Source organism: Durotheca rogersii (genome assembly GCF_024521655.1).
Source record: "Durotheca rogersii strain YMJ 92031201 chromosome Unknown GGS23scaffold_2, whole genome shotgun sequence".
NCBI classification, from domain to species: domain Eukaryota; kingdom Fungi; phylum Ascomycota; class Sordariomycetes; order Xylariales; family Xylariaceae; genus Durotheca; species Durotheca rogersii.
Genome location: NW_026251233.1, coordinates 61,812 through 183,707, shown reverse-complemented (window position 1 = coordinate 183,707; position 121,896 = coordinate 61,812). Strand labels below are relative to the sequence as shown.

The 121,896-nt window shown below is 48.4% G+C and overlaps 21 protein-coding genes across 21 annotated transcripts; 9 read left to right on the top strand and 12 right to left on the bottom strand.

Moving 5' to 3' along the window:
- Nucleotides 1–20,647: 20,647 nt before the first annotated feature.
- Nucleotides 20,648–23,130, top strand: GGS23DRAFT_162677 (uncharacterized protein). The gene is made up of 3 exons (XM_051511464.1): nt 20,648–20,722; nt 20,816–21,421; nt 21,633–23,130. Exons 2-3 carry the CDS (start codon nt 20,908–20,910, stop codon nt 22,985–22,987), a joined length of 1,869 nt encoding a protein of 622 aa, XP_051375854.1. The 5' UTR covers nt 20,648–20,722; nt 20,816–20,907; the 3' UTR covers nt 22,988–23,130.
- Nucleotides 23,131–24,139: 1,009 nt separating this feature from the next.
- Nucleotides 24,140–25,023, bottom strand: GGS23DRAFT_162686 (uncharacterized protein). The gene has a single exon (XM_051511465.1). The coding sequence runs from the start codon at nt 24,723–24,725 to the stop codon at nt 24,210–24,212; it is 516 nt and encodes a 171-aa protein (XP_051375853.1). The 5' UTR covers nt 24,726–25,023; the 3' UTR covers nt 24,140–24,209.
- A 299-nt stretch (nt 25,024–25,322) lies between these two features.
- Nucleotides 25,323–26,880, top strand: GGS23DRAFT_162616 (uncharacterized protein). Its single transcript, XM_051511463.1, has one exon. The coding sequence runs from the start codon at nt 25,771–25,773 to the stop codon at nt 26,704–26,706; it is 936 nt and encodes a 311-aa protein (XP_051375852.1). The 5' UTR covers nt 25,323–25,770; the 3' UTR covers nt 26,707–26,880.
- Nucleotides 26,881–27,985: 1,105 nt separating this feature from the next.
- Nucleotides 27,986–30,494, bottom strand: GGS23DRAFT_162445 (glycosyltransferase family 8 protein). The gene is made up of 8 exons (XM_051511462.1): nt 30,336–30,494; nt 30,250–30,277; nt 30,080–30,186; nt 29,442–30,017; nt 29,286–29,377; nt 28,586–29,231; nt 28,382–28,491; nt 27,986–28,336 (listed from the first exon to the last, which is right to left on the bottom strand). The coding sequence occupies exons 1-8, from the start codon at nt 30,375–30,377 to the stop codon at nt 28,030–28,032; spliced, it is 1,908 nt and encodes a 635-aa protein (XP_051375851.1). The 5' UTR covers nt 30,378–30,494; the 3' UTR covers nt 27,986–28,029.
- A 4,992-nt stretch (nt 30,495–35,486) lies between these two features.
- Nucleotides 35,487–37,292, bottom strand: GGS23DRAFT_162222 (uncharacterized protein). Its single transcript, XM_051511460.1, has 2 exons — nt 35,653–37,292; nt 35,487–35,599 (listed from the first exon to the last, which is right to left on the bottom strand). The coding sequence occupies exon 1, from the start codon at nt 37,105–37,107 to the stop codon at nt 35,701–35,703; it is 1,407 nt and encodes a 468-aa protein (XP_051375850.1). The 5' UTR covers nt 37,108–37,292; the 3' UTR covers nt 35,487–35,599; nt 35,653–35,700.
- A 1,132-nt stretch (nt 37,293–38,424) lies between these two features.
- On the bottom strand, nt 38,425–41,241 carry GGS23DRAFT_162228 (glycoside hydrolase family 47 protein). Its single transcript, XM_051511461.1, has 2 exons — nt 41,133–41,241; nt 38,425–40,780 (listed from the first exon to the last, which is right to left on the bottom strand). The coding sequence occupies exon 2, from the start codon at nt 40,661–40,663 to the stop codon at nt 38,834–38,836; it is 1,830 nt and encodes a 609-aa protein (XP_051375849.1). The 5' UTR covers nt 40,664–40,780; nt 41,133–41,241; the 3' UTR covers nt 38,425–38,833.
- A 716-nt stretch (nt 41,242–41,957) lies between these two features.
- On the bottom strand, nt 41,958–43,449 carry GGS23DRAFT_546913 (calmodulin). Its single transcript, XM_051515064.1, has 7 exons — nt 43,080–43,449; nt 42,916–42,972; nt 42,802–42,817; nt 42,522–42,647; nt 42,381–42,451; nt 42,179–42,320; nt 41,958–42,107 (listed from the first exon to the last, which is right to left on the bottom strand). Exons 1-7 carry the CDS (start codon nt 43,080–43,082, stop codon nt 42,073–42,075), a joined length of 450 nt encoding a protein of 149 aa, XP_051375848.1. The 5' UTR covers nt 43,083–43,449; the 3' UTR covers nt 41,958–42,072.
- A 642-nt stretch (nt 43,450–44,091) lies between these two features.
- On the top strand, nt 44,092–45,877 carry GGS23DRAFT_546908 (t-SNARE). Its single transcript, XM_051515063.1, has 3 exons — nt 44,092–44,442; nt 44,543–45,099; nt 45,185–45,877. The coding sequence occupies exons 1-3, from the start codon at nt 44,420–44,422 to the stop codon at nt 45,703–45,705; spliced, it is 1,101 nt and encodes a 366-aa protein (XP_051375847.1). The 5' UTR covers nt 44,092–44,419; the 3' UTR covers nt 45,706–45,877.
- GGS23DRAFT_546906 (uncharacterized protein) lies at nt 45,878–48,703 on the bottom strand. The gene has a single exon (XM_051515062.1). It carries the CDS (start codon nt 48,501–48,503, stop codon nt 46,017–46,019), a length of 2,487 nt encoding a protein of 828 aa, XP_051375846.1. The 5' UTR covers nt 48,504–48,703; the 3' UTR covers nt 45,878–46,016.
- A 236-nt stretch (nt 48,704–48,939) lies between these two features.
- On the top strand, nt 48,940–49,428 carry GGS23DRAFT_592480 (uncharacterized protein; the record flags this gene model as incomplete). Its single annotated transcript, XM_051517885.1, has 4 exons — nt 48,940–48,944; nt 49,101–49,185; nt 49,253–49,313; nt 49,367–49,428. The coding sequence occupies 4 exons, from the start codon at nt 48,940–48,942 to the stop codon at nt 49,426–49,428; spliced, it is 213 nt and encodes a 70-aa protein (XP_051375845.1).
- A 199-nt stretch (nt 49,429–49,627) lies between these two features.
- On the bottom strand, nt 49,628–50,837 carry GGS23DRAFT_162049 (clathrin light chain). The gene is made up of 3 exons (XM_051511459.1): nt 50,656–50,837; nt 50,351–50,574; nt 49,628–50,290 (listed from the first exon to the last, which is right to left on the bottom strand). Exons 1-3 carry the CDS (start codon nt 50,696–50,698, stop codon nt 49,844–49,846), a joined length of 714 nt encoding a protein of 237 aa, XP_051375844.1. The 5' UTR covers nt 50,699–50,837; the 3' UTR covers nt 49,628–49,843.
- Nucleotides 50,838–51,221: 384 nt separating this feature from the next.
- Nucleotides 51,222–53,339, top strand: GGS23DRAFT_546899 (DUF618-domain-containing protein). Its single transcript, XM_051515061.1, has 4 exons — nt 51,222–51,711; nt 51,794–51,885; nt 51,962–52,162; nt 52,213–53,339. Exons 1-4 carry the CDS (start codon nt 51,614–51,616, stop codon nt 53,022–53,024), a joined length of 1,203 nt encoding a protein of 400 aa, XP_051375843.1. The 5' UTR covers nt 51,222–51,613; the 3' UTR covers nt 53,025–53,339.
- A 550-nt stretch (nt 53,340–53,889) lies between these two features.
- GGS23DRAFT_161924 (P-loop containing nucleoside triphosphate hydrolase protein) lies at nt 53,890–56,941 on the top strand. Its single transcript, XM_051511457.1, has 2 exons — nt 53,890–56,828; nt 56,884–56,941. Exon 1 carries the CDS (start codon nt 54,371–54,373, stop codon nt 56,819–56,821), a length of 2,451 nt encoding a protein of 816 aa, XP_051375842.1. The 5' UTR covers nt 53,890–54,370; the 3' UTR covers nt 56,822–56,828; nt 56,884–56,941.
- A 785-nt stretch (nt 56,942–57,726) lies between these two features.
- GGS23DRAFT_161946 (alpha/beta-hydrolase) lies at nt 57,727–59,480 on the top strand. Its single transcript, XM_051511458.1, has 2 exons — nt 57,727–58,249; nt 58,381–59,480. Exons 1-2 carry the CDS (start codon nt 58,175–58,177, stop codon nt 59,308–59,310), a joined length of 1,005 nt encoding a protein of 334 aa, XP_051375841.1. The 5' UTR covers nt 57,727–58,174; the 3' UTR covers nt 59,311–59,480.
- On the bottom strand, nt 59,452–62,037 carry GGS23DRAFT_546891 (Nucleotidyltransferase). The gene is made up of 2 exons (XM_051515060.1): nt 61,016–62,037; nt 59,452–60,952 (listed from the first exon to the last, which is right to left on the bottom strand). The coding sequence occupies exons 1-2, from the start codon at nt 61,836–61,838 to the stop codon at nt 60,006–60,008; spliced, it is 1,770 nt and encodes a 589-aa protein (XP_051375840.1). The 5' UTR covers nt 61,839–62,037; the 3' UTR covers nt 59,452–60,005.
- A 410-nt stretch (nt 62,038–62,447) lies between these two features.
- GGS23DRAFT_161829 (uncharacterized protein) lies at nt 62,448–63,009 on the bottom strand. The gene has a single exon (XM_051511455.1). The coding sequence runs from the start codon at nt 62,787–62,789 to the stop codon at nt 62,499–62,501; it is 291 nt and encodes a 96-aa protein (XP_051375839.1). The 5' UTR covers nt 62,790–63,009; the 3' UTR covers nt 62,448–62,498.
- Nucleotides 62,804–64,335, top strand: GGS23DRAFT_161848 (uncharacterized protein). Its single transcript, XM_051511456.1, has 2 exons — nt 62,804–63,227; nt 63,288–64,335. Exons 1-2 carry the CDS (start codon nt 63,025–63,027, stop codon nt 64,324–64,326), a joined length of 1,242 nt encoding a protein of 413 aa, XP_051375838.1. The 5' UTR covers nt 62,804–63,024; the 3' UTR covers nt 64,327–64,335.
- A 6,313-nt stretch (nt 64,336–70,648) lies between these two features.
- GGS23DRAFT_161793 (uncharacterized protein) lies at nt 70,649–72,827 on the top strand. Its single transcript, XM_051511454.1, has one exon. It carries the CDS (start codon nt 70,860–70,862, stop codon nt 72,645–72,647), a length of 1,788 nt encoding a protein of 595 aa, XP_051375837.1. The 5' UTR covers nt 70,649–70,859; the 3' UTR covers nt 72,648–72,827.
- Nucleotides 72,828–73,469: 642 nt separating this feature from the next.
- On the bottom strand, nt 73,470–76,053 carry GGS23DRAFT_161762 (WD domain-containing protein). Its single transcript, XM_051511453.1, has 3 exons — nt 75,632–76,053; nt 75,303–75,430; nt 73,470–75,245 (listed from the first exon to the last, which is right to left on the bottom strand). The coding sequence occupies exons 1-3, from the start codon at nt 75,964–75,966 to the stop codon at nt 73,873–73,875; spliced, it is 1,836 nt and encodes a 611-aa protein (XP_051375836.1). The 5' UTR covers nt 75,967–76,053; the 3' UTR covers nt 73,470–73,872.
- Nucleotides 76,054–76,997, bottom strand: GGS23DRAFT_161759 (uncharacterized protein). The gene has a single exon (XM_051511452.1). The coding sequence runs from the start codon at nt 76,801–76,803 to the stop codon at nt 76,141–76,143; it is 663 nt and encodes a 220-aa protein (XP_051375835.1). The 5' UTR covers nt 76,804–76,997; the 3' UTR covers nt 76,054–76,140.
- Nucleotides 76,998–79,336: 2,339 nt separating this feature from the next.
- GGS23DRAFT_161701 (uncharacterized protein) lies at nt 79,337–80,749 on the bottom strand. Its single transcript, XM_051511451.1, has 2 exons — nt 80,011–80,749; nt 79,337–79,943 (listed from the first exon to the last, which is right to left on the bottom strand). The coding sequence occupies exons 1-2, from the start codon at nt 80,658–80,660 to the stop codon at nt 79,442–79,444; spliced, it is 1,152 nt and encodes a 383-aa protein (XP_051375834.1). The 5' UTR covers nt 80,661–80,749; the 3' UTR covers nt 79,337–79,441.
- Between the last annotated feature and the right edge of the window lie 41,147 nt (nt 80,750–121,896).

The following is a 121,896-nucleotide window of genomic DNA, read 5'->3' as shown; positions in this document are numbered from 1 at the left end:
CCTCGCCGGGTTCTTCAACGTCTGGCAGCAGCCGTGGCTGCGTCAGACGAGACGCTTCGAAGAGGACCGGCGATTCCTGCCCTGATGCTCACGCAGGCTTTACCTAGCAACCTGCGGGAGAGGGAGGGAGCGCGTTTAGCTATTTCAGGCCCGGAGGTTCTGCTAGTGCTTTCGCAAACATAGCTGAGGAGATGATATCCTGCTGGCGTCCTCGGCCTGCTTTCTTGATTTTTGCGCGGCTACTTTGGGGGTGGTGGTAAGCGTGGTATAAAGGAATTTTGACTGTGCTGTAAGGTAGGTAGGTAGGTAGGTAGGTAGGTAGGTAGGTAGGTAGGTAGGCAGGTAGGTGCTAATTTCAAGTTCAAGTTGACGATGGGATTAAAGAGGATACAGATTATAATGGAGTGCTAGAAAAACGTGGAATTATTCACAAAATAGGTAGAGATATGCCTACGATAATAGCCTATTAATTAATTAATCGCCTTGATTAATAGCTTTTATTAGTACTCCTTTGAAATAAAATAAAAAGAAAGTAAATATAATTCTTGATGTGTATTTATATGTAGGTACTTGATTTACCCAACATCGATGTACTAGAATACTGTAGGGGTGGGCACCTTAGGTACCCAATGCAAGCAGGTACAGGTATGCAGATAAGCACCCCCACCAACGGAGAAGCGCCCTGATACCGGAGGACCCGCTTTGGGGCGATGTACCGAGGAGGAGTTAGGCTTCGGTGTCTGGCTTACTTACTGTCTTACTACATACCTACCTCTACCTCAGGTACCCCCCGACTTTAGGTACCTTCTAACCTAGGTACCTACCTGGACCAGGTACCTAACCTCCCTGTATCCTCCACCTGCCGATGCGCGGGAAACATTCCGCAGCACGCAGCACCACCACCACCACCCGCGGCGGAACGTGCCTAAGACGCGCCATCACCCGAAGGCCGTCACCCGAGGCCCCATCGCCCAAACACCACCATCACCCGAGGCCTTCAAAGCCCGCCGTCAACCTCCAACGCGCGCTGCCGTGATGCCCAAACTGGGTGTGTATGCCGCCGTCGCCTTCTGGCTCTCTCCGCCCTGGCACCAGCGCTCGACCGTCTGACGGAATCGGCCGCCTCCCCCCCCCCCTTCTGGATCGGCGATGGCACGCTGGCTGTCTGCACTTACTCACGCATGGCATAATGGTCATGTAAGGCATGGTAGCATTAACCACCCCTCGGGCGGAGCGGTCTGGGGCGTCGTCTTGCCACTGGACCGTTCGAGCATGAGACAGCAAAGTCCGTCGTGGAGAGCTACGTGATGGACGGCCTCGGTCTGTAATTCAGCGGTTCAGTAACTCTGTAATTCGGGGATGCGACGTGAAGAGATTTCTCGTGGTCTTTACCCACCCCTTCCTCGTCAACCGGAGTAATATCCGCTGCGGGAGGGGGGGGAGGGCCAGAGAAAGACAGAGGAGCAAGGAGGAGATTGATGGCTACAGCACGGACTCCCTACCCCGTGATCTCAACGGTTAATGAGGCCCTCGTTTAACGAGCAATAGCAAGTCGCGCTTTCACGTCGCCGAAAGCCCCATGGGAACCACCCCCCGTCCTCCTCATCTTCCTCGTCGCCGCCTCCGGCAAGTCTGTAAAGCCGTGAGCGAGGGTGAAGCCACGCCGGGGACGCCTGCAATTGAGCGAGGAGCCGCGCGCATGGCAACCCTGACCTGCAAGACATCGAGTATCCCGCGGTTGGCCGGGTTCGGGCTCGCGGATGTGACCTCGAAAGAGGCAAGAGGGAGAAGGGCAGAGCAATAGAAATGAAAACTAAGCCCGATTCGCGAGGGGGAGATATAAATAAAATGAAAAACTACGCTGAGAATAAATTTAAACAGTAATGAGACGAAAAGAGGGAAAAAAAAAAAATACACCCAGGCAAGGTCGAGGTCGGCGATATGTACGTGGCCCTGAGCGTCGCTGCGGGGATAGTAAGCCTGGATTTCCGCGAATAGGGGCGCGTGGATGGCCTAACGGCGGCCCCAATTCGGCTGTCCTCATCGACTGCTGGCTGCTGAACTGGCTCTCCCAGGCGTGGTTTTCTTTCTTTCTTTTTTTTTTCGATAGAACCCATGCACGGCAGAAGCGCACCCAGCGGTGAATGGAAGCGCAGTCCGGGAAAGATCTTCGGCCGACTGCGGGCAGAGAGCTGCTGAAGACGCTGCCGAGAGGTCACTTCGCCTCCTCGCTTCTGGTGTTTCCGCGGGCACCATCCAGCGCATTGGTGGGGAACAAACGGGAAGCCTTCCTCGATATGTCGCCAATGGGCAAGCGAAATGCAGAGGCAGGAGGTGAGAGAGAGGGGGGAAAAGAAGGAAAACTCTGCGTCTACACCTCTGGTTGAGGCTCAACTACACGTGTCGGGCCGAGTTCTCCCCCCTCCCCCCCCCCTCTAGCCCTCACTCTCTGCTCTCCTCCTCCCCTCCCCTCTCCTCTCCTCTCCTCCCCTCTCTCGGCTGGGGAGGAGATGGTGGTGACGGGTCCGCGATCGTGGTTGGAGGATTTACGGACATTTGGGTTAAGATGGGGGTTAAGATGGGCTCCCCTCCCCTCCTCTGCTGCCCTGAAACGTAGTCGGCGCCTCCCTTCTTAGGCCACGATGCGAATCGCCTCGTCCCGTCAGGCGCTGAGCGGCCCCATTGCCAACTATCAAATTTTCCGCATGGTGGACGCGGCAGGATATTGGCCGGCGACGGGGGCGAAGTGCGCTCTCTCCGTCTTCCTCTCTCTGGTACTGGTGCCAACCAACATGGAGACAGAATGAAGGCGGGAGGGGTTGGGGGGAGCCGAACCCCGTCTATCTGCCCTATCTCCTGCGTAGGGAAGAAGACGGAGAACAGTCATGAGCATATCCCGCGGCCGCCCACACGCAGAGCTGTTCTGGTATCGGCGATTAGATAGATCGGCCGACTAATCTCGAGGCTACGATGGCCGGCTGCGCCCCCCCACCACCGATCTCGTCAACGGTGTAGGCTGGGCAGGTATATCAGCCAAGAGCGTATTGCCTACTACGTGGAGCACGTTCAACAGCAGCGAAACGCACGGCACCAACGTGGACCCGACGCAATGTACCTACCTATCTACCTACCTACATACATACCTACACGCGCACGATGCTCAGCATAGCTATATCGTAGCCCTACTATAGGGCCCCTCCCTTAATAACTACACCCCCGGCGGGTTGCTTGAAAGCCCCGTGAGAAACGAGCTCGGCGGTAGGGACTGTAAGCGTCGTCCTTTTGACGGTGATAGCACCGGACTAATAGCGTAACGCGCGCGCGGGAGGTTCGTCTCGCAAGGAATACTGGAACGGGCCTAGGCATAGGCGTCGGCGTAGGATCGACGGGACTTCTATCTATCCGCGAACTCCCAGTCAGCCTTGCGAACTAGCGGACTTGCTGCTATTACCACCGCTTCCGCTGCCGCCGTCGCCGCCGTCGCCGCCGCCCTGCCGGCGTGACGTCTCTCCAGGCCCTAATATGGATAGGGTCGGCCCCTTAGTTCGTAACTTATTATAGATATGCTACCCTATATTCGCCTGTTCTCTCCTCTCTTTCTCTCTCCCTCTCTCTCTGCAACCCTCTCTCTCATCCCCCCCCGCCCACCAGCTCGCTCACCCTCGCCCTCGGCCCCCCCACCTCCCTCTCCCTCGGAGATATGTCAAGCAACGGCGAGCTACGACGAGACAGGAACTGTTAAGCGCGCGATGTTCCATCCGGCGGCAGCTAACAAACGGGGCGGCGCGTGGAAACCGATTTCCCGGGTCACGCGCTAGAGGATCGGAGGGGAGAGAAAAGCATTGTCTAATAATCCTGCGGCCGCGAAGGATTTTAAGATGCTTGGAATTAATTGCCGTAATATGATGGCTGGGGGGGAGAGAAGGGGAGACCAGTCAGGCAGGGGCCGGTACGCACGCATTGGTGAAGGGGTATGAAACAGACCGTAAGTCGAATTGCCCTCACATCGTCTTTCCCAAGTGGTAACTCTCGTGGTTCGCCCTCCACCCGTATGTACGTAGTAAGCTGTGGATTTCACCTTTCCACGCGTCTGAGTAGCATATATGCTCTCTTAGGTAGGTGTGTTATAGCACACCCCCGGGATCCCCAAGGGGGGCGGGGGCGCCCGCTGGGCTATAATGGTTATTGACTACCTATAATGACAATACCGTGCGAGCGCTCCGTCTCCTCTTCCTCTCCCTCTTGCAGCTGGGGGGATGCCAGGAGTCTAGACCTACCTTGGGGGGGGGGCGTGTCCCGCCGTCGACAGCGTGTCGTAGCTTCGACCCAGCCGACTGGGACGGGCCAAGGGTCCCTTGAATATACGGCTGAGATTGGCATCTTCACTTGCGCCAGTAGTTTGCGACAGCAGAAACATCGTATAGAGTATAGCCCCATCAACGGATCGTGGTGTTGTTACTCTCTTGAGGTCCATCGCGAGTCTTAGCACGCTCCGAGCCCCAAATGGATGAACGAACGAACGAAAGTCTCGCTTCCTTAGCCCTGTCTCCTTCCTCCTCTTCCTTCTCCTCCATCTCACGTCGCATAATCTGATCCATCCAGACGCGACGGGGGGGGAGGAGAGGACGCCTACGGCTATCGACGCTTCGGGATCTGGTCCAGCGTCCCGTAGCGCCCCTGGACCTTGCCGGCAATACGTGTAGTTGATCCGGAGCCATGGTTGGCGTGTGACTCCAAAAGTCCCTTAGACCATGTCGAGCCGGAAATCTTCAACGAAGTTCCCAGACTGTCGCCGGGGCTCTTGATCTGACGCCTGTCGATCCTGATACTGAAGGGGAACTAGTCACGAAATTGCCAAACGCGCTTCGCTGACAAGGACCGCAAACGCTGTGGATCACTGTTGCCTGTCAAATGTGACTCGTCGCCAGCAGGCAGAGAGGCCGTGACGCCTGGTCCGAGCACTACGCCAGGTGAGACTCGATGATCAGTGATCGTCAACCTGGTCCGGTTCGGCAGTGAGTGTCAACTGATCCTGCCAGGCCCGCCCCCCCCGCGCATACGAGATCCCGAAATGGATTTGGATTACTTATCGCATACGAAGCCGTGCGATGGCGGTCCGCAACGCAACTCTTCCCCGTGTCCTTGCTTTTGGTCTAAGACACTCTCCATAACTCAAGGATCGGCTTGCATACATACATACATGCGTACGTACGTACGTACGTACAGTGTATGTTCTCCTTTGTTTACGTGTCTAACGTGGAAGCTTTAGCCGCATCCTATCCCTCTCCTCCTCTCTATGTGCAGAGGTATATGTCACTCTGCCGCTCTAACCCTCCCTCTTGATTTATTAATAATAATAAAAATCGTCTCTCTGCGACGCAGGATATGATATCAGCTGAATCACCGAGAAGAGGAAGGGCTCCGAACCTATGTGGGGTTGACCTAGCCGGGTCTCCGATGTCGAGAGGGAAAGCATAGACGAACTCATCGGCGCGGATATCTTGGTAGGCCGCTGACCAACACCCTAGAAACCGTGGTAAACAACGCAACTCCTTGCTCTCTCACACACCACACACACACACACACACACACATACTACGTAGGCAAGGGCTCACCCTTGTCCCCCCCCGTGTCTTATCATCCCTACCAGCCAAGCCCATTCGCTGCCGATGTTTACACACTATCTGTATGTATCTGTCGGAACCCACTAATAGGCCTGGCCTACCTTGCCTATCTGGGGTCTCTCTACACCCTGTGGGCTCGAGAAGTACGTGTATGTACACGTCAACCTCTTCAATGCTGTTACTGTATGTATATTACATACGTACATATATGCACGTGAGAGTTATGCAGTGATCGGAATCGCACACGGATCTCATCTGACATCGAGGAGGTTTGTTTGCTTTGGGGTCGGGAGCCGATGGGATGGTCTGGATCCGCGGCGATCAACCCTTCCACGCATCTGGCACCGTCACCCAGAGTCATTATTTTGACCTTTTTTAAAGTTCTGAGAAAGACATGCATGACCCCTGATTCTGGATTGGTAGAAAAGGGGGGTAAGCTGGCTGACTTTTGGCCTACGGAGGATGGATGGGTCTCGGCCCCGAACAGCTCTACAGGGGAAACGCAGGGTACGAGAGGAGACGACGATGTGCATACCTATAGAGAGAGGGGCGACACGGAAGAGACTCCTTCCTGGACGCTTATTGTTGTTTTTGTTATTTTTCTATTCTCGTCGCCGATTTTCTGTTCTACCCAGCGTCCTCCAACCATACACAAGTGCCCATCGTACTAATATGACACGATCTGGGCTACGTGCATTCCTATACGGGGGTAGATAAGGCGGTCACGTACGACCATAACTTGGCAGGTGAATGAGATCACGGTTCAGCTGCTGATCTATGGCGAATTTCAGCAAGGGGGCCATCGGGTAGGGCTAGTCGTTACCGAATGCTCGGAAACATGGCGTTCCGGTAGTTCCTCGGCTTGACCTCTAATAGTCCTCTTCTCCCTCCCCCAACTCTACAGTAACGAGAGAGGGGGGGAAAGGGCGGGAGAGGGCGAGAGGGAGATAGGTCGAGGGAGGGGAGGGGAAGGGGGGGGGGGGGGGAGGCGGCGAAGCGCAGACATACTCATAGATCGCTCTGCTTGCCCGTGGACTTGTTGATAGTCGGCCATCTTGGGTCTGCTAGTGGTGTTTGGATACGCATTCCCTTCTTCCTATCCGTCTTTCCCTCTCCCTCCCCTCGTTCCTTCGCATACCCCTCCCTCCCTCCGAGGCTTATGTGGCTTGATCTGATCATCCTCAGTTGATAGAAAGACCTCTTTGCGCACAAGGGCAGCTGGCGGTATCCGGGGAGGGGGAGGATTCGAACTTCCATGCGTCTTTCTAGATCTACCGAATGACATCCTTCGGGCTCTGCGGGCCCGACATGGGGTTCGTGCGGTGTGGTTGGCTGCCTCGTCGGGCACCTGGAAAATCTCAGGTCGCCGACGCACCTCGCTGACACGAAAGGGTAAAGATTGGCGGCTTGGCAGATCCCCATACCAATTTGTGAGTATTTATTGGCGGGACTTTGCACCAATGTTCCAAGATTAGTGCCGTTACATCGTGTTGCTCGTAGTGTAACGGTATCCCCCGTATTTCGTACACGAGCTTCGAGTAACAGTTTCGTCGGCACGGTATGGTACTGTGCCTTGGGGAGATCTGCTTCGTCTGATCACGATTAACCTTTGGCTACGTTCTATTCCGGGGATCTACTCGGTAGCGAGGCGGACGCGCATTAGCTGGCGCACCTGGGCGATCCTGGAGACCCAGTTAACCCGCACCGGAATAAGACTCGCCTTGACCACTGTGCCGAGCCATACCATAGATGTGCCTTTCCAGTTGCGTAACGGGTGTATCTTGTATCATCCCGTCTGAGAGATCCCCGGGTCTTCGTTTCCCATCCCGATCGTGGTCGAGATGAAGGATGTCGGGTTGTCGTATTCCGCTAGGGGTACGAATCTAGTCACAAGAGATTCTGCCCCTTCACACGTCTTCTCTGGTGGTGGGGATATGTGACGACGATAACCGGGACGGCCCCGAGGTAGGGGTCGCTGGCGACTTACTCATACTCGACGGGTTATCAAAGGCCCCCTTTTTCACACATGCACCATATGTACGTATGTGCTGCGTATAGGATAATGCTGGATCGTCAGGAGAGTCCTGATGGTCTGCGGCAGACTCAACCGTCGTCGACGTTGATCTACGACGCTACGCTAGATTGGGACGGCTATTGATCGAGTTCCCTTAGTACGCCAACTAGACCGTTGGCTTGTTGGCGCGTGTCGGCGGGCCCTCTGGGTTCGAACAGGAGGGTTTACTCATAAAGATAATAAACACAGGTATATAGTGTGTGGCTTGTCCTCCATGCCGGGCAAAGGGGTTTTCCGAGAGGTGCGTGGAAAGAGAGAGAGGAGATCTAGGCGCGGAACGGAGACGACAGGGAGCTTCTACATAAAATAAGCATACAATACACATGTACAAGGCCGTATTATCGTATGCATTAGGTACCTACAGGTATCGCTGTATTGCAGATATCTACTACGTACATTACGCCACCTGTCTACCCCGGGTAGGCAGGCACGCAGACAGGCAGGCAGGCAGTAGGTATCGAACACGCCTACCCGAGGCAGGTATGTATGAGCACATACCTCTAAGGTAGGCAGGTCTAGATCGCGTAAGAGGTCATGTATGCTCTTGCCCGCGGAAGTAATATAACTATCAGGTACCTACATCTGCTATAAGGACCTAAGGTGGGTACATAGGGATCTACCTCCATACCTAGGTGGGTACCTGTTGGTAGGTATTACCCCCTCCTCCCCGCTTCGTCCCTAGTAAATCCTGCCTGCTGATTGGCGGAACGGATTCCGACGCAGATGCCGGTTCCTCTCTGCGCTCTCAGTAAACAACAGGTCTAGCCCGGATCGTTGCGCCTAGTAAGGCTAGTAATTAGCATCCGCCATTAGGTGCCCCGAGACCCTGCGATGGCGGAATTGGCTGGTTGGGGATGTTTCACCTCGTCTCCTTTTACCCGCTACGCGCCCCGCCCACGCCGTTCCCTGGGTCTCTCGTCTTCGTTGCCGCACGTACCTAGTTTTATTGCCAGTAATCACACCTACCCTGCACGTGCTACGCTATCTGGGTACCTTCCCGAGGTAGGTATCTCCCCTAGGTCCCTGTCGAACGTAGGCAGGTCCTAGCAGGTACCTACATAAGGTACCCAAACGTCGACGGGAGGAGTACGTGCAAGAAGAGGCAGGCACTTAGCCCCACGTAGGTACCGGATGTACCTGCGCGCCCAGGACCGTCGCCAGGTTGGCATTCCCCGTGCTCCGAGTCCGCCTTAGCCCTTGGCCGCCGCAGGTATCTACTTGCCGGTAGGGGACCGCGACAGGGGCAGACACAGGAGACGGAGGATCGGTGTTGAACGGACCGTGCATGTAGGTGGGAGGGCGTGCAACCCGGTACGCGCCCTCCAACTGGCGCAGATGCAGATGGCTTCTGGGGCAAAGCCAAGAACTCGACGTCCTGCTTCGGCGCTAAGCCTGTTTCGGCGCGCTCTCGTCTATTTTCTCTGTTTTCGGCCGATCTGCGACCCGCCAGCCGCCCCAGCCATTTCCACATGGTCTTCCTTCCTGTCTCTGCCCGCACATGCGCATACGTCTGTCTGCATGCCTTTTCTGTGTCATGTATACCTGCAGCCACACGGAGTTGGCGGCTCGCCGGGGGGAAAGGGGGAGATGGTGATGGGCGGAGCGGAGTGGAAGGGCGTGTGAAGGCGGTGATGCAACAGGCTGTGGCATTCCTGCCGCTAGGTACATTCGTTACCACCTGCGTACATGCGGCAAGGTAGGTAGGTAGGTGTAACTCGGGAGTGCGAGTCCCGGAAATGAACGCTAGGGTCCCTCTGTGCCGGTCCACGTAAGATTACTCAAACTACCTACCTAGGTTATCCAGGCGATGCGACTGACTAACTGACTGGCGATATCGAGAGAGTTGGTCCGGTCCAGCCTGAGCTGGCCGGGTCTAGCTCCGGGTGGGCTGGCGCCGCTCGTAGGGGAAAGCCCGAGTCTCCATCTTCGCTAGTGGGCGTTCCGTCGGATATCATCGCCGTTCCTTATCGCCTTGCGAGCCTCGCCTCGGCAGACAGACGACGGCTAGCCAAAAAGAATACCTGCCTGCCCACATTCAAAATTCCAGCAACGCACCTACAACTTGATGCCCCGTCGCTGAGCGCCTCGGGTATGCCGCCTTGGCAACCTTATTCGTCCCTGAGACAGCGCCAATGACATAGCAACGGATGATATAGGGAGGGATGGGATGGGATGGGATAAGGCCTTGGCGTGTTTGGTGCCGCTCCGCGGGCGCGGGTTTGACACCGTCACAGCACATGACTTGGGGGAGGTTGTAGTGTATGCCCACGTTCTCGCCATATGCGGTAGTATACCTAGATTAGATGCCCGGCGCAGGCAAGGAAAACGGAAACACGAGAAGCAGAGGCCTCGCCGACTTCTAGACTACCTACCTATCTACCTACCCTGTGTGGGCTCTGAGAGCGTTCTCGGCGTATACATTTAGGCAGGTAGCAGCAGCGACACCCCCCCAGATAGTACCATCCGTTGTAGATGCGTGGGTGGGCGGTACCTCCTAAGGTAGGTCAGGGGATAAGGAGGTTAGGAGGTAGCTAAGGTGGATGGGAGGTATGCACGCTACGGAATAAAGGTAAACCTCTCTTGCCTATTTACCATTAGCGCTATTAGTATTATTGTCGTCGTCGTCGTCGTCGTCGTTATTGTTATTATTGTTGCCGTTATTATGATCCTAACAGTATTAGGTGGCCCCCCCCCTGTGCCCGTGGAAGAAGAAGAAAGTCCCCCGCAGGTTATGTATAGCATGTATAGTATGTGTGTACGTAGGTATGTACTATTTGCACTTGGTCCCGAGCATAAGGGAGGATCTGCTATTGGACACGACAGCTATAATTGCCAAGATAGGTGACCTGGATGCGACGGGGCCCCTTGTCGACGACGATCGCGAGCGGCACCCAGGGTCGGCAGCGCCTTTCAGATGCTCGCTCAGCCCTATGTCCCAAGAGAAGCCGGTAAGGGACGTGGCTATGTAACATAACGAATCCATACTGATATCTTGAGCACATATACCCAAGTGGCTCACCTGAGTAACATTGGGAGGTAGGTACCTGAGGTAGGTACCTACTCATAGGTTAGGTACTTACGTGTATGTCGACAGGTTGCGGGAGGTATCTATCTTATGTACATGCATACCTACCCGCGCACTTATATGCATGAGTACGTATACATACATATATTCCATAACGATAGCTAGGAGGTACCTAGGTAGCTACTAGGTCTAGCCAAGCCAGGAGAGGCTTGGTCAGGCACAAGGTGAATGCACGGATTTCCAAACCAGACAATTCTCAAAACCCTCCCAGTTACGATAAAACAAAACAAGCAACAAGGTCAAATAAAGTAAAATCCGCGATGCGTCTTCTCGAGTCATGAGCGGTATGAGGCGACACCAGACGTAAGAGGTACCTACCTACCCACCCCTGGAGGTAGTATAAGAGATACAGGGTGTTTATGCCACTGGACGACCGTGGATACATCCCTAGATACCTACTTAAGGTACCTCCTACCTATACTACACACGTAGGTATTTATAACCGTGTGTGGGCGAGGGGTTATTTTTAGGAGGCATCTTTCTCCCTTCTGCGCATGTTCTTCGGTCTACGTACGGATCAAATGAGAAGGCGTGGCAAGATGCATGCATGGATCATTCTCCTCTGCTCTGCTATTTCGTAATGAAACCGCCTCGCCAACACCTCACATTTCTCTGCGTCGCGCGGCGTCGTGCAGATCCTCTCCGCCACCCTCATCTCGTCTGCGTGGAAGCCACCTGTAGCCAAACACGGATCGCTTACGTTGCCACGCGCACCCGCACATACACGCGCTCGATCGTCGTGGAGAGAGATAGGTACCGCCTGCACATACTGCCTGGCAATACGACCCAAGGTAGCGTCGACGAGGAAATGTAGGCGTGTTTCGAGGGAGAGGTCCCAAGTGGGTAGGTGGGTAGCCAGGTAGGTAGGTAGGTAGGTACCTAGGTAAGAGGCGAGGTGCACAGAAACAAAACATCCGCCGCACTTCCACGCATTCGTGAGGCGTCCACCCGCCCTCCCACCATCGTAGTGGATACACACAGGTGATGGTACGTGGACAGTCTTGTCGGCCGATACCTCTCGTCTTGGCGGGCCATCTCCGTCTCTCCCTCCTCTCTCCCTCCTCTCGAAGGATCGCTATCGGCAGGGAACACGGCGAAAGGCCCCCCCCCCTGATCAGGCGGACGGCGCGCGAATAGGAGGGGTTGAATCGCAGGGACGGATCGCATCCTTCTGATCTAGGGCTTACCTTGCACGCCCCCTGCGCGGAGCGATTAATATACCGCGGTGTAACATTCCAAACCATGTGGGCTTCAGGGATGCCGCTCCGGCCCCCATCTTCTCCAACTCGCTGCACCGATGTCGAAACAGGTTCTCCTATCTCTCGCAGCACCCTCTGGCGCGCCGTGGCCAATCACGCCCTGCTGAGCTCACCCGTCTGGAATGAAAGGGTCTCCAGTTTATGTGTTGGCATGACGAGCGGCCCGCTAAGGGATTCGTCGATGACGCCAACGAGTCGCCGGGCCTGCTCAACAAAATGGCAAAGTGGAAGGTGACGATGGCGCTCGCCGACTGCTATTCGGCCTTGCTCCCTCCGGGGCCGTCTGCGCGTCGGCTTGCCTTGCTTGTTCCGCTGCCAGGTCTCGCCAAGCCGTGCAGGTCCCTCTGTCGGCGTATGGAGGTGGCCGTGACCTTCCTGTTCCTCCCTCCACCGGACGATGAGGGCCACCCAAACAAACAACCCTAGGGAGGTGGGCGGCTCGTATGACGCCTCGCCCATCCTTCTACGGTAGGGCTGAGAGGGGGTGTAAGAGAGAGAGAGACGGAGGGAAATCCTGCGTTTGCAGTATAGGCGAGTCTGTCCAGGAACCCCCCTCCGCGCGCGAGCTTCAACGCGTGCGCGAGAGAGAGGGGGAAAGATGACAACCAAGTGCGAACTGGTTCTGTCGGGCGTTGCGGATAAGCCTTGCCGGAGACGCGCATCAGAAGCGCCGTCGGAAACACTGGATGGATTCTCTCTATGCCTACCTACTTAGGTACCTACCCGCATTCCATCTCCCTAGGTACTTGTGTTCTGCCTGCCTATCCTCCGTACGTAGGTACGTGCAGACCTAGGTAGGTAGGTACCTACATACCTACGCAGACTGCCTGTTGTTGCCTTTCCCCCCTCCCCAACTGATCTCCTCTGCTTCAGCCACAAGCCGTAAGCCGTAATTCCGTCTGAGAGAGGAGACATGGATATCCCGGGAGGATCTCTCCCCACGACACGGCATAAACATGACAGGTAGGTAGATGTTGGGTGCGTTGCTCGTTATGGCCGTCACATCTCGCGCCGCGGTAGGCAGGTCTGATCGCCACAAGTCCTGCCTGTCTATACAATGTATGCATCGCCGTCTGTCTGTCTGTGACAGTACCGTATCCCTGAGCGCGTTTTTGCCCCCCCTAACCCGTCGAGCTCTCTGGCGCGAATCCATCGCCAAAGGACACGTCGGGGATCAAGTATCGTCAGATGGTTCAGGGATGGAGAGTAAGCAGGATTCATGCGATGTGCGTCCATCACGAGGCGATCCTTCGCCTTCACGTGGCATCGCGGCGCCAACCAATGCTCTTCGGAGCCGGGACTTACAAAAAAGGGAACATCAGCGTTGGGGCACATGGGAGAAGAAGGGAGAGGGAGAGGGAAGAGGCGGGGGGAGATTTTGGGGGGGGGGGGGGGGGGGTGTCACGATTGCAACACAACATGGCCTTCTCGAAGTCTTCTACCCCGTCGATCACTTCTCCTGTCCACTGCGCCGATACGACGCCACACAGTCGCACGCCGAGTCGGTAAATAGATCTGGTATTCACACCACCTACTCTCCATGCCATGCCACCAGGCGAACGCGTGGCGACGGCGCACATCTGCCCGCTGTCCCACCGTCTGGCGTTTCGACAACCTCTCTCTAACCTGCCTTTTCTCACCTAGCAGACTTCGTCGCCGGAGTGAGACCTTGAGCTGGCCCGTGCTCCGGCGGTTCTTGAAGAAGTTCACAACTGGTCTCAGACGGATTGTCGTGTGCATGCATGCATGCCTCCCTACGGTAGTAAGTAAGAGGGCGCTGAGATATCTATCTAGGTATCTGCCCAGCCTAGGTGTAAGCGGTCTAGGAGGACTGGCGAGGTCCATCGGCACCTGTATGTACGTATGCACGTGGGCGAATAGTGCATCCGCAGATGTAAAGGCATATCCCCACCCTCGTCATGTTCGCGAGAGACGGGGAGGTGGCTAGGTAGGTTGGTAGGGCCTGCGTTTCTTTTTTTCGTTTCTTTTTTTCGTTTCTTTTTTTCGTTTCTTTTTTTCGTTTCTTTTTTTCGTTTCTTTTTTTTGATGTGCTCGCTGCTTTGAGGGCAGGAAATGCGATTCAAGATTCTATGGTAAGGATCGAGCGAAAATGGATGGGATACGGATCATCAGGTGCGTGATGTACCTGTGTACCGGATCTTTTTTTAGACACGTGCTAATGTACCTTGGAACTTAGGTAGGGAAGGGACGATGTGTGCGCCTCCAACCTGGAACATTGAGGGAGGGCCGGTACGTACTCCGCGGTACATAGGTACCTGGATATCTAGGTACCAGGTAGGTAGGTACCTAGGTAGGTATGGTACCTACCTAAGGTGCGGACCTTAGGTAATGCGTTTATGTATGTATGTACGTATGCAGCACCCGCACCGGAATTGTGCACCTAACCTACATCCAGATGCTCCACTCTTCCAAGCCAGCTACGACATGCCAGGGGATAGTGCGTATAGCAGCCAATCAGAAAAATACTACGCAACACTAGCCATCCCTGGAAGTTATAGCTGGACCATCTTGCCATTTCGAGAAGGCAACTGGCGGAAAGAGCCAATCAAAGGTAGCAGGGCGCCGAGACAACAAAATAAAGGCGTTTAAATCGAGCCAAAACGTGCCTAACATCCTAGTAGGAGGTATAGCCTTTTCCCCGTCAAGGGACTTACCTCGATACTATACACATACGCACCAACCGTTTTACCCACCCGGCACACCGGGCGTTTCTATAGTTAATTCCCAACATCATGGTCGCATATTGTACATACTCACAGGTGCCTCTAGATATATACCTGCATACTGGCATTCTGGCATTGATGCAGTAGGTAGAATTTAGCCACCGTTCTGTGTATGTAGGCGGGTTAGGTCGGGTTATGTTATGTTAGTTACCTACCTAGGTAGCTGCTAAGTTAGATGAACGAACTACCTACCAGGTGGGTAAGTGAGTTTAGGTGCCGCCTACATACATACATACATACATACGCCTAATACATCAACTAGGGGCTGCCCACCTCTAGCGATTCAATCCAATTTCGTAGGGACTGAGCCGTGCCGTGCAAAGTCCTTGGCTTGAGTGCCTCTATGGGTAGGTAGGTAATAACTCGAATGCCTTAATCAAATGCCGCCACCCAATAATTAGCCGTGGACGTGTTGGCAACCAGAGTATCGGAAACCGGCGGCCCGGGATGCTTCGGTCTGCTCGTTCATCGTCTATCGTTCATCGTCTAGGTAGGTGGTAACCTCGAAACAACCCGCCCCCCCCCCCCCCCCCCCGTCCTCCCTAGCGACCGCGGAGGCCACCCAGCATTCTCTCCGCAGAAAACCTCGGTTTCGTCGTGTCGCCCGGCTTGCCCGGCTACGGTGGTACTAACGTCCCGACCCTCTTCCCGTCCGGGGGGACCCTGAAGATGGGCTGGAATAATTTCCGCTCGCACCATCGCCAGGCGAACCGACGACACTCTCCTGTCGATGGGGGGAATGAAGGGCAGGGCCGTATGGTGTTACACAGCGACACGGCAAATTTCCGGGTTTCATGGATGCGGTTCTCAAGGTGACTGGATGGAATACGTCTCTGCTCTCCTCTCTCCTCTCTCCCCTCCCCTCCTTTTCCATCTTGGCCCGCTCGAGATAACCACTCGGGTCCACCACATGCGCTCGGACGCCACCGAGGTCTGTGAACTGCGGCTCTCTTGTCTCTCTCTCTAACCTGCCTGCCTGCCTGCCTGCCTGCCTGCCTGTACTCTGCCTATACCTGCCACCTAGGTACATATGTAGGTAGGTTGCAGGTATGTATATGTGCTCACCTATATTACGTGCGCATGTAGGCGAGTATGCGAGTCTTACGTAGCTGTATCTCCCTTGCTTCGTCGGTCTTTTTGTCAACCGTCTCTCGCCGGATGCTACGACGGTGCCCAGCGGTCATCCGACGTGCCATCGACTTGCTTACCAGACGTTGACCGCTCCACCCCGTCCGGAGATATTCGAAGCAAAATTGCCATAGGGCAGCTGGATACCAACTCTTTTGAGACATACCGCTGCTTCGCTCGAGATGCAGGCGTGCCTATATTGCCGGTGCTGTGACGTGTGGTAGAGTGAGAATGGTCGACTGGAAGAGTGAGGGTGCCAATCGGGCTTCAGCTTCGCATCCTCTCGTCTCGCACTTGTCGATAAGCAGCATCCTCCCAGCAACCTGCCAGCATCGCGCTGCGCTGCGCACCACGGGCGGGTAATATGACATGCGTTATGGCTGCGAAGCGGTGGTGGGAAAAAGAGGCGGTGCACCTTGCTATGTACCTCCCTACCTACCTTACCTACCTAGGTACCTGACCTACTGTGCACGTACATTGACCCGGGGTGGATAAGTTATGGGGCGACCGAGCTTGGAGATTATGGCTGTGCAATGGGAGTACCTAAGGTTGATACCTACCTGGATCGGTGGGCAATGCAGGTTGCTTGGGGTAACATGGTCTGCTTCACGCAGCGATGCACAGCACATTCGGGCTCCCCCGACAGGGCCGCCACAGACGCATACATACGTACATTAGGTACATAGGCGCATACATAAAAATACCACTCGATCTACCAGATTACCGCTCCTGGTGGTAATTAGATAGAGGTAGGCTAACCTACCTTTAAGGCTAGGTGCCCTCTGAAGGGTCGCTAACACCGCAATAGACTGTGCACTAACTCGCAGCCCCTAAGCGCACCCTACTTCGAGTACCCGCCTAATTGATTAGAGGTATGCAGGTTATGTTAGGTACCTACCTCCTACTGCATACCAGAGGGAGCATGCGCCACAGCGATGTGTGCAATAGGTATAGATCCGGCCCGCCCAACGGTGGACCTGGACCAAGATACCGTTCGATACCTCCGCACTAAGAACTTAAGATCGCGATGGCTTCGGCACGACAAAACCCATTCCCACGTCACTCGTCAGCGGGGTCCGACACGGCGAAAAAGCGTCTCCCAACTGTCGCTAGCGTCTCCAGCCTTGGCTAAGCGCTCGGTATCCCGTTCTGCACCAGCACTACCGATTCCAGACCCGCTCCTAGGCGTTCTCGAGACACCGTCTCGTCTCCCATTACTGCTTTCAGAAATTCCCGAATGAGAGAGAGGCCTACTCTAATCAACTCCCTTTCTGCAATGCGTGGGGACGCGAACGTGCGCGAGACACGAGAGCGGGTTATCTACGACCTACCTGGATTGCCCACGGAGGGATGCGCCGCCCTGTCTCGAACCTCCCGCGCGCCAGGCCCTCCTCGCGCATGTAGCAGGGCAATTCGGCAGGTTGCTGCTCGGTTCGGCATCCAGTACCAATCGAGGATTCGGAAACTTTTAGGCCTGCAAGGGCGTGTGTGTCTTACATGGTGCCTATGATTCGCATGTAAGACGCTCTAGACTGCTCTCGAAGTCTTCTCTCTCCCCAGTGTCGAGGAGAGGGAACTGCAATGTGAGGACGCAACAATAAAAATAAGACAGCCTCAGGCCACGGAGACAAGGAAACCCTGCGGATCCCATGCCGGTGAGATTGTAGCCATCCTCTCTCAGCCATCGACCTCACGAGGGATAACGGGCCAGGCCGCAAGATGGAGGTCGAATAAGCGCTGGAGAGACGGAGACGTCTTAGACACTCGCAGAGACAGCAGTAGAAAGGGGGGGGGGGGTGTGATTGGAAGCGCACACGCACGCGAGAGAGGAGAGAGAGAGAGAGAGCAAGGTTGGCCCTTTCCTCTTGTTTAGTGTATGTAGGTGTATTAATGAATACCATGGAGTATAGTAGAATCCTGCTCTGTTTGACCTTAATGCGTACGTCGGCTGTGGCCTACTGCTCGTCCCGGTAGTCCTAACACACCTAGGTAGCGGAAGGGGGAACGAATGCTGCTATACTTAGTTACGGCTAGTAGTTGGTTACTTCAAGGGGCCACGTCGTAAAATGCGTGAATAAGACGCGCCCATTCTCCTCATGCTTTAGGGGCTTGGGCCAGACTCCCACGTCATTGGCTTCTGGCAGTTCCGGTTGATGGGTGGATGTTAATATAAGACGAAAAGGCATGAACAGTCAATTGGGTGGGCGTGCAAGTGAGCCACATCAGACTCCAGACAGATGGATCTCCCTACCTTAAGCAAATCTCGTCGTGGCAGGGCAGGGTTTCGTAGCCTGCTCCGTAGTCGACTCGCATTTCCTGGGACTTAGGGCGGCAGGGGGTGGGAGAGGACAGAAGTTCACGCCGTAGTCGAGAGAGAGAGAGAGCAAGAGAGAGAACCAAAGGCGAGAACCCCTGGAATTGGGAAAAGGACATCACAGCAGTGGTACATGGCACCTGTACCTGACATGGGTCTCGAACTCGGCCGGGAGCCAAATGGGTAGTATGTACATTAAGCACGCACATGGCTCCTACAGCGGCACCCCAGCACGTCCCGATAGGAGGGAGCCTCCTCTAAAGCTAAGGGGATTTTTTCAAGAGAGACACTAAGGCGAAGCGGACTTTTGACGACGAAGGTCTGCGGAGGACTTTACTGCCAGGGGGGGAGGGGAGTTCGGAGTGGCATACACTACTCCAAATGAGAGACTTTTCCTACCCGTCTCAACAAGTGCAGTGCATACCTACACATAGTACTACTGTATGCGAACGAGCAACTCACTATAAACAGTATGTAATACGCCCAGACACTCTTCCCTATGGTACTTATACGCCTACACGCATACCCGGCCACCGCTCCCAAGTCACCACCCTACGCCTTACACCGGATGTGACTTGAACTATACCTACCTCTCCCTTATACCCTTATATAGGGAGATGCTTGAGGTCGTAAGCATATAAGCGCGTGTGAACTTGAGCCGTCTGTCTGTCTGTCAGCGCCCTAAGCCCTACAATCGCTCTGCCTGCCCCTCAAGCGGGACTTGTGCGTGTAGGCTGCCTCAACTTCACACACACACACACACACACGTCTATAGAACCCGTGCATGAGAGGTGCGCGCATGTTTTGCCGGTACGTTAGGATAGGCCCTGGATATATGCTTTACATGGGATCGAATACATTGGCTAGTCGGCGTCCGGTGCGTGGTGTATCCGACATCCATACATGTACCTACCTACCGACCTACCTCATAATCACATCGCTGACCTTTGGTACGTTAGGTACATGTCCCTAGCCTACGTAGCCTGGCCGGGTATTGGGTCTTAGCGCGGTCCGTGGCGCGCCAAAGTTTAGGTAATAAAGCGGTCCCTCGCTAAAGATGGCCTTTAGATGTATGGTGCCGAAGCTTAGGTGGGTACTTTTGGTGGGCACTACTATCCATGCTATGTTATGTTATGCACCTCAGTACCAAGTAAAATCTCATTCCATCTCTCTCGTCCACGGCACGCCCATGCCCCACGCCCGCGCCCGCGCCCGCGCCCGCTCCCCACCACCATCGCGAAGACCCACGAGATACCTAGGTAATACCTAATGTAGGTACCTAAGATGCTCGTGTAATGCTGTCCGAGGTTGCATGTACATCCGTACTCCTCGAAGTATCTAGGTAGGTAGGTACGTACCTAACGCAGCAGTCGACTGCGACGGGCTGCCTGTCCGTGCTGGCTAGGCTTACGCCCCCCCCCCCCGCCCTACCGTCGATGGAGCCCCACTCCCGCCAGGATCCTGCGGGCCCCCTCGCGTACCCGGGTGCTTTTTAGGTTAAGTCGATTCTGAGACCTTCCCAGGGTAAAGGTACCTATCTGGTGGAAGTACCCTCGGCATGTATCTCCGTATCTAAGTACACCCGTACCCGCACCTGTGCCCGTGCCCCTGCCCGTGCCCCTGCCCGTACCCGTACCCCCCTCCTCCCCCCCCGGTACCCAAACCCCGTAGGTACCTCCCTCCCTCCTAGGTACGTAGGTACTCACGCTAGGTACGTGCGTCTCGTCCGTGTACCTCCTCGGTAAGGCTCTGGAGTCGGAGTCAGTAGGTAACCTGCCTGCGCAGCGACGACCCCTGCCAGGTGCTGCGGCCCCTGTCACCGCTGTGCTGCGCTGTCTGGTCCCCTAGCGTTGGTATAGTACGGTACTCCCTCGATTCTGCCCTACGTATTGACCCACGCCCTCATCATCATCGATCTACATACAACATGCCCTTCGAGACGGACGCGGCTAAGTCCTACCCATCTATTAAGCGCAGGCGTGTATATGAATCCGTGAGCCCCCAAAACACCATCACCACTTCCTGCCCCCATTTGCAAGTGCCCACACAGGTCAACCCTCGAGTCTCGCTCTCGCACATGTCCTTAGCGACTTGGACCTTGGCTCCTTATTCCCCAGCTGAGAGCCGCCCCCGTCCGCATCATACCACATATATAGATCGGGTCCTCTCTCCCGTGTCCGGCACAACTTCGAACGACCGCTCTCGACCATACCGCTCTCCCTATCCAACTTCACCCATCAATCCACTCTAGTGGGGTCGCGCATCCGCGGGGTCACCACGTTGCAAGAAGACCACCAGGAGGCATATCCTCGAAGCCGCGCGCACGTCGTCTCACTCTCACGATCGTTTTGTGCTCTGCACCACTCGCGTTGCTCCTCTGCCCCGCTGCTCATCCTCGGCCGTGGCGCCTCTCTTGTCCCCTCTTCTCCCTCCCCGGATCCTTTCCTCGTCTTGTTGGCCGCTGATGTGGCATCGCTAGCCGGCCGCAACGAATGTGAGTTTCTGCCTAGATTACCCCTCCGCCGCACACCCGTCTTTCTCCACGTCCGAAGTTGCGGTGCTGACACGAGGTGCGTTGGGCGAGCAGAGTATATATTTAGCTGGGAACCGCTAGTTCTCTCGCGATAGGCAACGCGCGCCGCCTATCTTGCCGGCAGCACACTCTCGCAAACATACAAGATGACGTTGGTCACCGACCACTCCTACGCCATGTTCTCGCGGCATGATCAACAAGACTTCATGCTTTACCCAGACCCCCATCAGGCCGGCTATACCTCGCCGCCAATGGAACTGCACATGAGTCCCGCCGGGTTTGGCATCCCCCGTAGCGTACAGGACGAGTTTCAGCCGGCCGAGTATGACGCCGGCCCGATCTACCCCGACGGACACCACAACTTCGTATACAGCGGCAGGACGCCCCCCACCATGTACCCGGACGATAGCGAGCTGCCGGTCCCGCCGTCAAACCTGTCCACCGCGTCGGTGCCGTCGGCGGCGTCGTCGACAGTCGGCTCGCCGAATTCGAACCACGGCCAGTTGGCTTTCTTCCCCGAGTACCAGCACACTGGCCTGGGTGTCAACCCCGGCATCGTCGGTTCGGGCGACTACGTGACGGGCACCGAATATACTGCCCTCACAGGCGCAGGTATGGATGAGTTTAGCATCACTTTCGAGAGCAAGCCTGGTTTCGTTGGTGAGTTGGCACGGGTCTCTATCTCACATGGTTATCTGGCCTACGCCCAGTCTCGCGCCTGTGGGCATTGCTACGGGCGTCGACCCCGAGCGCGGGCAGCAACAGCGTCGAAGAGAACTACTTGTTCGTTCGACCGTGTTGGCCTTGGTTCATTTTTTGTCACCGAAGCATCGTCGAGGGACATCGTATGCTGACTCTGAACCCTGTCTAGATCCGTCACTAATACACCACGGGCTTCGCGGTCCGATGCCCCCACCACTACAGGGGTATGAGAACCACTTCTCGCCCCAAAATCCTTATCCCAACTCTCCGGCGCTCTCCGGCGCCGCATCACCTGCTCCGGTTGCCGGGAGAAACGGAAGCCAGTCGCCGTACGTGCCGACGTACCAGCGATATAGTCCCTTCCCCGCACCCCAGCCCCCGCCCAGGCGGCAAAGCCTCTCATCCTTCCAATCTCACGGATCTCACGAGTACCCGTACAACGGCGACGAGTCGGAGAAGCGGCAGAGATGCCCCCATCCGGAGTGTGGCAAGTCATTCAAGGACCTCAAGGCGCACATGTTGACTCATCAGAATGAGCGCCCTGAGAAGTGCCCCATCCAGACGTGCGACTACCATATCAAGGGCTTCGCTCGCAAGTACGACAAGAATCGGCACACCTTGACTCACTACAAGGGTACCATGGTTTGTGGCTTCTGCCCGGGGTCTGGCTCGGCCGCGGAGAAGTCGTTCAACCGAGCGGACGTCTTCAAGCGGCACCTGATGGCGGTGCACAGCGTCGAGCAGACGCCGCCCAATAGCAGGAAGAAGACATCCACCTCGGCGAATAGCGGCAAGAAGATGACGGGCTACGCCCCCGACGCAACGGGCAAGTGTTCTACGTGCTCGGCCACCTTCTCCAATGCCCAGGACTTTTACGAGCACTTGGACGACTGCGTACTGCGCATCGTCCAGCAAGAAGACCCCGCCGAGGCCATCAACGCGAAGCGGCTGGCCGAGATGGAGAACGACGAAGAGGTGCAGCAGACGTTGGAGAAGAACCAGCTACCTCTGACGACGCAGACGGCCCCCAACTCGGACGATGAGGAAGACGACGAGATGGCCGACGAGGACGACCTGCCGGACGACGAGGCCAAGGCGAGGAAGTTGGCGTCGCCGACGATGAGGAAGAAGGGGAATCCTCCGAACGGCGTGCAAAAGTCGCGGGGGATGACGCACTCGCGCGGCGGCGTGTCGCTGTCGGCCAAGACCAAGAGCCGCAAGAACCGGCGCGAGTACCCGTCGTCGTGGGGGTTCGACAAGGGCCAGATGACGATGAAGAAGCGGGTGATGGCGGTGTTCGACGGCCCTCGGCGGCTGGCCAAGGACGACATGATGCTCTCGACGGAGCACGAGGTGCGGATCAAGCTGTCGGACGGCAAGTCGTACGTGACGGACCTGGACGTCAACACGATGAACCGGGCGACGGGCTTCCTCGGCGCGACGGAAGAGGAGAAGGGACTCTGGATATCGGACGATCCGACAGAGGAGGAGATGCAACGCATGCAGGAATACAGCCGGCGCTAATCCGTACATATCGACATAAACCCACTCTTGTACCGATATACTTGAAAACTACAGCACCGTGACGACTGAGACGAGGACTTGGGATTAGCATGGCTGGCGCAGGGCACTACTACTATTGTACATTTGGAAACCTGGTGGCATTTTTAATTCCCCCCCCCCCTCCCCCCCTTCCGAGAGGTTAAGCCTCTATTCCCGGCCCTTGGCGAGGAGGGAGTGTTTACCGGCGAGCTATATTAGACCGTCCGTTGGGGGGTTAGGGTGAGAGGCCGAAGCGGCTCTCTGGGTATGGGAAGCATGCTGCGGTTTTTCTTTCCTTTGTCTTTTTTTTTTTTGGCGGCCCGGTATGGGGGCCGGGTTTCTATATCTTGGGATACATATAATATCTCTGTAGTTGTTAGCTTGTACAGATACCCTGTCTATTGTTACTTAGGAGACTTTGACATAACGGCGTTGCCGAGACCGAATAGGACCTAGTCGGTTCTCGATCGCAAATAAGAAAGAATACCTAATCCACCTTGCACTTGCCTCTCTTCTCCTGTCTCCTTGCCGCGTTGTTTTTGCGACATCGTCCCGTCTGCTCCTTTTGGAAGGGGAGGGGGGGAAGGGGTTTGCTAAGCAACGACGAGGTTCTGTTTCGCCAACGAAGGCAGGACGGAGACTGGCGACGTCAAAACTCCTACCTACCTATCTGATGCTGAGACGCAGGGTTGCGGCCGAGCAGGTATTCTGGGCGCGCGGCGTACCGTCCGTCGACGGCATCTACGCGTAGCGAGCGGTATCTCGATGCACGTCTCGTTGGCATGCCGAGGCGATCACGCATCCATCGGGCTCTGGGCCGTCACCCAAGGCTAGCCATTGGGCGGGCGCCGGAAGGGGAGGAGAGAGAGGGGGGGGGGGGGGGTGTGTTTCGGTGTCTGGACTTTGCCCTAATCCCCCCTCCCCCTTTCTCTCTCTCTCTCTCTCCCCCCCCTGCCCCCCCTGGTCTACCTGTGTTTGTTGGCGCATTCTCTCGTCGTCTTCCTCTGCGCTCTCCGTCCCGCCCCTGCCCGCCTGCCCTGACTGCCTGCCTGCCTGCCTGCTGAGACACTAACGGGACGGGCAGCCGACTGACCGCAACATTGGCCCGACCCTGTTGTAACCGGCGTGTAGGTACCTCTCTTTCTTTTTCTTCTTCTTTTTTCTTTTTTGGTGCACCTGTTCGTTCGTAGCTGAAATGCACCGTCTAGCGGCCCGCGGTGTCGCGGCTACAGCGTCTGCAGATGGCGAGGTGTGGTGAGATGGGGGAGGAGGGGGATGGAGGGAAGGGGGGGGGGGGGGGGGCCAAGAAGTGGGATGGCGGTGGATGAACGAATGGGTGGGTGGCGGGCGTGTGCGGACGAGGGGGGAGGAAGGGAGAGAAGAGGAGAGAGGGGGGGGGAAACGGAGGGAGGAGGGAGGGAGGGTACGCGATGCGGTCATGCTGACGAGGGCGACCCGCATCGAGGCCTCCCCCTTCCCGCGGTCCCTCGTCCACGGCGGCGGTGCGCGCGGATAAGTCCGTGGCTTCCTGTGCCCTTGTCCGTGGGCCACCGGCGGGGGCCACCGGGGTTCGTGGCGTTTGTGGGCCTTTTTTTTGGTTTTGTTTTTGAGGCGTAGCACACGAAGGGGGAGGGGGGGGAGGAGGAGAGGAGGGGCCTCGCTCTTCCACGTGTAGACCGGGGTCGGCCCAGTTCACACTGACAGACCAGTGCCCATCCATCACCTAGGCATCATCATCATCATCATCATTGTCGCCCGGCATACTTACGGCGCAGAGGCAGGTGGATAGGTAGAGGCAGGCAGGTACCTGCGGCGGGCCAAGGGAGGCGCCTGTGCAGGCTCGCACTGGGCGCCTGCAACTCAGTGGTGTTCTCTTGCTTTTGGCTGCGACGGAGCAAAGCGGTGAAGGGGCGCAGCAGGCTCGGCCGCCTTGCGTCTGGAATAAAAATAATAAAAATAATAATAACGATAAAATAATACCTGCCTGGAGGTTAGGCAGGTCTACATACTCATCCTCGTAATACCCGAATTTCTCTTGTCCACGCCTGCAATACGCTGTGACATTCCTGGCATGCATAACTACGGGATGTACGTCGTGTGCGCACGCTGCATGGCATTCATTAACCTGCCTCCATATTATTATTTTCTCTCCACCGTCTCCTCACTCTCTTTCTATTGTATTTTCTATTCCTTTTTGCCACTTTTTACTAACTTCCATTCATAATATCGTCATTATATCCTCACATCAGTATTGGTACCCTTCGGCAATTGTATCGTGAGTTGTTATCTTGTTGAGCGAGTGAGCAAGGTTGGGGAGGGGGGGGGGGGGGGGTTATTTCGGCGGGAGGGGAAAAAAAAAAACTCGTCTCCCCCCCTCCCCTCTCCAAAATTTCCAAAATTCCGCCAAAACCCATCCCTCATTTGACGAGGCCGACGGATCTTATTCCGTCCTCTCCCCTCCCTCCCTTTCCCCTCCCCTCCTCTGCTCTGCTCCTGGTTACCGCCTCCGTTCCGTACCCAATCGCTCACCTACCCAGCGTTGCCGGGACCCAAGCGGTGCCCTAGGTAATATGTGCCCGCCTCACTTCCTTGGCTTCCCCTGTACGTTCGTATCCACCGCCAGCCTCCCGTCTTGTCATTATACCCTACCCGGCTACTGGTATTGCTAGCGACAACGCACACACGCACGCCTTGCTGCGTCTCCCTGTGCAGACACGAGCGAAACGAGCTCGCTGCCGTGAGCCTCAGATCCTGGCCGAGGGAGGATGGCGCTCACGAGCCGCATCGAGCTTCATGGCCCTCCCGCCTCCGATCCCGAGGACTACCTGAGCGCTTCCCTCGGCGTCATCTTCCCGGACGACGTGACAAACCAGCACGGCGACGCGGACCACTCCCTCGTCTATCTCTCCCCTCACCTGCCCAAGCCCCTGCACATCGCCTTGGCCGATCCGAGCCAGGACAGCGATCGTAAGCTCTTCAGCCATTATCTCTGGAATTCGAGCCTGCTGCTTGCCGAGCTCATCGAGGCTGGTAGCCTCGGTTTGCCCTACCATGTTGGCGCCGGCCGCCCAAAGCCGGCCGACTTCAATGTCGCCGGTCTCGAATGTCTGGAACTCGGCGCTGGCACCGCCCTGCCGAGTCTCATGGCTGCCTTTCTCGGCGCAAAGGGCGTCGTTGCGTCCGACTACCCTTCCACCACCGTTTTAGAGATGCTACGTAATAATATAGCCGCCAACGCCACGGTCGGGTGCTCCCCCCTCGGTACCCTGGCGCCTATCACCGTTGCCGGCCACGCTTGGGGGGAGCTGGATACTCCTTTCGCGACCCAGGACCGGGGCCGGTTCGACCGCGTCTTTGTGTGCGACTGCCTATGGATGCCGTGGCAGCACGCCAACCTGCACAGGTCGATAGCCTGGTTTCTCAAGGGCGCCAAGCATGGCGATCGTCCCTCCGCCGAAGCCAAAGCTTGGATCGTCGCCGGGTTCCACACCGGTCGCGCCAAGATGCGCGACTTCTTCGCCGAGTCCGCCCTCGGCACCGTTGAGCTAGAGCTCGAGAGCATCCATGAGCGCGACTGCGACGGCGTCGAGCGTGAGTGGGCCTGGGACCGCGGCCACGAGGACGTCAGCGAGCGGAAACGGTGGCACGTCGTGGCCGTTATCCGGCGTAGGTCAGCCCCGTCGTCGGGCGTCGCGGGATGACCCGACGAGACTTGGGGCGGGACTCCCGTCGGCCTTTGGACGGCAACCCCAACCACCCGGAGCTTACGGCTGAGTAATTCCGGGCTATACGGCCAGGCCCACCGTAGTCTAGACGGCCCTACCGAGCGGATGAAGCCGGGCCTTCGGTGCCCAATTCCGAGATGGATCGAGATGAAACGTGAGCCGCCTTAGATAGCCCGGCACCAATCCAAGTGACCGTACCGCCGCCTCCACGCGCGCTCCTCGGATGTTGCTACTAAGGGTGCCGCGTCGGGTACACGTCGTAACACCCTATAAGCACCGGGTGACTGCCGAGGGAGGTGTAGACACACGAAAGGGCAGAAGAAATGCAACTCGAAATGACCATACTCCGATACTCCGCTGGTCTCGGGCTTCCGAGAGACAGTGACATGGATGGGTTCTCTTCGTTAGCCTATATACGTCACCCTTTCGCATCGACACAACAACTCCTCCCGATCGTGTCTCGCGCTGCTTTTTCGTCCCCTAGTAGAGAACTAGCCTCCGGTAGATCTTGGTTAATATATAATATAGGTATATATTAGGTGTCTCCCTCCACCTCCAGTACGTTCCAGCAGTCCCTCCCAAGTCTGTCCACGGCCCCGGTCCGCGCCAACCATCCATGGTCGCTCACCATAGAAATCATCATCTCGCTTGTTGTGCCTTTTAAAGTATTTCGGATTGTATATATTATCCAAGTACCATTTCCTTGTCCCCGTGAGTGAAAAATAAAGAGTAAATGAAGAGTATGTCAAGAGGGTGAGGGATGTATATATATGATGTAGGCATGAATCGCTTTTGCGCTACCTAAAGCCATGTGATGATGATCTAGATACACATGCGGCCGGTGATATGAAAGTGAGAACAAGGTTTCTCTCTTTTTCCATTTCGTCGGGAACAAAGAAGATGGACAGTCGGTTTCGTTGCCTGCTTGCTACGATTCAGTGCAGTTGCAGCGGGATGTTGTGTAAATGTGACATTCTGTAAGAGAGTGGATAGGGATGACTAGAAAAGGAATTGAGACATAGAAAATTTACCAGATGACAGGTTTGGGTTCGCCGCAGATAAAAGGCTCTCGAGAATGGTCCCCGAGCCTTCCCTATCATACCATCCCTGGTATGTCAAACGCAACAGGCCTGCCCTTGATCCTTAAATCGCCATACAAGTGTCCCCAGCGTTGGCCCTTCTGTCCCTACCCTCAAGCAAGCCCGAGTTGAGTAATTCTTCTGACAGGGGTTATCGGTATATTAGAACTACTACCTCCCTTTGTTGGCTTCGCGGGGTTATCGCTGTGGAGGCTACTTCTTAGGGAATGTTTTCTCCCCTCTCGAACGAAGGTCCAGGGCCCGCATAGCTGGGTTCCGGTATAGCTGACGCTCTCGCGCTCACGACAGGCCGAGATGTGGGTATCCACGAACTTGATGTGTCCGCTGTGAGAATATTCTCGCCTTTCTCGAATGCAGGCCCGGGGCCTGCGTAGCTAGGCTCTAATATAGGTGCCGCACCCGCGGCTGAACTGCCTCGAGCCGATCCCGTTAGAGGCGCGATCCCCCGGCCGGCCTCATTACTGGGTAGAGACCTTGAGCCGGAGCTGCTTGTTGCTGGTTGGTATCTTAGAAAATGAGTACACGGCACAGCACAGGGCGAAGGAACTTACTTGTCGGTGCCGAAAGGCGAGGGCCTAGGGGCCCAATCACTGCCATCTCGACTATTACTCTCGAGCTTCAGCAACACCTCCTCGGTCGGTTGCCCGGACAGTTTCTCAAGCTGTGCTATGGGGTCCTGTCCGCCACGCAACTCGTTAGTCAATAGTCAATTGCTAGGTATCTGCGAAGTGTCACTCATTTCCGAGTGTACATACCCACTCGTTTTGCGCTGGTACGCCCTTTGCGGCTGGCGGTGTCTTCTGGTCTGCGCTGCCACTGCCAGCGACAGGGCCAAACCAGAATTGAGGAGGCCGACGGGTAGGCACTGGAGTGACAGGAAGGCTGGGGCGCTCGATATCGCTAGGGAATTCTGTGGCCTTGTTTGGGAGCTCAGAGAATCCTTTGGCGCTGCGCATCCGTCGATACTTCTGCATCGCGTCAACATAGCGCTCTATCTCAGGTACCTCGTCCCAAGCGTTGGTCAAAGTAAAAGAGGACCACGACTCGGACGACATGTTGTGACTAGGCGTGGTTGGTGTAGTGGGCTCGGTATTTTGCCCAACGGTAGACGTCTCTACGGAATAAGACTCTCCCAGTAGAGACGGGGATCGCATCTCGCCCGTGGGCGTCCCTGGGTCTTCGGCGCCAGACTCTTCCTCCTCTACCTCTTCCTCCTCTGTCCAAACCGGGTCGTCGTCAAACACGCGTGACGGCGGCGACCTGTGAGCTTCCCAAGGGAATATCATCCTCGCGGCGGGGGGGTGATACCATGAGTCGCTAGGAACAAATGCCGGAGCCGTCTGGTAAACAGTAGTGGGGAAGTTGGAAGCTCCGTACTGCGAACCCTGGGAAGAGGATTGCCTGGGCCAGGTCAGCATTCCCGTTTCCATGGGTATCGAAGGGCGGCCAACTCACCTCTGGGAATTCCAGGCAGATTTGTTTCCGTAGGGGTGGTACTCGCCCTTGGTGAAATATCGCACCAAGTCTGAGGACGTACCAGATGAGGACTATATGTAGAGTAAGCCGAATTGTCCAGTGCCATGACAGACACAATAGTACATGATCACTCACCGAGTAATGCCGGTCGTAGACAGACCACCAGCTACCGGTCATCTCGTCGTAGGGGCCCCCGCTTCCGGCGCGCCTTCCACTAAACCACGGTTTGTCGGAGCCGATGAAATGGACCAAACTAATACTCGACTTGAAATGAAGGTAGGCGGGAGTATACTGGTAGTGGCCAGAAGGAGTGACATTGTAGGTGAAGCTGATGCGGTTGAATTTGCCCCCGAAATATATGTTGATGAGGCCCTGGTCGGCGCCGTCGAAGGAGGTGTTTTCCTCCGCCAGCGCCACCAAGGCGTTGTAGTCCTTCAAGTTCGGAGTCAGAACCATGACGCCCGTGTTGAAGATGTCGGGCCAGCCAATATCAGGAGCTGCCGAGAACGGGGCGGCTATGTCGAAGAGCTCATCGGGAGCCCGGTACGCGACAATATCAGCGTCGATGTAGACGATCTTCCGGAATTGGGCCAGCTTCCACAAGTTGATCTTGGTGAAGGCGGAGTGCAAGTCGGTTCGATTCATCAACTGCAGATTCTCAGGCCGAGAATTCTGAATGCGACTGACGGGTATGACATAGTCGAAGACACCCTGAGCAGTTAGTAGAATTAGTCAACCACAGTTCCTAGGCGCGCAAGAACGGGCTGGCTTACTTGGAGCTCCGTTACGACCTCCTCGGATACGGTATCCAAAGTGACCAGGACGGCCAGTTTCTTGGTGGTGCCAGCATCCCGCAGGGAATGCGCGAGCACGACAGCACCTTGAAGAGAAGCGATATTAGAGATTCAGTCCTCTACAACGTAGGGGAGGCTGCAGAACACACCAGGCAAGTACGAGTCGCTCAGAAGAAGCTAACAAAGAGACAGATTAGCCGCCTTCCACAGGTGTGCTGAGGTAGGTCTCACGAACAGTGGCGTACACGTCCTCCTCCGCTCCGCCTTGCACAGCCATGGTGTGCGAAGAAATGGCGGGGGTTTTCGTGTTAGGGTCGTTCGGGAAGCCTGAGGCGGGAGATGGAATCAAAATGAGAAAGACGTAGACTGCAGTGAGATCGCTGCTAAGGCGTGGGCTTTGATCGCGGCTGGGGGCACAACAAGCTTGATGGTTTCGAGACGAGGAATTGAGGAGGAGTGTAGAGGCAGCGGTGAGGTTTAAGAAGTAGAGGGGAAGTTGGCGAGATTGTAGTCTAGGCAGGAGAGGGCCAAATGCAGACAAGGCCCGATAGATATTGCTCAGTCAATAAGACCGATAGTAGTAACTGATGGCAAAACCAATATGCAATTCCGGACGTCTGCATTGACGATGCAAGATACAGCTGGCAAGGTTGGCTAGAAGGGCCTGTCGAGATTTTTTTATCGTCTCCTTCGTCTTTTTTTTCTCCCGCCTTTACTCCCAACATTCGCTCCTGAGGACCTACCAGGATGAAAATAGGTCGCTCAAACTGGGCGTTAACCGATCAGAATGCGACGTTAGCGTTACTTCACTGACCAGGGTGTTGACGACACCTCGCCTCGCCCTCTCTCCCTCATACTCGTGTGCTCGCCCAGTGGTCTCCACACTCGAGGGCTCACTTAGACCTCGTTTTTCGTCTTGCCCGCTGAGTGGCTGGACCCTCTCGACGTTGGGCACGTCCAGGTGTATGTATGCATGCATGTACGATCGCACATAGCATAGCAGAACTTACGAACCGTATCAGCATCCAGGCGGGAGAACCTGGCCGCGCATGCGGACTCAGGATATGTGTTGGGAATGTAACTTGGGTTCGATAGGCGGGATGTTAGATTGGGCGTCTACGCGCGAACCGAGCCGGGCCTGTCGAGAGAATCAGGCAGTTGAATCTATCATGGCAAAACTACCGACACTGTCTGAGTTGGTACACAAGGGGATGGCAGACTGGCGAGAACTGATAGGCCCGGTCGATATGAATTCGGGAGTCTAGGGTGGGAAAAAAAAAATCAACATAAGAAGGGATCAGGAATAGAGAACTTGTGGATAGTGGAGAGGGCGAGAGGGTAAGAAGGGGATGATGTCCAATGCTGAGCGAGATCTGGGCCAAGAAATCTGGAAATCGCCTGTTCGGTCCCACCAGAAGAAATAACGTGCATGTGCATACACATTAGGTACCTACCCAGATACCTACATCGAGGCGTATGTACGGGTGCCTCTAGGCGTCTTCCACACACATGCGGTACAAGCCCGTGCTAGGTACCTGATGTAGAGGTTAGGTAGGTACCTAAGGCCATCTTCACTTCGCAAAAGTTGCGGTAAGACGTAGGTAGCAAGGCGGGAGGCGAGGGCTAAAGCTACCTACCTACCTAGACAGGAGAGGCTAACCCTGCTGCCTGCCCGGTTTGCGAATTTTCTTATATCGCTCTGCCCTTTTGGGGAGTGGCTAACCTGCAGTTGACGTACCTAGGCAGGGTAAGGGGTAGGTACTTACCTACCTCTACCTACCTTCGGTGCCTGCCCTCATAGGCCTGACACGTCTTAGGTACCTTAGTACCTCCAAGACAGCGACATCCTCTGGAGGGAAGGGGAGGAGGCACGGAGGACGGGCAGAGAGGGAAGAGGTTTCCGATTGCTAGGTAGCAGGAGCTCTCTACAGTACGTACATATGCAATGTATGTAGAATGACGACAGCCCTCGAGCTGCGGGCTGGCGACCGGCCATGGAACAACCCACGGGACGCGCGTGGCGGCGAATCAGACCACGGTCGGGACAACCCCGCAAAGGCAGGTAGGAACTGTGTGTGGCAACTGTGCATATGTGCATACATCTGCCTACATAAAACCGTCGTCAGTGCGCTCGTCCGAAACCGGCTTCTTCTCTTCAGCCTCCCCTGCTTGCCATGCAGTTATGTAGGTTGAGTAGTTAGTTCGCTTAGGTACCCGAACTTGGTTGTCCTCGGGGGTCTCTTAGCCCTCGAGCAGCGGTGGTTTGGTTATGTCTCTTTTTTTTTTTTTGGCGCAGATTACATAGCTCTCTCAAGTGCCTTCAATGGCAGAGAGGGGGGAGAGGAGAAAGGTACCTACTAAAGCAACCTAAGGCTCTTTTTTTTTTTTACCCCTCCCCCCACCATGTGGGTATTCATGTACACATCCCGGCTCTCCCACCTCGTAAAGGTTGGCGGTACGTAGGTAGGTACCTAACTGCAGCCAAGGTCTCCACCCCACCTAACATAGCTACCTAAGATACCTAAAGTATGTCAGGCCCGTAACCTCGCCCGGCCAGCCCTGTACCGGGCTGCGAACTGCCGGCAGCACCCATCAGACGTCTGTAAAGCACCCGCCAGCCTGCTGGACGTCTGTCTGCCCTGCTGCTGACCCTAGCTGACATAGCTGGCCCCGGTGGACATACTCCTGCAAAATCTCCCGACTTCCTCTCAGGCCAGCCCTTCTTCTGCCCAAGTCACCTGCAAGTGAGCCCAAGACAATTTTCGGGATCGATAGATCTAGTCCTATCCCTCATCTCGGATTCCATCCATAAGTCGGACCATCTGCAAATATCTCCTTGCATTCTTCTCCCACACAATCCTACCTGACCACACAGGTCCCGCCCTGCTCTAACCCCTCACCAACCTCACCACCGTGCGCTATCCACTCCTCTACAGCCATGGCTAGAGGATCCAGTCTTTGCCATCACGATAACAGGGCAACTAAGCGGCCGACAAGCCTAGCTCGTCGCCATACCGTGGTAAGACTGGCCCCCTTCCGCAAGCTCATCATGCCGAGCTACCTTATCGCCAATGCACATCTTGTTACGGTTACCCCTCCGTCGTGAGCCGGCATAGCCCGGGCGGCCTAACCTGCCGAGATTCATACGAAGCTATCGGATCAGGTTGGAATTAGATGGGCATCTTCCGGACCAAACGATAGTCCTGCTGCCGCCGTACTCGCGCGCACGTCAACTCCAAGACCGCTAGGTTAATGTATTCATATGGGAGACGTGATGCTGACTAGATCTGCCAATCATCTTAGAACACGCTTCCTGCTCTTTCTCGCCGACGGGATCATGGTGCGAGCGGTCCGAGAACGCACTGTCTATTCAGTTTACCAGTCGAGCTGCGTCTGGAAATCTACGAGTGCCTGCTCTGGTCTCCGGGACATATCCTAATCTCTCCGCGCCGGCACCAAGTTCATGTGTATCATCGCGCGGTGGGCCCGGCGGGGTCCCAGCCCTACCCTTCCTATCTCTACCAGAAGCTCTACGTTGAGCTGCTACGGACTTGCAGGCAGATAAACGAAGAGGCAACACCTATATTGTATGGAAAGAACAAGTTTACCATAGTCTGTAAGTAGAAGCCTCTGCCTAACCCCCCTGCCTCCCTTTTTGTCTCCCAAGTATCTCGGCAGGGAAGCACCGCTTGTGGGTCTCTTCCTGTGTGAAGAGATGCCTACGTTTGAGTATCCTGAGTCACGCTCTCGCGCCCCTTCCGAGTATGAAGCGTATGGGAAGCGAGGAAGAAGACACACATGCACAGACGAACGGGACAGAGCGAAGCAGCCCATACGGCTAGGAAGCGATAGGCTATAGGCTGACGACATCTGGGGAAAACACGAAGTAAGCTACCTCAGAACCTACACTCTACCATCATTCTTCCTATGGCCCTTGCGGAAGTCCACAATATCCACCATCGTGTCGGTGGACTTCATCCTCGGATGCGACTGTCTTGATAGGGAGGTGGCCAATAATCCCTTGAAGCCCATATTCACAAGCCCCGATCGATCGACGTTGACGGGGGCTAAGTTGGTCAGCCTGTGTTTCGCACGTCATGACAGGCCGAAAGCACTCCCCTCGGTGGCGCGTTCTCGGGGTGCCTACGACTATATTTACGCCCGCATCTACACAGACCAGTCTCTATCGTCGTCGTTCTGCGTTCCGTGCGAGTGGCGACGCCAGCTCGCTCGTGTAGGGCGGGGCTCTACGGCGCTGGGAAGATCACTCCCGCCGATCAGGTTCTAGCTCCTTCTACCCGGCTACGCGGCTCCAGCGCACCAAGCTCCATTATAGAGCAATATCTGCATACCACCTACCCGTCAGACTACTTGGCTTTCAAGCATATCTAGTTTCGCGACGGGAGAGCCGAAAGCCGATAGTGCGCACGAGAGGATAACTGCACCGTTGCAACATTAATGTTTTTGGCAAGATCCGGGGCGCGTGGCGAGCGCCTTTCGTATGACTGTGGAACCAAGAGGGATGGTAAGAGATATCACGATACACCCCCTATTTCAGGCAATATTCGACAGATTTTCTCGACGCTCTAGAAGTTTCCCGGCGGCATGCCGGGCAGTTGGACATCTATTCACCCCCCTCCCCGAGCCTCTCATCTCTTCTTCCTTATCGACGCCTAGGTTTCGATTCGGCGGTTCATCTACCTCCTTGACGTCTTCAATTAGTTTACCGCGGCGCCGTCTCTCGCCAGCCGGTCGGCGATACGTGTAGAACCCAAGCAGCTGCGTGCATAGGTCGGCATGCCTAATCTAGTAAAGATGTAGCTTAGTAGGTACGGATCTAACCTAGCTGGCTACCCTGGTAGAAAATATGGTGCCCGAGATCCCGGCTCATAAGCGACAAGATCTTCCTCACTAAGGCCGAAAAGGAAAGAAGGCAAGGAGGCGGAGAGACGGAGAGGGAGGTAAGCGGAAGTCGAGGCAGGGCAAGAAACGAAGAGGCCCAATATAAAATGCCAAGTGCCCACACAAACCAACCTATACTATTTTGTTTTCGACATCGAGGGTGGTGATGGCCCCACCTCACCTACCTCGTACAGAAGGTGTACGCAAATCTCGACCACATCGATGTCAGGTAGAATTAATTGCCAGATGTCGGTTGACTCACACTCGTGGACTAATAGCTGCCCGGGAGACGAGCAGGGCGGGCTGATAGGATAGGCAATCATTAGAAACTATCTACTACGAGGTGAATCAATCATTCGGATGCTTCTCCGGCTGGAGCGAGACTGGCTGCCTATCCCCTTGCCCCCGAAGGCTCTTTTTTACCAACACCTTTCCGAGACTTACGCACGCCCAGGTGTTGCCGCCACTGTCCGTCTGTTTTGTTATCTTCCCCCCTTCTCTTCTCCCCTTCTCATTCATCCTCTTCTATCTCGGTTTTTCTTGTTTCCGTTATCTAAACGAGAGCTGTCACCCCTCCCTACCTCACGAACTCGCAGCCTATAATCCGTTACACATAAAACCATGATCTGATGATGTCGTTGACGTCCTACCGCGAATGCGAATACCGGTGCTCATTTCTTTTCACAGCCGATCCCGGATCATAAATCCTTCTTGACCGCGTGCTCCGGCTTATGAGTGGTCTCGTAGTCGACATGGACATAAGCTCGCTCTACGTTAGGTAGCCTCTCTAGCTCCATCTGTAGCGCCTCTGCGACGTCGTGCGTGTTTCTGAGCGTGTCGTTGGGATCCATAACGATGTCAATCTCGGCGATCAGCCGGGGTCCGGAATGGTACACACGGACAGTGTCGATGCCTAGAATGGCGTCCGAGTGTGTAAGGCAGACATATGTGATTAGCTGTTGCATCTCAACGGGCGCAGCAGTGCCGACCAGTAGCATGAATTCGTGAAATGCCGTGTGCAGCCAGATGCCGCTGATGAGAAGCGATAGGATGATGGCGCCCATGGGGTCGATCCACCACGCAAGCTTGGAGCCGCCGACGGACGTCAACACACCAAAGCCGTTGATCAACAAGTCATTCCGATGGTCCTGCCACAGGATGTCGACCTGGCTGTACTTGTCCTTGATGCCCCAGCAGTAGAGAAACAAGGCAAACTTGGTGGCGAAGGCGATACAGACAGCGATCACTGACGGGAGGTAGAAGTTGTTAACTACGTCGCCGGTGCCATGGCGCTGCGAAATGTCCTGGCACGAGAAGGCGATGAGAATAGCGGATACGGCTACCATCATAAAGCAGAAGGTTATGTTTCCCACCGTTTCGAGGCGAGACTTGCCGGAGGGGAAACGGTTGGGGTCCACTTTCTTTACGGCCCGGTGAGTGATCATGAGCTCGAGGTTGCTCAGGGGGTCGAAGACGGAATCCGCCATGGTGGTGAAGAGCGAGAGGGAGCCCGACGATATGGCACCGTACAACTGAAGGATCGATAGGACTATGTTTGCCACGAACGAGCCCCAGACGGCAACCCGATACCGCAGGTGGTCCTCGCCAGCTTCGTGTTGGGCTTCAGCTCTGTGCTCCTCGACCGACTTGAGCATGCGCTCGATGGCCTCGTTCTGGCTGCGGTAGAACGTTTGAACCCTTCTTGCGCGAGAGCTAGGGGCAAATTGGGGGACGGCCGAAGCACCCCGCACCGTCCGCTTGCGGGCGGTATTCGCCTTGATCTCGTCGAGCTGCTCGTCGGTCTTGAGAGCCGAAGAGAGGTTGAAAGGGTCACTGTTCCTGTAACGCGAGTTCCCCGACTGCGACTCGACGTCACCAGCTGCGACGGATGGGTGGCGGGCTATGGGCTGTTCGGTGTTCCCATCCATAGCCTCTACGGCCGTGCTCTTAGCATTCTCGCGAGAACTGCGAGAGGAATGGGAACGGAATGGTGGTGTATGCAGGGGAGGTCGAGAAGAATTGGCGGCGGGATTAGCGGTCTGCTCATAGCCACCCTGGCGCGAATGCGAATGCAGGGCGGAGGTCGACGAAGGGCGGGAGGCCATGGCTTGGGTGCGTATCAATCAACGACCACAGAAGGCTCCTGGAAAGCTCGGGCATAGGGGCGGGGGTGGTAAGACCTATCTGAGTGCGAGTGGGTGAGGAATCAGATAGACGCAAGGCACATATGTAAGGTCAGATAGCGCGGCCGCCAACAAAGGGGGGCACAAAGCGCGATATATATGGAGGTCCGACGGGTGTCAGCACGGCTAGGGAGCGCGGGCTGGAGTCTGCCGTGGGGACCTCGGAATCTGTCACGGCCTGGTGTGCTGTCACGCGAGATATCCGCCGACGATGAGCAAACTATTTGGTCATCGTAGGCTTGGCTAGATCCAGGCACGTCACCTGGAGAAACGGATTAACAGGGCAGCCCGAGCTCAAATTGCTGTAGAAGGAGACGGTACGTGAGGAGGCAACCCGTGTACGGTCGGGCGAACCGATTGATGAAGGTCCCCCCCAGCCGGTCTCATGATAACCTAACGGTAGCTGATCGGCAAGCACGCAGTACCTCCACATTCACAGAGACTTGACCGTGGGGAAGGGAGCGAACATACGTAGGGCGGACGGTGGCAAGGGAGGGCTGTCGGCCACCTCATCCCTACCGGCCTACCTACCTACCTTGGCTAGGCCTGTAGAAAGAATATAATAATGACGTCCTCGGCGGTGAAGAGGGCGAGCGTCTTTCGCTCGCGCTCTCTTGCCCACACACACACACACACACACACACACGCACACGCACGCACACACTACTACCTACGTAGTGTATGTACACGTGGTAGTGCGCAAGAGTGTATGCACACTGTGGGAGAGTGGCCGGTCGGTCGATGCCCATCGTCCACGCATCCCTGAACCGCGGCCTCCCGTGCCGTGCTAAGCTAGCATGGCGATGTGTGACGGCCAGAGGGCCTCCCATTCGACAAACAGGAGAGGAACCTGCCGGCCATTGAAGTCGCTTGCTCGACGTGATGCCTGAGTGAGCGGGCGCGCGCTAGCTGTTTGCGGCCGCTGGGACGACGGCGAATCAGACGGGCAAATTGGTTTTTGTTGTCGTGAGATTGGATGGGCGGCATGCTTCGCACGGTCGCCATCTCTCTCGGCTCGGTCGCGACGTTGGTTGACAATCTGTCCCCTCCCCCCTCCCGGCACCGGGGGAATACTCGAAGTAAAGATGGACCAAATGAGATGCGGAGATGGAGGAGGGAGAAAAGGTGGGAGAGGAGCGGAGGAGTAAACCGCCGAGAGAGAGAGAGAGGGCAGCGAAGGATTTATCTACCAGCTGAAGGTAGGTACCTGCTTACCACCTGCCTAGACGGTAGGTAATTATCTAAGCGGACGCCGACCCCAGTTGGAACAACCGCCTGATACCTCTACCTGCCTAGGTATAACATCGCCCCGGCTATCCATTGCAGATCCTGGATCTCGAAAGTAGCAGCAAGGCCTCCGTTGCCACGCAGCGCGAAAGCCCGCGTAGGGAATAAATACACCCAGGTGCCTATAGGCATCCCAACACCTGCTGGGGGATTCTCAGCTCCGAGCTACTACCCCTCGCTGTTGCCGTTGTCTCTGCGCCCACGGGACTCCGAATTGCGTCTGTCGTGTATCTACCTAATATACCTAGATATGTGTCGCACGAAACACACACACACACACACACACACACATATATATATATATATATATATATATAATAGGCATAGAGATAGCATAGCTCCGTCCTCCCCATCTTGCCCGTCACGCGTCTACGCGTCGGAGCGGATGCGCCTCGGTGTTGAGCACCCACTCGTCCAGGTTCGCCAGCTCCCAATCCCCAAAGATCAGGTAGAAATACTTCAGCGTCTCGGCTAGCCAGAAGCTCTCCATGCTGTCCACCTGCATCGGCCGATCCGCCGTCACGTCGCCCAGCGCCGCCGAGGCGTACGGGGTGCGCGTCCGCTTCTCGATCGCTTCGAACATGGCCCAGGCCTTGTCCATGTACCTGCTGTTCCCTGTCAGGCGGTACATCATAAACACCGACTCGATGGCCTCCGGCCGGAGGATGTACCGGCGGTCGTCCACGTCCACCATACCCCGGGGCAGCCGTGACGTGTCTATGATCGTCTGTAGTCGTTCGTCCGTGAGCGCGTCGCTCTTGCTATCCTTCCCCCAGTACTTCTGTAGCGCGGCCTTCCAACGGTCGTCCGTCCACTTACAATCATCCTTCGCCGAGTCCGGGTCGCAGGGGATGAAGTGAAAGATCTCGGGCCCGATCCCCGACGCGGTTTGATTGTAACTCCACACACACCCGTCAGTCAGTTGCTCCGCTACGCCCAAATCTGACGGCCGATCGAATATCTTGGCGGCCATCCCCACCATGCCTCCCGCGAAGCACGTGAGATGCTGCGCCCTCGGCGTTGTGACGACCTGTTTGTCGCCCGAAGTGGTACGGACAACGCGCGCGTCGCCGAAGAAGAGCAACGGGATGTTATCCGGATTTAGGGCCCGCCGAAGGAGATGCTTTTTTGCGACGTCGATAAAGCCGTCATACATCCTCCGCGGCTGGTCCAGTGCCCCCCCGAGCAAGAGGTACTGCTTTCCTAGGTACTCGTAGGTGCTATCAGCCATTCCGCCGAGCGTGTACGAATCCCCGCTAAACTTGACCGGAGTCGTAGAAGTGTCAACCATGATCGGCCACATCCCCGGAAGGGTCGTTGTCGTCTGGCCCCTTTCCAGTTCATCGGCTATTCTCTGCGCGGCATCGTAGTACTGCATATCACCGGTCAACTGGGACATTTTGGTAAGCTCGAGGCTCAACGACCCAAGCTCCGCAATTAGAGCGTGGCCCCTCCCCTCCCGTACCTGACCGCTGGCGTATTCTCTCCAGGGGAATCTCGTAATGGGCATATGGTTCGAGGTATCGAAGGCTGTCATCACCAAATCGGCGATTTCGGTCGCCTTTTTAAGCAGGCTTGGGTATGCCTTCGCGCTCAGCTCGTACGCCGCCAAAAATCCGCCGAGATACCGAATTACAGTCTCGAATATATTAACACTGTATTCCTCCGTGGTCGTGAAGTCGATGTTGTCGCACGCCTGCACCGCGAACGCGAAGTCTTCCTCCATCCCGAGAAGCCATAGGCTGTCTAATGAATCGACGAGCGTGGCAGCCCAACCGCCAAACGGATCCTTGTACCGGCCTGAAATGGGCTTGATCTCATCGTGGCCCCACGCGTGCTTTTTGTAGCCGTTCCAGCTATGCTTAAAACTGTCCTTGACGGACGCGAGTCGACGCAAGCGCTCATCCTTCTGAGAAGCACTCTCCTGTGGCTTCGCCGCCTGTATACGTGGTATTGGTTCGGCAGGCTTGCGGGTCGGGAGCGTAGCCAGTTTCTTGACGGGATATCGAGGAGGCCGCCTCTCCCACCGAAGATCTCGCGATCCAGCCAAGTCTATGGGAGGTCGATGGCCGGGTCCAAGCACGGAGCCAAACACTTTCGAGCCGTTAGGCGGGGACCAGCTGTAGTACCAAGACACAAGAGCCCAGAGGGCAACGACGGCGACAAGCACGCGGACGCGACGAAAGCCCATCGCGATGACTGACTTTCTCAGCAGAGGGACTTCGAAGCCAGCGAGCGCGGTCGAGGAAAGGAAGGCAGCAAAATGTTCAACATCGCTCAAGGCAGGACTAGCTGCCAGCCTGCGGCGCTGACAAACGGGTCAGCTCGCCTCCCAAGGCACGCAGAGAAGGAATGGGAACTTCGTCGCTGTACATTAGACGGGTTGTCAAATCAAGGATGGCGCGGGAGGGACGAAATGAAGCTCCCCCTCTCGCTCTTCCCCGCGCTCCTAGGGGGATAAACCAAGCAGAGCTGGCGGACACTCTAGGCTTTCGATATGCCTATATAGGTAGACGGATACTGTATGAAGAAGAAGTATATCTGCGTTATGCACGCGTGAATGTTGGAGATGTGCTGAGCTGGCGACTTGAACCGGCTGGCCACCTATCGCCGGAGTAGGAAAAAGAGCTGAAGTTGAGGTTCTGTGGAGAAGAACGTACCTGTAGGTAGGTAGGTACCTAGGTATTGTTGCCAAGCCTCCACCTAGCAGAGGTACTCGGGTACATAAGGTACCTAGGGGGTGGGCGCCCCTTAGGAACGTGCCCCACTAGGCACATTAGGTACCTAAAGACACTGTTATTTTAGGTTGCTGCAGTTATACCCTTGGGCGCCTTAGGTACCTGTTTAGGCACCTGCTACTGAACCCAGGTAGCCTCTACCCACCTCCGGCAGGTACCTGGTAGGATATCTGAGGCTATGGAATGTAGGAGGTGTTGTTGGCTGTAAACCGCCTATCAGGCGCCTCAAGATTCCTCACTCGTGTATACCTAGGTCTGGAGAGCCTTCTTATGGCAACTGACTGAAAAGCCTTGTTGAGCTCAGAGAGGAGACTAGAGATATCCGGACGTATACGCACGCCAGTGGCCCCGGAGCCAGATCCGAATCACTAGAACCATGCCATAGGGAAAGAGATGCACACATACCTTACCAATGTCCTTCCCGATGGCATGAACCGCTGAGGTATGCGTGGCATGTCAAAATTTCGATACGGGCGGGAGGTTTGAGGGCGTCGTTGTGGAACAGTCCCCTCCCTCAAGCTATGTACCTATTCAGGAATCACTAAAGATAGGAGACGTAGAACCCAAGAAGATAACTCTAGGTCACCCTTGATGCCCTATCATATTTGTCAAGAAACGTCAAGTCGAGACGGTCATTTGTCAACAAGATTCTACTCCTACTTCCCAGCCTAACACCTTTCTTGCAGATACCCCTGAGCAGACAATACCGGCTCAGTCAATAGTGCCCCCTAGCCACAGCCCCGAGAGAGAGAGAGAGAGAGAGAGAGAGATAGAAAGTAAAAGCTCATCGCGACATAAGACGGGAATGGGTACGGCACTCGAAAGGTCAGCGAGGGTCCAACTACTCCTTCATCATATCTCTCTATTTCTGCATCATCAGTTGGACGAACTCATTGTCTGCGCCACCGATAGTCAGTCAAAATCCCAGGGTAGGCATATAAGTTTAGGAAGGGGGGGGGGAAGGTTACAATCAATACGCCCGTCACCATCCTGGTCAGCCTCGCGGATCATCTCATCTACTTCGTCGTCGGTGAGCTTCTCTCCGATGGAAGTCATGACGTGGCGAAGCTCGGCAGCAGAGATGAATCCATTGTTATCACGATCGAAGACCTATGTATGGAGTATGTAAGTAGATGGGTCTTATCATCGCAGGTGGTGGAGAGGTGGAACCTTGAAAGCCTCTCGGATCTCCTCTTCCGAGTCGGTATCCTTCATCTTACGCGCCATCATGGTTAAGAACTCTGTGCGACGCACCACGTTAGCTCTATGTCTAGTGCAATGCGACTCGGGAGGGGGGAAGCGATCGCCTACCAGGGAAATCAATGGTCCCATTGTTATCGGCGTCGACTTCGTTGATCATGTCCTGCAACTCGGACTCGGAGGGGTTCTGGCCCAGGGAGCGCATGACTGTGCCTAGCTCCTTCGTCGTGATTTGTCCTGGGGAGAAGAGGATTCGGTTAGTCGGGCCGGATCGTTGCGAGGGTAAAAAGGAAACGAATATCCATATGCGACTCTGGGTAGAATGCAACTAGTTGCTTGGGATCGGCTCGACCGACGATGAAGATAATAGTCGTAGGGGGGGCTGACTCACCATCGCCATCCTTGTCCTGCAGGGCTGTCAGCGAGTGCGTCTGCAGACGGCAAAAAGAGGGGGGCAGATGGACAGCGCAATGGTCGAATATTTATATTTCTTAGGGACACCTACAAAGAGAGAGAAGGCCTCCTTGAACTCGGAGACCTGTTCCTCAGTAAGGGAGTCGGCCTGAGTTGTGTCAGCGTCTGTCTGTCTTTTGGTAGTCGGTTAAGTGCCCCGGCCCTTTCACACCGGCGGGGTTCGAGGCTGGACGGTAGCTATGAGGCAAGACGAACCATTGTTGAGCTGTTTCTCGGCGGTGTGTGGTGTATTGTACGGTGCCGTGTCGACCTAGTCGTCTGTGGTAGTATGGTATACGACGGAGGATCACCTGTGATCTCTGTGACCGCCTAAGGGATTGCAGAAAGAAGAAGACGTGGGCGCCAAGAACAGGAAGAGGCCGGTGTCGTGTGGTTTAATCGTCAAGGGCTTTTGTTAGGTGTGTTGACCTAGGAATAAAACAACAACAACAAGGCAGGACTGGGCAGAAGAGAGGACGGGGAACGAATAATAAAAAATAGTGGAGGGAGGGGAGGCGGGGGAAAGAGGGTCGAGAGAGGTTGATTAGGGGTGGAGGGGCTAGATATCCTTTTAGGGCTCTATGGGGTTTATGTGCATAGATGGATAGACAAGAGAAGAAACGCCATGCGGTCCTACCTCCCGTCCCCTACTTACCTAGGTACCTAGGTATGCCGTAGGACTCCTAGACATTAGAGGTAGGTACCTACCTACCTAGGTGTACCTGAGGTAACGGCTAGGAATAGGAGGCCCATGCTATTATACTCATATGAGTACGCCGGCTTCTCATCGCATCTTGGCGCCTGGCTGATACTGCATCACTCATCATTCGCCTCTATTACCAGATAACATGTGTACACTGGCAGCTACTTTTGACTCGGTCCACCGCGGGTACCTAGCGATGAGATGGCAGGTACTTGCCTACCGGTATGCGATGGATTGGTGGCCTGAGGCGCATCACGTCGCGACGCATCGGGTGTCTTGCCACTCAGGCTGACTTGCATTTATCCGTAACTTGCTCTCACGCTAAGCCTTGTCTATGCATCTTGTAGCAACCACCTACCTGGCAGTTGCGTACAGGTACCTACAGGTAGTGTATGGTAGGACTGGGTACCTATATCCGGTGTCCAATACCTACCTGGTACCTACCTCCTAGGTTAGGTAAGTACCTGTCAGCCTAATCAGCCGGAGCTACCTACCGATACTATCTGAACCCTACGTCAGCTGTTGGGAAGGTTCAATCCTCGCTAACGTGCCTCTCATATTCCCCGAGATCGATTACGCGGCAGGTACCTACTAATTACAACCTATTGCAACTATTGCATACCTGTCTCCTACCTACCTATCCATCCAGGCCGTTTTTTTCATGTGATTCCATTATATACCTACCTACCTTACTTATCTATCCTCAGATTACTCGGCGCCCGGCGAACTGCCTCCTCTTTGACAACCCAGACTTGTGCTTCCGATACCCATCCCATTGCTCCAAACGCCCCCCTTCTTGATCCGTACCTGCGCACCAAGCTGACGGTGTCGATACCTCCCATCCGCGTCCGCCATGTGGCGAGACCGCACCAACCTGTAAGCAAGACCGCCAACCCACTCCCAGTCGGCCAAGCTTGTCTGTCCGCTGTGTTCCAGTTTCCGTCAAGACTTACGTGGGCCTGTTGCGAACTTGTAGCTACATATCCTACCGCCAGTCTTACGCTCACCACCCGGCCAAGAAGAAGCGCTACTTCGGTCCCGGCCCCGGCGGAAATGGCATCTCGGAATTCGGCCGCGGTAGCGGCAGCGGCGGTGTCACCGCCGAGGACCAGCAGGGCCTGCTCTCGGGCGCCGACTACGACGACGGCGACGCGGTGATCGAGATGGACCTCCTGCCCCCGCGCTGGGCCGACATCAACGCCGAGGTATCGGACCTACTCGCCGACGTGGCCCAGAAATCGCAGACACTTGAGCGGCTACACCAGAAACACGTGCTACCCGCCTTCAACGACGAGGATGCCAAGCGCGCCGAGGAGGGCGAGATCGAGCGCCTGACCCAAAACATCACCAAATCCTTCCACGAATGTCATAGGTGTATACAGCGTGTGGAGCAGATGGTGCGCGAAAGCAGGCAGAATGGTACGATGACGAGGGCTGAGGAAACGATGGCCAAGAATATACAGACAAGCCTCGCGGCGAGGGTACAGGAGGCGAGCGCCGGCTTCAGGAAAAAGCAGAGCGCATATCTGAAAAGTATTTCTCCTTCCCCGCCTCCGTCTCTGCCTTCACGGCCGCGGGGATCGACATTGTGCTAATTGGATACCTGCCTACCACTTAGAGCTCCGTGGCATGTCTGGCCTGGGCGGCGAGCGGGCCTCGACACCCCTCAGTGCCACATTTCCGAGCAGTAGCAACTACGCGGCGGACCCGTCCCTCCTCGAGTCTGACGCAGACCGGTCATACTCGCAGTCGGCGCTGCAGCAGACTACGCATCAGCGGCTGCTGCACAGCAACGACGCCGTGATCGCGCAGCGCGAGCGCGAGATAGAGGACATCGCCCAAGGTATCATCGAACTTTCCGACCTCTTCCGCGACCTCCAGACTATGGTCATTGACCAGGGGACCATGCTCGACCGTATCGACTATAACGTCGAGCGTATGGCCTCCGAAGTCAAGGCTGCTGACAAGGAGCTTGTTGTCGCCGCCGGCTACCAGAAGAAGACCACCAAACGCAAGCTCATTCTCCTACTTCTCCTGCTTATCGTCGGCGCTATCATACTCCTCGTCCTGAAGCCGAAGAGGCATCGCGGCGGTGGTAGCGATAATGGTGGAGGTATTAATGACGACGGGAGTGGCTGAGGGAGCATTTATCCCTGTTTTTCTCTTCTTATCGCGGCTAGATGCGAAGGTGTATTAAAAGACATACGGCTTGGATCACGTCTCTGGGCTCGTCATATTATAGACGTCGAGTAACCGAGGGCGGTTGATACTCAAACCTAACGAGATGCATGTAAACAACAAGAGTTAGCTAAAATTTAATTCCATATGCTATAGGACAATGCCAATTCGTTCTTTAGTAAGATCCAACAGGTTTGAAACCCGTTTACACCCGCGCGTGCACGCTCTCCACACCCGATATGTCCGTACGTGAAGCATCTCAAAAGCGAACTTCATATTACACGGTGAACCCGACGAGCAGGCATCCCTATGCTCTCTACAAATTCCGCATCCTTCTCCACTATCTTACGACCGCGCTTCTCTATATCGGCCCTTAGATCCTCGATCGGCGGGAGGAGCTCGCCGCCCCAAGCCTCGTCGAGCAGTTCCTTCATCCGCTCCAGCGTCCACGAGTTGCTCGCCCTGATGATCTGCCAATCCCGCTTGAGTGGGTAGGTGGGGCCGTAGAGCGAGACGAGCCGCACCTTGATCCAGGTGGCCAGGCGCATCCTGTCTAGGAATAGGCCCTTGCCACAGAGCACCCGCATGAGCCGGACCACCCGACCGCAGTCGGACCCGAATGGCAGCTGGGGACGGTCGCGAAATAGGGGGGCTATCCTGCGACGCCGACTCAAGGAGAAATAGAACGAACAGCGCACGATAGTGCCCAGCAACTTAATATCGAACAACTGGCGCAGCGGATGGAGCCGCAATTTGGAGGGTAAATCTAGAGGGAAATATATGCCTTGGGGGTTCTCAATGTCTGGTTGTGACTTTCTCATGGGTTCAGGCACATCATCCGGATGCATCAGTACGAACCCCGGGCGCGAGGATTCCGACGAGGCAAATAAATCCACCAATTCGACGCAGACTTTTTCCAAGTGGTCTATTCTTCCCTGTCGAGCAAGACAGAATAGAAGTTTTCTCCAGCAACGAATCGGCACCGCCACTTCCATGGACGTCAGCTGCCGGCAAATTGACAGATGGAAGTAGAGTGATTCCTGGGGAAGAAAAGTAGACTTGGCTTCGGTGAGGAGGCTCTCGAAAAGGAGGTCGGTATGCTCGCGGTTAATCTGAAGATTCATAGTCTTCATATCACCGAGGAGCTTCCAAAGCCCAAGTCGGTCCTTCCGCAATATGTACGTGTGGGCGAGAATATTGCTCGCTTCCCGTGCCGACTTTTCCATCACGACGAGTCTGGTAACCAAAAGGAGGCGGTGCGTCCGCCAATCCTCTGCCTGAGCGGTGGAGAGGATGAGCTGTGCCTGCAAGTTCGAGTCTTCAAAGACATCCGGATGAAAATCGCTGCCTAGGAGGTCGAGAAGAAGTTCATCATCCTTTATATTGGCCAAGTAAAGCACCAACCTCCGATAATTCGAGTCGACGACAGATATACCGTGCTCCGCAAGCTGTTCAACACGTTTCAGTACGCCCGCTGACGTGCCTTCTCTTAAGGCAATTGACTGCAGGGACAGAGGCCCAATCTGCTCAATTCCTAGGGCCGAGATGGTCGATATCCCCGTGTCCAGAGAGACCCAAGAGCTGGCCAGCCATTGGGCGCCCAAGCTGTCATCGTAGTTCTTGACGCTGATACCGAACGTGCTACCCTCCACGCGGTTCATAAACTCCCGAGATATATCCACTCGGTCGCCGTCATTCAGGGGTTGAGGTTCGGGGCCGCTCAAGACAGCAGTCTCTTCGGGGAGAAGCGTTTCGTAAGAAAAATATCCTTGCATGAATCTTAGAAAAGGCGCCGCAGATCTAGGATCTAGAGGTACATCGTCGTAGCATGTGCAAATACGTCGCCATCTTCTTGCCAACTGGGATGCTCCCAGGTTATATAGATGTGGGACGAGGATGTCGTAGAGTTGGTGATCACGGTTAATGGTGTAAAGTGTTTCGAGGGTAGGCTTACGGTAGAGCTCGGGGTCGCTCGCAAAATGCTTTACGATCCTCGCAAACTCCTCTGGACCTGGGTAGAAATGGAGGGCCAGCCGCAATTGCCACTGCAGAACTCGCTGGTGCTGGTGAGTTTGCAGAAAGTGTGTCATCACGGTGGCGTAGAGATGTGGCCATTTCACACCGTACAAGTCGTACATCCACTCGCTGTATATCCAAATGCCGGTTAGGAATTCGTCATTGTTCAGCGTGACCGCCGTCTCCAAGACCGTCTGCCAGAACACCAGCGCAAGGGGACTGTGCACCTGGTGCAGTGATTTACGTCCCCAAAGCCCCCTCCAGACGTCCACAACACCGGCATCCCCATTGATTCTTTGTTGGTAGTCTAGGAGACAACTCCACAGAGCGAAATCGCCGTGGTTTTCAAACTTATCAACCAGCAGTTCACGGTTCCAATTTTTAGCCGGCCCACGTCGATAGAAGTCGGATTCGATGGATAGACGATGCGGATCCGTCACCAGCGAGCTCCATTTCCCAAATAGCTTCATCTTTTGAATCAACGGAAAGGCCGGGTCCCGCTGCTGCGCGGGGCTCTGAGTCGCCCGCAAGCTATCAGCTAAATCTGACAGAATAGCAGAAGGCTCGGAGCTGCCTGAGGCTCCACCCGAGAAATATCTCTGACAACATCGTATATATTGCGTAGGAGATAATCCCGTATCCCATGGGGGCCGTTGGGAACGATGGCGAGAGAAGGGGGGGTGAGGATGGAGGAAGAAACGCTTCGACCTCACATCTCGAAGCGCTATGCTCGCCAGTCGCATTACTACGACAGGGTCACATGTTATGTTCCTTGGTCTAACGATGTAGAGCCTGCAATACTCATAATGCTAGGCAAGTGAATATCCGGAAAACGTAGTGAGGCTTTAAGGGGACGATCGCAGAAAGGGAAAGAAAAAAAAACTTGTAGAAGAAAGCCATGTGAAGCGGGTAGCAAGCTGTTGAGGCTCAGAGTACGTCAGTTGAATAATATTGCATAAAGCGGAAGTTGTTGCGTATATGTAGGTACCTAAAATAATAATTCAGCGATTAGTCATAGCCGAACACCTTCCGGGACATCCAATCATTTAAAGGCCGATGCGATCGATCTGCTGATAACTTCTTCAACGGTATCATACCAGCTTCCTCCACAACAAGCCCTTTCACAAATCACACACGCCCACCGGCCGACTCTCAATCTCCTCTCTTCCAACAGCGAAAATGGGGTATGTGTATATCACACGCCCTCTTTGATCCTAGATCGGGCCTGCGACGGCTGCGCTGGCGCCGCTCGCCCCGGGTGCCCGAGTGCCTGAGAGTGCCCGAATGCCCTCTCCAATGCGCCGCGATTTTGCTTGAGCTTAGGCTAACCAGGCGCGTAGACTAGTCGACGCCCCCAACAAGGTCACCGAGAACCAGAGATTCTACCAGCAAGCATACAAACAACATGTGCGCCTCTGGCAGATTGTATGTCACCCCAATTCGAACCACCACCCATTCCTAGTGACTTCCCGACTAACCGAATATGACGCAGAACCCCCGAAGCAACAAGCTCTTGATTCCCTACCAAATCCTGCTTTGGGGCTCCTTTGGAGGTTCGTTGCCTGATCGATGCGTAACTCTCGGCACCCTCTAACGTCGAGAATAGCGACCATGTATATGGTAGGACGCAAGGTCCTGGGTCACAACACATGGTTTGGCGCAGACTAGGCTCAAGGATGCATGATAGAAGAGGGCCATCGTAAGCGACAGGATGGGCCAAACCCAATTAGACCAATTACATCCGCCTGGCGATAAATAGACAGTCGTACACACTCGATCTCGGGCGATCTCTCGCCTTTCCCAGCTGCGTGAATATAACTCTGTTTTACGGCCTAAATTAGGGCGATGTTGCGAAGGTGGCTTTTTTTTTTTTTTTAAATCATAGCCCCTATTACGCCCAAGGCTTAAAGTTGCCCGCAATACCAGCTTCTTGGCCCCTGTATACGGGGTTTCTCTACATACAGTTCAACCCACACCGGCGGTATTCCATTTCGACTCGTGATTTTGCGCCGAAGGATTTCCTTATGCCGTATTCGTTATATCGCCAGACCGGCTAGCTGTGTACCGGTGGGCGAGAGCACGTTCAGTATCCCTCGGCTCCGGGTGCCTTCTCATCCTTCCGCAAACTCGACAATAGTTCACGGAAACGTTCCTTGCCCGAACCGGCGGCACCACCCTTCTGACCCTTGCCGCTGACATCAACTAGCTTCGCAATGCGCTCCCAGCTCGTGCCGCCGGAGGTGGTGTCGTCTCGGCTTGATAGGAATTGCTCTGCCTCCTTTCGAGTTTGCGAGATCATCTTCACCTTCTTTGCGTTGTAGTTCTCGTAGAAATCATCAATGTTTTGCTGGGCGTCCTTGATCGTCTCAGCTTTCTGGGCAGCAAACTGCTCGGCTCGTTTTGCGTTGGCCGCGTCTCTCTTCTCGCGCCATTGCTTGATGACCTCGGGTTCCTCTTCGTCTTGGACGTACGCGCCATAGCCCGAATTATAGCTAACTGACGGGCCAGTAATGGTACCTCCAGGTGCGACCTGTTGTGGTATGATATCAGGGTGAGATCTCGGCGTGGCGGTCTAGGGAGCTGGACAAACCTCGTTGGAAGCAGTGATATCTGGGAACTGACTTTGGAACTGGGCGTCCTCGCCACTTCCGCCAAGGAGGTCGTCATCTGCCAGGGGTGCCGACGAGGCATCCATCAAAACAGCAGACTCGGTACCAGTAGTAAACTGTGTCGCATCGTCTCCGAGGAGGGCACGCTCTCGAGCGAGAAAATCGTCGGCGGAGGGCGTTCCAATATCTTTTATTTCCGTCTGAGCTAACGAGAGAGGTCAAGAGTTGGCATCTACCACCCAATGGAAGGCCGGGCGACGGACGGACGGGGGGCACTCATACATACCACCAGAGTCGAAGTCGTCGAGGGACGGGAATCTGTCTGCCATGGTGATAAGGCACGGAGAAAATAAGGAATTGAGGTTGTACGATTGTCGATTGCTTGATCGGCGCGTCTTGGTGGTATAAACGACGTTTTTGGATGGTAAGGGGGTAAGCTTGTGAGGACTGCTCGAGTTGTTTGAATAGGTTGAACTGTTGTTTCGCCGCAAGGCCACCAGAACCTTGGAGGTTATGCGAGGCTTACTTGCTAGGGTTACCTACCTACCTAGAGGTACCTCCTATTAGTAGGTTTCAAATACGGGTATGTAGTAGGTACATAGGTACATTAGCAATAAGCACCTAACCTCCAGCTGTTCCTGCTGAATACCACTATGAGTAAGTAAGAGGTACATAGGTTCCTACCACGTATGCTCCCCCGTACGGTGCAATCCCTGCATACCTAGGTATGCACTTACAAGATTAGAGGTACACACCTAGCCTACCTTAAGGGGCGCGTGCGGTGTGATCACGTGCGCTTTCGCAGCTTTTCAGGGCAGCCTTTTCGGTTTCTCCCTCGTCCTCCCGCCCTCACCCAGCTCTTCCTCCCCCTTCATCAACTTCCTTCCCCTTCACCGAAGCTGAGTTGTCAAGCCATCGCATGCAGGCAGGGACAAGCCGTGGGGCAGCCAGCCACTGTCCTTTGATGATCGTGTCCCCTTTCCCGGTAGTGCTGGGCTTCTGATGAAGAGTGCGCCGCAACGTAGCTAGAATAGGCACATGTCGACGTGGTCTCCGGCTCGACCTAGGACGAATCAGCCCTGTTAGCCCAGTCCGTAGATTGATCTCTCATCCCGGAAAGTAAACCGGCTACATCCCACATCCCATACCCCCGAGCGGAGGGGAAGCCCATCCGATCCGTCCATCCCGCCCGAACGGCCCTATCCTGCCTGCTGTTACATTCTTGTCCGTCCAACATATCCGACATGTCCTACAACGACGATGCTGTCTTGGCCAAGCTGTCCGCCCTGTCGGAGGCGGCTGACAGCATCGTGGCGGTAGCGCAATGGATCATGTTCCATAGGTAGGCCAACCTGGAAGCGTCCCCGCTGCACGATTCGATACATCTCTGTGACGGACTACTAACAACGTCTACCGGACGTCAGGCGACATGCGGATCGCACGGTTCAGTTATGGTTTCAGCGGCTTAAGGACTCTACGAGTCACAAACGATTGAACCTCATATACCTTGCGAATGGTAGGTTGCTTCGAGATGCGGATGCGCACCGTCAAGCTCCTGCCTGCTCTTCTGATACTAACCTTGCCGTATGTAGAGGTCGCGCAACAAACCAAGGCCCGTAACCGGGACGATTTCGTCGTCGCCTTCTCGCCTATCATCGCCGAAGCTGTCGCCACTGCGTATAAAGGCGCTACGATGGATGTCCAGCAGAGAATTCTCCGGGTGATCGAAGTCTGGAAGGAGCGCAACGTCTTCGAACGGCCCATCCTGGCTGCCATAGAAGCCCGCGTACAAGGCAAGTTCATATGGCTTATCCTATCACCGGCCGTCTACTGACTTTCCCAGAAATCGACCAGGCTCGCGGTAGCGCCAAGGCCGGACTTGGGGGCTCTATTTTCGGGTCGGCCTCTATTCCGGCAGAGCTGGCCCCTTTAACCACGCCCCAGCAAAATGTTACGAAGCTGCTCCTAGGCACGAAAAGCACGATGAACTCGGCCAATCAGGAGTACGACAAGTTAATGGGCCCGGATAGCGCGATTCCTTCCGCCCCCGTTTATGCTGCTCGCCTAAGCGGTCTTCTCAAGACCTTAGCCCAGGCAGAAGGAGCGGTGGATCAATGCGTCAAAGCCCGCCGAGAACTCGTCGCCGCGCTCCAGAAGGTTTTAGACGGCAACCGGAGCGCATTGATAGCTGAAGAAGACCAGTTGGAAACCTGCGTCAGGAGAAGGATGGATGTTGAGGAGAAGAAGACGGAGGTGGAGAGGGCGATAATAGCGGGCCTCCCAAACGACGAGCCATATTCGCCCAATAATGGTCTCGACGACCAGCCGGCCCCGGAGCCGGATAGACCCGAGGTCGAGGCACTTACGCCCCCCGCCCTAGAACCAGATCTCGCCGAAAATCCGGACCCGGCGGACCCGGCGGAGCCGAGCTGGCCATCGAACGTCGCGCAAGAATCTGCGTCGGATCCACTTAGTAGTCTAGGCACTGGAGCACAGTCCGGCCTTGCTGCCCACTACAAGTCCGTTGCAACTTCGGCGAACGGGTCTAAGAAGAGGAAGCTAGATGACGCCAATGACTTTCCTGACCTAGGGGAGGACGACGGCATCGATGCGGACGTAGCTGAAATGCTTCGTACTGACAGCAACGGCTCATGATCGTAGCAGGTACACCCGCTGGGGGGGGGGGGGGCCTCCTGGAATAGTCATGCCTCGTTGCTACCGGTGGGCGTCGAGAGACGAAGAAGATGAAGGACGGAATGCCTGGGCATGGGTAAGAAGGGGAGAATTGGGGAGGGGGGATGGTAGTGGTGGTAACCTACCTGGCTTTTTATTTTTATGGCCTGGGTTAAACCTACATGCACTGTACTAATCACGACCGCGACCCGATTCATCAGAAATGTATTGTGTATTCCTAGTCATTGACTTTCATCTGTAAAAGCCAAAAACAAAAGAAAACTACATGATCCTCCGCTGCTGGGAGATTGTCTCAAGATGACCAGCTCTGACAGGCGTGGGAATATTACGCCTACGCATTGGAGGATTGTATTTCCCGCCGCCGTTATCGCAACAAGCTAGGTTAGGCTTCAATGCAGACGCGGTGGTTGCGCGGAACGGTTGGGAGGCGGGCTGTGGGCGGCGGTCCGGGACTTAGCGGCGGCCGGAAGACGGCGTGCTCGGAGCTCGGTGCCCGGCAGTCCCGCAGTTGTCAGGCAGGGTTATGGGCAGGTAGGTATGCATACAATTTGCCATGCATGAATGCCTGCCTACATCCTCTCCTCAAGCACATATAGATCCGAGCCAAGCAGGGAGGGTTTAGCATAGATAGGTTATCGCCCCAACCGCCGTTACGCCGAACCGGCTTGGTACCTCCTGCCCGCCTGCCTGGGGTACCTACCCACCTTAGGTACCTATAGTACCTCCTACCTAGGTAGATACCTAAGGTACCTACCCCTCAGATACTCACCTAACCTAAGAAGGTACCGACCCTTCGTAACCGTATGTAGGTAGTCGCCGCATGTAGCCACTGTATGTAGGTACCTACGATAGTAGCCACCTAAACCTATATATAGTAGGTAACTGTAGGCACCTACACCTAATGTAGCAACCGTACCTGCCTGCTAACTGCTGACAGGTCCCCCTCCCTTAGCCCGTCTATAGTAATATACCTTAGAGGTACGTAGTGTGCGCGGCTCGTGTACGCGTTAGCATGTGTATAATCTAGGTATCCATGGTGGGTTCGTCCGGCGTCCGGGCAAGTTGTTAGCCTCAGCGGATGACGGCATTCTTGTCACCCAATTTTTTTTTTCCCCTCTGTCTTTTCTCTCCGATTTGTTTCTATTTGCCTAGTTGGTTGGTTAGATTTTCCCCTGTGATCTCCTACTCTGGAAGCGTCACCAGCAAACGCCCACAGCGGCGTAATCCGAGCGAAACCTACATACTGCGGGCAACGGGCAGGTCTGCGTCGGTTCCCATGAGGACGCGACGAGAATAAAGCGCTCAAGATGCCTTCGGCAGCGTTGGGACGCGCCATGATGGGGAGTCTCCCACCACGCGGTGCCGGCATCGCAAAGCTCGCCTGCCATCTTGCCGCCCTGCCTCCCTACGAGTCCTCCTCGCTACTCGGCCGCCCAATGGTTCTCCGAGTCTCCCCCCAATCTCATTTGCACACCACCACGACCCCGCTCGCCACGATCCGCCCCTCGTCCCGTGTCCTCCGATCGCCAACGCCCCCACCCAGCTCTCCTCCGACGCCTCTCTGCTTTACATCTACTTCGCGACTCCCAGTGTCACCCTCGCCGTGGCGCCCCCCCACCGGCATCCTCACACGGTCTTACGCCAGCCAGCCGGCGAGTCAAGTTCGTCAGAATGTGGCAGTTCTGAGCGGTCGAGAGAAGAACAGTGCGACGGCTACCCCCGAGGTCGTCAACCCCGCGAATACCGATCTGCAGGCCCACGAGGGCTTCGGCAAGAGTGAGAAGGCTTCCAAGGCGGCCCACGTCAACCTGCGGGCTCGTCTCTCGCACGACGGCAAAGACTCCAAAAAGCCGCAGGCCTCTCTCGGCGAGATCTGGCGGCTCGTTAAGATTGCGAAGCCCGAAGCCAAGCCGCTCGCGCTCGCCGTCGTCTTGCTCCTCATCTCGTCCTCCCTCTTCGTTTCTCTCCCTCTCGTTGTTGGTAAGGTTATGAACTTGGCTACCTCTAAAACCATCGAGGAGACCGAAGTCTTTGGCCTATCGCTCTACCAGTTCTTCGCCGCTTTCGGTGTAGCTCTCACCGTCGGTGCGTGCGCCAACTTCGGGCGTATCGTTCTCCTTCGCATCATCGGAGAGCGGGTCGTTACGCGCCTGAGGTCCCAGCTCTTTAGGAAGACATATAGCCAGGACGCCGAGTTTTTCGACGCGAACAGGGTCGGCGACCTCATCTCCCGACTCAGCACGGATACGATCGTCGTCGGTAAAAGCATTACCCAGAATGTCTCGGACGGCATGAGATCTATCGTCAATAGTGTTTCGGGACTCGCCCTGATGGCCTGGCTCAGCCCTAGTCTTACTGCCGTTATCTTAGTCGCTGCTCCCTTTATCGGCACTGCTTCTTTCGTTTACTCGCGGATTATCCGAAAGCTGAGCCGCAAGATGCAGCAGAACCTGGGAACCTTAACCAAGATCGCGGAGGAACGGCTGGGAAATGTAAAGACTAGCCAGGCTTTCGTCGGCGAGGGCCAGGAGGTCCGGCGGTATAATAAGCAAGTCAGGAAAGTCTTTGAGCTCGGGAAGAAACAATCCATATACGACGCATCCTACTTTTCCGGCACGTCCTGGATGGGCAACATGACCATCATCGCATTGCTCTGGTTCGGCGGAAATCTGGTGAGAGACGGCATAATGACCGCCGGCGACCTCACTACTTTCGTCATGTACGCGTTCTGGGCTGGCGGTGGCTTATTCGGCGTTGCCAGCTTCTACTCGGAGCTGATGAAGGGGGTTGGTGCGGCCACGCGCATCTTCGAGCTCCAGGACCGCAACATGGGCATCTCCTCGACGAAGGGCGTCAAAGTCACATCGGCGCAGGGTCCCATCACATTCTCGAACGTCACATTTGCGTATCCAACCCGACCCGCCGTCACAATCTTTAATGGGCTCAACTTCGAGATCCCCTCAGGAACCAACGTGTGCATTGTTGGTCCGTCAGGCGGTGGAAAGTCAACCGTATCTTCCTTACTTTTGCGATTCTACGATGTCACGTCCGGTAGCATCAGCATCAACGGGGTGGACATTTCCAAGATGAATGCGAAGTCTCTGCGGCGCCGCATCGGCATGGTGTCCCAAGAACCAGTGCTGTTTTCCGGTACCGTTGCCGAGAACATCGCTTACGGGAAACCAGATGCTACCAGAGCTGAGGTGGTGACGGCCGCGCAAAAAGCCAACTGCGGTTTTATCAGTGACTTTCCCCAAGGTCTAGAAACTCAGGTCGGCCCGAGAGGCACGCAGCTGTCGGGCGGGCAGAAGCAACGCATTGCTATTGCACGAGCCCTAATCAAGGATCCGGACATTCTCATCCTGGACGAAGCCACGTCGGCCCTCGACGCGGAATCCGAGACGGCGGTCAACCTAGCACTGACGGCGCTGCTGAAGGGCCGCCGGCGGACTACGATCTCGATCGCCCATCGGCTCTCTACTATCAAGCGATCGGACAGCCTCATCGTACTGTCGAGCAACGGCACGGTTGCGGAAGTCGGATCATTCGAAGAGCTCAGCGCCAATCCTAAGAGTGAATTTTCTCGACTGATGGAATGGCAGATGAGCGGCGGCGAGGTTCCAACCGCGGCTAGGAGAGGACCCCAGCTCTCGGAATCGGAGATCATCGAGGAAGAGCTCGAAGAAGGCGAGGAAGACGAGGAGGAAGACGAGGAAGATGGGCCCAGAGAGGAGACGCGGCAGAAATCTGAGAAGTAATTTCGAGGTATTTGGTGCAGCCACATGCCACGTACGCAGGCCTAGAGGGCTGATACGTATAGTCCCCACCCGCTCTTGGGGACTGGGCGGGAGGGAAAGCCTATCGCACACAACGGATTGATTTTGAATATATCTTGTCAAGAAAAGGGCAGCAGGCAGCCCGGCTCTCTCCCCTTTCAGCGGGCTACGTTCTATTTGGAGGGGGAGCGGTGGGGGCGCCACGGCGAGCCTCTGTTGTACATGTATGTAGAATAATCGGACCAGTACTCCACTCGATACCACGGCGGGATTTATGGATGGTCAACGGCGGCGAAGGGTAGAATAGAAAAGGGTGCGGCGGTTTGTTGTAGGGCATGGAGCGACATAATCGCATGGACCGGAGGGTAGAATACACAAAAGCTCTGAAACCTGCTGGCACTAGCGGGATACCTGGATTTCGGCGCGAGGTCCTCCGCATCGTCAGGAGAACTGGAATCTTATTACCGCCGTCTTTTCTTCGGCGAGGCAATGCCGGCCCATCACTCGGCTTGGTGACGGGCGCCGAGGCCTGACCGGCGGCACGGCTCCGTCCGTTTCCGTGCCCGGGCAACCTGCAGCTAGAAGGCCGGGCTGCCGAAGGCGGGTATACCTACCTACCTACTTATCCAGGTGTCTTGCTGCGATGGTTCTTACGCCTGCGAGCTTTTGCTTTCACTCCACCACGCAGGCGGCGTCTGAACCTGTGATGATGATTCCTCCCTCTCGGTACCTCGGGTACCTACTTACTTAGTACCTACCTAGGTAGGTAGGTACCTCTACTAACGCCAGGCACCTTCTGTACCTAGCCTATGCACATATCCGTAACCTACGCTTATACACATTAAACTCGACTTACCTAGGTGGTCCATCAACTTCTTCACTCAGTGCGAATATCCCATCAACGTTTCGTTCGCCCTTCTGATGCTTCGCCAGCTTCGGCCCCGCGTCCACGTCTTGACAACTTGACAACAACCCGGAGCCAGGGCCAGTGGGGATTTTCCGCCGCTTCTCATTCAGCCAAGCACCAGCTTTCCCCCTCGTTAGAGAGCCTATAAAAGGACCCCTGCCGTTCCTCTCTAGCTGGCTCTCTTCTCCCGGCCTGGCTTACTACACCCTACATGTCTGCAACCTCAGCCATCCGACAACATATAAGAGCCGACGTGAAACGCTCCTTAATCTCGGGCCTCATGTTTTCGTCCTTCGGGCACGAACATTGATATTCATTCGACCAACCGGTTGGATTCCCTCCCCATCATCTCCGACACACCAACAATTCGTTGATTCCTACCTAACCTCCGTAATTTCAACCGAGGTCCGACAAAAAACCCAAACCAGATGGCAGACGTTAAAGTCGTCGAGGGCAGCTTTCAAGTTGACGACGGCGTGAGCCTCTTCACCAAGTCCTGGCTAGTAAGTTTATCCGCATGCATACCACCCCACCCACCCAACACCTCCCTCTCTGCGCTCGCACGCACACCCTTCACGTATTCCTACCCTTCTCTTTTTCCCTGTGTCAGCTCGCTTAAAATATGCCCACGTAGCCCGCCGACGGGCCCCTGAGGGCCAAGATGATAATGGTCCACGGCTTCAACGACCACGTGGATCGGTACTACGATTTCTTCCCGAGCCTCGCGCGCCGCGGCATCGCCGTCCACGCCTTCGACCAGCGCGGCTGGGGCCGCAGCGTCAAGACCCCCGCCGACCGCGGCCGCAGCGGCGCCACCCCGGCCGTGCTCGCGGATATCGCCGCCTTCCTCCGAAGCCACCTGCCGCCGGAGAAGGAGGACGGCGAGCGGGCCGCGGAAGGGGCCGGGGGGGCCGGGGGCGCCGACGTGCCCGTGTTCGTCCTCGGCCACTCCATGGGCGGCGGCGAGGTCCTCGCTCTCGCCAGCACGCCGCAGTACGCCGACCTCATCGCGCGCGTGCGCGGCTGGATCCTCGAGGCACCGTTCCTGGGGTTCACGCCCGCCGCGCAGCCGAGCTGGCTGACGATCGCGTCGGGGCGGCTCGCCGCGCACGTGGTGCCGCACTTCCGGCTCGTGCGCCCCATCCCGCCGGCGCACCTGTGCCGCGACCCGGCGGTGCAGGCGAGCCTCGCGGCCGACACGCTGCTGCACGAGACGGGCACGCTCGAGGGCCACGCCGCCATGATCGGGCGCGCCGAAGACCTCACCGGCGGCCGCCTCCGGCCCCTCCGCCCCCAGGTCCGCTCCCTGCTCGTCGCCCACGGCACCGCCGACGCCATCGCCAGCTTCGAGCGCGTCCGCGCCTGGGCCGACGAGGCCCGCCGCCCCAGCCGCGGCCCCGACGCCCTCGAGGACCTGGTGTTCAAGGCGTACGAAGGCTGGTTCCACCAGCTGCACGCCGAGCCCGGACGAGAAGAGTTCTACAAGGATGTCGGCGACTGGATCTTGGAGCGGAGCGGCGGCGGCGAGGGCCTGCCCCCGGCGGCGCCCGAGGCCAAGCTGTAAGGGAGCGCTAAACTCCGAAGACCCCCAGTCCCCGGCGAGGGGCGGTACCGTGGTAATGGCAGTAGTGGTGGCACTAAGGGTGCGAGTCTCTGACACAGGAGCGTATATGACGCGATGCAGAAGCCGCTTTTTTCAAATCTACGGGGACTTCCGGGACAATCCCCCCCCCCCCCCCCAATCCCCCATCCCACCCGATTTCTCTTGCTCCGACCTCGATAAAGGCGAGGATATATATATAGTATGTACGACTACACGTGTGGGGTTTCACGACCAAGACGATTAGGAAAGGGGCGAGAGGTATGCATGGTTGAGTTAAAATCTTGTTGTGGCGTCGATATCGGAAAGAATGTGTACATCGTTGGTTCTATGTTGGTTACCCGATCTGTATACACTTCCAAGACGGACAGCGTCTTGTCCATTGGCGCCCTCTCAGACGGCCGTGATACGAGCCACTCTCGTCACCACGCCTAGGGCGTTGGGCGTAATAGTGTGGTTACGAGATGCGCGCTACAGGAAATAAATAGGCTTTTTATCATAATGTTTCTGTCGAGTTCTCGGCGGTCCTTCGGAATTTCCCCCCTGGGTTACATGTTCTCCGGTAAGGACAAAAACAAATCACTAGTTTAACCCCTTCTGCCGCATTGTCTAGCGGATCCGGCGGTACCAAAGTTCCTAGACAGGGGTTAATGGTCGAATTAATCCGTACATCTCTCTTCTGGGGGACGCCACTCCAGACCCAGTCGTTCGAAAACTCTCTTCTCCGCGGTGAGCATGTCCGGGGGTGAGCCGTCGGCATCTCTCTCGAGATCCACCCAGGACCCATCGACTCGGCTCCGAACGCCGCTACTATCAAATTTAAGTCCCCTTTCCTGCTTGCAGTATCTCCGAAGGTCGCGTTCAAACGTAGTGCCGCCTGTCCAACCGACGACGGCGCAACCGGCCGTCTCCCACGGAGTGACGACAATATCAACCCTCCGGTGAGGATTGGAGTTTCTGGGCGATGCGCCTCGATCCCACTGGGGGTTCTGCCACACCACCATGGCTTTGTCCAGCGTGTCAAACACGAGTCCTGCCTTAGGCCCTTGTCGTTTCCGCGATAGCGGAATTTGGCCCGGCTCGTTGTTACCAGTGGCCATGACGAGCGTGTGGGTGATAAACCCTTCCTTCTCGAGACTAGCAACAACGTCTTCGATAAAATGGAGTGTAGCTGCCGCATCTGGGTGGCTGAGAATAACGTCAACATCGCCGTTTTCAGTTTTCCCTCTCCTATATCCTCCGGCGATGACCATTTGAAAGCCCTGGCGAAGCTTGTTGGCGTGACTCAGAATGGTCTTCCCAATGTCTCGAACCTCGTGACGGGGGATCTTTTCCTGAAGCTCCTCGTAATATTTAACACCAATCTGCTGAACTCGAGTAAGACCATGCCAACCGTATTCAATAATATCGTCGAGCTCCCGCCATCCTTTGTTGTAAAATTCGCGAGCGGTCACCGGTGCGACGCCCCATATACCGTGGAAAAGCTGCAGCACTGACATCTTTGGATCTGCCTCAGCGTACTGGACCTCTGGAAAGTAGCCGGTTGCTTTCCACTGCCGATAGAGCGTAGCAATCTTGTCACCGCAACCGGGTAGCCTAGTTACCTCTAAACGTTTAGTTAGAAACAATAAAAGCCCTATTTGGTGGAAATTCGTGTTGGATCGCCTACCAGCTGGGTGAGAAATCAGGAAGGGATATGCTGCCAGGGAGGCGATGCTCGTGGAGTAGGCTCTCACTCCTACCTCGTCGCCCTTGAGAGCTTTTAGTTTCCTGATCTTGCGAAGCTCCGCGATGAAGTGACGGTTGGGCGGGTTTGAGAAAGTTGGACGTTGGCATGAGTACGTTGTATGAAGATAATCTGGAATCGGCGGCATATTGGCGTGAGGCTCGAATTCGGACGTTGACTCACGCCGCAAGATAGGGCGCTTCGTCCGGGCCTCGACCGTCGAATTCTGCTTCGCAGAAGTTGGGGCACCTTTTAGAACAAGTTGATCATCCTTGCCTTCTTGTTGAGCATGTTTGGGGACGTGCCTAGGATGCGGCCGGACCTCCTTTGAACTTTGCCGTACCTTGCGGCCCTGGTATATCAGGTATTCATCTATGGGGAGGACGGCGCCCTGAGCCAAGCAGTCAACGAACCAGGCGAGCTTGACCACCTTAATTATCGACTCATCGCCCGTGTCTGGTCTGCCGCAGCTGGCGACTGGTTCGCCTGGACTGCCATCTCCAGATGGTGCGTCTTTGAGTCCAGTATTCTGGGTCTGGGCCTCCGGGTAGGGTAGGGGGGGGGACGGCGGATCGATGTCCTCGAATAGAATCTTCTTGCGCCTTAGCTCAAACTTGGCCCTTTCCTTGTGTGATATATTGCCAAGGATTATTGCCGCCTCGTTAATATCGTACGTCAACGTAGGGATTTTGCTCTCGAGCTCCGGCAGCTTATCCGGCTCGATGTGCGTAGGCAGTAGGTAGATAGTGGGGAATTCGAGAGACATTTACGGCTGCGTTCCCCCTTCTCGGCTTCCCTCTAGGAACAAGGACAGACAGGCAACCTCTAGCGGCATTACCACAGATAGCAGGCATCGGGTATGATGCTCTCACGTCTCGGGCGCCACGCCGCATACCGTGGATGGCATGCTCGGGGGCGATGGGGCAGGGTTGGCTTCAACTGCGGGTTGGGGAAGAACGGGATGCTCGGTAGGTACCCTCAGGTACTTCGTTCAGGTACCTACCCAGGTACCTGCAGGCAGGTGTGACCCATTCGTGGCAGATGACGTCATACAATGCAGCCCAGATGTCCATGCATGTATCCGGTACCTAATATATGCAGGTATCACATGTAATGCGAGTTGCGGGTGAGAAGGCACCTGCGCCGGAATCGGATGAAGAAAGAAGCCGAGATTACCTCATGCACCTCGCGGTTAAAGTGCGCTCACGTCCAGTTCCATTCGCGCTCCTCCCGTCGCATTGTCAAACCAGACCAGACCCGTCCGTCCGTCCGTCTCAGCCTCGCCGTTCTTTGCTGCTGGGCCTGCCTCTGCCATCCAAAAATAATAAGACTATACCACGGCAGCCTCTCGGACCTCTCCACTCGCGCAAGATCCAGAAGCACGAAACATCAACCAGACCTCTTCGTCCACGCTACCAGAGCGTAACTAAACGTAGCCCCGAGTTGTCAGGCTGTCTATGCGAATCTGACAAGTCCAGCATGCCGATTTGCAGCTGTCGTCTTCCTTGACGGAACACCCGCCCATCCTCCCTGCCGCCGTCTCTCTCTCTCCCTCTCCCTCTCTCTCTCTCCCTCTCCCTCTCTCTCTCCCCCTCCCCCCCTCTCTCTCTGTGTGTGTGCTCGCCAGCCAGTTATAATCCGCAATCGGTACCCTGCCGACAAACAGCCCTCTCACAGTCAAGAGCCGGCAGCAAACAATGGAAACGGAGCCCACCATCGTCCTCTTCTAGGTGGCGCCGTTTGCCGCTCCTACTGCTCGCCTATCTGCCATTCGTCAACCAACCTACTATCTCATCTTCTTCCATCCTTTTCTCCCTTCTCCTATTCACTCCGACTGCCTTCTTGCCTGGTCTGGGCGTCTTTCATCCACAGGCCCGGTCGGCACACCCCGTTCTTCACTATTTCTACACCGTCGTATTCTTTCTGTCTCCATACCTGCTCAGCCCTCCTCGATGGATTTGGCCCAGACCTTGGTGCGCGCAACGGCGCGCGCCTTCTACAACTCCCCCGACGATAGAAGGATGATCCTTATCGTGGACGCTCTGGTCCTCCACTCGACGCTTCGCGACGATGACTTGTCTTACCTGATGAACCTCAACACCAAGGATTTGCATAGAATCTGCGCCAGACTGCGCGACGAACGCTTTCTGCACGTGTATGCACATCTATACGAGCCTATGCCTCCCGCTGTCTGAGCTAATCCTCGTCGCTGCAGTCATGTCCGACCTGAACTCAGAGAGGGCAAGGAGAAAGCATCCAACCGCATCTACTACTACATCGACTACCGCCAGGCCATCGATGCGATCAAATGGAGGACTTACCACATCGACAAGAGCGTCCAGGGCGACGCTGTGCCCCAGCAAGAGAAGAAGGAGTACTTTTGCACTCACTGCAGGGCCGAGTGGACCCAGCTCGAAGTCCTCGATAACGTGGATCCCATTCGCGGCTTCAAGTGCCATCGCTGCGGTAGCATCCTTACGTTCGACCCTAATCGGGAAGCCGGCGGCCACGAACAATCTACGAAACTCAACAACCAGCTCCGATTCATCACCGACATCTTACCGAAGCTTGACACCATCACGATCCCCGACAACAATTTCGAGGCCGCATTGGCCGCGGCTCGTCCCGTCATCCGTGACGCCGCTAACCAGATTGCCCCGTCGGTTGTTGTCGAAAGCATTGCGAAGCCTACTGCGGTCAAGGGCATGGCGAATACGGGCCCTCAGAGCATTGCGATCAGCATTACCGATAAGGACGGCCCCACCGAGGCCGAGAGAGAAGCCGAGCGTGCCGCAAAGGAGAAGCTTGCACAGTCCAACGCCCTGCCGGCCTGGCACACTACCTCTACCGTTTCCGGCTTGTCCTACGCCGGGAACAGCAACGCCGCCGCGCTAGCGAAGCACGACGAATACGACGCTAAGAAGCCGGACGAGCTCGCTGACGACACCACCAACGACAAGGAAATGGACGAGATCTTCAAGATGCTGAAGAAATCGCAGGAAGAAGAGAGACGTAAGGCTGCCGAAGAGGATGAGGACGAGGACGAGGAAGACGAGGACGAGGAAGAGGAGGAGTTCGTCGACATCTCGGCCAACGGCAGCTCCATCGGCGAGAAGCGGCCGGCGTCGAGCGGTCCCACCAGCGCCGCCGACACCCCCGCCTCGGAAGACAGGCCCTCTAAGAAGGTCAAGGTCGAGGTACCGGCGAACGACGGCGAGAGCGAGGATGAAGACGTCGCGTTCGAGGACGTCTAAGCCGCTTCAGCATAGATTTAGAGTAATACATAAACAGCATCAGGAGACAAGCGGAAGGAGAAAGGGAGGAGGGGGAAGGGCAATAGGGTGGCATACACCCAGCTAGTGGACTGCGATACCCTACACGACGCCACAGACATAGGAGGAGGCATAAGGATTCCATGGCATGCTTTTTTTGGTGGTGGACTGGCTGGCGTTAAAAAGGAAAGGAAAAAAAAAAAGCCCATGGTAGCTACTATATAGCAGTCCTGCGAATGAATAGCTTAGTACTAAAAATCTGCTAGATGCCCGGGGAAACACGCGCGCATGCGTGGACGATATCTACACTGCCCTTCTTCAGGTGGGATGTGCCATACAAAACTCGCAAGTCTCCCTGCTCCTCCTTCTCTCTCCAAGCAAAACCTAGGTATCATCTTCGGGTAAAAGGACAGTTGAGGCTCGTTGCCTCACTGTGGTTCCGTGGGGGAGGGCCGCATCCACCGTAAATCGCCTTGTCCCATCATTAAGATCAAAAAAAAAGAGAAAAAGGGGGCCTCCTTCGACATCTTCCGCTGCCGCTGCTCTGCCCGAAACAAATGGGTCCTCCCACTTCCCACTCGTGTTCGCGTGACATTACACGTATTTGCGTAGCTGGAGAGGGCATTTGGAGTTAGCGAAACGAGAGCAGACCAATTGCAGGCAAGCTAGATTGGGAGGGGGGGGAGAAGAAGAAGAAGAAGAAGAGCTTACGTCGAGAGTCAGCGTCCGCGAGCTGTTCACTTCCTGGTCCCTGTATACGCCGACGAGGCTCTCGCTGTCCTGGAACAGGCCCGCCTTCAGGCTGATGACGATGAACTGCATGCCAGGACCGGCGTGTTCCCGGATGTAATTCTTGATCTTGTCCACGTTGGCGTTGTCCAGCGCGGCGTCGACCTCGTCGAGCACGAAGAAGGGGCTGGGCTGATAGCTGTGGATCGCGAAGAGGAGCGCCAGGGCTGCCATCGTCTTCTCGCCTCCCGACAGGTGCTCCATGTCTCGGAAGCGCTTGAGCGGCGGCATGGCATGATATTTGATCCCCGAGAGATACGGCTGGTCCGTGTCCTCTTCGATGTCGAGGTAGGCTTGGCCTCCGAGTGGATATTGCTCCGACCGCGTGAGGTCTTTGTAGACATGGGAGATCTGCTCTTGGATATGCATGAAAGCCTTGTTGAAGAGTTCAAAACGCTTCGTCTTGACCTCATCGAAAGCGTCTTTGGCCGCCTTATGAGCCGCCTTCGAATCGTCGAAGTCCTTTTCGGTCGCCTTTAGACGCGCTTCCACCACCTCCAGTCGTTCCATGGCACGCATGTTGGGGTTCAGTTTTTCTAGCTCCGCGGTAAGCGACGAGATCTTCTCTTGCAAGCTCTCTTCGATGCTCTCGTCTTCAAGCTGCTCACGTTCATATTAGCCACGATATTGGGTGGGTTCGATTCCCGCTCTCCCTCCCTCTATCTCTACCTTACGGCAACTTACGTTCTTCAAATCGTCATCCAACTGATCAAAGTCAACCTCGATTCCGTAGTTGTCCATGGCATCACCCATGGGGTCCGCGTCGTCGCCGTCGTCGACATCCATTGCGTCTGGATCTTGGTGCAAGAGGTTATCTTCGTTCGGAAGATTATCAAGCGTCCCTTCGACGAGGGGAATGTTGACCTGTTCCAATCGACATCTTCTCAGGAGCGCGAATTTGCCGGCACTGTTCCTCTGGACCTCCGTCTCTAGCGCGCTTATCGCTTTTTGCCTGCTTTCAATATCTTTGCTTCTCTTTTGCACCTCCGCCCTGGCGTCGTTGACCTTCTCGTTGCGCTCGGACAGCTCCGCCTTGTACTCGTCCAGGCTTTGCTGTAGGGAGTCGAGGTTGTCCTGGTCATTGCCCATCGCTTCCTCGATTTCTTCCTTTTCGGCTTGGTAGGACTCGATGTCCTTAGATAGCCGCCTGAGGCGGTCCTCGAGGCTGTGAAGCCTGTTTTCGGTCTCGTTATGCCTGGACGTTTCCCAGCTCTTGTTGCTCTCCAGCCTAGACCTTTGAAGGTCAAACTGCGTACGTTTCTCGTGCGCCTCTTGTTCTAGACTGCCTTGCTGTGCCTCGTATGCTCGAATATCCGAATACCCAAGCCGTTTGCAAAAGTCGGAGAAGATCTTGTCTTCTACTTCGGCGATTGCGCCCTTAAACTTTTCAACCGATGCGCGAGTCTTTTGCAGCTTGCTGTCTTCTTCCTTAAACTTGGGCTGCCACTCCTTAAGCTGGCGCTTTGCGTGGTCTAACTCCTTTTTCTTGCTGGCGAGATTTTGCCGGAAAGCCGCCAGCTCGCTCTTGGCAAATCCGAGGCGCTGATCGAGTCCTGCGAGCTCGATTTGCAACGTCTCTTCGGCCGTGCCTCGTCGATCGGCTCTGGGAAGCCTCTCAATCTCATCGCGGAATTTATCGGCCATCTTCTGCAAATTTTGGACGTCGTGCTCCTCGAAGCGGCGCTTGTTCCCCTTGTTCTCCGGGCCACGTCCACCCGTCATGAGACCTGCCTTATGGATAACGAAGCCTTCCAAGGTCACCGCCTTGACCTGAATTCTTCGGCCGTAGCATACATGCTTGGCAATCTCCAGAGTGTCGCAAACGATCGAGCTGCCGCAAGCGTAAGACATGGCACGCTCGAGAGAGGAATCGAAGTCGATAGCGTCAATTGTCAACCGTGCGCCAGAGATGCCCTTGACGGCCGTGTTCACCGCGTTGACTTTGATGTTGTCCAACGGGATAAAAGTAATCGGCGGGAAACGCTGGTCTTTCAGATATTGCACGCACTCGACGCCCGTCTTCTCGCTGTCTACGATAACGGAGTCGAAGTCGCGCCCTAAGGCAGTGATGACAGCTTCGTCAAACTTCTTTTGCTTCGGTTTGCATAGGTCGCCCACCCTACCTTTGACGCCCGGGTAGATACGCTTCAACGAGGTAACCATCTCTTTCATCCGGGCCTCCTTGTCGTTCTGGCGTCTCCCATCGTCAGCCTCCAACAACTTCTTAAGAACGTCTTGGAGTTTCTCGTCGAGTTCTGTTCGTCTCTGATTTGTCCTCACTCTTTCCGATTGAACTTGGTTGAACTCTTTCTTCTTGGTATCCATCTCGCTCGAGATCTGCTCGACGGCGCCCTCGGTGGTGGTTATTCGCTCTTGGATGGCCGCTATCTCCGTTTCTAATTTCTCTACGGCAGCTTGATAGCCGTCTGCCTTGCCCTTGAGGCTGTTAACAGTGACCTCGTCTGTCTTCAGCTGGCGATTGAGGTTCTCCAGCTTCACCTGGTTCTCCGAAGACTTGTTCATCGCCTGCGCTCGGAGGGTGTTGTATTCCTTTCGGTCCGCCTCGCTAAGCTCCCTCCCCTGCCTCTTCATGGTCTCCTTCCACTGCTCTTCGAATTGTTTCTGGGCTTTATGGACCGTACTTAAGTCCTTCTCGATCTTGGAAATCAGCCTGCGTTGCTCGTCGCGTTCCTTACGGACCACGTCGATTCTCTTCCGGATGGTGTCAGCCTGGTTGCTCGTCTGCTCCACCTTTTCCTTAATGGGGACGAGGCTGTTTTCCTTTTCCTCCATTTCCTTCTCCTGCCGTTTGATCTGCCGCTCTACCCTGTGAACTTCCCTCGCAGCGTCGGCCTGTGCCTTCCGGGCAGTTTCAAGCTTCTTTTCGAAAGATTCAACGTTACGACGGAACTCCTTGAGGTTTTCCTGGTGCTCTTGAATCTTGGCGCTGGAATCGTCCATGACCTGTTGGAAACGGTACAGCTTCCAAAGAATGTGAGAGACAATGGCGGCATCGCGCTCGTCCGTCTTGCTCTGAAAGTTATCGGCCTCGCGTTTCTGCTCCTGATACTGCTTGATCTCCGAATTTATACCACGTCGTCTCTGAAGCTGAAAATTGGAATTTTCGGCGGCCTGGTCTGCCTCACTTTGCCGCTTCTCGTATTCGGCCTTAAACTCTAGGCTGCCGGAAATCTGCTCTATCAGGCGGGTGAGATCCTGGGGAGACTGAGCAGCGATGGCTTCGACGTCGCCCTGGAAGACTAAAAAGTTCCGAGCCTTGATGAGGATATTCTCGGTTTCGAGAGCCGCGTTGTACTGCTGGGCGGTGACGACGCGGTCGTTGATGCGGTACTCGCTAGAGCCCTGGCTGGTGATGGAGCGTTTCCATCGCTGCTCGTCACCGGCGTCATCCTCGTAGACGGCCATCACCCAGGCAGTCTTAGGATCGCTGCGATTCGGTTTATCATCGTCATCACCGTTCACGTGGCCATTTGTGTGGCCGTTGGTGGTCGGCGCGGCAGCCGAACCGTCGTCGTTGATCTTGGACGTTTTGAGGACACGACCTCGATACACGAGGTCCTTCAGGTGCGCCGAACGTAAGTGCGACGATTTTATACCGAGGACGAAGGAGATGGCATCCATGCTAAACACGGGTAGGTTAGAAGGAAACACGGCTGGGAGACCCCCTCCCGGGGGGGGGGGATACGTACGAATTCGATTTCCCGGAGCCATTGGGGCCGATGATGGAGGTGAAATACGAGTCGCCAAACAAGAGGATGTGGTGGCCCTTGTAGGACTTGAAGTCTGGTAGGAGTTAGCGGGTTGCGCCGAGATGGCCGATTCTCACGACATGAGGCGACGCACTGAATAGCTCGAGACGGATAAGTTTCCCCATCTCGGCTCGGTTGCTCCAACGTCAAGTAGGACGCAAGATGATGACGATGAGACAGGTGCGGCCGGTGGGTTATGGTGGCTATAGTAGTGGTGGGTGCGGGTGCAAGGTGCGGGCGGTGCGCGGACGGGGACGCGACGCGAGAACTATGCGGACGGGAATACGGGTGGTCGCTAAGCGTCGCTGGATCGGGATGGGAATCGAGGCGACGGCATCTCACAGAAGCCGGACTCGAGGATGTACCTATGTTTCAATCAGGACAGGGCGCGAGGGTGCGTGAAGCACATCGGCGTAGGCGGGTTGGCAGACAGGGACGACGATTGCATGTACGCAGAAATTGTGTAGACGGGGTGGATGGAAAGTAGGCGAAGTTGTGTGGGCAGATGAGGAATGAGTTGTGCCCGATCAGGGCCGTCGTCGCAACTTTTTTTTTTGTTTCTGCTGGTGAGGACGCGACTTTGCTTGGATTGCGGGACGCGCGGGGGACCCTGAGGTTTCGAAGGGTACCTAGTAGGAGGTACCTTAGGTACTGGGTGTCTAAGATACAGGTACGTGTGGGTACCTAAGGTGTTCTCTTACCTGTATACTATAGGCCAGGTTGTAGGTAAAGGTAGGGCAAAAAAGAGGTGGGGAGACACCGGCAGGTTGTAGATATCTAGGTACCTCCTACCTCCTATATAGGTACCTACATTAGGTGCCTGTGAGGTACCTATCTACGGTTGCCTTAGGCTCCAACATAGGTGCCTCCCTACTACCCAAGCTCTTTAGGCCCTTTACGACCTCAAGACCTTGACCTCAAGACCATAACCTCCGTTCCGACCTCGAGATAATACGGAACCTGGTGCGGACCCGCGTTTTCTCTAGGTACTTAATAATAGAGAGAGAAAGAGAGAGAAGAGAACAGACAAAATGGTGAAGAGTCGGTCCCAATCCTGAGACTGTTTGTGTCAGTGTGTACTCGGTGTGTATCTCTATATCTACCTACCTACCTACCTCCTCCTACATACCTACCTACCTACCTACCTATGTCTGGCTCCGTATTGTCATGAACGGTTCTTTAGGCGGTATGGGAGAGAGAGGTAGAGATCATACCGAGATTCCCTTCCTCCTCCCCTCTCCCTCTCCCTCCCTCTCTCCCTCTTCCTCTCCCTCTCTCCCCCTCTCCCTCTTCCTCTCTCTCTCTCTCTCTCTGGTATACGCTAAACCTGTAGTCGCATCTGCGGTCGACTCGAAGATCTCACAGTAATAAGAGCCGCTTCTCCTCGTCCAACCACAACGCGTCCTCGAGACACGCACTTCAGCCGGTGCCACTTACAGGATCGACACATCTCCCACTCGCCTACTTCTCTCCTACTTCCCGACTTTCCTCGGTCCGCATCCTCTCCCGTTCTGGATCCCACCCTGCATCCCATCCGGCCCAGGTCCCTTTCTCACGCTCTCGAACAAACCCAAAACCAAAAGGAAAAAAAAAAGGTGGCCTACCCTCCATCACAAGCCTCTGAAGTCACGCAGACCCGCCTCGTGTCGACTCTCCCACGAAGTCACACGCACCCCTTCGCCTCCAGCTTCCCGCTGTTGAACCTTCGTGGCCTTCACTATTTAATTGGACGGGCTCCAATATCGCATCCACTCTGGCCGCACGCAACCCGGTGCGAACCTGTCTTCCCTCTTCTCACCCAGGCAAGGCAATAGTAATAATAGCTAGTCCCCCTGTCTGCTCCTAGCCGTAAGTGCGCTGCCTACTCTCCCTCCCCTTCTCACCCATTCTTCTCAGTCACCCCCTCGCTTGGGAGCTGGTGCCTGCAGCCGTGTCCAGCGCTTCGTCGAGTCCCCGATGGCTGACATCTTAGTTCTCAGGGGAGCCGAAGCTCTCCGCAGAGTTTCCTTCCGCAACGATATTCAAAGATTTCCCGTCCGAACGCTAGCCGAGATGGCAGAATCCAGCAGTCCCCCCGCCCCGGCACCGTCTGCTAAGTCTGAGGGCGTGCAGACGGACGACGAAACGGCCCTGACACCCGACGATACCACCACTCCCTCTCTAAGCTCCTCACCTCTCCAGCAACCCCTAGTGGACCCCCCAAAGTTGGATGACGCCCCCAAGAGCCCCCGGATCTCGAGGAACCCTTCGTTCTCAGGGAGCAGCTCGTACCACGAAGACTGGGATTCGTACCCTCCCCTGGACCGTTTGACCGTCCTAGACCTACTCGACAACTTCGCCCTTCCGCAGCAGCTAGAGAAGCTTCAGAAAGGGATCTCGGCGCAAACCGAGAAGGTCCGCAAGTCACGGGCCGCCCTTCGGAATCGAGGCCAGGTGGCCAAGGATCGCATGGTCGAGGAATGGCGACGTCGAGTGCCCTCGGCCGAAGAGCAGCTTGATAGGTACAGGAAGCGCATGAAGCAGAGTGTCGAGAAACTAGGCCGCCAATGGAACGGCACCAAGGTCATAACTCTGCGCGAGAAGGTCTCTTTCATCGGCGGTGTCATGAATATCTTCGTCAGCGGCTACTTGATCGGCGCCTACCCCCAATGCTTCCACCTCTGGTACTTGGCCCAGCTCATCTACTTCATGCCCATCCGCTTTTACACCTACCGCAGGCGTGGCTATCATTACTTCCTAGCCGACCTCTGTTACTTTGTCAACTTGCTGCTCTTCCTCAGCCTCTGGGTCTTTCCGTCTTCCAAGAGGTTCTTCATTGCCGCCTTCTGCCTCGCCTTCGGCAACAATGCCGTGGCGATTATCATGTGGCGCAATTCCCTCGTGTTCCACGACTTCGACAAGGTCACGTCTCTATTCATCCATATAATGCCGTGTGCTACCTTGCATTGCGTCGTCCACCTCTTCCCCGACGACGAGCAGCGCGAACGGTTTCCCGCGCTATGGACGGTTAAGAATTCGCCGCCAGGCTCCCCCACCGCCTACGGCAACGTCATATCGATGCTTGCCTGGTCCACTATTCCATATGCCTTCTGGCAGCTGAGTTACTACTTCTTCATCACGGTCCGCCGGCGGGAGAAGATTGCGGCTGGGCGCCCTACGTCCTTTACCTGGCTGCGTCGCTCCTACTCTAAGACTTGGATCGGGAAATTTGTTCTCTCGTTGCCAGATGCCTTGCAGGAGCCCGCGTTCATGATGATCCAGTACATTTACGCCGTGCTGACAATGCTACCCTGCCCCTTGTGGTTTTACAGCCGATGGGCTTCGTCCTGTTTCCTCGTCGTCGTATTCACGTGGAGCGTATACAACGGTTCAACATATTACATCGACGTGTTCGGCAAGCGGTTCCAGAACGAACTCGAGATCCTGAAGGCCGAGGTTGCCAAGTGGCAGAGCAACCCCGAAACGGCTCTCGGCTCTCCGACGATGGCAACGACGCCCGCTCCCGAGGCCGAGGGCAAGAGCCGCGGCGCGGCGGTTTCCGAAGAGAGCGCCGAGAAGGCTGTTCGGATCCGGGACCCAGCCAGCGGGAGGCGGTTGAGTGTCGACGAGATCCCGTTGCTGCAGGACGAGAAGCCGGAGAGGGGGGCCGCCTCGTCTGCCCAGCAAGCGGCGGTGACTAGCGGAATAGAGAGCACTGGTAAAGCTGCGGCGCGGGAGAGGAAGCCTATCGAGGTATCTGCGTGATGAGACGACGTTCCGCACCGGGCCGGTTTCTTGACATGGACACTTGTAACGGGCAGGTGTGCATAGCTGGTTCGATGGTCTCGGTAGGCGATTTATATTAGCTAGTTTTCTACTGTTTAGAATCACGGCGTCGGGTTCAGACTAGTTCGGTAGGCGAAGGACCCGCTCGGGCTGTCCGGCCTACGGTCCGAAACCTCGCCCCTTGTTTTTTTTTTCCGGCTCCGTTTGATTTTGAAATTCAGCGTCGCCTTGGCTGAGCGCGACCACGACGGCAACACAAACGACATTAGCAACTATATTGCTTCCCAAGAATAAATGGTTCGGCAGATGTCTTGATACCCTCTTTTTCCCCCTTCGATTTACAACAGACGGAGTTGGGACGAGATGAAAAAAGCGGATAGGGGGAATACAAGGAGGCGCCGAATGTCAGACAGCTTCCACCCCCCCCCCCCCCCCCCCCCTATATATATATATATACTATACGGCGCATTAACATAGCGAAAGTGATGGGAGATGAGCGTTTTTACCTTGAGCTACACCATGTCTTCCAGCTACACACTTCTGTACGTTCCCAGACTCGGTACTGCCAACGGGTGGGTTGAGAACCCGCGTCATGTTTGGTCACACGCGTGATCATGGTCAGCAGTACCCTACTTAATACACTCTATTCTCTGCTTGCAACGCTTGCGCGGCAACACATAGGATGCTACTAGCTCAAATCGAATAGACACGACGTTGAGCCTCGCCGAGTCGACCAGGTGATTCCCGTAACCGCCTAACCTGCCCTCCCCCTTTCCCGCATGCTTCCCTGCTTACCCTCCTCAACCCCCTCCCACCCTCTTTTCTCTCAACGCCTGGCTACCTACCCGCAAAACAACTGTCCACTGCCATTATAGACACTGGGACGGGAAGTAGCCGATCAATCGGCCCAGCGCCCGCCCGATATCGTAATAGAAACCCCAGCCCGACCCCGCCCCCCCCTCCCCTTCCCCCCGTCCTCACAACCCAAAAAAGGAAGAGAACAGCCAACGCCGAAGCAGGCTCGTAAATGCGAAGCCTCCCAAAAGCATGTGAGAACGCCGGTGGATGCAACCACTGTTAGTTCCTTCAAAAATTTCGTTAAAAGCATACACGTCGATTTTTCTCCTCGTGGCGGAGTAGGAGCTGGCACCGTAGAAATAGGGTAGTAGATGGAGTTGAAGTATGAAACGGATTTAGCTTTCCGTCACCGAATGACGCCCCAGTCACTCAGCCGTCCGCCGCCGCCGTCGCTATCTTCCCTCTGGCCCGGTCGCCGTCCAAAAACGGTCCAGAATCGTAACGTCTCGTCGCCGGCGCCGGTTACGATGGTTCTACCGTCGGGGCTCATTGCTAGGTACAAAACCCGGTAGGTATGGCCGGTGAGACTAACCACTTGTGTCATCGCCGGGTATTTCCATACGACAATCTGGTTTTGGCTATAACCGTGGGTGGAAACAATTTCGTTCGAATTCTTGGACCACGAGATGTTGCAAACTTGGCTGCCCGTGTCCACCTCGTTAATGGCTGTTCCCCGTACCGTATCGTGGAAGATGATCCTTCGATCCGCGGTTCCTCCGCCCGAAGCAAGGAGACCGCGTTGGTGAGGGGACCATGAGATCGCCTTGACGGCGGCAGTATGATCCGAGAATTTCCACAGAGGCGTGTCGGAAAGTTTATCCCAGACCATAAGTTTGTTATCGTTGCCCCCGCTCGCCAACTGGCCATCTTCGCAGTTCCACTTGAGACCACAAACCTCTTGCTTATGACCCATAAGCTTGCGCATCCATTGGTCCGGGGCCCTGACATCACGGTGGTATATTAAGCGATCTCGCGACCCCGACGTTAAGATGTGGGTATTCCAGGCCAGCGACCCCACACGAGCGGTATGGCCAGTCATCGTTCTTAAACGCCTGGTCTTCTCGGCATCCCAGATCTGGACGAGACCCTTCCCCGTGCCAATGGCAATATGTGTCCCTTTCTGGATCCAGGACACGCTCGTCACGGTGTCGTCTTCAAGGGTGCATAGCTTGTTCACCCGGCTCGTCTGCGCGTTCCACATGTAGACGCTCGATCCTAAGCCGACACCTAGAACATTGGCACTACCCCAGTCCACTAGATTCAAGTAAAAGTCGTCCGCCAACTCCGGGGCATCCAGGACTTTGTATGGCACCTTGCTGACCGCCCGAGGCTGTCTCCTCGGACTTAATAGCATCTGCTGACTCCCGAACCGAACGGGTGAAAGGCTATAAATCTCCGACCGAATGTCTAGGTTGGGGCCATGTCGACTCTGGGGGGTTCTTGAGGGTGTCGGATGACCAGCAACGTTGCTGTGATGGCGAGGCGACATGTAAGAGAACAGATTCTTATGTGGCGTCGAAGGCGTGAAGCTTGGGGGTAGGGTAGGAGGAGGGTTGTTAGGCGGCGTGTGGGATCTCGTGCCATCGTGAGGATGTGTCGAGTGCGATGACCCCGGTAAATTAGCATCGGGAGATAACGTGGGCGGGGTGGCTTGTGGTATTGTGTTTTCGAAGAGCTCTGCCCTTAGCACGTTCGAAAAAATTCGGTTTGCCTCCTCGGCTGGAAATAATTAGGATCGGACTCAAGCAACACGACAGGTAACAGCCGCTGGCTTACTTTTTTGGAAATGAAGCTCACCATGAGGTGTGCGCTTCTTCTGCCGCGAAGGAGTTGCTGGCGAGCCTTCGTCATGTAAAAGGCTGAAGCTGGCTTGGAGGTCCTGGCCAGACCGAGAGGGAATGAATCTAGAGAGAAAGAAGGAAAAGAAAAAATCAGCGTCTCAGTACCAGAAACGTCGCATAACCGGCCCGGATTCGCCAAGACGAGCGACATGACCGCACAGAACGTGGCTAGTTGATATCAATCGAGACTTGTGATGAGAACCCTCCGAGTAATTAAAAAAAAAAGGGGGGGGGGGGGAATCTATTATTTGCGACTCTGCTCACCTGTCCCCGTTAATGCGTTGGCGCTTCCTGCTAGGACTAGCACCGGACGCACTATCCCGTCTATCTACCGAAAGCTCCCTCGAGAGGGCGCGCGTCAAGCTTTCGGGATCGACAGCACCGTGACTCATCCTGTCGCTCCGTCGACCACTATGCCGCGCGCTCTTCGGGTTGTTCATATCTATCACGTTCGGCATCGCTTGCAACCTGCCGTGGTCGGGCGGCGGTGGAGGTGTAGCTATCCTTGAGGGTGTCCGCACGGCCGGGGTGATCGTATCGTGCGCTTGTCGTTTGGAAGGTGGCAGTACAGGAGTTGGCGAATCGGACTCTATGGTCATTTTGCGGACATTGACGGAACCCAGGTGGCGATCGCGAAGTATAAGCGGCCTGGTGAAGAGAAGAGATATGCAGGCGATGCACTGGGCCGGGGGCGGGCGCGGATAGGGTTTGTTGCAAGCCAGAGGAGGGGACGGGAGAGGGGAAGGGAGGGAGGAAGCCCAGGGTGGATGAGATCAGAGGCCAGATGAGGGATCTGAAGCCATATACAGACTGCCCGGTGCTCGTTCAAAGCCCCTCGGGGTGTGCAGCCTTCCTAGGGCATACTCTGAAGGCGCAAGCAGTAAGATACTAACCCGGTGAACAATGGCAGGCCTAGTAGGGAAATAGAGGCCGTGTTGTTCGCAGGGGAGGGGGAGGAGGCACCGGCCGGTGCTGTTCAGTCGCTGGCTGGATAACTGCGATACTGTTGTTGTTGAAGGATAGGGAGGAGAGCTGGGAGGGAGCGGAATTGACGTGGTTTGGTTGCGAGTATTGGCTAGGAGAGGGAGGCGGAAGATAGGTGGGATTGATTTGAGGCCGGCGTTGAGAAGTTGGGAAGATTGGAGGTGGGTGGTTGATTTGGCAGACTGAGAGATAGGCAGATTGGACCGTGCGGACCTGAGGAGGTAATAAGGCGTTAAGAGGAAGAAAAAAAAAGAAAAGAAGAAGAAAAAGGGTAGGGGAAGAAGATGGAGGTCGGAGAGGTGCTGGTTCTGCTCCAGTTTCCTTTGCTCTCTGGGTCTCTCTCTCTCTCTCTGGTGCGTGTGTCTGTCTGTGTATTGTATGTGCATGCCCGTCACAACGCGTTGTTGGGTAACGTACGGTACATGCCTTACACGTACTACGGTATCACGCATGTACCTGTGGTACCTCCCGAGCACTGCCTGGGGGTCCTGTAGGCAGGTCAGGTTAGCAGGCTAGGTACCTATGAGAGGTATGTCGTTGGTGCTCCGTAGGGTGGTAGGGTGCCCTGCAGCCGTGTAGGTGCTCAGGCACGTAAAGACCTCAGGTACCTAACCTATCTGCCTACCTACCTAGGTAGGTACCTAGGTAGGCACCTAACGTACAGGCAAAACAAACCTGACTTGTACCTCCAGGGGCTGCCATGGGAGGGCTCCACGTACCTAATATTCAGACCATCTGAAGCGCTGTCAAGTCCACACTATGCTCGTCTACTTCCTGAATTGGCGTATACACGCCTCCTCGACCAGTATCTGCCACAGTGTGGTTAATGCGTCTGCACCGTACCTCCAGTCCAGGCAGTACATAAGAGGCTTGCAGACTTCCTGTGCAAGATACCTCCTCTGCTACCCCCCCTACCTCGAATCTCATTTTCTCCAGGCCTTATGTTTGGTTTCAATTTGAAAATACCCTGTGATCAACCGTCCCGCCCCCCTATCCTTTGCTCAACACCTCCCCTTTGCACATGTAAACACGCTCACCCTCTGCATACCCATAGGGCAAGTGTAGATAGAGTATACGCGTATGCTAAATGAGGCCACGATCCCATACACCTTAGGTAGGTTCCGGAGGAGGTACGTACCTACAATGACCCATAATACCTATCTGCTTCGGAACTGTACTGGGTTAGGAAGTTAGGTTAGCAGATACCTCCTAGGCAGGTAGGTTAGGTAGTTCTAGATTCCCTTCGTACGTGGCTGGGAACGCGTCTGCATGTAAACACCAGTCTCCCTCCATCCCCCCCCCCCCTTTTTTTTTTTTTTTTCCCGCGCCACGATGGCTCAGTATGTATGCATTTAGGTGCAATTGTGGAGGTTGGTTTGAGTAGAATCACAACAGAGAGCCGCTGACAGGCTCTCGCACCGGGCAATCCAACACGTCGAGAGAGATTCACGGCCCATTACGCGACCTAGACCGCGAATCAAGCAGACGTGTTGGGGACGCGCTATTGTCCCTGTCTCGTCAAATTGCAAAAGCAAAGTCAGACTGCCCCTCGCTAACCTGACTGGTAAGAAGACAACAGAGGCAGGGGGGTCACCTTGCGAGGTACGTAGCGCGCGACGGTCCGGTTGTTTGTTTTGGCTACCAGGTCAACTCCAGGGAGACCCGACGCGCCTGCGAATTTTCCGACTGGCCACGGCGCGTTCGCCACTCTCAGGGGTTGGCGTTTGGGCCCCGCCTCCCCTCCCCCCAGATCCTACAGCCGGTTGAGGTAGGCAGGTATAGAGATATAGGTACCTAACGCTCCGACGGCACACTTGGGTCCCTTTCGTACACTAGCAGGTATCAATCAAGCACGTAGGTATCGCATCGAAGGTGATCTATATGTACAATCCTCCAATATGTTTTGATCTACTGCCGGATTCATCTGCACCATTGATCCCGGTGGTAGGCATAAACAGCAACATCGAAGCCTCGCTAGAAACCGTTCAACGCCTACCGTAGTATGGGCCTACGTAAGGTGTGATACGGTATACATACCCTATAGATAGCAAAGCTCATGATGCCCGTACACCCATGGTGGGTGATGCCTATATAGTAGGGCTTTTATCCAAGATACCATCTACTATATATACCATACCCGCCCGAAAAGCGCCGCACTCGTTCAAGTCCCAGGGTCTCACGGAGGTAGGACATGACGGAGAAGTAGGGGTCGGAACGACTTTAGGAGGCTCCGAAATATCTACCCTTATCCGTCAGCCGTCAAGCCTTTCCGACGCGCGATCCCACGAACGCCGGCCCCTAAAACAGTCAGCCGCGTGGCCGGTTTCTGCGACCGCTACGTCTTCGTGCGCCCGCACACGCATTGCGGACGTTTCCGGCGCCAACGCGAACAGGTCCGCTTTCGACGCCCGCCAAGCCGCCGGCCATCCCGGGACGCACGTCCGATAGATCTTCAACGCACGTAACGTCGACCCTCCAGAGAATCCCATTCCGTGCGAAGTGGATTTCCTCATGATATCAGCCAGCCTGAGAGGCTTCACGCAAGTCAGCAGCTCACTATTAGGGATATTTATTTTTGTCCCGTGAGGCGTCGTTCAGATGCCCCCTTCTCCTCATCTTTCCGATCCCCATCTTTTCGTTGGTCCTATTAAATCTTATTTCTCTCTGGATATATTGTAACTGGTTCTATATATGTATATACAGAAAGGACGAGCGGTCTGCGCCTCTCGAGCTTGGCCTTAGCACGAACCTGGGCAGCAGGATAACAAGGTTCCTAGAGGATCTAGATCCCGAGTATGTCACGAATAGGGCTGTCCTCGATCGGTATAGGGAGTCTTTGCTTACAGATTGCGAAAACCTTCGAGTCGTTATTATGTCCATCCGCCGGGCTACGGAAGCCGGTCTGAAACCAAGTCTCGACGCCACAAGTGTTCTATAGGTATCCGATACGATGCTGAAATGACGAGTAGAAACTCATCGGGCCGTCCAGGCCTTGTCGCTATCCTAATTCCCACGCTGATTCTGGGGCGAAGCATCCACGCCCGCTTCAAAGGGAACGGATTTCCGCAGAGTTTCCGTGCCATGCCGTGTTTATGCTGATTCCGCCTGGGCCAAGAGCCGAGCTCTCCAGCCATCACACAACTCCTCGAACCCCCCTACAACGTCCCTGCATACGCCAGCGCACTCTCGCTTCTCCAACCTCTCGCTCCAGTTGCCCTTTGTCAACCATCTCTGTCCTTCCTCCTTGAGTTCTTCTTCCCGCTTCATCTCAGCCACCATCTCCTTGACGGTCCTCAGCCGCCTCGTGGCGGTAGTTGTCGTCTGTCGTGACATATGAAGCGTGTCTGAGAGGTAGTTCAGGGTTTGAATTAAGTCTGATGTCACAGAGTGCAGAGCCGCCAATGAGTTGAACGCTGAGGTCGCGGGCCGCGGCATGCTATCCGAGACCGAGGCTAGCAACGGGATAAGCGAGTCGATGGTGTCAGGATCCGGGGCCGGCACGAGTGGAGACAAAAGAGGGAAAGTGAGGTTGTGGATTTGCCGCGTCTGGTGGGCCAAGTGTGTCGCCAGGGCCGAGTGAGCAGTAATCAACCTGGTACGGATAAGACTTGTTAAGAAGCGGAGTCAAGTTGTATGATAGGGTTTTTGCCATTGCTTACCTTGTAGTACTCCCCTCCACGCTAGACTGGGACCCGAGGTCTCTCAGTCCGTCCGTTACCCGTTTGAAGACGCCATCAGTCGGCCCACCGTTGCTCTCTGTGCCTCTCCGGGCCAGCGACTCGACAGCGTCAATCTTCGCAACCAAACTCGGGGGCATGCCAGGCGAATCTAGATCCGATTCGGAACCGTACTCGCTCCCATCGTACACGCTCCCTGTTCGTCGATGGCCGCGACCAGACGGTGACGGTACACTCAGACTGGTGCTCTTGGCTCTCCCTTGTTGACTCGGTTGGCTTGCGATATCAACGCCACTGTCTCTGGTCCCGTCAAGCCTGTCCTGACCGGCACTGTCTCTTGATTGCGATCCTCTCTCATCTTCGTAGAACTCCTCGTCTTCGCCAGACCCAGACAAAGCGTCTGCTAATTCATCCGCCAAATTCCCAAGCCCATTATCCTGGACTATACCACCGCCGCTGAGCTCATTAAGTTCAGACTCGTTCATGCTATTACGTAGAGGTGTCAAGGGCTCTTGTAAGGAGGACTTGGACAGGCGGCGGCTGTTAGACGACATAGCAGGACTCGAGTTCTGATAAGATGCATCGACGCTCGAAGCTTGGCGTGAATGTCTAGGGGTTTCCGGTCCTGGCATCTTCGCGGCCGGGTGACTCCAATCAGGCTAACACGGGCTTGGAGGTTTCGTCCTTCTGTTCTTGTTCCTTAGGGGCACCATAGGGAGTAAGATTGCGGGAAGCCTGTTGCGCGTCGGGCAGGCTATGGGCAAAAGCAGCACAGCCAAGTCAACAACCGGAAGAGACGGGGGTCGGTGAGGAGAAAAGAATCTCTTGTCGCCTACTCTGTTTTACTACTTCGATCGGGAGTCGCGATCAGGATGCTTCCAGAAACGTAGCGGCCGTGGACATCAGTTGGTTATTCGTGTTGCGCCCATCATGCATGAACAGAAAGGGAGTCGGGAAAAGGGTCATACGTACCAAAGAAGAAATTCCAGATTATCTCAGCAGATAACGAGAGTCAGGTATGGCACCTGAGGAATCAGGCATCAGGAAAGGAGCCCTGTGATTAGTGGAATTAAAGAAAAATACGTAATAGCTAACTATTCGTAAAACGCTATATTTAAGCCCTTTTAATAGTTTAGTTTTTATACCTTTAACGGATTAACTAGGTTTACCTTTTAACTCGTTTTACGTACCTTACGATTAAGGTAGCGAGGCTACGAAAGAAACCGTAACTAAAACGTATAAATAGCTATTTGCTATAGATAGAACGCTAGTAGTATAGCTATTAATCGATTAATAGTAATTAAAGCTATTCCTAATCTTTTAACGGCTCTACGAGCCGTTCCTAATACTCCACGATATCCTTACCGCCTATCCCAGAGTCCTTACCGCCTAGAGAAACGAGCGCCGAGCCCGCTAGCGACCTAAAAGCCCTTATAGGCGATCGAGTTACCTATGGTAGAACTACCAACGGTACTTATAAGCTGTCACGTAGGTATGCGCCCCTAGTAGGAACCACCTAGCTTACCTAAGCTGGTTAAGTACTACTATATATACCCGTAGATTACTCTATACTTTCTTATAGCTTTTCTTCTTTTCTAATTAGTTAATATATACCTTCTTACCTATATTCTATTACTCCCTTTACGCGTAACCTATTAACCTATACGTAGGTCTCGCTAGCTACGTAATAGTTATAAGCCTGGAGTACTTCTAAGGAGCTATTATTACTTAGGTTATTCTAGCGTAAGTAAGTAACGTATATTTATTTATTTTTTAGATCTTACGATTATTCTTCTTTCTTATTTTTATACCGGTACTTTACTCTCATATTAAGCATTAGATAATAATTACTTACCTATTCGCTATAACGATTAATACGTCCGAATTCTCTCTAGATAAGATTCTAATTAACGTTTACTTACGAACTTACGATAAGTAGCTATGTTAATTTCTTACGTTTAAATCGATAGTTATTTAATTTAGTATTTAAAAGAACGTTAATTTAGACAGAGTTAAGTTTAACCCTAGTTAAGTCGTAATAAGTATTCTTAAGGAGTATATTATTTGAAAGAACGCTTTCCTTAAAGGAACTATAAGAAAGCGGTCTACGAATAAGTATCGATCGTAACCGAAGACCGAGGAGATTAACTACTAAGGCCTAAGGCCCGAACTCGAGAGTAATAAATAGCTTTATATAATAAGCTCGTTTCATAGTAAATAATAATCGAGGCTTAGGTTATAGCTATTAATAAGTAACATAGGATTATCTATAGTTAGATTCTCGTATTTATTTCTATAAGCTTTCTTAAGGTAGCTAATATAGAGATTTAGTTCCTAGACCTCGACCCGATTATTTAAAACCTCGTAAAGATCTTCCGTAAGTAAATTACTCCTACCGAAGCCGCTATTAAGACGCTCGTTAGGCGGGAATATCGTAAGGTACTTTAAAGAATAAAGGTAAGTACTTATAATCTTAAGTAATTCTACGTTACGTAATAATATATCTTCTTTCGTATTTATACTTATTATATTAATTGAATTAAAGGCGTTATAAGAGTAAAGGATTTCCTCGAAATAATTAAAGTTAAGATCGTAATTAATTAGGTTATTCGGGTATTAATCGCTTTTACGGAAGCTAATAAACTTAGCGAATAACTAAAGACCCTTACGTAATTAGATATCGTATTTAGCGTTCTCGCTACCGAGAATAAATAAAAAGGTAAATTAGGTTATAGAATTTTCATAATAACTTATTAAAGTCTGATATTAGTAGCGAAATTAAGTAATAATAACGGCTAAGGAAAAGTAACTAGTTACGAATACCCTTATAAGTCTAGAGGTAAACTATATATATAGCTAGCTTACTTTTATAAAATCCTTTAAAAGTCCGTTACTAGTTAGACTATACGCTACTTAAAAAATATCCCGATTAATATTATGCGAAAAATTAAGCTAAATACGAATTACTTAAATATACTAAGCTCCGAAATTAGATTAACCGCTAAGGGTAGGACGTTCCCGTAAATAATATACCTAATAATCGCTCCAGGAACGGGGAAGGAAATAACGCTACTACTTAACCAGCTAATATTAACGTAATTATTATTAACTTATATATTATATATCTATTAACTTAAATTAGGATCTATTTTATAATAGATTTAGTTCGATACTTACTATCGGAAAGTACCGTCTTCGATAATTATAGAGTTATTTACCTTATTAATAATCGTAACCTTCTAATAAAGGGGTCGTTCGTTCCTACTAGAGACGGATAAGCGGTTAAAGCCGGTACTACGAGCTTCCTTATTACTAGTACGGGTCGTAAGATTATCGAGAAGTATATCTTAGATTAATTTAATAAACTTACCTTTAATCTAAAGCTTAAGGACGTCGTACTTATTAAAGATTTCTACGTTAATATTATCTTTAAAGCGAAACTTTATAGTATAGGAATTTATTTTTACGGTTTAGATTATACTTTAAAGAATGAAACACTCGAAAAAAGTATTATAATAAAGAAGCTAAAGCGATGCTTTAACCTGGTCTTTTTCGAATTTAAATAGTTCTTTTCTTACTTATAAGTTTTATTTATGATATTATTTATAATATTATCGAGCATTCTACGTAGCGTAGCGTCGATCGTAGTAATACCTTATTTCCCGGAGAGAAACGTCCGGTAGAGAAGATCGAGAGATACTATTAAACCGAGAAAGGATTCCAAGGTACTTTAGCATTAGCGAATAAGGTATCTTAATCCTAAGGCGCTTAGAGCCTTCGTTAAAAATGCTCGGAATATTAAAATTAACGGTATACTGTAGTGGTGCGGTGGATCTAGGCCACGTAGCCTTTTCGATGTATATTTATATGGGTCGCGTACTTATATTTTCATTAGTTAGACTTAGACCTGTAGACATCACGACCTATAGCTATTCACTCGTTTCTTACCATGCCTTTCTAGCTATCCTCGTCTTTGCCTTTCCAGTCCTCCCTTTCCCAGCTGCCGTTTTTAGCTGGCCGATTAACCGATTATAGCTATTTATAGCTATAATCTTAGTTAATCGGCACTAGGCCAGTTATTAGTAGTTAGGCAGTCCTTATTTCGTGCCTCCATTATAGCGTACCCACGCTGCTCCTGTTCAGTAGCGACCACCTAGTAGCTCGAACCTCACCTCATCTTAGGAGCGACCTTTTACGACCGTTTTTATAGTCATCAGGTTCAGGATTCGTCGATCAGGAGATTCCCTGTTTTTTAGTTAATCAGGAGCTGTTTTCGTGGCTCCAGAGCCGTTTTCGTGGCTTTTGGCCTTAGCTTTTCAGGTCAGGTCAGGATCAACAGGGAGGGCAGACAACTATGGCGACCATCAACAACCTACGCCCTCCTATCAGCTTTTAATCAGTTTACCTGAAAGCTCGTTCGCCGATCAGTGGATCTATCTTATCCTCGTTTCTTAATTATCTCTTTTAAAGGAGCTATACCCGTTTTCGTCTGGTTTTACCTCCGTCGTTTTTCAGTGCCTAGATAGCCGTTTTCTCAGTTGATCTAACACCGTCACCGCCACCACCCCCTTTTTACAACACGCGCTTAAAGGCATCCGTTCGTTATTAATCAGTCTATTTTAATTACAAAAGGCTTACCGATAGCTCCGATTACCCTTGTTTTATCCCTACCAGCCAGATACGGCACCTAGGGAGGTTTCTCCTCAACCGATAAGGTGCCACGATGCCCTCAATTGCCATACGAAGATACCGATATACCTTATACCCACGAACCTAATCGGGGAACCTACCGATTAGCGCGATAGACCTACAAACGATACCGCGATATACGAATTAAACAGGATATTAAATAAGAAAGCCCAGAAAAAACAGTTACAAGTCATAGTCGGAAATAGTCACAGGTTAATGCCCGGAGACCCCTCTTATCGCCCTTACCGATATATAGTTAGTAGGAAGAGCCAGAGCCCCTAGAACTACGTACAGGGGAGGGATCGAGGGTCAAGGGAAGCCCGGTAGATACTGCCGGACGAACAAGAGTCAGAAACGGAAACAGTCGGGCATAAACAGGATATATCAGTCAGTTTATAGGATCAGGATCAGTTGAAAGGATCGGCAATAGCCATGGACGAGAAGAACGGAGATTACGTTACATCGTATGGGGATTATTTCTTTCGTTTCTTACGGGAGCTACGCTTATTTTACCTACCCGTTACAGTTCCTATTTCCTAACTATTAATCCCTGTTATTTCTTAATGGCCCTAATGGACCTGGCTCGCTCCCAGTTAATCAGGGTTAATCAGGAACAGGTTAATCAGGTTAGTTTATAGGTTATAGCTCCGCCAGCCCAGTTGTTATCGGATCTTTCCTGTTATTTCCTGTTAATCGTTAGTTAAACTAGCTCAGCTCCTAGTTAGCAGCGATTGAATAGGTTCGGGATTAATCAGGTTCAGGATCAGGCACGGCTGCAGTCAGTCACCCACCCCACCACCCACTTATTGCTGTTACAATTATCTCCCGTTGTTTCAGGATCAACCAGAGACCTACCTAACTTATCCTATTAGCCGTTAATTGAACTAGCTAGCTTTCAGTTGATCAGGGTTAATCGGGATCAGGTTGATTAGTAGTTAATCAGGTTCAACAGGAAACGAGGGCCACCGCACCTATTGTTAGGAGTTCAATTGCTCCTTAGGAAACAATTAAACTAGGGAGGCTGTAGTGGTGCGGTAGATCTAGGCCACGTAGCCTTTTCGATGTATATTTATATGGGTCGCGCACTCATATTTTCATCAGTTAGACTTAGACCTATAGACATTACGACCTACAACTATTCACTCGTTTCTTACCATGCCTTTCTAGCTATCCTCGTCTTTGCCTTTCTAGTCCTCCCTTTCCCAGCTGCCGTTTTCAGCTGGCCGATCAACCGATTACAGCTGTTTACAGCTGTAATCTTGGTTGATCGGCACTGGGCCAGTTATTAGCAGTTGGGCAGTCCTTATTTCGTGCCTCCATCACAGCGTGCCTATGCTGCTCCTGTTTAATACTTATAATTAAGTACGAGTATTATAATTAAGCGATAAATAAGAGAGTAATCTCGCGTCGTTTATTAATATATCGCTCGTTACGTTCTTTTTAGAAGATATATTAGGATTTATTTAACTACCTAAAAGATTACGACGGGTTAAAATAGCTTATTATAATTAGGGATAAATTTAACGAAATGTTATAGGTTAAAACCCTAAAGAGTAAGTAATGTTTATTAATAATAAGAACTCTTCGATTCTTTAAAAGATAGGTTTAGAAATAATTCCGATTTTTAATTTATAAGATACGTTATGATAACGAGCGCTTAATAATAAGTATTAAAGGTATATCCGGATATAAGATTTAGGTAATAAAAGAGGGTATTAATCTCGAACTCCCGCCGGTTAGTACTAAAGAATTAACCGGTAGAAGTAAGAAAGTAGGATAGATTATTATCGTTAAGTCGATTAAAATAAAGATTAAAGTAAGGCTACTAAAGAAACTATAGCTAGAAACCGTTAAAGCTGTAGCATATTTAATTAATATTAACCCTAGCTAAGTTTATAATCTTTATATATCTTACGAGCTTTTAAACGCCTAGTTTAAGTAGTACTTTAGATAGTATATTCTAAAGGTAATAAGGAAGTTAACAAGCGACCTACGACCGTATTACGTAGATCGGGAGAGCTACGTAGGTACTGAGGTTACTTCTTAGGAGGAACGGAAGGTAGGAAGAAGAAGGTAAATTAATTAACTATTTAAGAAGGTAGGAGATAAATAAAGGAGATACGAGCTACCTATATATAAACGATAAGGAGCTACGAGTTATATTATATAAGCGAGCTAGGAGCTATATTAGGTAAGCGAGTAATTAAAGAAGGAGTAGGAAGCTATATATAGGTAGCTTTTTACGTAACATACCCCCTAGCTAGGCTCGCGATAACGAGCTTAGCTAAATAATAATAATAGCTTAGCCGAAGGGCTCGCGATAGTTAGCTTAGCTATCCTCTTAATAGAAGTCCTAGGTTAGTTCGAGCCTTACTCGCCTCGCTAGTTCTCCGGGGTAATATATTCGTCGCTTTAGTTACTTACGCCTTCATATAATACTTCTAATAGCTTAAGATATCCTCCTAATTAGCTACTATATTAGCTCTTCCTAATATCCAGATAAAAAAGATATATCATAGCTTTTAATTAAATATATTTACCGTATTCGTTATACGTTCGTAAGGGCTCTTATTACGTCGCTTTATATTATTATTATCGTACGCGAACCCTTTCGTAGCTTTATTAGGTTAATACCCGGTAACGCTTTTCCCTATACTCGAGCTTTTATACTATAAGAGAAAATTCTTTTACTCTTTCGTAGTAGCTCTCTTCCTTTCTTCTTTTCTTCTATAGAAGTATATCTAGAGCTAATTAAATACGCTTATTTTTAATTCCCTATTACTTTCGATTACGAATATAACTTATATATTACTTTATTTATTCGTACTTTATTTAAATAAGTCTTCTTTTAATTATAATACTTCCTTATTATCGCTCGCTTTTATAGCGAGCTTATAATAAGGTATTAACGGAAGCTATATATTAATATAATAAGCGCGAGGCGTAAGATAAGCTTACGTTCTTATAATATTAATATAGGTATAAGTAATTAAAAGCTAATAGCTCAATAAAATATCCGACCGTTTTAACTCTTACGAGATCCTTACTAGTATCGATAGCGCGGTTAAGATATTAAGCGATAGTATAAGTTAATTCCGTAGCTACGTTTAAATATTCGTCGAGGAGCGAGTTTACGACCCCGTTATACTCGACCGAGTTCCGGTTAAATACGTAGATCTAGATACTTAATTTATTATTATAAAGGGAACTATTATTATCTTAAGTATTCCGGGTATCGCTAAGGATATTTCTATCGTTACGCTTAACGCCGCCGAAAAGCGACGTAATATATTCCTCGACGTTATTATCGCTCGCTTAAATAACTTTACTTACGATATCGCGGTTAATATATATATCTCGGTAGCTATTATAAGTAGCTTCCTTTTTAACGTCGGTATTAATAATCTCTTTATATACCGCGATAAAGGAAAGTAATTTATCTATTAATATATAAGTTAGCTTTCGTATTATAATTATTATAAGCTATAAGTCTTTAATTAATTATTTATTTTAGATTTCCGATCGAGGTTTAGTTATAGTATGAAATATTACGGAGTTCCGCTTCCTCGAGCGTCGTATAGCCCGACGCGTCTTATCGCTTCCTAGAGCTTTCCCCGTTATATTAAAGCCTAAGGCCGTAACTCGTAAGTAGGTTCGTAAAGAAAGTAGTTTTAAAAGTAAGGCTCGTAAGTAACGAGCTTATTATATTAAACGGAAGTAAGTACGTAAAGATTTAAAGCAAAAGGAAATCCGTCGCGTTATTTACGAGTACGGGGCTATAAAGCTAGATAATAATAATAATACTTCCGAATTCGTACCTCGGGACGTAGAAACTATAGATAATTCTATAAAAGGTAACTCTAGAAGCGACTTAAAAGTAATTATTTAAGCTACCCCGGGATTCCATTAAGCGCTTATTATTATAGCCGAATAAGAGCTAGTAGTCGCTCTTATTTCGAAAGCTTAAGCCGCCGCCGTATTAGTAGCTCTTAAGGAGATTATCGGCGAATACCGAGTATCTATAGAGCCGTTATTATATATACTAGGTATTTTTACGGAAGCTCAGGGCGGGAAGGATAATTCTCTTATTATTATTACCGCCGTTACGCCGACGCTTATTCGCTTAACGAAAGCCGGCGGCCCCTTTATTTTTTTAAGCTACGGATAACCTAATAATTACTTATTTATCGTTAACGATACTATATCGAGTCTAGGGAAGCGCTATCGCGCTAGCGCTACCGCCGTTTTTACTTTTATTCTTAGTTTAGTTTTATTCTCTATATTCGCGCTTAAAGAATAAGCTTCTAATAAAGGTAGCGCTTTTAAATTCGAGCCGGCTCTTATCGTTACTTTTATTATTACCCGTTAGTTAGCCGAATTAAGCTTTACCTTTATTATTCGCGCTCCTCGAAAGCTTTTAATACGATTTAGTTCCTAGGGAACTACCGAACTATCGCTTACGTTTAAAAGAATCGGTCGAATTACTTAAGTTAATAATAATATAGCCTCGCTATTTCCCGCTATTACCGAAAAGTACGGCCCGCGTAACGATATTCCTTATTATTAGTATATTAGTAACGCTATTTAATATCGCTCGACGAAAAAGTATTTCTAATCTTTAGCTTTTATTAATCGTTACTTACGTTATTCGCGTAGTTATTTTTACGTAGCTTTATAAATATCCCTTAAAGTTATATAAGGTTTCGTCGTAAGCTAATTAATTATAATTACCCTCGCGTTATACGTTTTATTTAACGGCTTATCGCTACTTAGATAATAAATCTTAACTTTAAGGTAATAAGTTCCGAGCTTTTTTTATCGTAAATCGCTTTTTTAACTATATTATTTTAAACTACCGCTTTCCGCGAGGAAATAAAAGAATTACTTCGTTAATATTATCCCGAATAATAGCGTTAGCTTATATTATCGTTTACTACCGAGTTTTTACGCAAATAAACGACTATAGATACTCTCGCTTAAGACGATAGCTTTCTTATTAAACGTAGATAGGTTTCGATTCTGACCCGTTCCTTTCGTAGCTTCCGTACTCGTAATAGTTACGCCCGTAGTAGAGGTAACCGATAGCGAGCTACCCGTATTCTTCGCTAGTTTATTCGTCTCCGTTAAAGTATATAAGTTAATATTAAACGAAGAGCTACTTCGGCTTAGAGCTTTATTCTCGCTATTATTAACCCGGATATTATTAAATTAAGCTTTAAATAATTATATACGGTTTAATAATAATAAAATTAACCGTACTTTAGCTCCGGCTAGGTTAAGTAATCTAAAAAATAAATATAACCTTAAAAAGGGTATTAAAGCCGGTAGTTCTAAAGGTCGTTAGGTTTTCGGGAGTTTTAAGAGTATTATACTAGCTTTATTACTTAAGTTAGTTTTTTCGTTAAGAAGAGAAGTCTTATTATACGTAGATTCTTTTTAGATTAATACCCTTACGTCGCTTTTAAATAAAGTATATTATTTTAAATTAATTCTTTTTATAGTTAAATTAAAATCCTACGTTACTTTCGTATTATTTAAAAGCTTTAATGTCGTTATCTCTTCTTTTATATTTTAAAGGTTAAATAACGATCTAAAGTACTCGAATAATTAGCGAGGTAAAGCTTTAGTTAGTTTATCCGCCGGTATTTACTTTATAGGTAAATAAAGTACCTCGAAAGAGCCTTTTTATTACTTTTATCCGAGCTATAAGTATTATATATTTATATAGCGAAGCCTTATATTAATTCTTTCCTTATCTTTTACGATTAGTTTAATGGTTTATTAGTTATCGCTATAGATGGTTTATAGCTCTCCTAGATTTAAGGTAATATCTCTAAAGAAGCGCTTAAGAGCTATCGTTTCCTTAGTTATATATTCTAATCCTAAGAGCTTAGCTTTCGTTATCTACGTCGAGACTATAACTTAGCGAGATACCTTCTATATTATTAGGCTTTTAAAGAGCGATATAATATAGCCTTATAACGATTTTCTAGTTTCTAGATCGTCTACGAAAGAAGCGTCGCTAGCGATTAATAATGCTTATATATTATTACTCTTATTCCTATACCTAATATTAAGGTAACGCGTAATATAAAAGTATTTAATCGCTAAGTTAACGGCTTTTATATATTAAGGTCCCAGGTTAATAAGGAAGTAAGAGAACTATAACGTAACGAAAGCTACGTCTAGGCGGATTATAATTACGTTATAAAGTAACGACCCTACTTTTTCGTAATATTCCTTAATTTATTACTTCGACGCGACGCCTATAAATTTTATAAGCTCGATAATCGGTAATAATATTATAAAGAATTAGTTATTATTCGTTAAGTTAAAGCGACCTACGATCTTCTTAACGTATGCGTCGTATACTAAGGTTATCGTTTAATTTTTACGATTACGTATTACCCGCATTCCTAAATACTAGCTTATTAGTACTAGCTCTTTTATTATATAAATAGTTTTTAATCCTTAAGCTACCTTCTAAGCTATGAAATTATTATTCTTATCGTATATAAGTAGTAAATCGTCGACGTATATTAATACGAATACTTCTCTTATTTATATATAGAATATATATAGCTCTTCCGGAGAGCTTTAAAATCTTAAACGAATAAGGGTACTCTCGAGTTCCCTAAACTAAAGTAGAGGTAAGTTTCGGAACCCGTATATTACTCTTATAACGAGCGCGTACTTCCCTTCTTATTTAAATCCGTTTAGTAGTTCGATTAGTATTAGGTCGTCTTACGGTCGGGTTACGTTAAGAAAAGCGTTCTTAATGTTAAACTAATTTACTTTAAGATTAAAGTAAGTCGCGATTACTATTATCGTCCGGAAAGATTTTACTACGAGCGTTACTATATACGTTAATTCGAATAACCCCTTCGAAAGGAGATCTCTTCGCGTAACTAAACGCGATTTATATTTATCGAAATAATTATCTTTATCGAATTTATAATCGAAAACCTACTTTAACGGTATTAATTTAATTTAAGCTTAGTCGCGATTGATAACTTTCTAAACCCTAACGCTTAGGAAGGTATCTATCTTCGACCTAGCGTTTTCCTTAAAACGATTCCCTAAGGGGTAGTTATTAAGCTCTTTTTACGTTTTTAAGAGCTTAATAAATTTATTACGATAGATTATTATCTCGCCGGGCGTTACGCTTAATCGCTCGGCTTATACCTATATAAAGGTAGCTATAATAACTAAATATAGCGTAATAAAGTATTAGTCATCTTATATTCCGTCGAGCTAATTAGGTAGGAATATAAAAGTAAATTCGAATTAATTACGGTCGTTCGTTAGGTCGATTAATTTATTTAAACCTATACCTAATATAAAGGCGCCGGTATTAACCTATCCTTTATTTAATCCCTTCCTTTCGGGACTTTCTTCTTACTTCTTTCGGTTATAACGCGTAGTTAAAGGATATACTTTACGGTTATATTTCCTCCGCTCTTTTCTAAATAATAAAAATAGACTTAATAACTCGCTAAGTTTGGATTAAGCGGATAGCTTTCGATTCTAAGAGGTATTAAGTTCTTTATTAATCGTCGCTTCGTTAGGATAATACATTACCCGATCGGTATTAGTTTCTACGCGATTCTTTATTACGATACCTCGCTTTAATCGCAAAGGGCTTCCCGTAGGAGCTTTCTAACCGCTAAACGATCCCGAAGAAAACTCTAGTATTAGCTTAAGACTCGGGAACTTATTAAGTTAATCCGATTTCTCCTTACTCTCTTACTCTGTTAGTTCTAAAGCTTAGGATTTCGCCTTAAGTTATTCTTATATCTCTTTTTCCTAATCGAATAAATCCAGGGATTTCTTTTATAAATTAAATTAGAGCGTTTAGAGGCGTTTACGGTTAATCGTTTAAAGGTTAATCGTTTATAAATCTAACTTTCTTTTAGATTAAAGTAACGGATTCTCCTTCTTCTGGAGCTTTCTCCGGTTTAGGTTTACCTACCCCCGAGTTCGGGTTAATAAACTAAGTTATATCTAAACTATCGCTCGGAATAAGCTCGTTATTCCCGAGTTAAGGTAGCTCGTTAATAAACTCTATAATAAAGGGAGCTTACGAATTCTAGATATTTAAAGCTTCGATAATAGCTTCCGTTATATTATTAATAACTTTACCCATAAGGTCGATCCGGTTTAGCTTCTCTTAAGCGAGTTCTTCGGTCTATAGTTCTTCGGATTTATCGTAAAACGTTTCTTTATTAAAAACGACGTCTTTAGTTAGCATTACTCTCCTTAGTCTAGGAACGTATATACGGTATAGATTAAATATATAATATCTAACTAGATAACTAACGTAAGCTCTCGGTTTAACTTTAAATCCTTTTTTATCGAAATCTTAAACGCGTTCTCCTAATAAAGGGTACGCGCGATATCTATACGTATAGATTCCGTATTAATTTAGCTTTAGGTCGCTCGTTAGCTTCCTTATAAGCGTAGGTATATATTATCTAAAGTAAACGATAAACTAGGTATTAAGTCATTCGTAAGGCAAGCGAAGATCGTATATATAGCTCGGGCTTATATTTATTAAATATACCGTAGCCTTTACGTACTTAGGCTATAGCTTCTTTAGAAGTCCTATTCTTATTTTTATCTTAATCGATTTAACGATAATAAACTATCTAGCTCTCTTACCTTTATTAGTTAGTTCCTTAGTACTTACCGGTAATAGCTCGAAATTAATACCTTTTTCCTAAGCATAGATCTTATATTCGGTTAAGCCTTTAATTCCGATTATTACTCGTTCGTTATCGTATCGGAACTTATAGATCGAGAGACGGAACTATCGTCGTATCTATCTTTTAAAGAATCGAATAATCTTCGTAACTAAATAACCTTATTTACTCTTAAGGGTTTTTACCTAAAGCGTTTCGTTATATTTATTTCTAATAACGAATATTTATTTAAAGCCGTCGTATTCTTCCGGAAAGTTAAATAAACCCTAATATATACGCTAAAAAGGACGTAGCGAGCGATATAATCATAGTCGGCGCGAGATTACTCTCTTATTTATCGTAAGCCTATAATACTTATACTTAAGCGTAGGTATACCGTTAATCTCGATATTCTAGGTATACTTTACGAGTACTCTAAGCGCTTCCGAGCTAAAGTACCTAGCTTTAAGGTACCAGAATTACTCGGAGCCTTCTTTTAGTTTTATTTAATCCCTTAATTTTCTTTATCGGGTCTTTCTTTCATTAGTAGTCGGAATAGTAACGAGTAATATTACGCTATATAGTATTATTATAGGCGTACGTAGCGGTATTATAGGAAGAACTTACGAGTAAACGAAGAATTACTTAAATTTAAAAAATATTAGGTTATAACGACGTTCGAGCTTTTTTATAATAAACCCGTTCTTAATCGATTCCTTACGAAGAAAGTAATTAAGATTATAATATTAGATATTAATAGCAAGAAGCTTTACTTCGGAAATAATATTAATATGGAAATCTTTAACGAGAATAACGTCTTTAAGCGTAAGGTCGATCATAAGCTTACCCGACTTATCCTAAAGGTAGTTCTTAATAACGCGAGTATTAATAATAATAATAGGAAAGCTCGTAGTATTAGCTTCGATGGTTTATCCGTTTTTAACGGGAACGAACGAGCCTTTAATTAATGGATCTAAGTTATTAATTAAATAAATAGCTCCGTAATTATCGAAGATAATACTTTCGAAAAGGAGATATCGTATTAGATCTATGGTAGAAAATACCTTTACGTTAAAGGTTATATAGATAATACGTAGGTCGATTACCGTTACGTTAATATTACCGGATTACTTATTATTCTTATTACGCTTATTCCGAGGTAGATTAATTCCGAAGGAGCTACCTTAATTAGAAACGGTAACTTTCTATCCGTCGCTCTTAATAAAAGCTTAGAGTAAGGTAAAGTCGCTTAAGTTATACCGTTATTTAGTAGCTAGTTTTACGTCGTCGGATATGTACGAAATTTATCGTAGCGTTTTACCGATAATAACGAATTAAAGGTTAGCGTATACTTCCGGAGCCTAACGGTATTATTTATTATATAGATACTTATTAGCTTTAGCGTTATCGGTCGAGTTATTAAAGCTATTAAAGCTATTATCGTTAGTTCTTCCGGCTCTATATCCTAAAGTAATTCTTTAATACGTAGCTAAGATATAAAGGCCCGATTTACCTATCTTCTTATCCTCGGAAATAAAAGCTCCGAATACTTTACCTAACTTTATAAGGAAAAGTAGCTATCGTTTAAGCCGGTCCGCCGTAATTAGTTTAATAATTACGCGAGTAAGTTAGTTTAAAGCGATTTTAACTCTAATAGCTTCGAGGAAGTCCTTTGCTCCGAGTACGCCTCGGATCTCGTTAATATCGTAAGCGAGAGTTCGGTAGTAAGCGTTATTCTAAGCGGTAAAGAATTACTCGCCGTAAAGGATACCCGCTTTTACCTTCTATAAGACCTCGCGGTACTCTTAACGAATAAACGTTTACGTAATAATAAAAGTAGGAACGAAGTAATTACGGAGTAATCTTATAATATTTTAAACGTTCGGCTTAAGTTTTTAAGCTTTAAGTTATATACCGATAAGTTCGAGGTAGTTAATAAAGATAGAGGATATAATCTAATAATAAAAAGCTCGGTAACTTTTACCGGCGATGGTAGCTTAAAACTCTTAAGAGCGACTTTATTCGAATAATTACTTATACCTCTCGATAAAAAGGTAGCGCGGGCCTCCGGCTAGAGCTTTTAGCTCTTCCTTACGAGTCTTAAGATCTTTCTTAACCTATTTATAAAAAGCTTAAAGATATTATTTCCTCGCTCGCTTTTTTTCTTAAGCGATAAATTCTTCGAGCGATAAAAGTATCGCCGAGCTTAACTTATAATCGTTCGTATTAGGATTAATATCCTTTTAGATATCGAATTACTCGGCGTAATTCTAGAAAGTAATAAACTATCGTAGATATTCGTCGAAGTTACGAAGGTTAATATTAATAGGTAGCTTCTTAATAAAGAAGTCTCCGTTAGTATTAGTAGTTATTATAGATATATTACTCGAGAGAAAGACAAAAGCGTTATAAACGAGAGCGATATTTAAAAGAAAAACGATTAATCGAAAGATTAAAGAGATAAAGATAAATAATAAGATTACTCGAAAGCTTATATAGTAAGACCTTAGTTAACTTATCTCCTTAAAAGGGCTACCGGGCTTATAATTATTACGTAGATCGGGAGAGCTACGTAGGTATTAAGGTTATTTCTTAGGAGTAACGGAAGGTAGGAAGAAGAAGGTAAATTAACTAACTATCTAAGAAGGCAGGAGATAAATAAAGGAGATACGAGCTATCTATATATAGACGATAGGGAGCTACGAGCTATGTTATATAAGCGAGCTGGGAGCTATATTAGGTAAGCGAGCAACTAGAGAAGGAGTAGGGAGCCATGTACAGGTGGCTCTCTACGTAACAGACCGGATTAAACCGGTATTTATATATACGGATATCGCGCGTATCCCTTAATAAAAGAACGTATTTACGACCTTAATAAAAGAGGGTTTAAGGTAAACCTACGAGCTTATATCGGGTATTTAATAGGATATTATATTAATAACCTATACTGAATTTAGGTTCCTAGGCTAAGTAAAGTAATCCTAACTGGAGATATAGTCTTTAACCAAGAGACGTTTTATAACTAGATAAATAAGCTAAAAGCTTAATAACTTAAACAGAAAGAAATTAATCGAATAAATCTCTCGATACGTATAAGTAATAACGTTATTTAATTAATTATTAAAGTATTAGACCTATAGGATTCGTTCGTATTATTTAATCGAGAACTAAGTAACAAGTTAATTCCTTTCAGGGGTAGCGAGCCTACCTCGGGTAATAAGGATCTAAATATAACTTAGTCCGCCGGTCCTAGCTCGGGAGAAGGGTAGTCTCTAAAAGAAGAACTAGAAATAGATTCTAATAATTTAAAATACGAAACGGCTTGGTCTAAAGACGAATAACCGTAAGAAGTAATAGAACTTTTCGAATTGATCAAATAAGAGATATAAGAGTAACTCGAAGCGGAAACCTATGAGAAATTAAATAAAGAAGCGGATATATCCTACGGGCTTCCGAGTTTAAGACTTACTTTAATCGTACTGTAGTGGTGCGGTAAGATATGCCCTCTTGATATATTACGTAACACGCTACGATAGGCCTTATACCTATATAGAGTAACCATAGCTCCCGTAAGTACGGGATATGTCATGCTTATCATTTAGTTCATTACTTAGCTAGATTATTATCTTTATTATTTTTACCTTAATTAAAGATACGTTTTTATTATTAGATTCGTCGTTTTCCGATTAATATATCTATCTTAGTTATAGGCGCTTAAGTTACTTCGTCGTACCGCTATAGCCGAATAAGTAACTTTTGCGTTTTGCCTCTTTTCTCTCCTTACTTCTTATGCCTTTAGGCTAGCGACTATTATATCTCTACGACTAAGGGGTATAGTTAAGATACGATAACTATATTAGATTCCTTGCCTTTCGATTACTATAGCGATATTATTTTTATTTATCCTAGATTATCGTACGTATTATAGTCTTCGATAGAATATACTTTCGAGTAAATATATCCGGGTCTTTAATATCGCGTACGCTTTATACCTCCTTAGTAGCGACTACCTTATAACTTTTTCGACCCTTTAACCTTTAATTTACGGAATTTCTATTACGCCATTAAGATTTAAAGGATACCGATCGCCGTCGGCGCCGCTATTTAACCCGCGAAGTAGTCCGCGTTTTACGTTAAATAAAGTATCCCGCCTTATAGTTATTTATCTACTATAGGAAGGTACGTATAAGCCCGGGAACTTTTATTACGATACTATAACCGCTAGAATACTACCTAGTCCTTAATACCTATAACGTTATTAAGCTATCGATATTACGATATAATACGACGATTAAACCGCGTTTATATCGATTAAGATATTCCTCGTATAATTATTTATTTACTATGCGGAAGAACCCGTAAAACCCGGAGAACTTTCGTCGTAATATTACCGCTATTAGGAATAATACTTAGCTCTCGATACTAACCGCTTCCCCGAACCGTTAATAGTATAATATATCTCGTGCGAGTAAATAAAGCTTATAGCGATTAAGGTAGCCCTCTTATAGTTATTTACTTACTATATAAAGGACGTACGAACGCTTTAATATAAATTACGATAACCTATACGACCCGCTACTCCTTTATTAATATTAAAGGCGGATAAAGGCTAATAATAATTATACTTTAACCGACCTTACGATAGTTTCTTTTTCCCTTTAAACCTATTAATCGATATAAATTAAATATATAAATACTAATAACTTCTTATATTAAAGGTATTTTAGAATACCTAGGCGTAGTAACTCGACGATATAATATACGATATAATATAGATATTTATATTAATAATATAGATAAGATTAATAAATTAATAGCTATTAGTAACCGATAGTTTTAAGGAGAATTAGGAATTAATATTAATAGGATTACGTAGATATAAAGGATTAAGGAAACGGAACTAAAGTCGAGTTAATAGGTATACCTATATATAAATTAGCCTTATATTATTAATTAATAGCTAGTATAGCGAGAAGTATTAATATTAGCGTAAAACGGCGCCTAGCGGTAATACCGTTAATATTATTAAATAACTCCTATTAGATCGAAACCGGCTTATAGCTATAATCGATATCGTATTTAACGCGATCCTTTACTCGGGATCTATCTCCTATACGTATTACCTTAACGAATGTTATACGTTAGGAGTTCTAGACCTTAATAGGAGGAATTATCGTTAATTTATTTATAATAATTAAACTTTTAATCTAAGGAATACGTATCGTACTTTAATTAGGCGTTAGCCGACTAAAGAAGCTCGTATAATATCCGGATCCTATCGATCGGGATAATATAATAAATAATAACATACTTATACTAAAGGAAAAGTATTAAGATATAAATAATAACTATCTTACCTTTACCTTTATATTAGATAATAAGACCCTTACTACCTTCCTTTTTATTTTATACTTCGTACCGTTAAACTAGATAGAGTTTATAGCTAGGAAACGGAATAAATCGCTATTAAGACCCGAAGTAGCAAAAACTAAACTACTAATAAAGACCTTAAGAATCGATACTAACTTTCCGCTCCTATATCCGCCCGAAGAAAAGGAGGACGACGATAAAACTCCTATTTAACTACCCCTTAACCGCGGCTTTATACTTATCCCGCTAATCCTTATAGCATTATCTTAAAATAATAATAACGAGGCCTTTAGTAGCTAGAATATACCGGTAGCTATCCCGACTATCGTAATACTAACCATTAAATTCCCTAACCTTACCGATTACCCTAGGCTTAAGTTTAATAAATATGACGTAACTTAATAACTAAAAAGGATAGGTCGATTATTTAACCGTTACCGTATAAGCGACGACGATAAGATTAAGAAAATCGGCGAATAAATTACGATTAAAATTATTAGGAAGCGTATTAACGACGTTACGAAAGATTAAACGATCTAAAGAGTTATCGTTATAGCCTTAAAGTACCGCTTTAGGATTATAGATAAACTAAGCTAAGTTAACGTTAAACGTAAACTCGTATAGCTAAAACGAGGTAACGTAATTAACGATCTTAAGGCGATCTTTACGTATCTTATAAACTATAAACGTCTTTCTAAGCTCGTAAACGATAACGGAAAGCTTCCTTAGAAAGTAAGATACCTAACCGATAAATTCCGGATATTCCTAATTATAAAGTTCTATAAAACGGAAGACTATAACTATAATAAGATCGGAAATATCGACTACCGGACTCTTTATATTTAGCTTTATAAATAAGCGGAACATCGTATAGTAGTATAAATTACCGATAGAACCTAAGCCGAGGAACGACGATAGTAAAAAACGGTAACTTTCGAGGAGCCCGAGAAGCTTATAATGTAAATAATTTAACGATTAACGACTCCTAGCTTTTAGATGCCTTTACTACCGCCTTCCTCGTAGCTTAAATCCTTTTACGATTATCTAAATATTAATTAAAAAGTTAGTATATAGGCCCTTTACGACCGACTTAACGCTCTAGAGATAAAGATAACTTCGTAAAACTACCGTTAAAAGAGTAGCTTTTATAGCCCTAAGGGTACGTACGGCGCCGATTAATAATATTAATAAGAAAACCCGTTCCTAGTAAACGCGGTTCGGAACCTAAGTCTTTTTAATCTATAAATTAACGGAAGAATCCTAATAAGCTCTAAACGTAATACTATACTAGACTACCGAGGCATACGTAATAAGATTTTATTAACTTAAACGAGTAACTATAAAGAATTTAAATGCTAATTTTATAGGACTTTCGATCGGCTTTATAACTATAGCCGTTATCCGCTATTAATAAATATAACGTAGAATCGGTTCTACCATAGGAATAATAAGCAACTATACTACCTCGAGAACGGAAACCCGGATAAGCTAGAATTAATACTAGTCCTAGGATCGATTATTACCTAAGCTAAGCGTAAAGGAGAGCCGATCGCTTACTATATCTTATTTTACGTATATTAAAGTAAGGAATCTTTAAAGTAAGTACGTAAGATAGCATATTACTATCTAACCGGAAAGCTAAAACTTATATCCCTCGACCCGCGATACTTTAAGAACGAGGATATAATACCGAAGTAGGAAGAAATATCTAGAGCTATATCGGAAATTAACGTTATTTAAATAATCGAACGTAAATATAACTACGAATTATACGAAACTAAGATCTTAAGTTATAATTAAACTAAGGGTTTTATCGACGACGAGGATATCTATTATTATAAGGGTATTATTAAAACGGATCTAGTCGAAATTAACGTAGTAAAGCGAGCTAAAGGTCTTAACGGCGAATATATCGAAAGAGAAGTACCCGATTAAGAAGATATAGAAGTCCTATTATTATAGCCTAAGCGTAGACTAACTAAAACTAATAAGAACGCTACTTCGAATACGAACGACTAAGCTAAGAAGGCGAAGACTATTAACGAGTTATTAAGAGAATTTTAATTAGATAAAATTAATAAGAATAATAAGAAACGTTTCGAGGTTTCGTAGGACGACCTAATTAAGTTTATACCTAGATTTTCGGAACAGGTAGTTAAGTATCTTACGATACGCGCTATAGAAATTAACGAAGGTTAGCCTAAGGTTATTAAGATTATAAAGGAATAAGTATAAAAGGATCGGGAAGAAAGCGTTAAAATACCTAGCGAACCGTAAACTACTACCCCGTTTATTAATCCTTCGAGTAAAATAACGGTAAATTTTATTGTCGTAAAGGATACTAAAAACTATATCCGGCCTTTCCTTAAGCTAGGAGTTAACGTACGACCTAACGGAAACGAAGCTTTCGTATCTATAGTAATCGATATAGGGGCGTAGTTTAGTATAATCGTAAAAAGCTACGTAAAGAAGTAGCGTTTCCCTATAACCGGTACTAAGGCGATATAGCGAGGTTTTAGATCCTCTATAGAGACCCTATATATAAGAATAATCGACGGTTCTATCTAACTTACCAATTATTACCTTCGCTTACCGATTTACGTCGTTAAAGATAGGTTCGTTAGTTACTTCTTATTACTTAGTATAAACTTCATCTTCTTATTCTATATAAAACTCGAATTCGACGAAAATACCTTTATAGGAACCGTTAACTTTAGCTCGGCCCGGATAATAATCCCTTTCGTTATTAACTTAAAAAGCGATACGCTACTAAGCCTTATACTCGGCGATTAAGAAAACTAAATGCTATTAATACCCTAGGCCGCTTTAATAGCGTATATAGGCCTAAAAACGCGTTTTTAACCGAGTACCTAGAAACCGACGTTAGCCTTTAAGCTAAAATTAATTATGCCCGCCTTTATAACGACGATATAAAGATAATACTTATTTCCGAAGCTAAGGACTTATCGGCCCTCGAATTTAATCTAGATAAGGGAAATAAAGCGATCGCTAGATTAAGCGACGAAGAATTCCTTTACGTCTTTAGTAAAGCCGTTACGAAGGTAATTCGATATACGACGTAAGAATCGAAATAACATAAGCGAAACCTAGTCCTTATTTCGGAATTAGCTTACTAAGCTAAACGTACGTTTTTAATTAATATTATATATAAACCTAAATCGCGTAAAGTTTAGCCCGTAAATAATATACCGTTAAACGGCTAGATACCGCTAGAAATACTCGATTAAAAGAATTAAGTAATAAGGGAGGTTAAGTCGAAGTACGAGCCACTAGATATATTATAACGCGATAAACCCTATAAGAATATCATATTAAGATTCGCTAGTAATCCCTAAGGTATTAGATTAATAACGAAAAGACTTAACGCTATTAAAGTAGGTTTATTAGATACGGAATTTACCGATTAGGAGAAAGACGTACTTATTAAGATCCTATACCGAAGAGAGATAACCCTAGCTTAGGATTTCTTTAAAATCGAAAAAATCTGACCAAAGGTTTACCTCGACTATGAGATTAGGACGGTATTATATAACGCTTAATAGGCTAAGGGTATTCCTATCTTAATACCCCTTAAGAAACGAGTAATCGAAGTCTTACGTATACGACTAAAGAACGAAATCCTAAAGGAAAGTTACGGTCCTTATCGAAATATATAATTCGTAATCGAAAAGAAAGATAATAATTTATAACTTATTAACTCTACGACGAAACTTAACGCCTAGATTATTCGCGACGCCTTCCTACTCCGAAATAAAGACTTCTTTGCCTAAGAATTCGCTATATATTTAATCCTTATAGTCGTCGACTTTTTTTCTAGGTACGACTAAGTAACGCTAGCGGAAACGAACCGTAACCTAACTACGTTTGTTATTCTTATTAGCCTTTTACGTATAACGACTCTATTATAAGACGCGACGAACTTAGTTGCCGCTTTTTTTTAAGCCGTTATACGAATTCTTTACGATTTAATCCCTACTAAGTACGAGTCTTTCTTCGACGACGTTAGTATTAAAGGGCTAGTATCGAGATACGATAACTAAAAGGCTTTTCCGGGAATACGACGCTTTATCCTAGAATACTTAGAAAATATCGACGCCGTTTTTCTAAACTTCGAATTAACCGGTACTATTACTAGCGCCGTTAAGTTTACTTAGTATAGAAGTAGTACGGTAATCGTCGGATATCTATACGGTATAAACGATAAGAAGTCCTCGGAGGTAAAGATAGTTAAGATCTTAAAGTAGAAATTATATAAGAATATAAACGAAGTAAGGTCTTATATTAATATTACGGTTTTCTTTATAATATAGATCGATTATTATATCATAATCGTTAAACCTCTCCTAGTATTAATACGTAAGGAAGTATACTTTATTTAAGGTATCGATTAATAATATATTATAAATTCGCTTAAAACTACTTTTATTAACGTACCGGTATTAATTATTTTAAACTATACTATCGAATAACTAATCCGAGTAAAAGTTAACGCATTAAGAAACGGTTAAAGCTACGTACTAGGTTAGGATAACGATAAAGGTAACTTTAAACCCTCGAGATACGAGTTAGGGATCTAGAAAAGGGCGGAGTTAAATTACGACGTTACGAAACGAAAGTATCTAGGAGTCGTTAAGTTCTTACGACGGCTTCGAAACTACCTCTACGGCATTAAATTCGTACTTAAAACCGACGCTAAAGTATTAATCGCTTAACTTAACGACGGATTCTCTAGTCTTCTAGGCGCTATCCTTATTAAATAAATAGCTTATATTAAGATATTTAGCTTCGATATTTAATATATACCCGGTAAGAGATATTCCGCTACGGACGGTTTCTTACGTAAACCTAACGACCTAAGTAACGACGACGACGATTAATAAAAAGGCGATATAAAGGACTTCATTAATATATAGCTTAATATAGTATACGTAAATATAGTCGTATTACTTAACGTCGTCGAATAATCTACCGATAAAGCCCTATCGTTATAACCGCCGGAAGAATAATCGATAGAATCGTAAGAAATAATAACGTTTCTTACGCGATTTTAACTACCTAACCGATTAAAAGATAACCGATTAATAAGGTACTAAAAGCGATAAACCCGGTTTAAGAAGGAAGCGCTTAAATACGTCGTTTCAGAAGGTATCTTATAAAGGAAGCCCGAGAAGTATAAAGGCATACGACGAATTATCGACTAAAAGAAACTACGTAAAGCTATAATTAAGGATTACTATAAGGATTTCGGCTATAGAGGACGTACTTCGACCTACGATTAAATAGCTAAGCTATATTACTAGCGCGGCATATTCGAATACGTCGCCCGAAAGGTTAAATCGTATCCTAAATACTAAAAAGGAAATGATATCTAAAAGGTCGACCTTAATTTATATAACGAGCTAATTTACGTTCTTACTTATTAAGTAATAAACGTATAATATATACTAATAAATAACGGATTTATTATAATAATCGAAGCACGAAACGAATTATCCGGTTTTTTCGAAGCCCGAGTCATTAGAAAGATAGATTCTAAGACGATCGCTAAGTTCCTTTAGGAGTAGATATTCCTATAATACGGCGTACCCCTAATAATTAAGTATAATAATAATTCTGAGAATAAAAAGGAGGTCCGTAAAGTAATAAAGCTAATTAATATTAGAGTTAAAGTCGGTATTATTTATTTCCCGTAATCCTAAGGTATAAACGATGTTAGGTATAAAGTAATTCGTAGAGGCTTTATAAAAAGTATAAACGGTAACGATCGGGGGTAAATAAATTTATTAAAGGTAATTATATAGGTAAATAAAACCTCGACGCGTTTATATAGAATATCGCTATACGAATTAATATATAAACGCAAGGCTATTATTCCGATAGAAACCGTTATTTTAACTTAGTATATTATAAACTAAAAGAATATCCCGGACCGAGAATCGCTTTTAGCTATACGCGTACGACTAATCGAAAAACGTTAGGAAGATATATTAACCGTAGCTAAGGTTTTAACGGCTAAATATAAGGAAGCTACCCGGTACTAGGACGAAAAAAACGCTTACCGGATACGAAAAGAGCCCCTAAAAACCGACGACCTCGTACTATTATACGATACGTTACGATATATAAATAAATCGATAGCCGTAAAACTAAAATACTATTAAAGGAATCGTATTTAATCGCCGAAGATTTAGGTTATAGTCGTTATAAGCTTAAAGAACCGGATAAAGTTACGCTATTATACCCGGTTTTAGGCTATAAACTACGGAAATTTATCTAAGATACTAACGGGTTTTAAGAGCTAAAAAACCCGAAGGAAGACGAATAAACTATACGCTTACTACCGATTAAATATAAGAACTAGAAATCGATAACTATTAACGACTCTTAAGTTAAAGAAGGCCTAGAGCCTATACCCTCGGTAATCGACGACGAAGAAAAAGAATGGTTAACCCCGAATAATAAGGTACGAATTATAATAAAAATACTAAATAAAAAGCTTAAAGGATACGAAGTTATACCTAACGATAAACCCGGATTAAAAAGATCGACCCGACTTAATAAATAACCCTTTTATTATAATACGATAAGGCTATAGTACCTTAAAATAACCTACCTATACCGATCGAAGAGGAATAAAGCCTAGGAGCTTAACATATAGTCGCTCTGCTAAGTAAGAAAGAAAAGAAGTTATTCCTATATAGTTATTAAACCGATAGCTTATATACGAAATTAATACCTTAAATTATAATACTAATAAATACGCTCCCCCTTATCTCTTACCTTAAAAGAAAGTATATTTCTATAAATTATTAACGCCGATTACCGCGTTCTTATACTTAAATAAGTTATCCTTTGCGTTTACCGTTAAGAATCCGGGATATTAATATCCTAGTATTACGTAATTATTATATTTTAATATAGGTATATTTTAATATTTAAAGGGAAAGTAAGGGAAGTAATTTATATTAATAAAAGCAAAAGAAAAAGAAAAGAAAAGAAATACGCGTCTAAAAATAAACCAGAAGTAACGTATACCCGCCGATTAATACCTCTTTTTTCCTCTCTACCTTCTTATCTTATCCTTTACTTATTAATTACTAAGAAAACTAAAAACTTACTTACTTCCCGACCCCCGGAAAGTAATATTCTTCGAATTTATTATAAATAATAACTCCTTTCCCGTTACCCGTATCATAAGCAGGCATACGGCTTAGCTTAGATCCTCTACTAAAGGGGAATTACGATTTATTCTCGCCCGTAGGTAAGTAAACCGCTCGTTACGAAATTTATAACGTATTTTATTAATAAAAAAGAAATAAACGCCGTAGGAATACCCGAAAATACGATCGAAGACTAGCGATCGGTAGGAAAAGAAAGGCTACATGCCCGCGTACTTAGCGGTATCGGAAGAAGCGAGCCGGCGCTCGTAGTACTAGTAAGGTACCTCGTTAAGTACCTTATATTATTAAATAAATAAACTAACGACGTAACGAAAGTCCGTCGCTAATCGACGGAAATACTTACTAACCGGGCCTTTATTATTAATCTCTATAAATAACGTTTAATAACGAAAGAATTAAACGTAATAAACGAGGAATATAACGTAGCTTTAAAGGTAAGTAACCTCCTAAAAATCCTTACTTATAATCTCCTATGCGATATACCGGCCGGCCGTCGGCCTACCTAAAAAATAGAACCGAACGTTACGAATTATCTTATTATTAATTAATCTAGCCCTCGATTAATAGATCTTATTAATATTAAAAGCTATATACTTAACGCTATTAGTTTATTACCCGAATTCCTTCGATACCTCGGAGCTACCGGCCGATAATTACTTTCGGGCTTTAGTCTAACGGATAAGAATACGGGATATATAGTACTTATTAAGGCTTAGGAATTAATCGATTAACGTCCCGGAACTCCTCGGTAAAGGATAACCGGCGGAAGGATTCGTCGGGCTACTTATTCATTAGATTTACGGGCGGCGGTATCGACTTAACCCGCTAATACGTTACGGCCTTTTTCTTATCCTCCTTAGCCTTTTTAAACGCCCCGACGATTTCCTCGTCGGTAATTCCCGTAGCCTTAAGCTATTCGAATAACTTGAAGACGGACGCCCGGTTTAATTTAAAAAGTTACTTCTAAATAATAAGGTTTATTATATATACGTATATAAGAAAAAGAAAGATAGGAACGACGAAATTATAAATCTAGAATTAAAAAAAATCGAAAAACGAATTAAAACGAAGATAGAGGACCTAAGGAAAGGAAGAAAAAAAGTAAATCAGAACCGTAGAATAATAAGAAATAAGAAGGAAGGTCGGACGAGAACGAAAGAGTCGAATACGTTACTTAGGTCGTAAGTATTATACTTAAAAGAGTCTCGATAATACCTACCCTAGCTTACGTTTAATTACGAGTTTACGAACGTACGTACTTATTACTTTACTAAGAATATATAATAGAAAGCTATAAGTTAGCGTATTTCCTATTATAGCTTTATACGTATACGGGGGAACGCGTTTTCCTAAAGCGTTAACCGTAAAGGTATATCTAATTATATCGTCGATACGTCTCCCTTTCTCCTTCTCCTTTTCTTCTTTAGGTATCTTATTCCGAAAACCCCTCCTCTATAATTATTATATTCTTATTAATCTCTAGCCTGCCTTTTTTATTATTAATTTAAATTCTTATTTTTACCTTTAACTTATTATCTTTTTCCCCTTTCTTTTAATTTTTTTTATTTATTTTTACGATATCTTTCCCCCGCTCCGCCGGAATCCCTCTCTCCTTTTCCTTTCCTTCCGTTTATAAGGACGTACGTCGCGCCGATCTAACCGACTTAATTAAACTCCTACGGGAGATTTACGGTAATAAAAATAACTAAAGTAATATAGAGAAATATTAGCTTAATACTTTAAATAATTACGATTCGGGAAAGGATCCGATCGAGCTAAGATCCGATATAGCCTAGGCCTTCCGGCTATCCGCTAATCGACCCTAAACTATAAACTAATAGCTATAAGAATGAACGAAGGTAGCCCTAGTTAACTCTTTCGTATACCTTACCCGCTACGACTACCTTACTAACGAAGATATCCGCGCCTTCCATACCATAACTAACTACGACCTTAAAGGTAAAAAAGCGGCCTTCGAAGTAGACCCGTATTAAACGATAAGCTACCGATCGGTAGAATCGTTTAACTTCCTAACCCGCTAATACCTCCTCGATAACCCTACCTTTACTTTAATCTTTACGATCCATATAGATCTAATAAACCCCGAACGAGTTATTACCGACCCTTTAAAGTTCTTCTAAGCCTACTTCGTCGTAATACTATACCTTCCTAAGCCCTAGAAATTATTTAACTTTAATATAGTTAAAAACGGCGCCTTTAATCGGGCGGCGTACGCGCTTAATTAACTACGGCGAATATAGGAAAACGGCAATCTCGAGCTTAATATAACCCCTTAGTTTATTTATTACATCGCGTTAATAAACTAATAAAAGAACTTTAGCTACGATTTTTAAAGCGGTATTTTACCGTATCTTATCTTTAAACGACCGATCGAAGTCGCCCGCTAAGCCTAAGAAAATAAAGAGCTTAATTTCGTTAATACTATAAGAAAATACGCCGAAGTAATAGAGTAATTTTATAGCGTTCGAGTTTTAAAGAAAGGAATAAGTATCGTTAAGCGTTTCTAGTAAACCGTAAACTATTAAAAGCGAATTAACCTTATTTACGCTATAGTATCCGTTTAAAATACGCCGATTAACGAGTCTCCTAGCCGTAAATCCTTCGTTCGATTTATCGTATAAGCCGAAATCCGCCGTTCTTCTATAGCCTTAGTATCTAATTCCCCTTATTCTTTCGTATTAACGGACGTAAACCTCCGCTATAATAACCTCGTTAAAGTTATAACGCATCTCCTCCCTTCCCCCGGCCTAAAAAGGATTAGAGCTTTTTAATCGAGGGAGACCTCTACGCCGTATAGGTAAAGGAAAGATATCTAATTAACCCTCGGGACGCGCCCGTTCCCTTATCATTCCTTTAACTAGGAGGGCTAAAACGAAACCAAAAAGAAGGTAGCCGAGATAAAGAAAGAAAACGCCGATCGAACTAAATCGGTAAGGATAAGCCGGGCTAAGTTAGCCGTAAAGTAATAAAGAAACCCCCTTATAATATTAAACGAAAAGCTAAAGACGTAACGGTAATAATTAAATAATAGCCGATAGAATAAAGTTTCGTAGTAATTTTTAAAGGGAGATATTAATCGGGATATACCGTACTACCCTTATTAATTTAATTATCCCTTACGGTATAATTAAACTAAGGAAGCTATAATAATACGGTAAGATATACCCTCTTAATATATTACGTAATACGTTACGATAGGCCTCATACCTATATAAAGTAACCATAGCTTCCGTAAGTACGGGATATACTATACTTATTATTTAATTCATTACCTAGCTAGATTATTATCTTTATTATTTTTACCTTAATTAAAGATTCGTTTTTACTATTAGATTCGTCGTTCTTCGATTAATATATTTATCTTAGTTATAAGCGCTTAAGTTACTTCGTCGTACCGTTATAACTAAATAAATAACTTTTACGTTTTATCCCTTTTCTTCCCTTACCTCTTATGCCTTCGGGCTAGCGACTACTACATCTTTACGACTAAGAGGTATAGCTAAGATACGATAACTATATTAGATTCCTTACCTCTCGATTAATATAGCGATATTAGTTTTATCTATCCTAGATTATCGTACGTACTATAGTCTTCGATAAAGTACACTTTCGAGTAAACATATCCGGGTCTCTAGTATCGCGTACGCTCTGTACCTCCTTAGTACCCGCGGAAGCTATAGGAAGTAGGAGTACTCCGATAAGGAGTATAAAGTAATTATAGTTAGGTACGGCTATTAATAAAAGTACCGAAAGTCCGGAGCGGCGAGTATACTTCGCCGACGGAATAGATATACGGGAATAGCCTTTAGAGTAATTAACTAAAGAAATTCGTACTTCTTCCGAAAAAGAGAAATAATATAGCTTATTTTCGTAAATTACTTAGCGTAAACAACGTACGAGAAAGGTTTATCCTCTTATTATCCGTTATAATAAAAGGAAAAAAGGAGGAAGCCCGGAAAGGAATAAAGTAATAAGTAGTTTAAATACTAAAGCTTTCGTAATATCAGATAACTTAACGGCTAGAAATAACCTCCTAAGAAATCGCTAGCTCGATTTTATAATAACCTTTTAGCTTAATTAACTAAAGGGATAGTAAGTAAAAAGCTACGATAAATATATTATACTATACTTGGTTTTTATAGTAGCCGTTAATTAAACGAAAGCCGAGCGATTAAGCGTATCGCTTAATAAAATAAGAATTTACCGCGACGATTTACTTAAACTACTAAAGATATAAAAGGATTTAAATAAATATTTATTAGGAAAGCGATTAAAAGAAAACACTAGATCTAAGATTAAGGCCTTTCTACGTATTAAAGTATAGCGTATTATTAATCGCAAACGGATAAGAATAAAGTTAATTTCATTAATATAAGTCTTTAATTATAAATTCGACGAAGATAATTTTCTTACTACCTATAAGTCGCGTTTAATAGCGCGAGAAAACTTATAACCTAAAGAGTTATTCGAGAATACTTACGTAGCTACGTTAATAGCGAAATCGTTCCGTATAATAATAGCTATCGTAGCTTAATTCGACCTCGAAGTTAATTAGTATGATATTAAAAACGCGTTCCTTAACGTAGTAAGACCGGTAAGCGACCTTATACCTATAGAGTTATTAAACGGGTTTAAGAAAGAAGGAAAATACGCCTTCGTTATAAAAGTAATATACGAGTTTAGAGATTTACCCCTACTTTAGTTTAAGGAGATCGAGAGTACCTTTAACCGCTTAAGATTTTAGAGCTCTCTAGAGGAGCCGTACTTATTCTATATAAAAGGACGAGAAGTCTTCGCACTAATATACGTAAACGATATATTAATTATAAACAATAAAAGCTTAGAGGCGATAGTATAAAAAGTAGCTTAGGAATTAAAGGATACCTATAAAACGAAAGAACTTAAACTATGTCACATAGAGAGCCACTTATATATGGCTCCCTACTCCTTCTCGAGTTACTCGCTTACCTAATATAGCTCCTAGCTCGCTTATATAACATAGCTCGTAGCTCCTTATCGTTTATATATAGGTAGCTCGTATCTTCTTTATTAATCTCCTTTCTTTTTAGATAGTTAATTAATTTACCTTCTTCTTCCTACCTTTCGTTATTCCTAAGAAGTAACCTTAGTACCTACGTAGCTCTCTTAATTTATATATTAGTTATAAACCCGGTAGTCCTTCTAAGGAACTAAGTTAACTAAAGTTTTATTACATAAGCTTCCGAGTAATCTTATTATTTATTTCTATCTCTTTAATCTTTCGATTAATCGTTTTTCTTTTAAATATCGCTTTCGTCTTTCTTTTAAGTAATATATTTATAATAATAACGGGTATTAACGAAGACTTCTTTATTAAGAAGCTACTTATTAATATTAACCTACGTAACTTTAACGAATATCTACGATGGTTTATTACTTTCTAGAATTACGCCGAATAATTCGATATTTAGAAGGATATTAATCCTAATGTAAACGATTATAAGCTAAGCTCGGCGATACTTCTATTACTCGAAGAATTTATTACTTAAGAAAAGAAGCGAGCGAGGAAGTAATACCTCTAAGCTTTTTACGAATAGGTCGAGAAAGATCCTAAGACTCGTAAGAAGGAGCCGAAAGCTTTAATCGAAAACCCGCGTTACTTCTTTATCGAAGAGTATAAGTAATTATTCGAGTAAAGTCGCTCTTAGAAGTCTTAAGTTACTATCGCCGGTAAAAGCTACCGAGCTTTTTATTATTAAATTATATCCTCGGTTTTTATTAATTATCTCGAATTCGTCGGTATATAATTTAAAGCTTAAGGACTTAAGCCGAACGTTTAAAATACCGTAAGACTATTTCGCGATTACCTCGCTTTTATCTTTATTATTACGTAAACGTTCGTTTGTTAAAAGTACCGCGAGGTTTTATAAAAGGTAAAAGCGGGTACTTTTTACGGAGAGTAATTCTTTACTACTTAAAATAACGCTTATTACCGAGTTCTCGCTTACGATATTAACGAAATCCGAAGCGTATTCGGAGTAAAGGACTTTTTCGAAGTTATTAAAGCTAAAATCGCTTTAAATTAAGTTACTTACGTAATTATTAAACTAATTACGGCGGACCGGCTTAAACGATAGTTACTTTTTCTTATAAAGCTAGGTAAAATATTCGGAGCTTTTATTTCCGAGGATAAGAAGATAAGTAAATCGGGCCTTTATATCTTAGCTACGTATTAAAGAGCTACTTTAGGATATAAAGCCGGAGCGACTAACGCTAGTAGCTTTAATAATTTTAATAATTCGACCGATAACGTTAAAGCTAATAAGTATCTATATAATAAATAATATCGTTAGGCTCCGGAGGCATACGTTAACTTTTAACTCGTTATTATCGGTAAAACGCTACGATAAATCTTATATATACCCGACGACGTAAAACTAGCTATTAAATAATAGTATAACTTAAGCGACTTTACTTAATTTTAAGTCCTTATTAAGAGCGACGGATAAAAGGTTATTACTCCTAATTAAGGTAGCTCCTTCGGAATTAACCTACTTCGGAATAAACGTAATAAGAATAATAAGTAATCCGGTAATATTAACGTAACGATAATCGACCTACGTATTATCTATATAACCTCTAGCGTAGGAATATTTTCTACTATAGATTTAATATAATACCTCCTTTCCGAAAGTACTATCTTTAATAACTACGAAGCTATTTACTTTATTAATAACCGGGATTTATTAATCGAAGGCTCCTTCGCTCCCGCTAGAAACGGATAGACTATCGAAGTTAATATTACGAGCTTTTCTATTACCGGTATTAATATACGCGTTATTAAGAACTACCTTTAGGATAAATCGGGTAAACTTACGATCGGCTTTACGCTTAAAGACGTTATTCTCGTTAAAGATTTCCATATTAATATTATTTCCGAAGTAAAACTTTTTATTATTAATATTTAATACTATGGTCTTAATTACTCTCTTCGCCGGGGGTCGATTAAGAACGGGTTTATTATAAGAAAGCTCGAACGTCGTTATAACTTAATATTTTTTAAATTTAAGTAGTTTTCCGTTTATTCGTAAGTTCTTCTTATAATACCGTTACGTACGCCTATAATAATACCATATAACGTAATATCGCTCGTTATTATTCTAACGACTAAAAGGAAAGAAACCCGATAAAGAAAATCGAGAAATTAAATAAAACCGAAAGAAGGCTCCGAGTAACTTTAGTACCTTAGAGTTAAATACCTAAGCCCGGAAGCGTTTAAAGTATTCGTAAAGTATGCCTAGAATATCGAAATTAACGGTATACCTACGCTTAAGTATAAGCATTATAAGCTTACGATAGGCAAAAGAGTAATTTTACGCCGACTATTATTATATCGCTTATTACGCTTTTTTTAACGTATATATTAGGATTTATTTAACTTTCCGGAAGAATACGACGGCTTTAAATAAATACTCGTTATTAAAAATAAATATAACGGAATACTTTAAGTAAAGATCCTTAAAAGTAAATAAAGTTACTTAGTTACGAAGATTATTCGACTCTTTAAAAGATAAGTACGACGATAATTCCGCCTCTCGATCTATAAGTTCCGATACGATAACGAACGAGTAATAATCGGAATTAAAGGCCTAACCGGATATAAAATCTAGGCTTAGGAAGAAGGCATTAATTTTAAGCTACTACCGGCGAATACTAAAGAACTAATTAATAGGAATAAAAAAGCTAGATAATTTATTATCGTTAAATCGATTAAAATAAGGATTGGAACAAGGCTCCTAAAGAAGCTATAGCCTAAATACGTAAAGGCTACGGCATATTTAATAAATATAAGCCCGAACTATATATACTATCTTCGCTTACCTTATAAATTATTTAATACCTAATTTACCGTTTACTTTAGATAGTATATACCTACGCTTATAAAGGAATTAACGAGCGACCTAAGGCCAAATTAATACGGAATTTATACGTACGGGTATCGCGCGTATTCTTTATTAGGAAAACGCGCTTAAGATCTTAATAAAAGAAGGTTTAAAGTTAAACCGAAAGCTTACGTCGGTTATTTAATTAGATATTATATATCTAACCTATACCGAGTATAGGTTCCTAGACTAAGGAAAGTAATGCTAATTAAAAACGTCGTTTTTAATAAAGAAATATTTTACGATAAGTCCGAAGAATTATAAACCGAAGAGCTCGCTTAAGAGGAGCTAAACCGAATCGACCTTACGAATAAAGTTATTAATAATATAACGGAAGTTATTATCGAAGCTTTAAATATTTAGGATTCGTAAGCTCCCTTTATTATAGAGTTTATTAGCGAGCTACCTTAACTTAGGAATAACGAGCTTACTCCGAGCGATAATCTAGATATAACTTAGTTTATTAACCCGATTTCGGGGGTAGGTAAACCTAAACCGAAGAAAGCTCCGGAAGAAGGAAAATCCGTTACTTTAATTCAAAAGAAAGTTAGATTTATAGACGATTAACCTTTAAACGATCGACCGTAAACGCCTTTAAACGTTTCGATTTAATTCATAAAGGAATCCCTAGAACTATTCGATTAAGAAAAAGAGATATAAAAATAACTAGAAGCGGAATCCTAAGCTCTAGAGCTAACGAAGCGGGGAAGTAAAGAAAAATCGGATTAATTTAATAGGCTCTTAAGTTTTAGGTTAATACTAAAGTCTCCTTCGGAACCGTTTAAAGGCTAAAGTGCTCTTACGGAAAGTCCTTCGCGACTAAAGCGAGGTATCGTAACGGAAAATCGCATAGAAACTAATACCGATCGGATAATGCATTATTTTAACGAAACGACGACTAATAAAGAGCTTAGTACCCCTCGGAATCGAAAATAATCCGCTTAATCTAAGCTTAGCGAGCTAATAAATCCATTCCTATTATCTAGAAAAAAGCGGAGGAAATATAACCGCAAAATATATCCCCTAGCTACGCGCTATAACTAGAGGAAGCGAGGAAAAAGTCCCGAAGGGAAGGGCTTAAATAAAGGATAGGATAATACCGGCGCCTTTATATTAAGCATAGCTTCGAATAAACTAATTAACCTATCGAGCGACCGTAATTAATACGAATTTACTTCTATATTCTTACTTAATTAGCTCGACGGAACGTAAAACGATTAATCTTTTATTACGCTATATTTAGTTATTATAACTACCTTTAAATAAGTATAAACCAAGCGACTAGGCGTAACGCTCGGTAAAATAATAATCTATCGCGATAAACTAACTAAGCTCCTAAAAACGTAAAAAGAGCTTAATAATTACTCCTTAGGGAATCGTTTTAAGGAAAACGCTAGGTTAGAAATAAATACTTTCCTAAGCGCTAGGGTTTAAAAAGTCATTAATCGCGACTAAGCTTAAATTAAACTAATACCGTTGAAATAAGTTTTCGATTATAAATTCGATAAAGATAACTATCTCGATAAATATAAATCGCGTTTAGTTACGCGAGGAAATCTCCTTCCGAAGGAATTACTCGAATTAACGTATATAATAATACTCGTAATAAAATCTTTCTAAATAATAATATATCACATAGAGAGCTACTTATATATGGCTCCCTATTCCTTCTCGAGTTACTCGCTTACCTAATATAGCTCCCAGCTTGCTTATATAATATAGCTCGTAGCTTCCTATCGTTTATATATAGGTAGCTCGTATCTCCTTTATTAATCTCCTTCCTTCTTAGATAGTTAGTTAATTTACCTTCTTCTTCCTACCTTCCGTTACTCCTAAGAAGTAACCTTAGTACCTACGTAGCTCTCCTAATTTACGTATTAGTTATAAGCCCGGCAGCCTTTCTAAGGAGCTAAGTTAATTAAGGTTTCATTATATAAGCTTCCGAGTAATCTTATTATTTATTTCTATCTCTTTAATCTTTCGATTAATCGTTTTTCTTTTAAATATCGCTTTCATTTTCCTTTCGAGTAATATATTTATAATAATAACGGGTACTAGCGGAGACTTCTTCATTAAGAAGCTACCTATTAATATTAACCTACGTAATTTCGACGAATATTTACGATAGTTTATTACTTTCTAAAACTACGCTAAGTAATTCGATATTTAAAAGGATATTAATCCTAATATAAACGATTATAAGCTAAGCTCGGCGATACTTTTATCGCTCGAAGAATTTATTACTTAGGAAAAGGAGCGAGCGAGGAAGTAGTACCTTTAAGCTTTCTACGAATAGGTCGAAAAAGATCCTAAGACTCGTAGGAAGGAGCCGAAAGCTCTAACCGAAAACCTACGTTACCTCTTTATCGAAAAGTATAAGTAATTACTCGAGTAAAATCGCTCTTAGGAGTTTTAAGTTATTATCGCCGGTAAAAGCTACCGAGCTTTTTACTATTAGATTATATCCTCGGTTTTTATTAATTATCTCGAGTTCGTCGGTATATAACTTAAAGCTTAGGGACTTAAGCCGAACGTTTAAAATACCGTAAGACTATTCCGCGACTACCTCGCTCCTACTTCTACTACTATATAAACGTTCGTTCGCTAGGAGTACCGCGAGGTCCTATAAAAGGTAAAAGCGGGCATTCTTTACGGAAAGTAATTCTTTATTACTTAGAATAACGCTTACTACCGAGCTTTCGCTTACGATATTAACGAGATCCGAGGCGTATTCGGAGCGAAGGATTTTCTCGAAGTTATTAAAGCTAAGATCGCTTTAGATTAAGCTACTCGCGTAACTATTAAACTAACTACGGCGGACCGGCTTAAACGATAGCTACTTTTCCTTATAAAGTTAGGTAAAATATTCGGAGCTTTTATTTCTAAGGATAAGAAGATAGGTAAATCGGGCCTTTATATCTTAGCTACGTATTAAAAAGTTACTTTAAAATATAAAGCCGGAGCGATTAACGTTAATAGCTTTAGTAGCTCTAGTAGTTCGACCGATAACGCTAGAGCTAATAAGTATTTATATAATAAATAATACCGTTAGGCTCCGGAAGTATACGTTAACCTTTAATTTACTATTACCGGTAAAACGCTACGATAAATCTTATATATATCCGACGACGTAAAACTAGCTATTAAATAACGGTATAACTTAAGCGACTTTACCTTATTCCGAGCCCTTATTAAAAGTAACGGATAAAAGGTTACCGCTCCTAATTAAGGTAGCTCTTTCGGAACTAACTTACTTCGGAATAAGCGTAATAAGAATAATAAGTAGTCCGATAATATTAACGTAATAATAATCGATTTACGCATTATTTATATAACCTCTAACGTAGGGATATTTTCTACTATGGATTTAGTACGATATTCCCTTTCCGAAAGTACTATCTTCGATAACTACGGAGCTATTTACCTTATTAATAACCGAGATTTATTAATCGAAGGCTCTTTTGCTCCCGCTAGAGACGGGTAGACCATCGAAGCTAGTATTACGAGCTTTTCCATTACCGGTATTAATATACGCGTTATTAAGAACTACCTTTAGGATAAATCGGGTAAGCTTACGATCGACCTTACGCTTAAAAACGTTATTCTCGTTAAAGATTTCTATGTTAATATTATTTCCGAAGTAAAGCTTTTTATTATTAATATCTAATATTATAGTCTTAATTACTTTCTTCGCCGGGGGTCGATTAAGAACGGGTTTATTATAAGAAAGCTCGAACGTCGTTATAACCTAATGTTCTTTAAATTTAAGTAGTTTTCCGTTTATTCGTAAGTTCTTTTTATAATACCGTTACGTACGCTTCTAATAATATTATATAGCGTAATATTTTTCGTTATTATTCCGACGACTAAGAAAAGAAAGACCCGATAAAGAAAATCGAGAGATTAAATAAAACCGAAAGAAGGCTCCGAGTAACTCTAGTACCTTAGAGCTAGGTACTTAAGCCCGGAGGCGCTTAGAGTATTCGTAAAGCATGCTTAAAATGTCGAGATTAACGGTATATCTACGCTTAAGTACGAGTATTATAGGCTTACGATAAGTAAGAAAATAATCTTACGCCGATTATTATTACATCGCTCGTTACGTCCTTTTTAGCGTATATATTAGGATTTATTTAACTTTCCGGAAGAATACGACGGCTTTAAATGAATACTCGTTATTAGAGATAAATATAGCGGAATACTTTAGGTAAAGATCCTTAAGAGTAAATAAGGTTACTTAATTACGAAGATTATTCGATTCTTTAAAAGATAGGTACGACGATAGTTCCGCCTCTCGATCTATAAGCTCCGATACGATAACGAACGAATAGTAATCGGGATTAAAGGCTTAATCGGATATAAAATCTAGGCTCGGGAAAAAGGCATTAATTTCGAGCTATTACCGGCGAATATTAAAGAGCTAATTAATAGGAGTAAGAGAGCTAGATAGTTTATTATCGTAAAATCGATTAAAATAAAGATAGGAGCAAGGTTCCTAGAAAAGCTATGGCTTAAATACGTAAAGGCTACGGTATACCTAATAAATATAAGCCCGAGCTATATATATAATCTTCGCTCGCCTTATGAATTACTTAATACCTAATTTACCGTTTACTTTAGATAATATATACCTACTTTTATAAGGGAGTTAACGAGCGACTTAAAGCTAAACTAGTACGGAATCTATGCGTACGGGTATCGCGCGTATTCTTTATTAGGAAAACGCGCTTAAGATCTCGATAGAAGAGGATTTAAAGTTAAACCGAAAGCTTACGTTAGTTATCTAGTTAGATATTATATATTTAACCTATACCGAATATAAGTTCTTAAATTAAGAAGAGTAATGCTAACTAGAGACGTCGTTTTTAATGAAGAAATATTTTACGATATATCCGAAGAGCTATAAACCGAAGAACTCGCTTAAAAGGAGCTAGACCCAATCGACCTTACGGGTAAAGTTATTAATAATATAACGGAAGTTATTATCGAAGCTTTAGATATCTAGGATTCGTAAGTTTCCTTTATTATAAAGTTTATTAACGAGCTACCTTAATTCGGGAGTAACGAGCTTATTCCGAGCGATAGTCTAGATATAACTTAGTTTATTAACCCGAACTCGGGAGTAGGTAAACCTAAACCGGAAAAAGCTCCGGAAGAAGGAGAATCCGTTACTTTAATCTAAAAGAAAGTTAGATTTATAGACGATTAACCTTTAAACGATCGACCGTAAACGCCTTTAAACGTTCCGATTTAATCCCTAAAGGAATCCTTAGAACCATTCGATTAGGAAAAAGAAATATAAGAATAACTAGAGGCGGAATCCTAAGCTCTAGAGCTAACGGAGCGAGGGAGTAAGGAGAAATCGGATTAACCTAATAGGCTCTTAAGTCCTAGGTTAATATTAAAGTCTCCTTCGGGACTATTTAAAGGCTAGAAGGCTTCTACGGGAAGTCCTTCGCGACTAAAGCGAGGTATCGTAACTAAGAATCGCGTAAAAACTAATACCGATCGGGTAATATATTATCCTAACGGAACGACGACTAATAAAGAACTTAATATCCCTCGGAATCGAAAGTAATCCGCTTAATCTAAGCTTAACGAGCTAATAAGTTTATTTTTATTATCTAAAAAAGAGCGGAGGAAATATAACCGTAAAGTATATCCCCTAGCTACGCGTTATAACCGGAAGAAGCGAGGAGAAAGTTCCGAAAGAGAGGGCTTAAATAAAGGATAGGCTAATACCGGCGCCTTTATATCGGATATAGCTTCGAATAGGCTAATTAACCTATCGAGCGACCGTAATTAATACGAATTTACTTCTATATTCTTACCTAATTAGCTTAACGGAACGTAAGACGATTAATCTTTTATTACGCTATATTTAGTTATTATAGCTACCTTTAAATAGGTATAAGCCGAGCGACTAGGCGTAGCGCCCGGTAAAATAAAGATCTATCGCGATAAATTAACTAAGCTCTTAAAAACGTAGAAAGAGCTTAATAATTATTCCTTAGGGGATCGTTTTAAGGAAAACGCTAGGTCGGAAATAAATACTTTCCTAAGCGCTAGGATTTAGAAAGTTATTAATCGCGACTAAGCTTAGATTAAATTAATACCGTTAAAGTAGGTTTTCGATTATAAATTCGATAAAGATAATTATTTCGATAAATATAAATCGCGCTTAGTTACGCGAGGAGATCTCCTTCCGAAGGAATTACTTAAATTAACGTATATAGTAATACTCGTAATAAAATCTTTCCGAATAATAATAATAATCGCGGCTTATTTTAATCTTAAGGTAGATTAGTTCGATATTAAGAACGCTTTTCTTAACGTAGCTCGACCGAAAGACGACCTAATATTAATCGAGCTATTAAACGGATTTAAATAAAAGGAGAAGTACGCGTTCGCTATAAGAGTAATATACGGATTCCGAGACTTACCTCTACTTTAGTTTAGGGAACTCGAGAGTACCCTTACCCGTTTAGGACTCTAAAGCTCTCCGGAAGAGCTATGCATATTCTATATATTAATAAGGGAAGTATTCGTACTAATATACGTCGACGACCTACTACTTATATACGATAAGAGTAACGATTCTATAGCTTAAAAGGTAGCTTAAGGGTTAAAAACTACCTATGTAATAAAAGAACTAAGGCTAGTAAGCTAATATTTAAGAATTCGGGTAATACGTAATCGCGAAAACCAGACGATAACCTTAGTATACGACGCCTACGTCGAAAAGATCGTAAGTCGCTTTAACTTAACGGATAATAATTAATTCCTTATAATACTATTACCGATTATCGAGCTTATGAAATTTATAAGCGTCGCGTCGAAGTAATAAATTAAGGAATATTAGGAAAAAGTAAGGTCGTTATTCTATAGCGTAATTATAATCCGCCTAGACGTAGCTTTTATTACGTTATAACTTTCCTACTTCCTTATTAATCCGGGATCTTAATATATAAAAGCCGTTAATTAAGCGATTAAATACCTTTATATTACGCGCTACCTTAGTATTAGGTATAAGGATAATAGTAATAATATATAAGCGCTATTAATCGCTAGCGACGCTTCTTTCGTAAACGATCTAAAAACTAGAAAATCGTTATAAGGCTATATTATATCGCTCTTTAAAGGCCCGATAATATAGAAGGTAGTTCGCTAAGCTATAATCTCGACGTCGATAACCGAAGCTAAGCTCTTAGGATTAGAATATATAGCTAAGGAAACGATAGCTCTTAAACGCTTCTTTAGGAATATTACCCTAGATTTAAAAGAACTATAGATAATCTATAGCGATAATTAATAAACCATTAAACTAATCGTAAAAAATAAAAAAAGAGTTAATATAAGGCTCCGTTATATAGATATATAATACTTATAGCTCTAATAAAAGCGATAAAAGGGCTCTTTCGAGGTACTTTATCTACCTATAGGGCAAATACTGAACAGGAGCAGCGTAGGCACGCTATAATGGAGGCACGAAATAAGGACTGCCTAACTGCCAATAACTAGCCTAGTACCGATTAACTAAGATTACAGCTATAAATAGCTATAATCGGTTAATCGGCTAGCTAAAAACGGCAGCTAGGAAAGGGGGACTGGAAAGGCAAAGACGAGGATGGCTAGAAAGGCATAGCAAAAGGAGTGAATGGCTATAGGTCCTGATATCTACAGGTCTAAGTCTAGCTAATGAAAATATAAGTACGCAACCCATATAAATACGCATCCAAAAGGCTACGTAGCCTAGATCCACCGCACCACTACAGCCTCCCCAGTTCAATTAATCTGCAAGAAGTAATTGAACTCCCAGTAACAGGTGCGGTGGCTCTCGTTCCTATTAATCCTAAACAGCCTAATTAACCTAATCCCGATCAACCCTAATCAACTAAAAGCTAGCCAGTTTAATCAAAGGCTAACAGGATAAGTTAGGAAAACAGGTAATCCTAAAATAACGGGAGATAATTATAACTGCAA

Bases quoted from the DNA above. Each gene is read 5' to 3' on its own strand.
- GGS23DRAFT_161848 (XM_051511456.1), top strand. From the start codon at position 63,025: ATGGATTTGGCCCAGACCTTGGTGCGCGCAACGGCGCGCGCCTTCTAC. The intron at 63,228-63,287 runs GTATGCACATCT...TCGTCGCTGCAG, and splicing joins GACGAACGCTTTCTGCACGT to TCATGTCCGACCTGAACTCA.
- GGS23DRAFT_546908 (XM_051515063.1), top strand. From the start codon at position 44,420: ATGTGGCGAGACCGCACCAACCT. The intron at 44,443-44,542 runs GTAAGCAAGACC...GCGAACTTGTAG, and splicing joins TGGCGAGACCGCACCAACCT to CTACATATCCTACCGCCAGT. The intron at 45,100-45,184 runs GTATTTCTCCTT...CCTACCACTTAG, and splicing joins GCAGAGCGCATATCTGAAAA to AGCTCCGTGGCATGTCTGGC.
- GGS23DRAFT_162222 (XM_051511460.1), bottom strand. From the start codon at position 37,107: ATGGCCTCCCGCCCTTCGTCGACCTCCGCCCTGCATTCGCATTCGCGC.
- GGS23DRAFT_161762 (XM_051511453.1), bottom strand. From the start codon at position 75,966: ATGACCATAGAGTCCGATTCGCCAACTCCTGTACTGCCACCTTCCAAA. The intron at 75,431-75,631 runs GTGAGCAGAGTC...CTTTCTCTCTAG, and splicing joins CAACGCATTAACGGGGACAG to ATTCATTCCCTCTCGGTCTG. The intron at 75,246-75,302 runs GTAAGCCAGCGG...AATTATTTCCAG, and splicing joins TGAGCTTCATTTCCAAAAAA to CCGAGGAGGCAAACCGAATT.
- GGS23DRAFT_546906 (XM_051515062.1), bottom strand. From the start codon at position 48,503: ATGCGACTGGCGAGCATAGCGCTTCGAGATGTGAGGTCGAAGCGTTTC.
- GGS23DRAFT_161701 (XM_051511451.1), bottom strand. From the start codon at position 80,660: ATGCCAGGACCGGAAACCCCTAGACATTCACGCCAAGCTTCGAGCGTC. The intron at 79,944-80,010 runs GTAAGCAATGGC...TATCCGTACCAG, and splicing joins GTGGAGGGGAGTACTACAAG to GTTGATTACTGCTCACTCGG.
- GGS23DRAFT_162228 (XM_051511461.1), bottom strand. From the start codon at position 40,663: ATGGGCTTTCGTCGCGTCCGCGTGCTTGTCGCCGTCGTTGCCCTCTGG.
- GGS23DRAFT_161829 (XM_051511455.1), bottom strand. From the start codon at position 62,789: ATGGTGGGCTCCGTTTCCATTGTTTGCTGCCGGCTCTTGACTGTGAGA.
- GGS23DRAFT_162445 (XM_051511462.1), bottom strand. From the start codon at position 30,377: ATGGCTGTGCAAGGCGGAGCGGAGGAGGACGTGTACGCCACT. The intron at 30,187-30,249 runs GTGTGTTCTGCA...CTTCTCTTCAAG, and splicing joins GAGCGACTCGTACTTGCCTG to GTGCTGTCGTGCTCGCGCAT. The intron at 29,378-29,441 runs GTGAGTGATCAT...CTCTACATATAG, and splicing joins TCTACGACCGGCATTACTCG to TCCTCATCTGGTACGTCCTC.
- GGS23DRAFT_161924 (XM_051511457.1), top strand. From the start codon at position 54,371: ATGCCTTCGGCAGCGTTGGGACGCGCCATGATGGGGAGTCTCCCACCA.
- GGS23DRAFT_161759 (XM_051511452.1), bottom strand. From the start codon at position 76,803: ATGCGTGATACCGTAGTACGTGTAAGGCATGTACCGTACGTTACCCAA.
- GGS23DRAFT_162049 (XM_051511459.1), bottom strand. From the start codon at position 50,698: ATGGCAGACAGATTCCCGTCCCTCGACGACTTCGACTCTGGTG. The intron at 50,575-50,655 runs GTATGTATGAGT...CTCTCTCGTTAG, and splicing joins CGACGACTTCGACTCTGGTG to CTCAGACGGAAATAAAAGAT. The intron at 50,291-50,350 runs GTTTGTCCAGCT...ATACCACAACAG, and splicing joins ATATCACTGCTTCCAACGAG to GTCGCACCTGGAGGTACCAT.
- GGS23DRAFT_161946 (XM_051511458.1), top strand. From the start codon at position 58,175: ATGGCAGACGTTAAAGTCGTCGAGGGCAGCTTTCAAGTTGACGACGGC. The intron at 58,250-58,380 runs GTAAGTTTATCC...ATGCCCACGTAG, and splicing joins TCTTCACCAAGTCCTGGCTA to CCCGCCGACGGGCCCCTGAG.
- GGS23DRAFT_546913 (XM_051515064.1), bottom strand. The intron at 42,452-42,521 runs GTAGGCGATCGC...TGCGTCGCACAG, and splicing joins TGGGACCATTGATTTCCCTG to AGTTCTTAACCATGATGGCG. The intron at 42,108-42,178 runs GTAACCTTCCCC...TCGGTGGCGCAG, and splicing joins TGGTGACGGGCGTATTGATT to ACAATGAGTTCGTCCAACTG.
- GGS23DRAFT_162686 (XM_051511465.1), bottom strand. From the start codon at position 24,725: ATGGATGGGCACTGGTCTGTCAGTGTGAACTGGGCCGACCCCGGTCTA.
- GGS23DRAFT_162677 (XM_051511464.1), top strand. From the start codon at position 20,908: ATGACGTTGGTCACCGACCACTCCTACGCCATGTTCTCGCGGCATGAT. The intron at 21,422-21,632 runs GTGAGTTGGCAC...AACCCTGTCTAG, and splicing joins GAGCAAGCCTGGTTTCGTTG to ATCCGTCACTAATACACCAC.
- GGS23DRAFT_161793 (XM_051511454.1), top strand. From the start codon at position 70,860: ATGGCTGACATCTTAGTTCTCAGGGGAGCCGAAGCTCTCCGCAGAGTT.
- GGS23DRAFT_546899 (XM_051515061.1), top strand. From the start codon at position 51,614: ATGTCCTACAACGACGATGCTGTCTTGGCCAAGCTGTCCGCCCTGTCG. The intron at 51,712-51,793 runs GTAGGCCAACCT...ACCGGACGTCAG, and splicing joins CAATGGATCATGTTCCATAG to GCGACATGCGGATCGCACGG. The intron at 51,886-51,961 runs GTAGGTTGCTTC...TGCCGTATGTAG, and splicing joins CCTCATATACCTTGCGAATG to AGGTCGCGCAACAAACCAAG.
- GGS23DRAFT_546891 (XM_051515060.1), bottom strand. From the start codon at position 61,838: ATGTCTCTCGAATTCCCCACTATCTACCTACTGCCTACGCACATCGAG. The intron at 60,953-61,015 runs GTAGGCGATCCA...CTAAACGTTTAG, and splicing joins CCTGATTTCTCACCCAGCTG to AGGTAACTAGGCTACCCGGT.
- GGS23DRAFT_162616 (XM_051511463.1), top strand. From the start codon at position 25,771: ATGGCGCTCACGAGCCGCATCGAGCTTCATGGCCCTCCCGCCTCCGAT.